Consider the following 144,179-nt stretch of genomic DNA (forward strand, 5'->3'; position numbering starts at 1 on the left):
CCAGCAGTCAGCTGCAGAAAATGGGAGGTCAGCAAGAATGGGGTGAAATCCTCAACCACGTTTCCTCATGTCACATACGTCTCAGCTGCCACACACCCCACAGTCCTACCTAGCTGTACCTTTTAGGTCAGAAATAGCCCCCTTACTTAGGCTGGACATACCACAATAGAAGGCATCACATTTCATGCAGTCCTGGAGCTACCTCACTTGGAGCTAGCATAAGCTACAACACAGTGCTGTGTTGTACCATCTATAAAATAGGAAGGTCTTGACAGAAATGTGTACCACAGGAGAAAGCAAAAAGAATCACTCATTGGTGGTGCTGTTTTTCCAGCTAAAACCCACAGGCAACATGACTGGGGGTAAAGCAAAGCCCTTTCTTTACAGGGTGGTCACATAATCTTAATGTAAGTTATTTTTAAAAACAGTGGTTAAACTACTGTAAACCACAGTGTGGTCACTTTCAGCTCAATTTAACATTGGCCAGCATGGATGACAGCTCATATTGATTCTTGTCTGTCTAATCTAAATTGATATAAGCCTGATTTCAAATGAACTGAGCTGTCTGAAAAGTGTTGTGCACTTGTTTAAGTTCATAAATGTAGAAGAAAATCTTTGAACAAATGGCAGCAGTTTTCTCACAAAGACAAAACTCACAGCTCAGTACTGACTTTGACAGTTTTCCCATTAACTTTCACTACAGACAGCTTAGGAAAGTTATTTGGGGATCAGAATGGTCAATATTTTGCCTAAGTAAATATATAACACAGACAACCTAGACAGAGATACTTATTTTGTGTGACAGCAATAAGACTGAGAAATAATTGGCCAGAGAGTTCAACTAGATTATTTTCTTCATTATAGGTAATCTAAATTCTAAGTTGTCTCTCTAGACAAAATGAACTCCAAAATGAAGCCTAATGCTACATGAAGGAAAAAAAAAAAAAAAATAAATAAAAAAAATAAAAGCATCTCCTATTCCCACTTTTGCACTGTCCTTAAACTCCTCAGAGCACACTCTTCTGTCTCCTTTCAGAAACAGGGTGCTGAGCAGAACAGGCTATTGATCTCACCCAATGTTGTCACACATCTGGGGCTGAGGGAAACACCACCATGCAGTGCTGAATGACACAAACAAAACTGGAGGAGAGAAGAAAGTAAGCAAAAAGGAAATAGAAACACAGATGACCCAGAGAGTGAGGTTGCAGAGAAAGTCTACTTAAGGGTATCAGCAGCAGCTGATGTTTTTGCCTTGAGAGAAAACACATAGGGGAATAACAAGGACCAGATAACTGTGGTGCATAGAAGTTCACATCCTGCTTGCAGTGCATCACAGCACTGCTTGTCTGTACGCATTCAGGCACGGCCTGCCAGAGACCTTTCTGGGCACAGGCAGTTGTGTGTCCACCTCTTCCATGTTTTGGGGCAGTATGAAGCGAGTGCCTCTGGCCCAGAAGCAACATAGCCAAGTCATCCTGGGTTCAGCACCATGCTATTCATCCAGCTGGGAGAGGGGCAGATACTACCCGTCTAGCTCTCCACTGCACCTTGCTGCGTGACTGTGCAGTCCTACACGGGCAACATCCTCTAGGGAACGAAACTTTTGCAATTGGAGACATTGACTCACAGCGAAACATTTCACCTGTTTCACTTCCTTCTGAAAAGCAGAGGGCCTGCTACATTCGTGTGCTGGGGCACATGGGAAAGCCAGCCAATTCAAAGTCATGTGCACGTTTTTCAGAGGGGAAAAAAAAATATATATATCACTTCTCTTTACAGTTGTTTTTAATGCTTTTCTTTCCAACTGCTCATCACATGTATTGGCTCAAGATCACATAATGCAAAAATTGTGAATCTTTCACGGTGCTCAGACTTCCATGCACAATTATCATGCACAGCCTGGTAAAGTCAAGCACAAGCAGGAAAGAAATCTCAGAAGAAAATAACATTTTTATACCTTCAAATTCCACTGGGGAGAGGAAAAAAAAAAAAAAGAAAAAAAAAAAAAAAAAACAGACAAACAAACAACACACCTAAAACATGCAAACAGCAAACTTGCCCATTCACCACAGCTGTGTTCCAGCAAGCCAGTGGTTCTCACAGCTTTGAGACCAGTATGTTAACCCAACAGAGAAAATGGCTGCAATTTTCAGATGCCAAATTTTAACCGTCCTTGTGGTTTGAAAGCCCAAAGCACAGTGCTCAGATAGAGCAGGCAACTCTGCTCCAGCCTGGCAGAGGCAATAAAACACATTAGAATTTCTGTAAGTGAGCTTCTTTCTCTCCTACTCTCCTTTTTTTTTTTTTTTGCTATATTTTTTCTCTGGTGGGTTGAGGTGTCCAGTTGGAGCTCCCAAAATAGACGAAATCCAGGCAGAAGAGCCTACCCAGCCCCATCAGCCGCCTGCTGAGTCTCACTCCATCAGCAAAGCTTTGCCTCTGGGCTGAGATGCAAAAGTTCTTGGGGTTTTGCACTCCTTCCCCCCACTCTTGGCCTCGTTCGTACTTTTGGAATAAACATTGAATAAAGAGCCTGTCCCTTTAACACAGAGGCAGTGAGAAGGGCAAAACTGTTCCCAAGAAGTCAGTAAAAGTGGTAATGCCTATTAATGATTGCAGCAGAGTGCTTTTCAGTTGCCCTATTAAAGGAGCTCTTTGTCCTAATAAATACCAATGAAAAAGCCTGCTCTCAGAGCACCTTCCCTGTACTTTATTTATAATGAGTCTTCTAATGAGTACATAGTGTTTATGCTTCCTTGAGAGACTCATCACTCCCTCTCTCAGTCTGTTATTTAACATACAGTACTCCATGAAGGTGTCCCATTTCATCCCCCATGCCTCCCCACCTCCTTCCACACACAAACTTCCCCATCCTGCTTTTTTTATCAAGGGCATATGCAACTCTGAAGGAAAAGGGAGCACCAGAAGAGAAGCAGACATCCCAAATGCCAGGGCAAAATGAGGAGCAGGTGCCCCAAATTGTCAATGTAAAAATGCAGGCCAACTGAAGACACACTTCAGCATTGAAGTAGTCCCAATGTGTACTTCTTCAACCTGTCTGTTATACCTGGTAAAGTACCTGGTAAACCACAGCACTTTGACTGACAGATGGATACCCCAGCCCATAGGAATTACCAAGACCAAAAGGCACTCACCACTGAGAGACCTAGGAAAACCCTGCTGGTAACAATATGAAAAGGCAAACCTGTTCCTCTTTCCCGTGGGGGGATTGTTAAAACAACAAACTCACTTGTCAAGTAGTATTTTGTCAATGTTTTTGTCAAACAGTTGCAATTTGGCATGGTATGTTCTGTATCTGGCTGTGTCCATGAGTGACACACTTGAATTAATAACTTTGCGAGACTTCACGCAGTTCTCTGTTACCATTCAGATGATGCCATGAGATCACGGGATCCTACATGACACATCCCTAATGTGATCTTGTGACAGAACAGAAGTAATTTATGTTACCAGAGTGTCTGAGGAAAACAAAAAAAAAGCCTATTATGGGGTTGCTCATTGCCTTAGGCCAAAAGATAGACTCTGAAGACTCTTTTATTCCGTGTTTTTCTTTTAAGCTTTGAAGCTAGTAGTAAAAGGGTTTCCCTTCCTTAAGCAAATCAATTCCCTGTCCTCTTTCCATGCCTCTGCAATGTCCATTTCCACAAGAGACTAAAATTAGACAGAAGATTACATAAGGAGACTCAGTATCGATGTTAAACATTAAGATGAGCCTTGTATTCACTGCCCATCACTAACAGAACCCCTTCAACATAAAATCACAACAGCAGAAGTCTTTGTGGTATCTGGTGCTTTGACATTTATGAAATCAAAATTGTGTTTGGGATTGAGGAAGTCATGGGAATGAAAAGGCTCTTTGATCCAGAAGCATAAAAGAAAGCTGTCCCTCAAAGAAAATTGTTTTTGACTGCTTCATGCAAGCAGACAGACTCAGGATTCACTTGGTCTTCTCTGGAGGGTGTTCCCCTCAATAGCTGGGACACAGTGGTAAGGAATGCGGGACTCCTAGTCCTCCCACACCTCATCTTGGGCTTTGACGTCTGCACTGACCAAAAGAAAGATATCTCATCGGTCAAACTGGGGTCTTCCAAGTGGCAAATGCTTGAACCTTTGCTCTTCTGGAAAAGAAGAAACTCTGGAAGGTCTCTGGGAGTCAGCTAAGGAAAGATTTGAGCAAAGGCTTGAGCCCTTACAAAAGTGCACAGCTGATTTCTGTGCCAGATAGAGCTCTCATACTGTATTCACATTCAGCTTCAAACATGACACAACTCAATAACCCAACCTGGAGATGACTGAAAACATTTGATCTTTGTCTGGACTATGTTTCCAAGCAAGAAGAAGAGAAAAATAAAATACTCTGAGGAACAGATGAGACCTTGCTAAAAATAAATAAATAAATAAATAAATAAAATATGCCTGTGTAGCATCTGCACTTCACAGTGTCAGTTCACCCACTCTAGCTCTCTACTTTTCTGTGGATGAGAAATAGGTTTCCAGTGAAACAGAACATCAGAGAGGTCACCTGGAGAGATGGGAAGATACCCAGATTTCTTCCTTTCTTATCACAGAATTGGCCAACGTAGCACTGAAAATAGCACCCTGAATTTTTGTGAAGAGCTAGTGAAAGACATCCTCCAGATTCAACAATGTGTGAGGGAGCAGCCTTCCTACAACACTCAAAACCCAGCCGTCCTGGATTTTTTAATGTTACACTGCAATTCCTCTCTCTGTTTGTCTCCTTTTTAGGAACTTGCAAGCACTGCTGATTCAGCAATCATGAGGCTCAGACTAGAAATAAGATACCTCTTCAGTCTTGATCCAGGACCTTTCTTTCTCACTTTTCAAAAGTTGTCATGGTCAGGGAGGTTTGGATTGAACAGGAGTTAACCTGTGCTCTAAACCAGCTGTAGGGCAGCACTTGAACATAATGCATCCACAGTAAATACGTGTATGTTTTAATCATAAAACATACAAACAAGTTCTGAGATTAAAAAAAAAAAATATGTATTTTTATACTTTTTTTTCTTCTCAAGAATGAAAAGGGCACATTCATGGCTAATGTTTTGTTTAGCCATTTCAAACAGCATTTGATAGTAGGTGTGTGCGTACACACACGTATGTTTATGTGTGTAATGATACATTCTGAATCACTGAAATCACATGGGCAAGTCTCCTACCTCCCAGCTTTTCCCCACAGCATGTTATCTCACATTTCTGTGAAACGTGCCAAGTTCTACAATACTTGTGTACTAGTTATTCTTTCATTACAAATACACTGCTTACAGCTAATGATTAGTTTGTATAATGAGCAAAGACCGTAACCAGCACCTAGATCCCAGAATAGCAAGAAAAATTACTTTGGCAGGGTGCTTCAATCTGATGACATTGACAGCCTGTGCCCAAGCAAGATCTGAATTATTAGTAAGGCTAAATTCCTAAAAGAATGGAGCTTGGATTATCTGTGATCATGTGTTCATGACAGCAGAAGGGGGCTGCTTGCTCACGGCAGCATTACCAAATGTCCAGCGAATGTTCTACACAGTAAATACAGTTCTGCTTGTAAAGACGGTGCTGGGAGAAGTTTATTCTCTCGTGTCAACTGTTCCAATTACCAAGATAAAAATCTGTCTTAATTTCTGTACTAGTTTACCCAGGATGAAAACATCCATTTCAGCATCCTTTTTCTGCATAAAATCATCCACAGTGATTCTTCAGGCCAGACTAGACTCTTACCCTACTTATAGGTTTTTCTGCCCCAATTCACATCGATTTCATCACCTACACAAACACTCAGCAGTCACTATCAAATTTTTTAAGGTATGGGTGTTTTTGGCAGTTCTTTTCATCTTGTCCAGTTTGTGTATGAAACAATACTTTCTGTAGCTCCTCTGGAAAGAGGCAAGGGTAGTGTGAAAGGGATCGAAGGGACAGGACAACACCAAATTGTTTTTCCTCCAGTAATATGAAGCACTAGAGGTAACTATCCCAGCTCTGTCTCTCTGTTCATTTCTTGCCGCTTGGGTAGTTGACTGATAAGGGAGAATTCTTTTTTTTCCCCTCCTACTCCTATCAGGCTGAAAGGGTTATATTTAAATAATGGATCTCTTAGTCCTGCCTGCTTTGCAAGCTGATGCTCAAGTGGCTGCTTCTTTATTGTAAAGTTGATAACACATTTTTTACATGTAGAGACTTCACAGCAGGCAGCTGAATGGCTGGCCAGATGGCTGGGTTGTTGTTTGGGAGTCCCTGAGCTAGCAATTCCTTAGTCATCAAGGTTCTCCAGTTATTGTCATCTCCCACTTACATGTGTCTCCATTGATTCATATCAGTATCACAAAGGGCCATTTGTTGAACTTAACCCTAAGAAACAATGATGGCAAAAGTGCATGGCAATTCATGATGGCCAGAAGCAGTCTCTACCATTGGAACCAAGGTTTGCTGTTGCTTTTGTTGTTGTAGGTTCAGCAGTTCACAGTAAATGGCATTCCGCATCACTGGGGTCCAAAAAAAAAAAAAAAAAAAAAAGATATCTCAGCAGCGAGGCATTAGTGCAGACTTCTAAAAGCAAGGCTGTCAGGCAACCACTTCTTAATCTCATTTGAATTCAAATGCAGCTTTACATGTGTTGGATGCATATGGTTTTTCACATTAAGATGTAAAGTTTATACAAATACGAGGTGTGAATGGTTCCCCTGAGTGCTGATGACAAATATTCCAGCATCAACACTTAGCTGCTAAGCTTACCTTAAAAACTTGCTGGGGCGATAAGCTGTTGGTAATTCCTCTGCCGGCATTAGACAGGAAACTGGAGCTTCTGTGCACTTCTCACAGAGACTAACTGCAGTACAGGGCATGTATGAACTTCCCTGCTGTTCAAGCTGGCTGGTAATTCATGATGAAAACCCACAACATGAGAAGTTAGAGCCCAGAATGAATGACAGGAAGTTGAAAACAAAAGGCTTGGAAGTCCTATGAGTAGACTTAATGCAAAGGAACCATACAAGTCAATTAATCCTTGTAATGGGAGTATATATACTTATGTTTTTTTAATTACCTCATATATTTTGTCAGCAAAATGAGTTCTGAAAATATTTCTATAGAAGAAATGGCAAAAGAAGCAAGAAACAGAATATATATATATAAACTTCTCTCTACTTGTAAGTGCCTCCTATATGTCTTGGTATTTCACTGATGAGCATAGCAGAGACAAGAGAATGGCCACTTTCCACAGATAACTTTAGCTGACATAGTCACCAACAGTGATCTCGGAGCAGACAGGGAGAATAAACAGCTGAACATAACATGTTCTTCCCTCTGCAACTTCTTAAACTCCTGGTCATCCAGAACACTTTGGAACATTTGGTTAATGTAAACCTAAGACATTTTTGTGAGTTAAAACCTGGATGATTTTAGCGAGAATCATAAAAACCTACATTTATTCACAGATTTCACTACAGGAAAACTTATGGAATTTCCCCAGAAAGAATAAGTCTGAGCAACTATTCAATATCAAAATGGCAGTAGAAGAGGTTTCAAAATACATCATCAAAATTAACAGTAAATCCCTACATTCATGTGTTGTTACCCAAAAGTTCTGAAGAAACTAAAAGTGAAAACTGGTCTACATCACAGAGGTACAAAAAGTGGCAGAAATGACACAACTATTTAAAATAATAATAATAATAATTCCAGAAAGGAGGTGGTCCCGTGAACTAGAGACAATTTGCATGATTTCCACACTAGGTGAATTACTTTGGAGGAGGGAAGTCACATCACAAAAAATTATAGAGGTTGAGAAAGGGTAAACAGGTGGAAAAGGATGACCTCACTAATACAGTTTAGTTGCATATCTAAAACATTTTTCATGAAGTCTTATAACAAAATATAAGATTATCGCATGGAGCGGTAAATTGGTTAAGGATAGGAAGCAAAGAAATATACAAATAATTTTCACAATGGATGGGTGTCTAGTGGAATCACACAGTGATGTGTACTGGGACTGTATTCGTAAAAGAAGATGAAAAACTGCATAAATAAAGAAGTATGATGATGATGCTAAATTATTCAAGGCAGCAAAAATGCAATTTGTCTGCAAAGAATTCAGAAATACCTCATGATATTGAGTGACTGGAAAATAACAGGGCAAAGTAAATTTGATTCTGACAGTTGTGAAATAACATACATTAAGAAAACAACATCTATATGTGTATGCATATACAGCAGCATGTTCTGATTGAGCTCTTGTCACTCAGGAGAGAGATTTTGTGCTGTGTGGACAAGGCTCTATAAACATCAGTTCTGTGCCTATCACTGCTGACGTGGCATATAAACTGTTCAGAAGTAATAGGAAAGAAATTGAGGACAAAAGAAAACACATCATCCTGGTGTCGTATAAATGTCTTGTGTTGCACCCAAGAAAAAAGGGGAATTACTAGTCTGAGATAGAGTGCAGAGCAGGCAACTGGGATTACTGGGAGTTAGATACACTTTCCATACAGGAAGAACAGGGCCACATCTACATTAGAAAGTAATTGGGTGCTGAAGGGTGGACTGACAGTCCATGATGGATGCTGAGAGCTCCGCACCTAAAGAGAAATCATTTCAGGCAAAATTTAGTCAAGCTGCCTGGACAGAATGTCCTTACTGCACGTGAGCTCAAAAGCTGTCTGTGGGACCAGCCATTGGGTTAGACCCTCCGGTTTCTGGTTTTCTGTTTACAGCAATCCTGGAGGAGAGCTTCAGCTTTAGATCTGAAAAGAGCCTACTTGATACAACAAGAAGCCACCAAGCAAGGAATAGTAAATGAGGGTAAGTGAAAGATTTGCTTCGTACCTCACTGTGAACAAGAATGTTCACATAGACACAAGGGGGTGGGTTTTGTTTTTGTTTTGTTTTTGTTTTGTTTTGTTTTGTTTTATTTTTTGGTTTGGTTTGGTTTTAGTTTTGTTTTTAATTGCATACTATTTTTTTAGTTCAAAGCAGGAGAAAGACAGTTGGAAAGGGCTATAATAGAGGTCTATAAAATTAAATATTAGTTGGGAAAGGTAAATAGGGAACAACTATTCCCTCTTTCTTCTAATATAAGAAGTAAAGACACCAAATGAAATTATCAGGCAACAGGCTTAAAGCAAAAGGAAGTACTTTTTCACACACTGCATAATGAAATTGTAGAACACATTACACAGGATGCTTGCAAGGCCAAAACCATAAATGAGTTCAAAAAGAAATTACACAAATTAATGGAAGAAAGGCCCTTGATGGGTTAAACCTGATGATGTAGATGCGATTTACAGGTCAGGAAGAGTCTCAGATTTTCTGGAGCTAAAACAACAGTGTACACTTCTTATTCTTTTTCTAAGTATCCACTACAAGCCAGTCAGACACACAATATTGCACTTCATGGGTGTTTTCTGGCCCAGCAGAGCTGGTCTTGCATTCTTCTCAGGGAACCATAGCCCAAAGTTTGTTATGAGCCTGGAAAAGCCACTCTGCAAAGCTCAGGCACAAAAATAATAATCAGATTTAACTCCTAACACGTTTGTAGTCTTTTGACAGCAAATAAGCTCTCATTTTTGATGTTTTCTGATTTTAAACTCTCTCAGACTATCACTGTATTCTCAGCGTGCATGTTCATAGTGACAAACCCAGGCTTCACCTTGGCGGGAATGCCCTTCAGACAGCTCAGTTCAGTTGAACTCTCTGAGTCTGAGCAGCAGTGTTTGAGAGGAGCAAAATGCAGAGAAAAACTAGTAGCAAGAACCTTAGGAAACTGTGGCTCTTCAGTAGCAAGTATTGTGTCCAAAAGAGCATCTTTAAAGCAGAATAAATAGTGGTGAGGTTCCCATATCTGTGCTGTATGTGTTTGGGTGGGGGTTAGTTTAAACTAGCTTTAGTTTGGTCCCACTTACATGAATACTGCTAGCAGCTGGATCGCAGTAAGTGCATGGCGGGAGCACATATTATAATCGAGTTTCACTCAAAAGGAATCCAGTTTGCATGTTCCAAGACCACTCCACAATGTGAACCAAAGCAAAGTAAGAGGGTGGGGGTAGTCAGAAGATTTATTACAGAAACATAAGCCTGATCCAAACTGAAATGCTAATGTGGTACACCCACTGACTGCTACAAGGAGGCTTTCTAAGAGGCTATTGTCAATGTGCCATAGGGTAAGAATTTAACCTACTGTGAACAATTAAAGTTTTCCAAATTGTTTCCTTTTTTCCTCTTTCTCCTCACTACAATTTACATTCTGATTGTTTCAACCCATTTATTTAGCACTTAATTCATTGCTTGTAAGTCAAGAAATATGGCTCATTGAGCTTATAGACAGCATCATTTATTTTCCCGGCTTTTAAGCAAGGGCTTGAACTGGTTTTGTCTTCTTTTCAAATAAAGTTTCCTAAATATCATGAGGATGTCATGTGTGGCAGGGGCATTCCCACCACAGGACAGGTGGCATGTGAGATCATGCGACAGAGCCGTGATTACAACTTGCAGCTCTCATCAACATTTCTACTAGATCATTAAGGCCCTGGGAGCAGAAAGCTTGTATACCTTTGCACTCAAACGATGTCCCTGTCATGCAAGTTACTGTGTCTACACATTACACGGGAATGTGTCTGCTTTCAGGATTTATGGAGGTGGGGTGAGATAGGGGACTGAGCAGCCAGAACTGAGATTCACCCCATTCACCTTAGGGGCTACTGTGTATGCACTGAACAGAGCTCAGACTAAGGTTCTGTGGGCAGCACTCACACTAGCAGTGCTCATTAGCAACACTAAGCCTCAACAGATGCTCTTAAACCATTCAGTATCTGCCTTAATTTTAGGAGAGGTAACTTAATGACATCAAGTGTTAGACTTGCACCAGCAGGGTTTTCCTATTTGCATGCACAGGCCAATACACAATCTCTCTGCCCCAACCCCTGCTTAGAAACCAACAAGCCATCACCAAGTAGCAAAGCAGTATAAATGCTAGACTAGCACAATGTCTACATTTTGTTTTAAATGCAACTTAAATCAACCACCTATGTATTTATTTTTCACTAAAAAGACATGAGAAAAGCAGATATGTGTGTAAAGAAAGCATAATCCCTTTTGACTCCATTATCTCTTAGTCTGTAATATTTCATATTTCCTAGAAAGGATAAAATGTGACCAACATCACTACATGACAGAAACAGTGGTGGGAATTGTTGTTCCATAATTCAGCAGAAGTGAGCCTAATTCAGAGGCAATCAACAGGATGATGGGCTGCAGGTTACTGAGGAGAACTCAGCCAATGGGCTGGGTACAGCCAATGGGATTTAATAAAATTATTCATAAATGGTGCATAGCCTTGCTATGACTCTTTGTCTTCTGACTGAAAACACGTTCACACACTGAATTCAACCAATGTACACTTCTTTATTGGTGATGTATGCCACAAGTCATATTTACCCCTCTGCAGTGTACCACAATATGCGAGTTAAAGGCAAGGAAGGGGAAATGACTAATGATCGTGTTCTACAAGCACACTAAGAATGCATCTTTCCTACCACTGAATGCTGAATTTTCTTTTAAGCTCTCAGTAAGTGAAGTAAATGACACTGCACTCACATTCCTATGAAGACAAAAATTATCTCTTTTAGTTTAAAATTCATCAGTTTTATTAAAACTTTCACAACATAAAATCATTTGCTATGTCAGTAATAATTCAAAGTTCTGTCTGAATGTAATTTAAACTTTCCCTTGCAGCTGTTCTTCCAAGTGTCTCATGTTCATAGTGTCACATCAACCTACAATCCAGATAAAGATAAAGTAGTGGAGCTCACATGCAGCTAGTCTTAGTTATTTCCAAGAGAAACAAACAAACAAAAACCACAACAATCAATAACACTCAAGGAAAAATTGTTATGCCATAATAAAAGGATGTCTCTCAAACTGCTTGTGGCCCAGGCAGTGCATTGTATTGGAACTATGCTCCTAGGACAATAGGTAACAACATAACTGCTTTATCCAACAGGATTTCAATGCAAGTAGCAGTATATTCTTATTATGCAGGTACAGAGAGGAAGAGCTTTCTCCCAAGATAATATATGCTGCTGTCATTTCACTTGCAACTGAGGGACAGCTATTTTTTGATGTGGAAGGCAGCAGTAGTTTAACAGCATACTGTATTTACACAACTACATTAATGTTCCCAGTCATATGTATAAGAATTGTGAAGGTGAAAATATGCCTAATGTTTTGATAATAAAGTAAGATCCCTAGGAGGTTGTGATACTAGATTTACAACCAGGAAGAAAGTTGCTCTGAGCATGCGTTAAGGCTTTCCTGCCTCCACAACTTGCTTTCTCCTTTTCCATTCCCTTTCTGCCCCCACCTTTCACATCAATTGAAGGTCAAGCACTGAATCCATGAAGATTATACTGCTCTGTTCCACCTTTTGGAAGTGCTTTGTCTTCTGCATGATGCTTAAGTATTTGATGGTACCATGCTAAATGGCTTTGGCTTCATTAACATTATCTTCCTCCTTTTGTTATGACCTGATCATAAATGTTCACAACAATGCACTACAAAAAAGGTTGTTTTAACTACACTCCAAGGGTATGATATCTGATCACCGATTCCATACCACACTTCTCTCCACAGAAAAAAAGCCCTGCAAATAGCCCCAATGTTAAACATAAACCTTTATATTAGAGCATTTTGTTCTGCAACTCATTGGAAGAAAAAGCCCAAAAAACCTTACACAAGCAAAACTCAGTAATATATAGGATCTGACCTGGAGACAACATCCATTTGTGAGATTCTCTGTATTCCATATTATAACAAATAGGAAGGGATAGTACATACCTTGTCTCCCATTTCTAAATTCAAGTGCCCACATGGAGACAAGTAAATAAAATGGTGTCTTGCTGAACACCTGCTGCTTCAATGACAGTTATTGATGCTACAGTGTGCTAGTCTCCTTTTGCAGCTAGGTATTTAAATGCTGTCAAAATGCAACATTTTTACTGTGGATCATACGGACCTTTTAAAATTTAGAAATTACAAAAAGGTTATTTAAGCTTTTTCTGTTTCCACATCTGACCAGTGAAGCACTCAACTCAAGCTTTTAAAACTCTGAAGCAAAGTAGCACCTTCGAAAACCAAACAAACAATAAAAAAGACCTCAACAGGATTCACATGGAAGAGTAGGAAGCTGATAGAGGCTGGTTTTCTGAAATCTGAGTTGTATTCACAAAGCTGGCTAGAAGGAAATAGTTCCCTGAATTCTTTAGGAGATCAGCTAATGACAAATCCAAAGAGGAATGAACCTAGTGAGCTTGCTTCCTTTCTCATTTCTTATTTTTCATAATTGACTTCTATTAGATTGGATTACAAAGTAGACTCAAATTACTGACTCACCCATCCCAAGAAGGCAAGTCTTTAAAGTAATGAGATTAACAACTGTTGATCAAAGAAAATCACCATAGATGCAGAGCTCTGCATTTGTTGGTGAAATATATTGTTAGGGAGTAAGTGCACTGGGTTGATCAACAGTAGTTTAGACTGGCCACCACAGACAGCTGCACATGGGAGGGTTGCTCCTGAAGCAAGAGAGGCCATCCCACAGGAGCAAACAGTCAATGAATGGTCAACTGTTTCTTCAGATCCCTTCTTCATCCCTTCCTTCAGAGATACTAGATAATACAGTAAAAACAGAAAAGGAGCTTCCTACAATGAGTAGATTTTGCTCTATTAAACTAAGGTTATCTTTGTGTCCTCTGTTATTTGCCCAGCAGGAGTTTTCATGGTAATACAAGGGATTAAAAGAAATGGTCATGCTGAGTCTATGATCTTCCCTTGAGTTTCTGTTAAACATGCCACAGTAAGTGTGCCCAAGCATCCTCAGGAAAAAATACTTTATGGGGTTTGCCAACAACACTTTGGTTATCTTCATAGGCCAGAAGCCATTGAAACCTCCCTACTACTACGGGGGCCAACATTTCATGGACGCATTAAAAAAAAAAAAAAAAAAAAAAAAAAAAAAAAAAAGATCAAGGTAGAATGGGTGCTCCTGGGTTTTATGGAAGGAGATAGGTAGCTGGGGAAAGATGGAAACATTTATCTCCAGATTTCAGACTGAAACTTAACAGAGTAAAAATCAAACAGTTAGTGGAGCTCAAGAGTAGTTGATGGTTCTTCTTACTGTTAGTTTCTCATTTTTGTCCTCTTGGTTTCCAGCTGGAAATAAAAATAAATAAAAATAAAAATAAATAAATAAATAAGAATACTTCCTGGAGTGACCTACATTGGGAATACTGGGAATACAGACATCTTGTGACATCCATACCAGTTTCTCAGATCCAAGTCATTCGGATAATCTGGATTTCTTTCAAATAAGCATTTAAAAAACAAAGGTTGCTCTCTGTTTGCATTGCTCAAAGGGATCTAACTTAGATTAGATTTAGAGTAATATTCACATAAGAAGTTTCTTCAGGAGATAGACTTGACAAACTGAGGTTGTTGGTGTTGGTACAGAGCAGAGGAAGACAATCACGGTAGTGTCACATGTCATTACCGAGAAGCAAGGATGATCTTGACCGTCTCTGGAAAATGTTATATCCCAGCCTCTAACTAAAACTTCCTGGCTGTATAAGGCTTCCAATTGCCTTATTAAGGTAATTCTCTTCATAGTGCAGTCACCCCACCTTATATAGTGCTGCAGTACAGCAGGCACCCATGGCACAGAGTGGGGCTTGAACCCAGAGGTGACAGTGCTGCTGTTATGATAGAGGCACTGAGAGCTCCATTTCCAGCCCACATCTCTTCTGTAAATCACAGGCACCAAGAATCTTTCACAAAGGAAATCTGTTTTTCTGTCATGTTTGGAGATATGTGCATAGCATAAATCCTCCCTTGACCAAGCTACTCTTTGCTATTAAAAAGAGTTTAAAAAGCTTCAGGCTGTACCATTTCATATGTTTTAGCACAGCATGATCATGAAGAAAGTGACTTGAAGCAGGTGTGATATCAGGATATGTCAGTTGACCTTAAAAGTAACCATGAATTTTAGCACAGTGATAACCACAGGCAATTATGTACATCTATCTATGTTCATGTCAAGAGAAAGACGGGAACGAGAGCCTCCAAATGTCAAGCTCATGAAAGTATTTGAAAAAAGCCCCTCAAGAGCAATAGCAGTCTCCCACTCCTGCTCTGTCCCCAACAAAAGAGTTGAACTCCAACTGGCACTGCAGACAGAGAGAAGGAAATACAATGACAGCACCAATAAAGAAGTTATGTGGCTTCAGTTGTAATGGTGCTAGGTTATCCTGCATATAAACCTGCTCTGACACATTAAAAATTCACATCTAATGGACTCTCTTGGCTGAGACCTCAAAGAAGATTTTGTGTAATACTTATGGTGAGATTTGCACCTATTCACATTTAGGCATAGACTTGACTTCGGCAAATATGAGCCCTCAGCAGAGATTAAAAGGTGTGCTTGACTATCAGGGTAACAAAGCTTGGTTTGCTAAATAAAAAACAATAGCTTCCATTAGTGTCCTTTGTGTGGTTCCTGCCCTCTCTTTAAACACAAATACACTGATCTGGCCATAACAAAAAAATGAAATAAATAAATTAATTAATTAATTAAAGGATGAAAAATAGCCACATATGTGCAGCTGAAAAAATGGGATGAAAGGAATAAAGTTTTTCCAAAGAGCTGTACACTGCGAGGAAGGGAAATAAACCCAGGAATTCTGGGGGTGAACAGGGAAGCACATGCAGAGACCTGCAGGAAGGGAAAGAGATGATTTGGAAGCATGAGTCATGTCTACTGCAGTATTAGACAGCTGTAGCACCTGCCCGGTTGTTGGGACTACCTCTGTGTCAGAGCAAGTCTAGGTCCAGTTAAGGGAATGATTAGTAAAAGGCAAGAAAATTCACCTGCAAAGGAAGCATTTCATTCCAGGGAATCAGGAATCAGTTTTGTAAATCACAAGCCCATGCTGGAGTCAATAAGTGAACTATCCATGTGTCTAGTCCTAATTCACGGCCAGGGCAGAGGGCAAGTGGTGGACTAACAATAAGAAGAATCCAATCCCACCCTCCATCCAAACAACCACCTTTTTAATGCTTCAGGAGGCAAACCAAACCACAGGTAGCTCTGGGGCTGAACCTGCCAGGGCCCTCAACACATCAACAGAGTCCTACAACCTCTTCCTCCAGCCCAGCTCCACTGGGCAGCCTGTGCTGAAAGCCAGCCTTGCTGTGGAGCTGGTGTGTCACCTCAGGCCAGGGAAGGGCCGTGAAAAGATGAGTGAAGGCATGAGGACTTCCACCCTTTGTTTGGGAGCTGCATTTAAGATTAGGCTATTGCTCTTCATCCTCACCTGAGCTACACTGCAGCCATGCCTTCCTGATCCTGGCCTACTGACTTGACTTCCTAGATTGACCTTGGACCTGCCTTGTCACTGTGGGCTTGCCTTGTCATCACTGGGCTGTGGCTGACCATGATTACCATCACTGGACCTGTCTCTGCTCGCATTGCAACCATGCCATCACCTTGCCACCAGCCCCTGCTCCCAGCCACCCTTCCCCAGCAGAGCATCCCTCTCAAGCTGTGTGCCCTGACTGTGCTTCCGAGTCCAAGGAGAGGAGTGTAGATAAGGAATATTACAGAGCTGGTGTGATCCCTATTAGAAACTTTCTAAATGGAGAAATGAGGGCAAAAGGAACTTGAATTTGATTTCCGTTATCATCTCTTCAGGGTGCCGAAGAGGGCAAAATGGAAATAAAAAAGATTCCAAATACATCTTTAATTTTATATGACTGCCTGTTTCCACCAGGCTTATTTAAGGAATGTAAAATTCCTTAAATTAAGGAAATTAAAAAATGTGATGAGGTTTCTGCTTGATGGCATTTGTATGGCTGTAATAAAGGAACTGTCTCAGTATATTTCGCTTGCTCTGTTAGCCAGTCTGTACACTAAATCGTCCCAATTCAGCCTCCAAACCAACCCTTATACTGCACCTTGTGTGCCTGCCTGCACCAGAGCCTCTGAGAACTCCTGCTGAAATATTATAGGGTCAAAGTACAAAAGAGCTCAGCTGAAAAACTGACGTGGAGCTCTATGTGGGAAGTGAAAGCCTCCTGAAGACTGTAATTTCCTTCAGCGATTTTGGTGCTATTGTATGCTCAACATTATTTCTGCCAGAAGTTTGTGTTCTGGCAAGTTCCTAACTAACAGTATGGGAATGAAAGAAAACATTTTTTCTAAGGAATCATTTCCTAAATTATGCATCGCTGAAGATCCTTATGACAAATTATTTTTCAGAGTATGTTAAATAATACAAAAAAGGGGATTCTGACACATCACCACAGGCCATTATGCTAAGAGTGGCTTAACCAGTAACCCTTTATCAGCCTTACTACTGTAATTCCCTCTATATACTCACCTAACCTGCCCACAGAGAAACAAAATGTACCATTTAAACTTAAGGCATCTAATAAGTCCTGATTTTTTGAAGAGAGATGGCATTTGTATGGAGAATGAATTCAACAATGCATTGAGATAGCATATTTTGGGCCAGCATAATTTCTATCATTAGGTAAGAGAAAGGAAAACAAACAAACAAAAACAATAAAAAAAATAAAAACCAACAACAAGCAAGCAAACAGAAAAACCACTCCTGACCTGTAATTTTGGTGAACATTAGAATAACAAATAGGGGGCACATGTTGTTTTATGCACTGAACAGAGGATACAAGAGAGAAACTGGAGCTGCTGGGGATGCAGATGAGGAAGAGGGAAGGACAAAGGGGTTGCTTTGGCTGTAAGGACACAGGGCATAAATCCATATAAAAAACAGGCTCCACTGATTCCTATACTCATAGAGCAACTTGTTTTTTGAAGGGGAAACCATTTCATTATTAGGTCCCATTGTGCTATTTTGAACAAGAAACTGACTTTTCATTACTAGCAACCAACATTAGCCCTCTTCATGTCTGTCAGACTCAATCTCGGATGTCTAGCAATTACTTGAAATTGAACTCAAAACAATACTGAGGTTTTATTGATAGCTTCTCATCAGTTGCTTGCTGTTTCTTGCCTTTCAACCGATAGCCTGGAGAGCGTCCAATTCTCCTACACCATGCCCAACAGGGTCAAATTTCAGCAAGGTTATTGATTGCAACTTGACATTTAGGGAACATATGACCACTGCGACATAAACAGCTTTTTACCAGCTCATAAATATTGCTAGACAGAGGCATCCCCTTTCTCATGCTGAAAAAAATGAAATATTATTTCCTCATTTTCTGCTCTGGCTCAACATTTAATATTGTAATTCACCGTTTCCTAGATTTCCAAACTACAGAGATAAACGCCACTGTGAGAGTTATTTCAGGTACACAGTCCTGGAACCTCCACTGGCTGGACTAAGCAAAATCAGTCAAAGCTTGTCTAGCAAGAATTTCAAAGAGAAGAAGAAATAGATATGTCAGTACATAATTGATTTTTTATTTAAATCTCTCAGTAACAGAAAAAAAAAATATATATATATATTGTTATTGTGGTCAGGCTCTGGCTTTTTACTTGCTGGGAGGCAGAGAGGGGGTCATTCAAGAGGAGGTCAGCATCTCAAAGACATGACTTATTTGTGGTGAAACTGGCCTCTGCAAGAGCAAAACAGTGCTATTACATCCCCCTGATTCCCATTTTTAGGGCTTCACATAAGATCAAAAGTTAAACTCTGAATCTCCCAATGACTTTGAAATGCTCTGTCTCCTTAAAGGAAATTAGGCATTAAAGGAAAAGAAAAAGAACACCCTAGAGTTTCACACACTTGCTTTCACTCTAAAATTCAGTGCTAGAAATCTGAGACAACATCCCACATAACCTGAAAGGCAATGTCCCAAAAGAGAGAGGGACTACCAAAGACCTCTTGGCCCCAGCTCTGAGCAGAAGTTAACATCATTGATTCTGTGTGAATTAAAATGACTTTATATCATTGTTCCTAGAGGTTTTATTAATTACTATAATATAAGGCCAATATGAAGTTTATCACCTCTTTCATGCATATCTCATCAAGTTCATTCTGGAGCAGAGATCACTGGACTGAAACAGCCCCTTGGCTTGATATTTTTACAGCGTGTATTTAAAGAATGTGATTCAGTTACAGTGCAAAAAATAATCAACACTTCATTTTTTTTTGCCATCTGCTTTACCATAATATTACTGAAACATAGCAACTTGCCAGGATATTTTATAGGAGTTGCTTTCTTTTAAGATAAACTAATAACAGATCTGATTAGAAAGACATCAGAGATATGCTCTTCCATCAGAGAAATTTTGTTAAAAACTCCACACAAAATCCAAAATAAAAATGTTGAAAAAAACATTTTGGCTTTCTCTCTCTCTCTCTCTCTTTTTTTTTTTTTTTTTTTTTTTTTTTCCCAGTTGCCATAGAACACATTATTCTAAGGCTACATAATTATATAAATATTTCATTTGGATATTATTTTATTTTGCTATGTGTGTTAGTACAGTATATTTTACTTTCCTTATTAATTGAAAAATTATGTATATCAAGCATGTATTCTGTTCTGACCTCTTAACATTGTAAATGTTAAATGTTTTAGCCATAGAAAACAAAAGATTCAGTGTCTTAATCAAATTGAAACAAAATGCTATGATGTTTCCTATTTGCTGTTTTCAAGTTGTGCATTCCCTTGGATGCCTCAAAATTTTGACCTGGGATTCAGATTCAGAGCACTGACCAACTTGAAATGTTTGCAGTTCCCTGAGGAAAAGAGGTTATCTACAGCACGTGCTTGTAGCTTTAACCTCTGCACAGAAAATTAGTATGCAAGGCATAAGTCACAGACGGATAAGAAAACTCTGGTGACAGGAAAGTTGTTTCACAGGAGCTTGAACCTTTAACTGGAATCTAACCCTAATAGTTAGTGTGTGATCCACACTGCTATTATAAATGAGACATGTCACCTTTTATCAACAACAAGACTTCAGAAGTGAGCAAAAGAATACATATTTACTCAACCATTAAAATAAATAAATAAACACCGTGAGAAAAACTCAATGTTACTGCTAGTTGTTTCCTCTTTATTTTAGCAGTGTAGCTACATGCTAATTAGATATATTGCTAAACATTTAACAGTGTAGAAAAACATGTGCATACTTCTACTTAAAAGAATAATACTCAGTAAAAGCAACAGTCTGAACCAGTCTAATTGAACCTGAGGTTTGGAGGGACCCTTCAGTGTTGTGACTTGAGTCATCCAATTTACCTGTCAGCCAGGTGAGAATTAGCAAGACCTGGATACAGAAAGTCGACTCTGAGATATATGGTTTTGTGTAAAGATATAAGCATGATTTTCAGATGCTTTTTTTTACTTCTTGACGTCAGCAGGGCAGCAGAAGGTCCCTGTGGGAAACTGGAAAGACAAAACTGCTCGAAAGCCAGTAAACCAATTTCATTTCCAGCTCTTCTTTTCAGTCAGGAGATGAAGAATGGAATTCCTCAGCCACGTTGCTGAGGGCTGGTGAATTGTTGACTGCAAAAGCAGAAAGAAAAGGAAAGCTGACCAATCCTCAAATCACCCTGACCCTCAAAGCCAGCCTGCTGCTTCATGGGCAATTTCACAACTGAGCCATGAATGATCCAAAAAGCCCTTAAAGATTCTCTCTGACTTGTTTTGCTTGTTCATGAGAATATGTTGCTCCTGGGAAGTGATGTGGCCAGCATGTTGTGAGTCATGAATTGCACTGATTGCAAGCACAGCTGGGAATCCTCTTCAGCCATTCCCAATTGCTTCCTTTCTCTAGCCTATTTTATCATTTGATTTTTTTACTGGCAGAAAAAAAAAAAAAAAAAAAAAAAAAAAAAGTTAAATTAAAAATAGGGCTTTGTTGCTTTTTCTGGCCCCAGCACTCCTTGGCAGCTGATTTCACTCTCTCTTTCCCTTTCTTTTCCTTTTTTTTCAAATCTTCATTTATTCAGAGAACATCACACCACCCTTCTCTGTCCAGAAGGTCTCTCCACTTCTCCTCACTGGCCTGGCTGCTCTCTGTGGTGACTTATTGGCGGCAGGGTGCCTGCTTATTGCACCCACTTTGCCTTTCTCCTCTGTCTCCTGTCCTGTTCTTGTATGTCCACCCATTCTGTATGGGGGCTCAGTACTATAAATATTTTCAGTTAAGCCCTCTTATTGGCTTTCCTGCAGAATTGGTAACTGAAACGCTGGCACTGTAACTCAGTAAAACCTTTATGTGTTCTTCTTTGCTCCTTTTTACACAAAAGCCCAGAAATTTTCCCTGCAGGCTTGTAATTGTGCTGCCATTATAGGATAGCTCTTTTAAGCCAATCATCCAAAATGCCCATCTTTCTGTGCATTATTGTGTGTCAGAAAAAGCGAGGCTCCCTCCCTCCTTGCTGTGCAGACATCCCAATACAGAAATTAGCCTGTGCGAATCCATCTCTTCAAATCCCAAAATAAGAAGTGAGTCTTGTGCCAAAGTCAGTGCAAGTTGTCCCACTGGTTTCATGTGGCTTTGAGTCAAATCATGAGGATGAAGCTCAGGTCTGTGCACTATCCACCTGAAACAAATTAATTGATAGGACCAGCGATGATGGGGAGGAAAGCAGCAGCTACCAGTAGCATCCAGGTGGATTGCTGCACCCTGCTCCCTGCCTGACACATCCCTGATGGCTCTCTGGCAAAAGGAGCCCTGTGCTAAACACTGCCTTTCAGCTCAACAGTTATTTTGCCTGCAGCCCAAGCAATATTTGACACATATTGTATCCCCTTTCTGCTGCATCAGCAGTGTTGTGTAAACACGTTAGCTCATCGAGGCTTGAAATTCACAATTGTTTCCCCACTTGCAAAACAAACCACGTCCGATAGGCCCAGGGGATGAGGCAGTTATTCAGATTTCAACTAAAGCTGGTCAAAGTAAGAGAAGTGGTTAATAAAGTTACCTTTCCAATCCATCAACTGCCTCCAATACTATGAAGTGCTGCTGATGTGGCAGGAATGAATGGCACTGCCTTTCAGCAGCCCTCTCCTCTTCCCTCAGAGGGGACTGAGCATGTTGAAAAGACTGGCGGGTTGTCTCTCCTGATGGTAACAGGGCTGGTTTCCTTTCTGATCAGTGCACAGTGGAGGAAATAAAGCAAAACAGCACAACTTGCAAGGCCTCCTTCACTGGGAGAGACTGACTGATGGATATAAGGCTTGGGTGCTGAAGGGCTAATTTCATCTGCAGCAGACAGAGGTGAAGTTGGGCAGAGAGGTGGAAGTAACCAGGAGAAGAAAGAGCAAAAGGTCTCTCAGCTCAGGGAACATGCACAGAAATAAATCCATCCCTTCACGCAGGTTTGTCATCCAGGAGAACCCACTCCAGCCAGACTTCCACCAGTTTCTGAACACTGAGGGATCAGAATCAGCAAGAGCAGGCAGGAGATGTATTTACCATCCTGCTGTCTTAGACACACTGCACCAGATACAGCATTCCAAAATGCCTCCTAGCCCTGCTGGCTATATGCGAGATGATACACGTGTTTTGCCCTCTTCTCATTTTCATATGTGAGGTCTCACAGACTTTTCCTGGTCTCACACATTTGAGACCAGCCATGGTGCTGGCAGCAGCATCCCCTCTGCTCCCCTACAGCACCGTAGTGGTTTACAGTGGTGGCCACTGTTAGTGAAGTGTACTTAGCCTACAAGTTATTGCAGCTTCCAGCCCTCCCTGCACACCTTTGAGCTGTTTTATAAAGCAGGAAAAAATGAAACCCTTCCTGAAGGGCCTTTTCAGATAAAGAGGTTGGGTCTTCATAGCAAATACACCCGGGATACATCACTCACTTTCCCAATACCATCCCTTCCTGTTAGTCTGGTGCTTCTGAAAGTGAACGGGGTATATTCATCCTGTGCCTGTTCAGGGTGTTTAAGCTTGGGTCTTTGCTTTGAGGGAGGAGAAATAGGGAAACTTCTAACTTCTGGACTTTGGTCCTTTGGTTTCATCGTTATTTTATGTCATCGTACATTCTCTTCTATATCTGTCTGCCTAATAGCAATAGACTTACTTTTTTGAAGCAATAAATGTTTTCATGCATGAGCCAAGAATACTGAACCTATCCCTCTATGCAGATCTGTCATCCAGCGAAGCCAGGCTCCCACCCATCACCAAATCAATATGAAATAATATCTTTATAAGATCCATCTGTTTCTTTCCTTTTATAACAGTTTAAGATCTGATACTATGAGGCAATGAGGTTTAAACAGCCTGTCTGTTAATTGGTAGGTAGCTCTTTCACTTAGCCCTGGCCCTGACCTTACTACCTCAACTGTCTCACATGCTACTGCCTAATAATTCCTCAGGGATGGAGACAGAGGCCACACCTGGTCATTCCTTACTATCAGAAAGCTTCACCACAGATGAATCTTGTGAACCAGCTGGAAGGGGGAATTACACTATTTTATGATAAGGTTGTGTATAGGTAAGCCGTGTTTTTCAGGACCTCTTGCTATGCCTTCATCCTTCCACAGTAAAATACATGGTACAGAGTTTACAGACTTTGTGCTCCAAATGTTGTAGAAAAGTATAAAATCAGTTAGGTCCTGGGGAACAGTTGTTTTAAATTCATGTGTTCTTGCTTTTATTAGATATTACTATTTATGTCAGAATCTGCAAAGTATATGATTTCAACAGAGGGTAGGTTTTGTATGTGCCACAAAGAAATTGATGGCAACTGACTGAAACTCACAGCAAAATATACAAGCAAATGGAAATTTTCCCAACACTGAACTTTTCTAACTTAATCTATGAACACAGGTAGGATGGCAATAAAACCAGCGATTCAGAATAGCAGAATTATATCTGAGCTGAATTTGACATATTATCATAAAATTATTAGCTCATCTGCTTTCTAGGGCAGTAGAGTCCATCTGAACTTGTCATCTTCTTCAGCCAAGGACATGAGCCAGTGGGAAAAAATGTGAGTACTCACATTGATTTTAATTAGCTTCAGGGTTTAACACCATGTTTTTTATGTTAACTGAAAGATACATGTTGTACTTAAATGCCCCTACAATAATGAATAATGGTTCTTCCAGTGAATTTGCTAAAAATACACCAATATGATTTTAAGGAAATAAATGCTATGTTGCTCTGGCACATACAGTGAGCTCCCTCTTCTCCTGGACAATGGTCTGAAGCCTGAGTGTCAGAAAGTGACTGAAATGGACCTGAAATGGCTGCTCCAGGACTCTTTCCATAGTCACCATAAAGATGCTGCATCATCACTAAGGTTTGGGTACCCTACATTTTATAGTCAGACCATTACCAAGTATTCTGGGATGCCTTTTCCTTCTAGCCCCTAATTTGGTGACTAAATACTCCTGGAAAGCCATGGACTAGACTTATCCCACTGTGCAAGGTAATTTGTACTTGGGGATCTCAAATATGCTTCAGAAACTTCAAGGGGCCAAGCTGCTGAGAAAGAGAAACACATTGCAGTGCAGTGGCAAATCCCAGATAAATGTACACAGTGTTCCTCAATTCCAGGCTTATTCTTTCAGCCTCAGGATCAACTTTTACTTTTAGAAGCACTAAAGTTTAAAACCTACTGAATCTTGGATGAACATTTGCAAAGAGAAGGGAGCATTTGTCCTTAAGTACCAAAGGCTTTTGAAAAGCTCTGTCACTTCTTTTGGTTGATGGAAAACAGCGTTTGTGGAAGAAACACTATTCTCTAATGAGCTCCTGCTTTAATCCAGAGCACACCAGAGGCTAAATAAACTGTGTGGGTTCAGCCAAATGTGTGCACGGTTCACGTAGGTCTTGCTCAAGCTAATGGATCATTGTTATGCCAGGATATAATGGATAAATTGGCAAGAGTCTGTCCCTTGCATGTTTGATGCAGTCTCTGGATGAACCTGTAAGGACACATTTGCTTGCATTCTATAGTATTCTTTCTTACAGTCAAACCTTGTTTTGTGTTCTCAAAATGACATAAAAAGTTCCTGAAATAATTCAAAGTAATTAAAAATAAAAGGGCATGAATCTGATGCCAGGGAGGGGAGCATTTTCTCTTTTAGCCTCTTTTTGTGGATCCCGTTGTGCCAAGACAGAGAACAGTGAGATGTTCAAATATTAATAAAGTGGTAGCACAGCCAAATTAAAATGCCCCAATTCTCATAAGTAATGTTTCCAGCAGAGCACAAAAGAATAATCAGGCCCCCAAACTAGTGAAGGAGAATTTATGACCCACCATCTGAGCTGCCAAGAACTCCCTCCACGCTGGCACTGAGGATGGCATGGGAATCACTCTGCCTTTAAACTTCACCCAACTCTGTGCTACCCTGCCTCCCCCCCTCTCCTTTAAAATATATATATATATATATATAGTTAATTCAAGAAACTGTATCTTTCTTGAAAGGGCTATTTAGGCAAACTATCCCAGGTGGAAGAACTTAGATGTTGATCTGCACATATTGTATGTACCTACTCTGTATGTTGCAGACATACCTAGGGCACTGTTCTAGGTCTGGACTGGTCTTGTCCTATGGTTCAGGGTAGACTTCTAGTCTCAGCTATTTGCCTGAGTAGCATAAAACACTTTGTGGCTTGAACCACTCTAGGGAGCAGGGTTTTTCTGTTGGCATTTCTGGACTAGCCATCTCTCATGTGGCTAGCCAAAATAACAATGAACCTGGCATGGTTGCCAGAGTGGTTTCGCCCTGTCCCATGCTCCTTGGATATCCTTACCACAACACCATCACGCTTTCATGTATCACCTGTTCTCATTTTTTGTATATTTAAGTTGTGAGCTTTGTTTTCCTTGTACAGCAACAATAACAATACAGACTCATGCACAGTGAGCAGTAAGGGAGGTTTTCCCAACAAATATGCAATTAGTTGTAGGAGCAAATGAAACTCCAAATACTATCAGTGTGTTTTTAATGAAGCTCTTCCCTATGCTACTCCTCTCCACCTTCCACTGGTCAGGACACAAAGATAAACTGGGCTAACAGTCACACTCACCTTATTCTGCAACTCTAATGAATTTAATACATGACATTTTGTTTTACATTCTCTTCCTCTGTCATGTATTCTGGTTCACCTCAACTTCCCATGATGGCATACTGAAGTTTTATTTGAGTGCCTTTTAGTACTGTATTTGCTAGTCAGATAAAACATTATTTTTCTAGACTGTTTTTCCAATCCAAAAACTGTCCCACATACATTTCAGCATTGATTTTGTTCCAATCTCTGGCTGGATATAGAAACATTTTCTAATACCAGGAGTCCTAAATGAAAATTTTGAGAGGCAGCACGTACTGTTTTAACCCTACTCTATCCCTTGATAGACTTCTGTAACATCAATCTGATCTCTGATATCATTCTAACCGAGGTAGTCTGCTTTCTCCCAGAATTTTTCCTAGTGCTCAAGATACGTATTCTCTCTCACTTATCACTTTGCATTATTTACACATTGGTAACTTTTGGTTCTTTATGCTTTGCAATCTTTTCATATAGAAAATGAAATAAGGAAAAAAAAAGAAAAAAAAAAAAGAGAGGAAAAGGACATGAATCATCTTCTAGAAATGTAGATTGGTTTCTAGGGTTTCTTCAGTTCACCCTTATCAGTCATGGGTAGTGATCAAAGAATTAAATGCCTTCCCATTGAGGAAGGTTTAAAACAATAAATAATTTGCTCATTCTGGGTCATTCTGATACAACATTCCCAGCCACTGATGTATCCCACATCCAAATGGTCACACTTCAGAGACTCCTGAGTGATCTTACACAAATGTACCTACTTTCTCCCTTGAGGATTTTCCAGACTTCTAAGAGTGGGAAAGCTCTACCTCTTGCATATTTGATCCTGGCCCTCTCCTGTTGTGAAACCAAATTTCTGCAAGTGGAGCATGAAGATCGATGTCTTTGAGCCTCTCTTTAAGTGTTTAAATGTATAGCTCTTAAAAACATGCACCCCTGCCAAGGAAATTGGTAGGAGTCTACTGAACATGGTCACACACAGACTCTCAGCTAACTAAATTGAATGTACTTTTCCTGTCCACAATAGGTATTTATCTTCTGCTCATTTCTCCATTCTATAAAACGCCAGACTCTACCACAAGTTTCACCGTTACCTACTCTGGTCTCATTATGCCATATGCCTATATATATAAATGTATACATAAGTCTATACATGTATATATATATTCAGTTTACAAAAGTCATGCACATCTTGTAACCTCCCTGTGTATATGTTCTCAACACATCTTGTTATGATAGGTACCAGGAGTAAACACGCACTGTGTACAAAAAGAAACAGTTTCAGCCCATACTTCTGTCCCTATTGCACTGAAGAGCAATACCCTATTGAAATGATATAAGAGGCTTGTTCTGGTTTGCATTTTCCAATTCAGGCGGACAGCTGTGGCAACTACATGATAGCACAATCAATGCTGACACAGCCATACATGGACAACATTTACAGAAATGTAAAAAGAAAGGTTCCTGGCCTAAGATTCCAGCCTAATTGAGCCAAACACAATAAATGTGATAATCATTCCTTCTCACAGTGAAGTGAACAATTCAATTTGGAAGGAAAGATGTGCCATTGCTATTCCCCAGTCCTGCTGTTATTTTATTTTATATGCACTGTTACTGCTCATCATAGAGATTTTCCGCATTCAGTTTGGGAGTACCTTTGCCAGAGAGTTCAAATTATGGTCTAAACTCGGGTTAATGGGGCTTCTGAGGGTTTGCCTACACGGGGAAGTTAGAGTGCTATAATGGAAGCTGTTAATTTCCATCACTAAGCCTTTCTGGACACCCTCGGCCAGGCACAAACCAGCACATGTTCACACGCTAGAGCCTGAGCTGGCCAGGCATGAGGGAGCTTTGGTCTGACAGCTGTAGAGCTGTGAGAGCAGAGCGTTTCTCCCAAACTCTGCTAAAATCTGGCTGTGTCATCCCTGACTTGGCTCTTCCAGGCAAGAGGCTGTCACCTTCAGGGGAGAGCTGGTGGGCCAGCCGTGGCACACAGACGACAGTCCCTGCCACCCCTCCAGCAGCTTTGTGGCCACTGACTCCAGCATGGGGAGCAAATTCACCCTGCTGCATACACAGTCCCAGGCAGACAAGCCCACCACACACCAGACTTGCTGCAGAGCTCTCTGGGGAGGTCCTCTGAAAGTCTGCCGTCCAACACCCTTTCCAGATGCTGCTGCTTTTGAATGATATTACAACTATTGCAAAATCACTGCTGCTGTTGCAAAAGCAAAAAGGAGTCAGTCCAGCACACACTTTTTAAGTGGGTGATGTCAGCTACAATAAATAAATAAATAAACAAACAAACAAACTCAAAACTCTGGGGGCTGTTCTGCTGCACTGTATTTCTTGACACTACGACGTGGAAGTGCTGCTATCTAATAAAGCTGTGCAGCAGCTTAGCTACTTCCTCTCACCTCTACTTAGCACTAAACAGTACCACTTCTGACTTTCTTGCAACATTGCACATCAGCCATTAGGTTAGAAGGGAAAGGTGATAAAAGGCTTCTTTTCCCCACAAGAGACATGATCTTATTTGTTAAAATTTTTGCAGTGCTTGCTTACTCTGCATCCTTGCCTTTACCTCTTGCTTTGAAGAAACAGCTTGATTTACACTGGACTGAAAAAGGAGCATATTAGGTGGTTGCTATCAAGAAAGATGCCGTGGCTTACCTGCTGTCCTCCAACCTCCCATGCACAGGGCAGACTTGCACATGCTGCTGCGGGGCCACACTCAACAGGCAACACACATTTGGGGTTGCTCTCTGGAGAGAAAAAAAAAAAAAAAAAAAAAAAAAAAGAGAGAAAAAGAAAAAGAGAAGGAAAAAAAAAAAAAAGAATGAGGCAGACACACAGAAAGTATTTAACCTATTACCTAAGCACAGAGGGGACCTGTTGCAAATGCATGGTTCTTTCTCAAGCACAAAGATGGACTCAGCTCTGGAGCCTCTCATGGTGGGAGAGAGCACTCATAGGGCTTTAGCATGGACCTAATATCCTGATGCAGCACAGACAAATCAGGCATAGCTGAGGACAGGCTAGCCCATGAACAGATTACCTGAACTTAATCTCTTCCAAGCACAGCACAAGCCTCAAATGGAATAGGTGCAATCAACACTGGTGGGAAGGTGTTTGAGTGCATGGCTCATTTCAATCTGTGCAGAAATACCCCCACACACTGTCTTTTTTTTGCCCCATTATGTTTATTAACTACAATTAGGCAGTAATTTATACATCAAAGAGAAGTTATTTCAGAGTTCACAATGCTACTCACATAGAAAACACAAAGCAACCATTTTTGTTATACTAAAGCTGAAAGAAAAGAAAAAAAAAAAAAGAAAAAAAGAAAAAGAAAAAGAAAACAACAAACTATGAGACAGTTATTAGTGATTAAGACAACTATCTCCCATTTTTTCAGGAAGACTGATATCTGCTGTGGAAGGAAATGACTGAATGAACTGCAGGTGTAGCAAGGTAGTTAAATCAACTGGGCCCAGCAAATTGCAGTTTCTCTAAAGGAAGGTTAATAGTTGGCCTGGAAACCAGACACTAGAGGATAACAAGTGTGGAACAAAGAGGAAAAAAAAAAAGACAGCATTACAGATCTTATTTTGTATCTCCACACCAAAATATGTATGCTGTCTCTGATTCAACTGGCACAGAAAGTTCTACAAAAACCACAGTAATGCTAACAGATATACATCCATGAAACCTTAGTCTTCTGTTTTATAAAGACAAAGGACATTACAAAGCTTCATTTTAAATAGAATCATAGAATCATTTAGGTTAGCAAAGACCTCCAAGATCCTGACGTTCAACCATGGCTAAGTTTATCAGTAAACCATGGCAGGACCTCACTTAGCCTCGGTGAATCTCATACGGTTGGCCTCAACTATACAGATCCCTACCCTCAGGAACCTTCCTACCCTCAAGCAGATCAATGCTCCCACCTAACTTGGTGTTGTCTGCAAACTTACGGAGGGTGCACTCGATCCCCTCACCCAGATCATCAATAAAGATATTCAAGAGAACTGGCCCTAGTACTGAGCCCTGGGGGACACCAATAGTGACTGGCCTCCAACTGGATTTGACTCCATTCACCACAACTCTTTGGGCCTGGTTACCTATCTGAGTGGGTCACCTTGCCACAGAAGGCAACCAGGCTAGTCAAACAGGACTCACCTTTCATAACCCCTTACTGACTGGACCTGATCACCTGGTTATCCAGTATGTGCTGCATGATGGCACTCAAGATACCTGAGCCACAGCCCTCCCCAGCACCAAGGTCAAATCAACAGGCCTGTAGTTGCCCAGGTCGTCCTCCATTGAAAAATGACCCATGATCAAAATAAACACACCAAAGTTCTGCCAGTGACACTGGGCTTGGAACTGGGTATTGGTCTTCTAGATCGTCCTGTTTCTCCCCTCATCATTCCCTGCAACTGGAGGCATAGAGGAAAACACTAACTGTGCTCCTGATCCCTTAACCAATTGTCCCAAGGCCCTGAAGTCTCTCATTTTTCCATGAATTTCTTGTTGGAACTTCATCACAGCCTATGTGAATCAATAATGAGTAATAATCTGAGGGCCACACCAGGTCAGAAGCTTTCTCTCACATCTCTAACCTGGGCCCCAGGGAGGTAGCAGACTTCCCTATGAAGTGGCACCATTCGGCATATTGGGCCTTCTGTTCCCTTCAGAAGGGCATCTAAAAACAGTTACAGTCTTTGAGTAAAAGTGGAGAACCCATGTTAAAAACTGCATTTAGGTTAAGGATATGAAGAGTGGTTACAATAAGAAAAAATTCTACCAAAAAGAAGATGGCATAAATCCTTGTGTTTTCTCACTAGGGGACTTTGAGTGCATACTTACACACACATACCATCATCCTCCTTCTGGGTCAGGGTGAAGCCTTTTCTGCCTCTTCCCAGAGTCCCCCTTGACTGTAGTGGAAGATGGGTCTCTCTGCCCCAAAAACCTACAGCAAACTTCCCCCATCGTTGTCACAGACCTTGTTAACAGAAAGACATAAGGAAATAAAGTTTGACTATATTCCTTCCCAAACCAGACTTAACAGAGCATGAATGCCTGCTGCACACGTGAACAGACTTCAGTCATGGAACTAAACCAGAGCATCCCAGGTTCCTGGGTCCCCCACACTGAAATGATTTGGAAATCAGGATATTCCTGTCTCTGCAAAGGTGGAAACAATCTTGGCTTTGCTAAACTGAGCTAATCTTTCTCATTCCCATTTATTTCATGCAAATTTTCAGAGAGGAGATTTGGGTTTTAGGCCTATATTGATAACATAGCTTTTATGTACTTTTTGTACCTTTGCCATTTAGACAAATTGAGAAGAAATACAGCATTTAACATCACAAACACTTTCTGCTTTACCTTTCCATTCTCATTGCTCAGGTGTCCAAAGGCTTTAGGGAATATGCATTTCATGTGTCACAAGGAAAGATAGGATGTGAACTCAGCTTCATCAGCTCCTTTGTGTTTTGAGCTGATACTATGCTCACAGAAAAAGTCTCTCCATACAGCTGAGCTTTCGTCAAATCCTGCACAGGTTTTTTGTTGATGTTCTCAGCCCAGACAAATCATACTGCAATCCATCACAATTCACTGAATGCTTAGCATACTTGCCAGGTTGCTTCGTAGTTTTGCCATGCTTAGAGATGCTGATGAAAACTTGTTTTCATTCTGTCTGCTACCACAGGAATTGTATTTGTTAAGCTACACCTCTTTCACAGTTTGTATGGAGAAGGCAAAGAGAAAATCCTTTCTTCAGTCACTGACATTTCAGCTGTTTTGACTGCAGCAATTGAATCCGACAGACTTTCATTCTAAAATGCAAGTGAAAGTTTTGTTTGGCAGAGAAGGACACAGCCATTTTGAGACATGTGAGACCCGCTCTTTTTTAGTCACAATTTCACAAGCTGTGGATGCTCCAGTTTTCAAACATGCTTATTACAGTTAGCTCAGATCCCAAGTGCTCTGGCGTATATAATTCCTGAGAAAGCAGTTCTTCTGGCAGATTAAGGGAACAGTTTGCTTTTGCCTCAGGCCATTAACATTTTAATAAAATGGTCGTCAACTGTGATAACAATTTATCTTTAGGGGACTTTATCTATTATTAACCTTATTAAGTAACAAGTTTATTTTTGCTGACATGTAGATTTTCCAATCCTCATCAAGACTGATTCCATTTTTTCCTTTAATTTCATGTTCCATTATGTTGTGCTCCTTTGCTAAAAGTGTGTTTTGCAAGTTTGTTTGGTTTGTTTTTGCGCTGAATTTCAATGCTTTCCATCTCCTCAGAGTTAGCAAAAATACACGATTTCATCAGAAGTCATTAGAAAAAGTCAGTTAGTCCTGTATATCAGTCATTTTAGCTCAGGTAAACTTGCAGCCATTCACATCCTGGTTTCTCAGGCACTGGGTTATCTGAAAATTGTTTCTGTCCCCTAAACTCAAAATCCAGAGAAGAACTAAAATCTGCTTAACAGAAACTATAATTATCCAGGGTTTCAGATGTCTGCCAAGATACCAGGGTTACCATTATTCAGTGTAATTAATGCTTTCACCAATTTAGAAGACTGTACAAACATCGTGGCCTTGTGCTACTAGACAATGAGCACTTTCTATGAGATGATGAATGCCTTTGCTTCTGATAGATTTATCAGTATCTTGCAGGTTCTGGATCCATGCTGGTCACGTATAGGAGAGGCTGAACCAGTTAAGAAAAACACAGCTTTCAGTCCCAACTCTCTCATAAACCAGCTGACTGAAAACCACGGTCTATGACTGGAAGTAAACACAACCTGATTTTTTTTTCTAATTTTTAATTAATTTATTTTTTAAGTTTTCAGAGAGTCTTAATAAAGGTTCACTACATCCATTCTTTCTGTATGCCTTAATAAATCCATATTATTTCTAAGCTTGTAACAAGATGCTCTATGAGTTTTGCAAGGAAGAAAAGTCCAAATGTATTCAAAGAATCATAAAACGGTTTGGGTTAGAAGGGACTTTAAAGACCATATGGTGCCAAACCCCCTGCCATGGGCAGGACACCTCCCACCAGACCAGGCTGCCCAAAGCCCCATCCAGCCTGGCTTTGAACACCTCCAGGGATGGGGCATCCACAGCTTCTCTGGGCAACCTGTGCCAGTGCCTCACCACCCTCTGAGTAAAAAATGTCCTCCTAACATCTAATCTAAATCTCCCTTTTTTAAAAAAAAACATTCCCCTTTGTCTTATCACTATCTGCCCATGTAAAAAGTTGCTCTCCATCCTTTTTATAAGCCCCCTTTAGGTACTGAAAGTCTGCAATGAGGTCACCCCGGAGCCTTCTCTTCTGCAGGCTGAACATCCACAGCTCTGTCAACTTTTCTTCACAGGAGAGGTGCTCCAGCCCCCCGATTAATTTCGTGGCCCTCCTCTGGACCCACTCTAACAGCCCCACATCCTTCTTGTGCTGGGGGCCCCAGATCTGGATGCAGCATTCCAAGTGAGGCCTCACAATAGCAAAGCAGAGCAAAGGGAAACAATCACCTTCCTCCACCTGCTGACCACTCAAGTGATGCAGCCCAGGCTGCAGATGTCTTTTTGAGCTGCAAGCACACACTGCTGGCTCATGCCAAGCTTTTTGTCCACCTGAACCCCCAAGTCCTTCTCTGCTGGGCTGCTCTCAGTGAGTTCTTCTCCCAGTCCATCTTCATGCCTGAGACTGCCTCAACCCAGGTGCAGCACCTTGCATTTGCCCTTGTTGAACCTCATTAGGTTCATGTGGGCCCAGTTCTCAGCCTTGTCCTTGATGCCATCCCTTCCTTCTGATGTATCAGCTGCACCACTCTACCTCTTCCAGGGTGGACCCCTAATGGACACCATTCGTCACCAGCCTACACCTGGATGTAGAACCATTGACAGCATCTCTCTGGCTGGGGCCATCCAGCCTATTCCTTATTCACCAAATAGTCCACCCTTCCAATCTGTATTTCTCCAATTTAGAGATCAGGGTGTCATGAGGGACTGTGTCAAAGGCCTTGCATAAGTTCTGGTTGTCTTGATCAGTCTTCTCTTGTCAACTGATGCAGTCACTCTGTCACAGAAGGCCACCAGATTGGTCAGGCACGATTTGCCCTTGCTGAAGCCATGTTGGCTGTTCAGGATGTTTTTCTGCATAGATGTCACATTATTTCTAGGTCCTTGACAGCTACTGCTTCTAATTGCAGCAAATGGGAAAAAAAAAAAAAAATGGATCTAGTCTGTGTCTCTACTGTAATCTTAGGCGTGACTTTGATGTAGTATGGAGATATTTGATCTAATTTTAAGTTAGTTTGTGCTGCTGGCAGGCTGGGTGCAAGTGTACCGGACTTCATCAGCAAGATTATCCCCTTCCTGGGCTGGGTTACAACTAGCTGGATGCACCACACTGGAGTCATGCCTGCTGCTTGGCAGATGCCTTGCTCTCCTGGGTGCAAGTTTACACCATCAGTAGTAAGTCTCCACACCACATCAAGGAGCCTGCAGCATAAACCATGAAGGCCCTCTGTCACAGGAGAGGGAAAAAAAAAAAAAAAAGTCATGAGTTTGCAAACAAAATCTGACACCATTTTAATTTTTTAAAAAGCTATATAATAATAATCCATGAATTAACAACAATGGAATGAACAAAAACAGCAAACAGGTTCCTCCCAAGGATATAAATAGAGATTGGTTTGGAAAGATTTATGGGGAATTCTGGCTTCATAATTCAGAGTAATCATGATTTGTTATTAAAAAGCTATAAACTGTGACAAATAGACAGGAAGCTCATTCAAACACATTCCTATCAAGTCATTCTGCATGAATCACTCAGTTTGCTGAAGATGGCCTCTTGAGTCAGTAGTTTCTACTGAAAGTCTGAAGACTGGGATGGCATTCCTAACTCTACCACAAAATATCTTTCTAGCATTGGTTGAAAATTACTCTGTAGACTTCTCTGTCTAACAGTGTAAGGAGAACAGTCTCTGGCAACACTCTTATAAGAATGTAAGTCCATTCATATCACCAAGACTTTTAATGCCATGTTGCAAAAGGTGATCTCTGAATGCAAAGCATTCATGGTAATCCTAGAAACCTAAATTAAAACCTTTTTTTTTTTCAATCTTTCCTTCAAGAAGATTCCTGGAATTGTTTAGATCTGTATATATGCTTTCTACCCCCTCACCCTAGCAGGGCAATCCATCAGTCAGATCTATGTCAGCCATGCATTAGGAGGAAATGCAGGTCTACATGCAAGCTCCCTGAACGACCCAAACTGTTTATTTCAGTTCTAGTACAAAATTACCAAAAATTAGGAGTCTTCAGGGTCCTCTGCATGAGGACAGTTTAGCAGACAGCTCTTCTCTTGGCAGCACTGTTTCCTACAAATGGCCTTGAATGGAAGCTGTGGAGGCTGTTGAGGCTCGAGTGCTTGGCCTGCCTCGAGAGAGCAATGAGCAGAAGCCCTTCCTGCCAATATGCTTCCAGCTACAAGTGCTAATTGTATTATTTGCTTTTTAAAATGCAATACAAGTGAAGCTGTCCTCACCACCATGAGCAGGCAGAATCACCCACATCTAATTCATCTCCTACTTTATAGCCCATTGAAAAGAAATGCAGGTTGCCCTAGAAGCATACAACAGGTGGCTGTGAGACAGCAACCATCCATTTCTACACAGCGTATGAATTTGATCTCATTTGGCTAATTATCCCATTAACCTGTACCTAAAGATCCAATTACTGTAGCTGTGGGTGACTGAGTAAAGGGCAGCAGCAGTAAGCTTAGAGTGTCAGGTCTGTGCTAACCTTCTCTGGAGCATTTGTACCTGCCTGAGCCAAGCCTTCCCTGAAGTGATCCAGCAGGATTTATGTTTTTATGATGACCACGAACAAACAGCATTCGCTCTCTCTCTCTCTCTTTCTTAAGTGAAAATTGAATTTGAGTTGAAGTATTCAAATACCAAATGCCTGAGTTCAAAACCAGTCACAACTGGCATGTGAGCATGACCTGAATGGCTGCATGGCAAGGTCTATTTGTCGGTGCAACTGGAAAGACTCCTAGAGGAACAGAGCTCAAACTGCATAAAATCTGTCACTGCTAGCACTGGGGGCATTTGAACTGGTCTTGTACAAGGGCATGTGTGTGTCTAGTGTCCTCCCTTCGGACATGCAAACCCAGACTTAATTCCTTCTTGTGTGAGGAAGGGTGGACATACAGCTTTTAGAAGAACATTGATGCCACTTGTATAGCAGAAATAGCTCCAATTACTCATATAGAGCAACTGGAAGTAACATACAATAAAACTACTACACCTTTATTCTCATGCAAAATACCAAAGGAAAGATGGAAGATGGCATAGCTGAAAAATGCATGTGTTAAAAAGCACAGTAATACAAAAGATTCATAGGCCATACTCAAATCTAACCAGTACAAAAAGTTAAGATGAGGATACAAAGAGACTGTCTGTGAAATTTAGAAAGATACCATGAAAAGCAGTGGCATTGATGAAAATAAGTAATTATTTTGAATCTCACTAGAAATTATATAAATGGAAAGGAGGAGATATAAAATTTAAAAAAAAGGAGAGGAGAGGAGAGGAGAGGAGAGGAGAGGAGAGGAGAGGAGAGGAGAGGAGAGGAGAGGAGAGGAGAGGAGAGGAGAGGAGAGGAGAGGAGAGGAGAGGAGAGGAGAGGAGAGGAGAGGAGAGGAGAGGAGAGGAGAGGAGAGGAGAGGAGAGGAGAGGAGAGGAGAGGAGAGGAGAGGAGAGGAGAGGAGAGGAGAGGAGAGGAGAGGAGAGGAGAGGAGAGGAGAGGAGAGATCATACTGATTAGAACCCTTAAGATCCTTTGGGAGAGAAACATGGAACATTACCTATGAAGACTGTCAACAAGAAAAGAAGTGATGGTAAAAATGTAGAGTTGGGACATGCTTGAAGAAAAGGTTTACGATCTTTCAGAAAGTATCTTCAGCAGCTAATTAAAGAACCTTTTGAGGCAAGGAATCCTGTTTCTCCTGACAGTGTAAAGGATATTTATGTAATCCATTGAATCAGACATGGAGATTTTCACTAACAAAAACTTCAACAGCTCTTCTGGGAAGTACTGCTTGGGCATTTGGAATTTGGTGGCTTTTTTTTTTTTTTTTTTTTTTAAACTGGCAGTCAGCCTACAAAGATCAAATCATTTACCCCGCCCTGTTCTCAAAAACAGAGAATGAAATCCAGACAAAAAGCAGCCTTCTCCATGAGAAATATTTTTCCTCCTTACTTTGGGAAATGTTTTATTTTCTGCCCAAATAGGGAACAGCAAATACCCAGAAAGCTACACACCAGCAAGCAGCTCTTCTAATTAGACTTCACTTCGGAATATCCTTTTGCATTAGTTTCTATAAAACTTAGCAGGCAGTGTTTTTCATTACTGATACTTTGCCCATCTGTCTTCACATACCGACTGTCTCGGGATATCTGTGCACCAAAAGAACCTGAAAGGCTGAAGCCAAGATGGAGCCTGCTTGGAGATCATTATATTGGTGACTGTGGACAACAGAGCAGAATAATTCCCTTCTATATGACAAGTGATCTGCTGGTTGCCCAGCAACTGTTTGATTGACTGCTTTTCTTTTTCTTTTGGTAATGTTTGGTGTAATTTGTGGGCAGTGTTTCTAATCTCATGCAGTCACAGGTTGTTGATTTTCAATCCTGAGTTTAATTTCTCATGCCTAGAAGCCACCATGTTTCATATTACAAAATAGGATTTTCAAACTAATCCGTACCCATTATAACTTTAACCTTGCTATTTTGTTACAGGTGGTTGGGATACAGGCAGAAATTTCACATCTGCAGCAGCGATATGGCAACTACATACCACCTCCATCCCTGCATGCCAGGGGTACCTGCACACCCAGGTATTCTGCCTTTCCACTCCCATACTTGCTTCTTTCCTCTTCTGTGCACATGCTCATGATGCTGGTAATGTCCTTGAATTTTTCAGAGCCTGCTGCACAAAGGACACCACCTTTGTCTATATATATCTGTGACTTTCCCCCTCCAGCTTGCCTAGAATAATGCAACTGAGCAGCAATGGCTGTCAGTCCTTGGAGCTAGTGGGCTCAGAGGCCATGGTTTCTTATGCAAGGACTCTTGTCTGGAAATCCTCCCCTTCATATGTCTATTGGAGAACATCTTCCACCAGCTTTAGAGGGTGACTTCAGAGGAGTTTATTTGGCTTAGCTTTTGGTGATTCTGCAGGGACTTCAGCAGTTTGTTTTTTTAATTGATCTGAATGCAAAGCTGAAAACAGGGTGACAATTTTAACTATACCCACTGTGGATACTGAGTTTTTTCACTTTATTGTTGGTATATGAAGTCTTAATATGTGACTAACTGCTATGTCAACAGGCACTCCAAATCTTTAAACAACAATGCAGCAAAATATCCAGGTTTCAAGAGTGCTTGTCTCTTTCTGTTTAGAAGCTGAAGAGGTTGTTACATTGCACAGTGTACCAGGGAATATCACATTCCAAAGTAGGACATCATTTGACCTAATGTGATAGAAGCTGAGTAAAATCATGCATAAGGCAGAACCAAAAGAATAAATGGAAAAAAAATAATAAAAATAATAAAAATAAAAATAAAAATAAAAATAAAAATAAAAATAAAAATAAAAATAAAAATAAAAATAAAAATAAAAATAAAAATTGTGAGCAGTTCAGAAGTCCCTAGCCCTGGAAATATTTAAATATATGTATAATAGGTAATATAATATGTATATATTTAATAGGCAATAGAGTAGCAAATTTCCCAAGTTACTGGGCTATTGCTTTTAAATGTAACTACTAGAGATTTCTGTGGAATTCCTCCCTTATCACCGATGAAATAAAACCAGGTATAATTTGTAACACACAGGTTATTTCTGGGTAGGACAAAAGCAAGGTCTTGTTACTAGAAATCTCATGCACTTAAAACTGGCACTACTTTGAGCTTTTTTGGTCTGTGTAAACCAGAGGTGGGAATGATCTTTGGTTTTATTTCCATTAAAATGTAATCCCTAATTTATAAGAGTTTTGTTGAACTGCAGTTTAGGCCTAGACATTATTATGTAGTTTTTCCCTGTGCCCAAATGCAAATGCATTAAATAGTTTGTTGGGTGTAGTGTTTTTTTGTTTTTTCCTCAAATTTGACATTGCTGGTATTAGGTACACAATAGCATTCCATGAAACAGGTCATACAGTGTTTATGAAAATGATTAAAAAGCCCAGAAATATCAAATACACAGAAATGAGTCCTGCTGATGCTGTAGCTACCGGAAATGTTGATGTCAGCTAAAGAAAAGCTGCCATCATAACTCAGCAAAGTCCTGTAGGCAATTACCAGGCCCTCTGCAGCCAGTTGCTCACATTGCTCACTTCTGTATGCAGTCCCCTTCTGTTCATTGCTGGGCTACGGGAAAGGGCTTTGGGAAGTAGCTGGTGGGAACAGAGCACCATACCTTCCCTTCCCAAGGTGCTCCCCAAACACCTTTGTAGATCTTCAAACCTTCTTCAGCTGTTAATGGCATGGTACAAGCCATGGACAAAGAAATTCATTCTCATTCATGTGGAGACACTTTGGGGACCCTCTGGCCCAAAGACAAACAATTGCTATTTCAAACATAATAAATCATTTCAAAAAAGATTAAAATTCTCCTCATTGGAATATGGTTTTTGCTTCAAATCATGAGGCATCTTGGGTAAATGTTTGTATTTCCATATCTGCCGTGTAAAACACCTTCCCCCAGTTCACTAATGGAATAATACTTACAGTGTTTGGGGAACTGACAACAGACATGCTGTTATGCTGGGGGTTGGTACTGGATCATGTAAGCAGACACCAACATGTGCAGCGTCAGGCAATTTTCTACTTAACAGTGTAAGCAACTGGTCTGCTGGACATCTTCGAGTTTTCATCTGCTTGGACTTGGGCCATTGGGTTCAGGTAGCCTTGTTAAAAAGGGATTTGCAGGTCTTTGCAGTGTTACAGCCCTGCCAAGCTGGAAGCTATAGACAAGGTCAGTGTCTAGGACTCTCTTGTATTAAATGAGCAAGTAAGCTTATATGCATTGCAGATTCCCTGCCCATGAGATCTCTTGTCTAAAGCAATCTGCTGAAAGGTGATAGGGTTGAAGTGTAGGCTAGACAACATGCATATGGCAGAGGGTTTGTAATATTCTAAATAGCATCCACTATGTTTTCTTGGGTCAACATACAAAGAGTGTTGGTAAATCAATAGTCTAATCCACGTGTGACAAGACAATTTATCAGGCTTCTTACAGAAGTGCTTCTCTGCTAAACAAAGCAGGTTTGCAGCTTTGCTGGCAGAAGCCATTTTGCATCATGTGGCATCACACAGCCATAGCAAGAGATGCCTACAGTCTCACCTGCCTGTGCTAGGAGAAGACGAGCTAGGCAACCCTAGTCCTGATGCTGGGGAAATGCTATTAAGCACACACTGCTGTCTTAACGTTACAGTATTATAACACAGGAGGGGTGGAAATAATGACCGGGTGTTCAATCCTAATTACAAGGAGGAATTTGTTTTGCTTTTACTTGAAGAACAGCAAGCTTCTGCTCCCTGAGCATTATAAAGACACAACTCTCTGGTCTAAAAGACTTTGGTTCTTTCAAAGGCATGGTTAGGATGCTGTTACATGAAAAGGGAGGTATATAACTGTGTTGCAGTGACTCCTATGACAAAGTGAAAGAACAGAGCACTTGCATTTCGCCGTTTGATAACATTGTGTGAACCAAGAGCAGCATTCACAAAACCTGGGTTCCTCTAGTTAAACCCTGAACAGCATATTCAGATATTAAATTCCCTCAGCTGCTGAAATCAAAGGGAAAAATAGGCATATGCACAAATTAGTGAAAGCATGTGATCATAAGTGTAAGGCCTGCATGTCCGAATGGTGCAGGCTGAAACTTTGCAGGCATACATCTCCACACATCAGAGGCACCCTTCTAAATTCGCTGATTCAAAAATGTGCTTAGAACCCCCATCAGGATACATATATCAAATCTAAAAAATTATTTGACCTCAGAATGAAGCAAATGAAATTAAAGACAAAGGAAAAGAACAGGGTGGGCAGAGCATGGGACTACATTTAACTCTTATAAAATATGCACAGTCAGCTAAAATACAGAGATTTTATTCTGATGCAAACTTATATAATTTTATATAACAAGAATTCTTGAAAACAGATTTGTATGTACAGAAATGGAGTTACACCTTCGGCACATATATAATAATTGTGTTATAGAATAGCTGCCAGAGTATAGAATACTGAACAGAAATGTCTCATAAGGCCATTACAACCCTACACTACTTTAAACCCACAAAAAAATGCTCACAGGATAGAAGCCTCTACTCATATTACTCACTTTCCTTGCCTCAGCAGGAGAGCTGCAAGGAGTGCTACGTACAAGACAGCATGAATGAACTCTAATATTTCTTCACCAAAGTAGGTACCAAAATATAGTGGATTTGTTTCACTCTGTGGATTATGAACATGGTTCAGTCTCTCATTCACTTACCCTCCTCAGTCCATAGCTAGGTAAGCACCCTGGACAACAACTGATGTTTTTATTCTCCTAGTTCTCTATTCACTTTGTCACACAGAAGTACTTATGGCAGTAAGGAGGGAGCTCCACCAAGGGGAATACCTTATTCAGGGTTCCTCCTGGTTCAGTTCTCTAGCTGGCACAAAGATGCACAGCTATTTCAACATCCTTTACTTGGATCAGCTGGCATCAGCATGCCTACACTGATGCCAGCTATCTAAGTATCTGTCTCTGCGATGTGGGACAGATATGACCCATCAGCTTACCCACAGACATGGCTTTTGTTCTCCTGTGACATGACAAGTAGAATTGTACATACAGGCTGAAGACACAAGCAAACCCTGAGAACATTTATGGAGCATGATTCTTCATGGCCTCCACACCACTGCAGTCACCTGTAAATGTGGGCAGCAGAGGTGTCCCTACTTGCCACTTTCATTGAGTATTTTTCCAACTTGTTTTATGCACAGCTGCACCAAAGACCAAAATTGAGTGCAAAGTTTTCCTGAGGCTATGCAAAGGTCGTAAATGTGGAAGGGTAGCCAGGACTTTTAAAGAATTTAATTCATTTTATTTACTTCATCTCTCTATTTTTGACACCCTTTGGATAAGGTTTTGAAAGAGGTTGCAAGGTGTACCACATGGCTGCTACTTCATAGCTAATAGAAACAGCACTGGTCACCTAAACAGGTCTTATTCTTGACTAAGAGGTGGGTAGAGAGGAAACCGCATGAAGGCAAAACATTTTGTCATGTAATTCATGAGAAAAAGCACTGTACCTACAGAATGGGAAAAACAAGAGAAATACTCCTTCAGTAATAACAGAGCAAAACACTTTTAAGAGTGTGTGATACTGTGGAGAATAGTAGAAGAGATAAAACAAAAGCTGGCCTGTGTCCCTCAAGTAACTATGGAGCATTAGGTCTTTTTTTAAGGAATAAAGTCACTTCCAAAAGTATTTTTCCCACATAAGGTTGCACTAATCACAAGCAGAAAACCAGCAGGTTTTCACCAAGTTTGTTAAGCAGGCAGACATTTTCCTTTCCCTGAGCCCAAGATGTGACGCATGGGTTTAGCCACCATGTCTTCCAGCTCTAGAAGCAGTTCCACTGATGTTTGGGTGTGCAAGAAACCACAGTCATGAGCAGTGAAAGTCTGTGACTTTGCTCTCCCTCATGTGTCCCTCTAGCTCCTACAGTTCCCTTTCCTGCCAGAAAATGCTTCAGCTTTTCACCAACTGCTTTTAAAGACAGGGTTCAGAGAGGAATGGGAAAGCGAGGGCAACCCTGAGTGAACAGCAATAGCATAATCTTGCAAATGAACCATCACACATCCACAGCTATCATGTTTTGTGTAGCTCTCTGATATTTCACAGCTAACAAGCTGGCAAATACCTAGAAACTTCTACTCCTATGTCAAATTTGGTTAGAAACTGCAAAGTTATTGGAGACAGAAATGCACAGACAGGTACACACAAGCAACATAGTCCTATGTACTTACAGAAAAATAAATCAAACCAGTATTAATGCAGTGCTGTTGAGAGGCACTACCTTGATTAAAGAAATTCAGCTGGCCAGCCCAAAGTCCAAGTTCCTAGAAGCATCAGTGTGACAGCTTGATTAATGCCAACATTTCCTTCAGAGGCAGTTCACTACCGCATGCAGGACTTGTCTTTCTAGCTCATTGAAAGAAAGCATGAGACAACTTTCCCTACCCCCCAAATTAACCTTGTCTCAGCCTTTTCAAGGTTTTTTGAGATGGGAGCAGCCTCCTGAACTGGGCTGACCTGAAATCCACAGCATGTACCTGTATGACCCATCAGTAATGATGCACCCCAGTAATGATGCACCTCAGTGTGCTGGTTACAGCTCAGGCTTCACATTCAAGGAGAAGGTGCTCAAAATGAGGCTGCAGGGTTAGACAGGATCCAGCACTGAAAGTTTTTTTTTTAGCCTAAATAATGCAGTCCACCTTACAATCTGTGTAACACTCAGGGTGTCCACACATACTTCTCACGTCTTTCAAACAAATGTTCCTCTAGAGATCCAGCTTTCCTTAGGCTGTGTAATGCATGCTACACAATGCATGCTACATGCAGGAGAATAGGTGGAGAAAATAAAATAAAAAAAAAATAAGACCATCCCCATGAGTATTAAAACTTCAAGGTTCCTTCGAGTTATGGGCTGCTACCCTGAAGACTGTCCAGGCAGCAGCTTGGTAACCCTTCTTCAGACTGACTTTCACACAATGCTGATTTTTTTCCAGATTTCCTTCTTCTCTTTTTTTTTTTTTTTTTTTTGGGGGGGGGGATGACAAAATTTTTTTTCTCTCTCTTTTTTTTTTTTTTTTTTTTTTTTCCTGTCATAGATAGCATTAAAGACTTTCTGTTGCTTGGGCTTGTGCCAAGTGAGAATTCCTCGGATTGCTAGTGTGGCCTAAAACACTCATGCTGGGGCAGTTCCAACTTAAACCAAGTCACCTCTTAGTGTTGCATTACCTCCCATGGGCCCGTGCCTCCCATGATACCCAACAACCTCCTGTTCAGGGAGAGGATTTGCTATGGGCACCATGTCCATGTCACTACAGATGTGCTATGAGGGATGTACTACAAACAGGGAATCCAGACATTGTGAAAAAACAGGAGCATAATGCTCCCAGTCTTCAGCTTCAGTGTACCATTTTGGGGAAACATGTTTTTCTGGTGAGCCAGAGTGTTTTGGATAATTTAATTTATCTCTCAGAATGTTTCATGATGATATAAAAAATGTTCCAAAATACATATTTCTGAGAGAATTCTTCTGGACTTTTGATTCCCAAAAGAGCCAATATCCTTTTTCTTTTTTCTTTTTTTTTTTTTTTTTTTTGGTCTAAAGATCTGAATTTTCAATAATCACAACTGTTAACATCAGATTAACCACAACTGTTAACATCAGATTTTTTTTGCATGTTATAAATTCCCTTCCTTATTTTCCCGCTGCTCTAATTACCTGTAGCACTTTCATGCTATCTTCCTGTACATTTGCCTTTTCATAATGATGTATAACATTTTTCCCACGTGAATTATCACTAGGGCATAATCCCAGATCCTCAGATCCCATAGTAAAGATTTGTTCTCTCTAAGATGACACAACAGGCAATTGATTGAGCACAGACAGACAGACACATTTTTTCCATGAATGCATTTAGCATCATTACCAAAACTGGCTCACTAGCAATTTCAGCTAATAAGAAAATGAAGTTAGCGCAAAGCTTCTGAAAATAAATTCTGCAGAAGACATTTCTCTGTTTTAACAGGGATTGAATGCAGTCCATTTCTCCTTCCCCATGTCCTGAACAACACATCAAAACAATGTTTAGCAAGTGAGCTACATTTCACAATGCACTCACATCATAATGGACATAAAATAAGTTGCTTGGCAGTGTAAATGCCCTGGAGAGAGCAAAGCTGGTGTGTTGGTTTTTTTTTTGGTCCAGTCTGGTTTCTCCCAGTACTTTAGGATTGCCCAAGGATTTTCCATTATCTCACTGATGTCTCTGTTAACCCCCTGCACTACTGAAGCAGTGCTGCCACAGGAAACCTCCCTCCAAGACCCCTTGAATTCGAGGTCACAGAAGTGGTGGGACGCACTGGTGTTAATTCCCAGCATATCCCATGTGGTTAAACAAAACTAGCATGAAATCACGGGTGGGAGAGAGGGAGAGAGATGTTTTAAAAGATGGGTACTCGAAGTTCTCTTTAGCCAGGTGATGGGAAGAGAGAGACAAGGGCATAATGCAGAGCAGGGTATAAATTCAGTGGTTTTCCCCAGTTTTTCAAGTTTGGTTAACGGTCACAATGATATTTTCTCAAGTGCCCCAGTAACTAAATGGCATGTGGAAAATGTTATTTAGCTCAAGAGTTTCTCGAGTGCCACAGTCTCCAAAAAGAGGCTCTTGCTAAGCTCACTGTGCTCCTTGTCAGTAGCAACCACGGGCCAGATCCCAGCTCTTCAGAGTGGCCCATGGGGCTTAATCACAGAAAATCTGGCCCTTAATACTCCTCCTTAGACTACCTGACTTCTCTTCCCAAGAATATTAGAAACATGGCACTTGAAGGTCCATTTTCATGAAATATTCAGTCTAGTAAACCTCCTTTGCACAATGTATGTGGCAAGCAGATGCAGTGGGTCACAAAGAATGCTGAAATTAGTGCTTGGTGATTCAGCAGAAGACGTGCATTTTTTTGTTGTTGCCTGCTACTAGACAATTTTGTACACTGCTGGTAATTACCGTATCTGTTTTTTATTTATTTATTTTCTTTTCTTATGCCTTACCCAGTAGCTTTGTTTGTTACAATAAAAACATTGAGAACAGCTTGGAAAACTTCCTTTGCTCTGACTTGAAAAGGCTGAATTCAATTCCCAAGGAACTCAGTGGGAGATGGATTAAGCTCAGTGGCAAAATCCTTTACTTCTTACCATGCTGCCCTTGCAGCAGGTGCTGAATTTCCTTTTACCAGTTGGTTAATTTACCTTTCTGTGGTAGCGATGTACAAAACCCCCCTGAACTTCTTGTATTTATATGTGTGTGTTTTTTTTTCTGGGTTCCTGTGACAAAAGAGACCTAGAGCGTCTGCTTCTTATCCATTCTCCAGTCAGTTCAGAAGTTCAGACCCCCATAATTTTCCCCTTCCCCAGATTTGTTCTGCACCAGGATTACTCTGTGCCTATCAAGGTGGTTTGCAATATTTCTTACTCCTTTTCCGTACTTTAACTCTGGAATATGCTTATGCTGTTGTTCTTCCCCCAGAGTATCTTGCTGATGAGAATTACAGTTCTGTGTGGAAGCAGAAATGAGGAAAGGCATGTCTTCTTCCAGCCCAAGTCATTCAACTTCAGTTTCCCATCTTTCTTTAGTGCCCCTCAAACACATATGTTTGGTATCTTTGAAGGTTTGAAGGATTTGACACCTTCAATTCTGAAAAGTCATCCAGTTGGGAAGGATGTAAAGGAACAGGGATCTCCAGAGGGAGAACACTGTAACTACAGAAATATCCCTGATGAAATCTAAGCAAATCACCAAATAAAAATCCTGGAGACAATGAGGATGCCATTAATAAATGCCAAGCTTCTCTGCTGAATTTTCAAATCAGCCAAAGCAATTTAAGAATCACATCCTCTCTGTCGATCCCTAACATTTTATGAAAGATAATTCTCACATGCCACTTTGTGGAGTTCAGCAAGACATCCTTATTAGATTTGCTTGTTGTGCTTATTTTTTTCAGAACATGATGGCTAATTTAAGTCTTGCTTGATATGTGCAGAAGGACCTACAATCAGGCACACAAACAATTCCTACACTGTGATAGTAAAATGTGAAGAAAAACAAAACAAAACAAACAAACAAAACAAAACAACAACAACAAAAAAGCACATGATATTACATACAAGTTGTAAAGGCACAGGTTTTTAATCATCCCCAGAAGTTGTTGCTGAGCTGGTTTTGATATGTTTACTCTTGATTTTTGCCTTTTAGAAAAGACAAAGAAAAACATAACTTTCAGACAAACTTACTATTAAGATGACAACATTACTTTAGGCAGAGCATTTGGTATCTGTGTTTTCAGCTTTTTTTGTTTTAGAGTACTTTTAATAAGTAGCATCTACAGACAGCTGTAGATCTAGTCCTATAAATCACACCAAAACAACTACAAGAAAAAAGGAAATTGCACATATTCCAAAGTTTTGCCATTTTCCCACCACTGGAGATAGGATTTTCAAAACAAGCCTTCCATAATCTTGTGAAATACTCCAGGGCTGAAACAGAAGCCGTGCCTCACAATAAAGTGAAAACATTGCATTCGAATTGGAAGGAAACGCAAAGGCACTTTCCTTTTGTGTTACTGTAAATTAATTTTAGAGATGGGCATAAACCATAAAATTCAGATTCAGCCATAAACCTGGGAACATAAAGCTTGAAATACATCTGGATCATTGTACCAGACCACCATGGTTGCTGGCAAACAGGTAATAGCTGATTAGTCAGAAAAGTCCACAGCACAACTATTCCATATGCCTCGCATCTCACAGGATGTCTCCCAGTACACAGCATTGCCATAAATCCTGTACTGATGCACCACAGACATTTCCAATGTCTTTGGTCTCTGTGATGGGCAATGCAAGCTTTTTAAAACAAAAGGTGTTCTGAAAGAGCGTAGCTTGGATACCAATTTTCACCCAGAAATGTGAACCTCATTTGTGGAATCTCCCCCAAACCTATCTCATTTAGTGAAAAACAGATTCTAGGTAAAGATCCAGCAAGAACAGACATTCAAGCAGAACAACTCACCTAAAACATGACCCAAAGCTGAATCTTTATGTTCTTATATTCCTGGCAGTTCCAGTTTAGTCTGAGACTAGAAACAGAAGCAGACAAATACATAAATATAAGGACTTTTTCTGAATGCATGTATAATGGATAAAACTGGTAAGATAAGGGTATGCTTTTCATTTGAAGAAGAAGCAGGTTATTACAGTGTGATTGAAAAGATTATCCCTCAGCTAATCTATTGTGTTGCCAATATCTGTTATTTGATACCAAAGAAATAAAAAAGACTCAGTACACCATGGCAAGTAACAGGGAGATAGGTCCTAGATGCTGATATTGCCTCCTAAATTGTAACAGTTCCTACATTGTTTAAAATATAAATCATACAAAGTGGTCAAAATACAGCTTTAATTCTCAGTCTAATGATTACATTGGTCAATTTCCAAGACCACAGTTAAAGGCCATGAGAATTTTAAAATATTTTCCCACCCATATACATATTGTCCCAAGTTGGTTGTTTTTTTTGTTTTGTTTCATTTTGTTTTAAAAAAAGAAAAAGGAAAAAAAAAAAAAAAAAGAGGGGGAAAAAAAAGGAAAAAAAAAGCAAGCAACCAAGAAAGAAAAAGAACAACGATCATACAGAAATCATAGTGGTGAAATAAACCATGGAGTTACTGATCTGCAAGTGAGCTTTGAAATTACTAGGAGAATTATTATTTTGATTTAGCAGCCTGCTGAAGTATCAGAACAGTTTTGGAATGTGGAAGGGGCCATGTATGGTGCCTTAGACTTTTCAGAAGTCTTTATGATGGGTTTGAGGACTTTCAGGTTTTCTTTTTTATTTTTTTCCTTTTCTTTTTTCCTTTCTGAGTGAAATATTGTTTGTTGAAAATTATTTCAAGAGTTTTGCCCTTGCTTTCCTTCGCAGAGCCACAACAGAGTACTGTTAGCATCTAGCTCTGCATATGCCTAGAAAACCATTCATTTTGAAACATTTTCAAAACCAGGACCTTGACTTGTAATAATTTACTAAAAGTTCTGATACGTGCATTTTTTCTTAACATGTACTTGAAATTTCAAAATACCCCCAAATCTCTGCAAGCCTCCTCTCAAGAGAGTAACTTTCCAGGGAATCACAGTGTTCTGATAAAGAAGCAGCATGACAAATACTTAGTGTGATGAAAAAGCTGAATAATATCAAAATAAAAGTACGAATATGAATTTAAGAGCTGTATCAGTCATAATTAACCAGTCAGGAGAAATGTCAGTGTATACAGATCAGCTACGTGAAAAGTACTGAATATTTTAGCAATTCTTTAGGAAGGTACTGAACTTTTCTTGCAATTAATTATTCATCCATAAAACTTTCCTTTCCTTATTTCCTCCTCAAATTATTGCAGAACTTTCCTCTCCTTGGTGAGATCAGGATTATAATCACATGCATGTATACAGCACACAGACAAAAACACATACCCATAAAAAAAGCTGCAACAGATACCACCCCCAACTTTCCCCAGTTGTACATTTGATGCTTGCTGGTGCCATTAAGCAAACACAAAACAACAGCAAGCGCATTCTGTTGAAATGTTTAGCTAAATGGAACCAAAACAGTCACAGTTCACAATTTCATAAATACATTAATTAGAAGTGTCTCCAAATAGCATGTGATTTTGAATTATTAACATAAAACACTGCATTATAAATGACTGCAAATTGCATTCCTTAGTGCTCTCCATGCTTAATTTATTATGCCGTAGGAAAATTTGCAAATTACTTCACTGTTTTATATTTAATGGATAGTTTTATATGTATATTGTTTCATTAAGATAAAATTAAACCACAGTGTACATATTATATGCCTTTCCAGTGACATAAATGTCACTAGAGACCCTCAGACTTTGTCAGGAGGGGAGCGTGCTTCTGTCACTTCCTAGATCTAATAAAGAAGTAAAGAGCAGGTTCAAGTTTCTGCCCTTTCCATGCCCATCCATAGCTGCTCCTTCCAGCCAGCCCATTTTGGAGGCTTGTGATGGGCATGCCAGGAAAGTTTCCTAATGTTTGAAAGTATGGACAGGGGCAGTAGCAGAACAGCCTCCCCTTCTGCTCCCATGCTGCTGTGGCTGGAATACAAAGGATGTTTTCCAGACATTTTTCTGCTGCTAGGACATTGCAGCCACCATGCCACCTTTGCTCTGGGGGGCAGAAGGAAGGAAGCAAGGCAGGCAAGCCTCCTGCCCCCAGCCCCATAAGCAAAGGCAGCTTGAAAGCCACTTCAGCATCCCAGGAAGGGAAAAAAAGGCTGGCAGGAGCTGGTGTACTACACTGCCAAGGTTCTTGCTGTTGTGTCTTCCTGCAGTGGGGAAAGGATGGAAATAAAGCATATTAGAAAATCCTGACAAAGACAGGTGGGGCAGATGTCTGGAGAAACAATGGGTGAAGGAGGGCAGAGGATGTTGTATGTGTGAGGAAAATCCATTAAAAATGTAACCATAAAAGACATTCTTCTTTGACAACTTCTTTGCACGTTGTCTGCTCTTAGCCATTTGTCTTCTCTATTTGTAAATTCCTCGGAAGAAGAATCGCCTCTAGCCATGTGCTTGTAGAACGCATGTTACAGTGGGGACTCAACTTCCCTGAAAACCCGGAATGCAAATAGAGCGTAAATAATAGATATTATTTATGATACATAAATAAATAACATTGGGCCATGAAGAGGCATTCTAGGCATGTTTAAATAGGCTGTCCAATCCCCTATTTTTAAGAATTAATAATATGCCTTTGGTGGATGAGACAGACTGAATGTTCCTTCCAACTGACTTTCAGAACTTTGTATACAATAGGAAAGGTACTGGTTACCTTCTGCACAAATTCCACATAGTTTTCAGATACGTTTCCTTTTAATAAAAATATAGCACAATAAAATATTGCAGGAAGGGTAGGAGGTGGAGAGACAGCATATCGGGAAAAGCTATAAATTTTGCTTTAAGTTAAAAGTGTATTAATGAAATTGAAGTTACAAGAAAATGCATGCTGGAGAGAGAGAGAGAGAGACAGCCCACTGAGCTATTCTTTTCAAGCAATAAAGATGAGACTCTGTCAGAAATTGAGGTGTCAAAACTGGAAGTGCTGGAACAAATTCACAAATTAAAGAGCAACAAGTCACCATGACCAGATGGCATACATCTGAGAGCTCTGAAGGAACTTAAGAATTAAGTGGTTGAGCTGCTAACAGAAAAATATGCAGCCTTTCATTAAGCTGCTACCATGCCAGAGGACAGGAGGTAACAAATACCTCGTCTCAAAAAATCTGGAAGGTGTGTTCCTGCGAGCTTGATTAGGGCTGTGGATTGCTTTTCTCTTCTAATCATCCTGGCTTCAGAGAGAAGTTCAGCACATCCAGCAAAAAGAGCTAGCCTCAGCCCATCAGGAGCCCCTGGCGAAGGTGAGCGTGATGATTTTGCTGACTCAGCATACACTGATGACCATTAACCTGCAGATGACTGGGGGGCCTTGCAAGGGCTGACTTCAGTGATAATTAAAAACCACCTGCCCTAATTACCCCCTGCCTTCTTAAATGCGGGTTACTTTCCACAAGTGCCTATGCCTTGCAATGTTTCCAGGGCAGGTTAACTCTTTCCTTGGCGTGCTTATGAATGGCATGACAGGACAAAGCTATTGTCTTAATAACTGAGGAATTTCCTCCTGGTCTTACACCCTACTTGAATTTCCTTATCATCCAGATAAGAGTATTTTTGTTGTAGCATACAGTGGAGAAGTCATCTCTACCTGTGAAGGTTTCTACCAGTCACTGGCACTATTAAAAGTATAAGCCTTGCTTCTAAATTGAACATGGGCTTTCACACTCAACCACTGGTTCTTGTGGCATTACTGTGGTTAATGAAAGCCTTCAGGAAACAAGTTATCACTTTGCAGATTACAAACAGATTTCAAACTATCAAAACAAGAGCTGTGGGAGAACAGTTTAGCCATCCCACCAACCATCCTGAGATGTTTTTAAAACAAACAAAATAAAAGGGGTCCTTCCTTCTTCCACAGCAGAATCATCCCATGCCTCATGAAAGCCTTAACTTGTGAGGACTAGAGACTCTCCTGCCATTTCAAAATATCCAGAAACATACTGGAGAACTGCTATCTGGGACACAACAGGAGAGGCTGGGAAATACCCACTTGAGAATAACCACCCACCTGAAGCTTCAGTCACATATTTGCAACATAAAAGATTAAGACTCAAGTCATTGAATCAAGTGACTAACACCTAAGCTCTCATTCGGGGTGAAAGAGACTCTCCTCCTAGTTTGGATGAGAAGTTTTATCCATGTTGAAAATAAAACATAAACACCTGCAGGAGGTTTGTGGTTTGAAAAATTATTTTCTCCCACCAATTAAATAATCTGTAAGAGAAAACTCCCTGGCATAATACTCTTGCTTTTGTAGGGTCTTCATAGCATCCTGAAGTGATTTTCTTGCAGCAGAGGATAGCTGCAAAGCAGATGCTGGGAACACCTGATATAGACTCATGGTCTGGGGCCAGCTCCTACTTTGCCAGTATTGTTCAGTCTAGCAGTCAGAGTGGAGATGCAATGCCTTCAGATACCTTGCAGAATGCAGGAGCATGCCGTGTATTTTTTTTTCTGTGAAGTGGGTGATCTAGAGAGTGAACTCTTTTCTTCTACAGATGCATCAGAGAAGTGATGGTTATGTCAATCACAGTAACAACTTTGGGGCTGTGAATGCTTTCCAACCCTGGATCACCTTTCTAGCTAGAGCTGACAGACTGGCACCAAGCAGGAGGGGGACTGCTGCTGCCTTCTGAAAACTGCTGATAAATCTGTTTTCTCCATTCCATGTCTATACACTTCACATTTTAAAGGAAAATATGAGTTTCCTCAGGAAAATTAAGAGAAAGAGAGCTAGAGAGTGTTTTAAACTTTTGCTTCCTTTCCTGATCTTAATGCACACATATGTAGGCAAGCATCAAGGGCATGAGCAGAAGTCAGGATCCAAGCAGGATTGCTACGCCAGTAACAGGCTGGGTGGGATGGAGCAGACCATCATCTTTCTGTTTGCTTACTCTGATGGATCTGATGGAAAAGGCAGCCTATTTTGGCTGAGGTCTCGACAGTCCTCATTTTAGCAAAGGGTCATTTCTACCTTATCCTGCTTCAGTTTCCACCATTAGAACCATAAGCTGCAGTAGATGTATCCAGGTTCTCTGGGTGGCCAAAGTCTTTTAGTCTTCTTCTGGAATGGGCAGTCTTAGGTTTGGGTCACGATGGAAAACCCCATCGTGAGTGACTTCCATATTTTCAAAATCTGCTGGAGGAACCACAAACAGATGTTCTTGCAGAAATGTGGAAAACAGGATATGTGTGGGAGTCCTCACTGGGAAGAATGGTGGCAGTCTTGCAGATTAAGTAATGGACACAGGATTCACACTCAGCAGAAATCAACAGCTTAAAAATATCTAATCTTCTCAACATATTCTCTATGCATTCTTTTCATGGCAGTCACTTCCTTATCCTAAATCAGGCAGTAAATATGGACAAATTAACAACTTACTCTAGTGACTTTTAACCTAGAAATACAAACAGCTTTTATGTTTTATCACAATGAATTCCACCCATAATTATGAAAGCGCAAGTTTTCCCATACTTGACTCAAATTAAGTCCTAAGTTGTTTAGAGACTGCCAACATTTTTGCAGTCTCTAGGCTACAGTAGTGCAGCCTGTTCTTCATGAAGCTATCAATGGAAAATAAATAGAAGAGAATGAGAAAATAGATGTCCTTCTTTTAAACATTCTGCAGTGATACCTGGCTGCTTTCAAATGGAGCTATGCTTCCAAAGACTGCTTGCTTCCTCCATGGTCTGGCATGACTTAGCAGAAGCACCTGCTTTCTTTATGTCCCATTGTAACCATTGCATTCTGCAGGGTTCATGCAGTTTGAGGCACTTTCCAAGCAACCAAGCTGAAGTAGCTTTAGGGATTTTCAGCTACAGGCCTGCTGAACCAAGACCATGTCCTCTGCAAGGCCTGGTAGAGTCAGAAAGCCCCCTGATATCACTTTCCCTAACACCTACAACCAGCATTTGGACACAGAGACCTGGACACAGGCTGTGGGCCCAAGGCTCTAAACCAGGCTTACTCCGCACTCACCTTCCTTCTGCATCCAGATGAAATATTTCAACTGGAAATTAGATGTGTACTGGGTCAGCCTGAAGCACTGGTCTAACCAACACACAGGACTTCCATAGCAGGTGGGCCAGCTTGCTTCTGGTTGCTGTTTTGCAACACTTAAGGGAAAGGTCATTAACTTTTTCTGGATGTGATTTTTTTCATTTTGTTGAAGTCTCAAGTCCTGGAGCTCTGCTCAAGACCTGGAATCTGATGTCTTTGTCCATTTTCTCCCTGACAAGTCTCAGAGATACTAAAAATCAAAAGAAGACTCTAAGGAGCAAATAAAGCCTCTTTAATGTACTGTTTCACTTCTGTGTTAACTCACAGAAGCTCTTTGCTCTCTCTGCCTGGTCCCAGTCAGATCTTGCATAAAAGGAAAAAAATGCACTTAAAAGTGCTGTTTTCTTCCCACTTTCCCCTGCGCTTCAAATCATTAGTCTTTCTGCATTTCTCCTTTATTCCCAGCCTGGCTTGTGCCGAATCAGATTATAATATATTAAACCTCCAAGAAACACAAATCTCTCCAAAGTGCTCTTTGGGGTCTTGGTACATGTGTTCTCCAGCTCTCTCCTGCAGTAATTACTGCCGTCTCAGGGTCAGCTCCTGTGTGCAGGTCCCGCTCAGACATGCTCAGCCTCACCTCCAGATCACTGCAAAATGAATTCAGGATGGCCTTGGCCTGTGCATCACTGCTGCTCCTGTGTGCAGGGGCCAGGGAATTGCTTTACCTGAAAGTAAAGTTCGCATCTACTTATGAGTTCACAAGGAAACTCTGCCAATAGCCTGGACCTTACCATGAAGAGGAGGAAGGTTGTACAGGGTAATTACCACCAGAAAGAACAGCTTCATCCTAAGGCAATGTAAAGCATTGAAGACAAGGCTACTACCAATGACATCAATATCAGCTCGAAAGCATACAGAAGTAATTCACAGTGAGGGGCTACTCTGAGTGTGGTTTAACTCTACTCAGAGGTTATTAGAGAGCAGAAATGCTGTTCTCCTGTAGTAGTGCTTCCAGCTCTCTTTGGGAGGGACATGAGGGGCTTCAGGAGGGACTCAAGAGTGCACAGTGCCCTGATCTGCAGTGGCCAGGGCTGCTAAATCTCCTGGGGGATCTGCAAGTGTCAAGGAGGTCAAGTAGAAGAGGCATGGTCCACAGCCTTAGGTGAGCCCTGCAGCTGGAAGCAGCAGGGGAACTCTTCTGACCACTGACCACCATACGTCTTGCAATACAAGAGTTGTTATGAACTTACAGGAGATAAGTTCTGCAGAAAAAAATACTGAAAAAAAAAAAAAAAAAAAAAAAAAGTAAATAAAGAGAGGGATGGGGAAGGGAAGAACAACCTGAACACTTGACATTCAAAGAAACAGCAATGTGCATGAAGCCACGCTAACAGCATTATTCTGGCTTCTGCAGTGGCAGAACACACCAAAATCCTTGGTATCAATATTGGCAGTGTGGTTGTTAGTCAGGCCCTCCTCTCAGAATGAGTAAGTGAGGAAAGAAAAACGTTGGTCTCTAAGCTCCCACCACTGTCCTTTTCTTTCTTTTGGAGAAGTTGGATCCATGTTTCTTCCAAGGACTCAGTGATAGCAGTGATAGTAGGAGGAGTATGCTTCTACTACAGCTTTGTTAAGAAACCTGAACTCCTTCCTGAAGTGCTAGTCTCCTTCTGGTCCTGGTCTCTGCTGAAATGAAGCCTGCTCATTGTTGTGGTGTTTTAATAACATAGAAAAATGAGTCTATGATGGAAAGAGGGAAGGTTAAAGTTCCTTCCTACTCTCGCCCCAAGCAGGAAATGAAGAGATACCTCCCAAACTGAAAGCCTGGTTATCTAGTATGCTGCAATGAATACCATGCCAATAAAGAAGCTTTTTTTTTTTTTTCTATTTAAAGAAGTAATATAATAAAATGTTGGTTCATTTCATTATAATAGCTAAGAAGGATTTGCTGGTTTCACAGCATAAATTTAGATTAATTTTTTAGATTTGACAACGTTATAAAAATTATATTGATTCTGAAATTATAATTTTAGATTGGTTCTGTCATTTTAGCCTATTAGCAGTCTTTAAATGAAGTGATCCTACGTTACAATCAATCTTATCTTCCATTATGCACTTCCTGGTGCTAAAATGCAAGATCGATTCTAATTAACTACATGGGTTCAGTCATTTGGGTGGTTTGTTAGGAAAAAAAAGTTACTACCCTAGTATCACTAAACAATTTGTTATACATTTATGTACAGAAATGATATCAAAAATGAATGTAATTCCTTTGGTAAAAACAATACAGTTGCAGATGTCTACAATATTAGGATGGCAACATCAATGCTATTGCTTTAACCAGTAAAGAACATGAAAAGTTCCCAGGGTCCACCTGAGCTTTGAAAAGGAAAGCGAGGTCAGCAAAAAAATACTGCCTCTGCAGCACGGGCTATAAATCTGTGTGTCCATCGAAAGTGACTGGGAGCCATTCTGAAAATACCATTTCCAATGTGCAGCTGTGGACTAAGAGAAGAGGTTTAACACTGCTTAAGAAGCCATCATGGTGAAAACAATAAGTGGGTGATGTGATCTAAATATGAATCAGCTTAAGCGTCTATTCATTCCTGCACTTTCCAGCTTTATCTTGCACTGATGTACTGCTGACAGACGCCTTGATACAAACCTTGCCCTGCATCAATGTCAAACTCTGTAGACCACTGGCCTTTGAATGAGCTACAGAAAGTGGCGTAGGTGCAAGCTGTGGGGGACCAACATGTTGTGCTCCTGAGTGAACCTGGAAGTCTGGTGAGCAGACTGTGAGAAAGGAAGCTGGAAATGTCTGCACCCTGGTTTTAAAACAGAGACAGCAAAGCCTGATATCAGATAAAACCTGGAGGGAAATGTATGTTGCTTGTGATTTTATTCCTTAGTATCCTTAAATCGTTCTTTTAAGTCAAACAAACACTCTTACCTCAAGTACCAATCTGTTACTTTTCTCTTTGACTATGCTTGTGCCCAGACTCTTTTCTAACTTATGTTGATTTTCCCTACAGCAGCTTTAAAGAAATAGAGCATAATACACTATACACTCTCACTGTTAATTCAGCTCATCTATCTATTACAGTCAGTGCAATGTAGAAACGATCTGCAGTTCAAGGGACACTGTGCTTGCTTTTCCAGTCACTGCTAATGCATTCTTCCATGTGGAGTAACATGTAGCAGAATGAGTCAAGAGTAAGAAATGCCAGCCTGGCATCCTGCTGCAGAGACTTTCTTGACCTCCCTCCCTTCATACACCCTCACACATGCTTTGTTCCTATCCTCTTAATGACATCGTCTCATTAAGAAGCCAAATTTTGGGAGAAAAAAAAAAAAAAAGGTAGCAGTAGTTTTAAAATCCTTCACTTATTCTTATTTCATTGTTGCTTTTCTGTAAGATTCAAACCTTGTACGTTCAATGGAAAAAAAAAAAGACCATAAAGTAACTGTGAGCTGTCCCTATTGAGCTACTGATCAACGAAGACAGCCTCTGCCCATAGCTGGCCACCCGAAGCTCCCTGAGGAAAAAGGAGGTTGCCAAGGGAGAGAGAAGTCCTGCAGAGATAGATAGGGAAAAATGGATGATAAAAAACTGATGAAGACTGCGCTTCCCTGTAGGCCCTCAAGTAGTTTTGCTAGTCGCCATGAGGCATGGCAATGATTCTTAGGAAGGGAAAAGTTGAGAACCACAGTTCTTGATGGGCTCCTTTTATTTCTCCCCTGAATGTATGTTGGTCCCGAAGATGTTCTGGCCCAAAAGCATGACTTCTGATTGCCTGCAATGCCGCTCCAGAAAACACCCTCTTTGCTGATAGGAACTTTTCTATGGGAATCTCCTTTTCAAACTGCTGGTTTGTCAGTGACTGAACAACTCTTTTGTGTGGGTAAGTCTTGATTTCACTGTTACTGCTATTGCACTCACATTGCATGGTCATTAATTATTTGCTGTCTTGCAAAAAAAGCCCTCGGGAACCTGATTCTCCACCACCTCACACCTCATGCAATCATTTACATCAGTGCAGAGTGAGTGCAAAACACTGTCACACCACTGAAAGCAGAGACCTCTGACTTAGGTCGCATTTCACTGCCCTCTTCCACCAGACCAACCAGTGGAGAATTAGACTGAAAAGCTTCAGAGGAGGGCTGAGGGTATGTTCACACTCCACTCATGTTTGTACAGGGACAGCTTTGGTTCACCTTCTTTCCTTTGACTCAAGGATGCTTTCTGACCACCCAGCTGGTAAGGAAATCTCATCGTGAGCTGCCACAAATGGGTGGAAGAGTTACCCTCCTTTTGCAGGGTGGCAGGAGGCTTCTGGGGAGCCACCAGGGTGTGCCAGGTTCTCCTCCATGCCAAATTTCCTCCCAACAGAGCAAGGCCCAGCCCAAGGGCACCCCTTGCTTTGCCAGCTGGATTTCTAGGCACAAGGATGGCATATTAAGGTGGGCATCACTAGCAAGGCTGTGGATGGGGAAAGGCCAGGTTGTAGGGCACCTGGAAGAGGAGATGGCTGAGGATGGCATGGAAGGAGACCACACTGTGTGGCCAATGTCACCTGGGAAACAAAGGGTGTGGGAGCAGGGTGAGGCAAGGGATAGTGCAAAAGAGAGGAGATGACATTTATGTGGAAAACTGCTTTTGTCTTTCCCATTTCACAGGCAGTGTGTCTATTAAACGTGGCTTTTGCTGCCAAAGGACTTGTCATATTACATTAGGTTTAGCAACTTCTGCTGTGGCAAAGTGTGCAGCGTCTCCCTTCACATAAAGAAAATATTTTCACAAGTCTGTTCAACCTGCTAACTGTGATTACAGACAGTTGGCCCCTGACATGACATTTATTGCTCCAGCTTCCAAGTAAGAGCCTCACAGCACTGCCCAGCCAGCTACCTGAAGAGCACATATGTGTGTGGAGACCTTAAACAAGTTTCTGCTAATGACTCCATTTTGTACCCTTTTAGTAGGTCTTTAGCAGCTTGATAGAAAAGATGTTACAGTGAAGTACTGAAAAAAAAAAATAAAGAGTAAGTACAAGCTAAGACTTAATGTTGCCAAATCTCTCATTTTCCTGCTTACCTTGAAATGTATATTTTAATATATCTGATTTCCTCTGCAAGTGTTTTTTGCACACATATTTCTACACTGCTCAGCAATATGAATCATAACTGCAAATGACCGGAGAAAAAAGAGATAAAAGTGCCACTGTACACCTCCACTCACGCCCAGAAGGAAAAGACCAGAGGGTGAGAAATCACATCAAAATTAGGAGTGTGCAATGGGGAAAAGAGTGACAATGATAGACACAAGAAAGAGGTTGATCTGCTTGAGTCCTTACATCAAGGAATCCAAAAGAAGTTTGCCCAGAGGAAATTTTGTCATGAAATTAAAATAAAATAAAATAAAATAAAATAAAATAAAATAAAATAAAATAAAATAAAATAAAATAAAATAAAATAAAATAATTTAGAAAAAAAAATAAAAAAAAATGAACAAAGCACAAACTTCCCTCTTTTCTGTAAGATGCACTGATCATGGTCGTGGCATTTTCTGGAAACATCTGCCAAAAGACCAACTTCTCCATTGCTGCATCCAGTAGATGCTGCAAGCTGCTGCAAGGCCTACGCACCCCTTTTCCTGACATTTGGGAAGAACGGAAGGATAATAAAGGCTTTGTCAGGACAAGACAATATCATCTGGCAAGCAGTTGGTTATTAATGGTGTTATGTGTGTGAGTGTGTGTGGAGGGGGGGAATTGCTTTAAATTGGATTTATTTTAAATATTTTGAATGAGTTGCAATCATTTTAAAATGTGTTAAATTGCCTGGCTCTTGGCCTTCAAGTTCCTTTCCTGCACAAGGCAGTTGTAGGGCCTGAATTCTTACATGACTTGGCCTATGCCGCTCTACTTTTTGGCAGGTCACTTTGCTCTATTCTTTTCCAAACAGAAATTAAGCTTTGGCCGAGGGAAAAGCAGAGCAGAATGCAGCCTGCTGCAACAGCTTGCAGTGAGTTGGAAAGAACTCCATGTTATAGATGAGAGCTGAGCAAATACCCTTTTATTATTTTTTTTGTTGTTAATTTCACTATCTTATTTTTAAACTTGTGTGTGCATCTGCCAGTAGCACTGTATCTTATTACAATATTACTATTAAGCAGGTGGATATGTATCATGAGCAGAGAGAGTTTAGCTCCATTTGGTTAAGGGTATGCTCTTCAGTGATTAAGTTTCTTTCATTGGTTTAGGAATTTAACTAATTCTGTGGTGTCAGTCTAACAGTCTCTCACAATTTTCTCTTCTGTCATGTCAGAAAACTATTTACGAAAAGGCCAAAGGTTTTACAAAAAGGCCTTGTAACATTTAACGGTGGGCTCTCATAATTTTGTTTGCTGGAGTTGTACCCACTGGATAATAAAATAACCCATCCCCAGGAAGGATGCATGAGAGCTTCTGCTTTCCTGATTTTTACCTTCTTATTTAAAAATAAATAAAATAAAATAAAATAAAATAAAATAAAATAAAATAAAATAAAATAAAATAAAATAAAATAAAATAAAATAAAATAAAATAAAATAAAATGAACAAATTCTTCTCTGCTTGTACTGAGATCAGCTGAAGTTAAGCAACTGATGCTGATGGTTAAGCAGCAGGAGGTGGGTGTCAGTATCCAGTGATGGGCAGCTAGCACTCCTGAATGAAACCATTTTCCTTCCCTCATCTCTACCCACAGTTCAACATAAAGAAATATTCTCAGACTATCTTTCTCTGATGCCAAGATCCTTTCCTGGAGATTTCTAGTGTGCTGCAATAAGAACCATTTCCCAAGACCCTCCTTAAGTCTCCAGGGATTTTTCATGGTCCAGTCCTGGTTAAATTAAAAAGCATATTCAAGGGGGATGACTAATCCCCTGTCTGAATGTGACATGCCTTTTAGAAAGTTTGTGATCTGGTACACTAACTCTCTGATTTGTTTAGCCATGTGAAAACCTTTTAAGCTGGCTCTAGAAATTTACCCCCGAAGCCTCTTCTGGGGCTTGTATTTTTTATTTTTCTCCCATTTCCTCAAATCTTTCCCTTGTTTCTGAAAAGTGCCATAGTCCGTTCCTGAGCCCTCAAATCCAATTACCAAACAATGTACAAATATATGGCTGAGCGTGGTCTATGGGAACAGCTGCAAAATTGCTAATATTAGGTCTAATTTAGCTACAATAAATTAGCAAGTGTGTGGAAGCAAAATGATGACAGCATAATTATAACAAAAGTCGATGTGTTGAAGTATATGGATGACATACATACTAATTTTAGCGAAAAAACGCACCAAATGAAATGCATGCAATGAACAGACGGGACTAATAGCTCAGACACATATACTTAATGTGACCAGTCAGTGTAAAAACAAAAAGATAGATGAAGCTGTTCAGAATCTAGTGCTAACAAGCAGTGTAGTCTGAAACCATTAACTGTCAGGGGTAATAACACTCAAAGTACTGAAGTGCAGTAAAACAGCAGCACTTTTCTCGGGATGATGTGCTGATGTACAAGCACACACCTGTGAAGAGGGTACTAAATCTATCCTTGCGTTTATTACTATGGAGGGAGGAAAAACAACACTAATAATGTAAAGTATAAACGAAAATAGCAGACAGCAGAGAGTGACATTTGCATGGTCCCAGTCAGCTTGTTAGCTGAAGTGGGTTTTAATTAGCTATTTTCCAGCAAGCAAACGAGCAAATTAGTGGCAGCCATAAACAAGCAGAGACAATCAGGCCCAAAGAAAAAAAAAAAAAAGATCGGACCTTTTTCTGTGTGTTTTCCTTTTGGAAACACAATGCCTTCATGCTTCAGCTAAATATTTCTATTAACCAGAAGAATGCAGCAAAGTGAAGACCTTGGCAATGGAGCAAGTTCCCAAAGTGGCTCCAAACATGATGTTAACAGCACTGCAAGAGCAGCAGGGACAAAAAACCCTGCTCTGACCAAACCTGCATCCTGCCGCAAGGGCTAACCAGAGCCCCAGTGCACCCAGCATCTGCTACATGCCGTCCTATGGACAAAGTCTGCCTGCCCATCCTCTGGAGCTGGACTTAATGATCCTTATGGGCCCCTTCCAACTTGGGATATTCTATCATTCTAGGATTCTAGGATTCTATGCTCTGGCGATCGCATCGATTCAGCACCCTCCCTCACCCTCACTCAGCATGCAGGATGGCAGGAGCTTTGATTACCAAAGTACTAATGGCTGCAGAATGAAACCTGCCCTGCCATTACAGTAACACAAATGTGGAATGAGGATCCATCAGTCTTGTCAAGCAAGGCCCAAGGCTAAACCTTGGGCTTAATCCACGTTGGGCTTAAAAAACTGTAGCACTTCTGCTACTGAACTGATTATATTAGTAATCAGCTGTAATGAAAAACATGGCAAGTTCATCCCTTAAATCAGTCACGTTTCCCTTCCCTCTGATTTAAGAAACGTTGATGTTGCAAGGATAAGAAACCTGATACAGAGGATAGATTATTGACACTGTTAGGTTTTATATCTGATGGATTTATATAAGTTCAGCATAAGCCACAGGTGTGCAAAGCCAGGGAGAAAAAAAAAAAAAACAACACCAAAACCTAGTTGGTAGGCAGGAGGGTTCAGTGGTTAGAGCACTAATGTAGATCTTGAGGAAGAGAAAGTTGAGTTCGTGTTTCTCTCCATCAGAGACTTCTCCCATCACCATGGGCAACACACCCAGCCTGTCTGGGAATAATAGCAATCCTGCCTCTGAAGTTTGCCGTGAAACATTCATTAAATACTGTGTAGGGCTCAGATATTGTGGAGAAGGGGCTAATTAGTTGGAAGGAAGGGAAAATGCCTAATAAAAATTAATCTTATTTATGCATCACTATTGGCACACGTGGCACTAGAGAAAGACATTGCAGTCGACTTTCAGTTGGTATAAATTATCAGAGAGCTGCAGGAGAGACTCTCTTGCGTCCCTGTCCTTGTCTTGTGCCAAGGGTATTACAGTCTAATTAATACAGATAACATAAGTGCAGACGCCTACCTGTTGGGTGCACTTGGAATGCTAACACAAGCAAAAGGCTTGGGGAAGGCTCTTGAAGAAGGCTTACTTTTTATTTTGTTCATTTGTTTAGCATTGTTTTGACGGTCACAGGAAACCCTGGCAATGAGAAGAGCCCAAGAGGCAATCACTAATGGGGCAGAAAATGCAATGAGCCAAAAAATGAATTAACTTGAGCAGGCCAGGCATAGGCACAAGGGGCTGATGCTGTTAGCAAGTTTATAACCCCCACCCCTCTACTGAATTTGGGAAAGGAGAAGGAGGTGTGATTGAACTCGGGAACCCTTCCTGAGGTGCACAGGGAGCCCCCTGCCTCACAAAGCAGCAGCACATTCAGCTGCAGGCAGGTAGCCTGGATCAGCTCTTGCCTGAAGCTAGTGCCTACCCTTCGAGTTTCCTACCATTGCTACTACTGCCATGGAAGAGGGAACAGCCCGGAGACAACCAGCGTGGAGCAGACCCCAGCCATGCCCAGGAAGCGGCACAAGCAGCCAGCGGTCGCCCGTCAGGCAAGAGTTCCCAGCCAGGAAGGCTGCGCCAGCGACAGCAGGAGTGGGCTTTGTGCACCAAAATGAGTCTTCTCTGGCTGATCCTCTCATCCCCTCGCCTCTTCCGAGTTTCTTTTGGGCCTCTGTTTATTTATTTTTTTTCCTTTGACAGCTTTCAGTTTTTCTTATTAGCAAACGTACATGCTTTGAATTAGGATTCATATTTTTGTTCTGAGTCATGGGTTGATATTGTTTTCAGCTTATACAAAGCCATAAGTACTTTCACCACATTCGAACTGTTTACACATTTTTTTACAATGAAGTTGTTTCCCTGTCTCTGACAGCTGTACGCGAACACCAGAGGGAAAAAATAGGCAATTGCTCTTGCAGGCACACATGTATGGTAACTATCTAGCATTCACACGAGGCAGCAAGAGGTAACTATCACCCAGATTGTCACGTTAGCCATCACGTTAGCCATTAGAATCGAAGATAATGATTCCTAGTTTAGAGAGCTGCTTGACTGAATCGCAGAAAAACACAACTGCCCCCAAGTGTGTGCTAGGATGATTTTCAATGCATGCTGCAGTACAACACTCAATCCTGTACGGCCCATAGGCTTTGTCCTGAGGGAGACAACTCCAGAAAAAAAAATAAAATAATAATAAAAGTTGTTTAGTGGAATTCAGGAAGGGAAACTTTGAGGATAAAAAAAAAATAAATCTAATTCCATGTAATTTTAATTCTCTTCTTGCGTGGACAGTTTGATGCCAAATAAAAGCACAGGAAAGCCACAAAGCACACACACACTCCAGCACTGCTTCTTTCTCCCTGGGTCATGCCCGATGTTATTTCACCATGGCCAGGGGACTTTGAGGGAGGTGGAAGCAGAAGGGAAAGAAGAAAGGTGATCTTTTAAAAAAAACAGAACTGTTCAAAATTCAGAGCAAAGGAGTCAATTCATAGCTTTATCAGCATACAGCAAATGGAAAAGTGAGATATTCCTCTTCAAAGAATAAAGTCCCCAAATGGATAAAGGTTAAGATAAAGGGGCAGAGTTTCTGCCTGGCCCCATCCAGCTCACAGCAGCTCTGACATCAGCTGCATTTTTGTTTTATTTTTTTTTTCTGAGAAGTATCACTGAGCATAAGAAAGTCATGACCAACTGCCTGAGCATCCCAATGGAAAAGAGGAAGAGGTCTAATCCAAACCCTGACACTTTATATCCACAACTGTAAATCTTTGGCTCAGCTCCTGACAGCCTCAAAAGTTAAATGGACAGCAGTGTCCATTTCTTATGCCAACACTGCTCTTTGCTTTTAGTGAAGCTGCACAGTTGTAATTGAGAGTCTGGTAAGGATCCCTTTTTTCTGAATGATGTTACCATCTTCCTTGCTGGAACTCTTTTAGCCTTGTAATAGCTCTTTTTAAGGGATGGTCTGATCTACTTTCCAAAATCTTCTGCAGAAAACAAATTGCATTCATAGCACAGGAGTGAAGTTGAAATCTGAGCAATATCTCACTCACCTCAGGACACATACTGACGATTCCTCCATGCAGGAGAATGGGGGACAGCTTTCAGCGAAGACCTCAACTGATCAGAGACAAGACGCCTGCAGAAGCCTAGGGAGATGGGGCCAAGAAGATTTAAAGAGCTGGGCATCCAGCCCCACACAAGTCCAATTTGTCTGAAGGCAGGGGCTGGATAACCCCTGCCTGAGCACTGAAGCAATATTATACCTAAAACCTGTCCTCTCCGGCTTTTGTGCCTAAACCATCCCATACAGAGAATAAATGTAAAGCAGTGCTCTGCTCACAGTTAACACCCCCTAAAATATATATATATATAAATAAAAATAAATAAAATAAATGGCATTGTTGGTCTCTAAGGTCTTGTCTAAATACAGCAATGAGAACCTTGAGTTTTCATGACAGCAACAGAGTCACTGCACCACACTAGCATCGATGCCCACAGCAAAACTGTTCTTTCCCTCTCTTTCCCTGTCTCTCATAATCCTTTATGTGCCGTCCTCCTTCATACCTTAAGGTTAGAGCATTGTCATTTGCCATGAATGTGTATTAGACAACAGGCTCTTGGGAATTAATGAGAGGGCCTAGCAAAGGCAGAGGAAGGTAATGTAGCAGTCGTGGCAGAACTGGAAGCTACATAGTGCCTTCTCTATGACTGGTTCTTGGAGACATAGATCTACTTTTCATCCTCGCTGATTTCAGAAAGAGCTTCAAGAAGGTAACTCCTGTGACATGACTTTCTTTCTCCAGATTGCTATAAGAGAACATTGGTGGACAGCAACAAATTAAACCATATTCACACTAAAATCCACAGAGGGAAAGACACACCATAACTGTGATGGCTCTTTGCTAGAACACCGTTGTCCAAAAGGCCAAGCCATCATCTCTCTGGTGTCTGCCACATCAGCAAAGAAATAGCTATACCATTTTGGAATATGCAGTCCCTTTGTTAAGGGCTGTTCTGTACTCTATCTGTAATATTTTAAACACAGTCAATATTTTGTGGTTAATTTCCCCTATAACTAGATGTATTTCTGTTGGAACTGAACTTGTGGCCAGGCTGATTGGCTGGAAATGAAAGCAGCTGGCGTTCTACTTTGCTTATAGTTGGGAAGACTTAACCCAGTCACACATTTCCATAGGACATAGACCAGGCTGAACAAGTATCTCTTCTTTCCCTTCCTGGTAGCTCCCCTTCCGAGAAAAAGGGGAAAAGAGCCAAACTTCTGAACACAAATGTTTGCCACTGGGTAATGGAGAGAAACCAAGCATCTCTTCCTTTATCTTCTTCTTTCTGCCTGTTTTCCCTCTTGAACAGAAAAAGAGTCATTTCAGGCATCTTTCAGGAAAGTGGGGAACATGCCACAGGTTGCTATTTTGCAAATGAATGATGGAGCCCAGATATGAACTTCAGATCAGATTGTACTTAGAATAGAACTACTCTCTCCATATGTGATTATTGGTAGCAGTGGGAATATGAGAAATTCATAGGCTGAGACACAATGAGCTCCCTCAAAGACTCAGCATTCTTCTGTAATTTAAATAGATTAAGGGTGTAAAGCCCCCAGGATATAATCTCGCAAGTATATTTTCCTGGCACTTCATACTTAGCCAAGAAGTGCTTCCCAGAGGTGTCTTTTTTCCTCCCAGTATATCCATCCTTCTACATCTAGTTCCTGCAGCAAGCAAGAAGCACTGCAACAACCAGGCAAAAACAGGAAACGTCTTATTTTGAAGCTGAATGATCCTCTTCAAATCTCAAACATTGGATCTGTGCTGGAGAGAATTCTTACACTTCCTTTAATTATTTAGTCCAGTCAGTTCACTTTTAATGTTTATTTCTATTTCCTTTAAACATTTATCACAGAAAAGTACATTCACAGATTTCTTGGCATCCAGGTATAGCAGTGGTTGTCTTATAAAAGACAGACTTAGCCAAAAGGAAGATAGCTTCTTTTCTAAAGAAACTAATAAAACTAGAAGAATTAATGAAATATAAAGGGGACTTAGACAGTTTTTTGCACTGCGAATACAGATCAGATTCCAAAACACTGAATAGTAATGTATACAAACATCATTTTTTACAGATTACAATTAACAGAAACAACTTCTATTGACTTCATCTGGCTTTGGACTACCTAAATGGATTTCTAGACATATATATCCAAAGCGAATGAGATTTTGACATAAGCAGAGTCCAGCCACAAGAACCAGAAATCTGAAATCTGGAAAAAAAAAAAAATAAGACATCCTTATAAAGAATTCAATGACTTTTCATGGTGTAAATATTTGTAGTCATTCAGGATTTTGAACCATTTAAAAATGAATTTTCTTGCAAGTTTTTCAGATGATTTATGTATTCCTTAGGTCTCATCTGCTTTTCTGCCATGACCTTATTTTTATTCAAATGCAGCATACAGAAAAGAAGCATTACCTTTTCCTTTGATTTGATTGTGCCATTATATACATGTAATAGACTAAAACTCTTGAAAATATGAAATGCAGAAGAAAATCCAGACTACAAAAAGGTATATATAAAGGCATGATAAATAAAAAAAAAAAAAAAATCAATTGCTAAAATTGCTTTCTTGGTGTTAGCTTCTAAGCAGCAATGGGCAAATAGAAAAAATATATATTTTTTTAATTTCTTATCTGAAGATAATAATGCCTACATGTGTTGGATTTGCAAAGCTGTGTTGGCATCTTGTGAATTCAGGTTTGCATATTGCTATTGCTGTGTATATCAGACAAAAATTTCAAAATAAATCAAGGCATAATATTTTAGAAATTTATTGCTAAATTATAAATTTTTGCTAAATTCATGCAGTCTTCTGCAGTAGTAAACATTTCTGTTATGGTATGGTGAAGGTGATTAACAAAGGACCCAAAACTAAAACAGACAAGCTGTAAGAATGGTGCTCATACTCTCAGCATATTTTTCTCTAAACTCTTTCCAGATTAGAAAATAAACCGTTTGTCAGGACTTACTGATTTCAAGCTGGAATCAGAAATGATATGAACAGAATTAGTGAGAAACATTGACAATTATCTCTGAGGATAAGGGAATTTTCAAGCTATGTCTAAAAGGCAAGGGATGGTTCCTTGCCTAAAAGGAGAGTGTGAAAACACAGCCACTTGTCTTGAAGGACAGTGTGAAAATTCAGACAAACATCCATGCTGCTCCAAGTTGGTGCAAAACAGATGGATGACATATTCAAGATTTTCTAGTGAAGGGGACAGGACAGAGGAGCTGGAAAAAGAAGCATCATTCTAGAGTGGTGCTACCTGGATTTCCAAGCAGTCTAAAGGACAGAGGTTGATTCACCTCCCAAGGCAGCGCACCTGGACAAACTCAATTTCCTGGATGTTCACAGTCAATAACTCTATAACTAGCATGGTAGCAGCATAGTTGTGAGATGGAAATGACAGGTTTTCAGAGTAAAACCTTTCATTGATATTGTATGAACTGGAGCTCAGAGATCCTGTAAAGCAAAGGTCCTTAGCTGCTGAAAGAAAAGCTGATGAGAGTGGGAGCACTGTTTGAACTGAAACCTCAGGACACCTGGCCTCTTCCAGGAATCCTGAGACCCACAAAGAATTTTGATGCCATTTTATTTCCTTTTATATTGTTTTGATCTCTCTTCTTTTCTCTTTTTTTTTTTTTTCCTTTCACTGAACCTGGTTTTGAGACACTCTTCCTATCTTAGCCTGCATCTGGAATAATTCTCCACAATTTGCACTCAGAAGTAGGGAAACAAATTTCTTGCCTCTGGTAAGAGACAAATGCTATGCAAAAGCTGTGTGACCCAGAGCACTCAGCCAAAGGCAACACCCAAAGGGGTAACCACAAGAGGGAAAACATCAGGATCACTAAGGGAGATGGGAACACAGGGGCAAAGGTTACACCAACCTATTTCCCTGTTTAAACAGCTGAAGGAACAACAATTAACATACTTAAGCCAGAAGGGACCTGGATGCTCGTGTGGTCTGACTTTTCACAGGCTAAAGAGAAGCATCCACCAGTTCCTGCCCCAAAAGCCTGCTCTGGAGCAAGAGAAACTTCTAGCACAAGGATGTCCAATCCTCCATATCCCAACCCAGAAGAGTCATTTTCCCAGAGAGCTGGAAACCAGAAAGAAAAAGATTTTTTCGCCTTCTCCAAGCCTCTCCTCTTTGTCCACTTTGCCATTTTTCGTGGGAGCTTATGTAGGAGTCAAAAGGCTTCTCCCAGCTCAAGTCTCCATGGCATTAATGCAACACATTAGCTGGACATAAAAAAAAAAAAAAAAAAAAAAGCACTCAATTTCCATTTCCAAATTCTGTGTCCTCAGCAAGTTATTCTTTCCTCTGCAACCTCCTACTACCCACTCCCTCTTCCCAAGTCCCGACACCCAAAGCCAAACCTCCTTCCTTTCAACCAACTCCCAGTCTTTTCCAAACCCTCTTCCCACCTCAGGTTCCTGCAAAGGAGCACCTGGGGCTTTACAAACAACTCCCACTGCTCACAGCTCACACCTCACCCAATACCCTTCAGGCAAACTGCCCTGTCAGAGCCACTTTGCTTTTCAATCCTGACTTCCCTACCTGGACATGCACACACAGGAAGGACAGGAACATACCACGTAAGATCTCAAATGACTGATACAAATATCTTAACACAAACACTCTTTTGAGACACAATTATTCCCAGGTGACTTCATTTTAAATCAAATATTTTCATCCTTAGAAACTTCGAGAGCATTAATTATATAATACTGCAAAGTGCCATCCCCATAGTATGGAGGGTTTGGGACCTGGCAGATCACTCCCACCAAAGACAGCAAGAAGACACCTAGGTTACTTGTGTGGTGCTTCTTCCCTTACTTATTCTTCACTTTTTTCTGTAAGAAAAGAGATAGCCTGGGAGTTAACAGGAACTGAGGTTGATCCAGCAGGCTAGTACAACTATGTCTTTGCCATAGTTGTCATGTTACATTTTCAATTGGTAGGAAGGAAAAAGAAACTCTTGTTCTAGTGTGCTATCAGCTTCAGCAGTAGTAAGCTGAGCTTTTCATTTCAAGAAAAAAATGATCCATGAATCTATCTCATTTGCCTTCAGATTGGATGGGAGCCTCTCTCTTCCCCCAGAAAGTGGTAAATGGTCATTCTGCATTTTACACCACCTTTATTACTGATTATCTTCTTGCTGGGGGGAAAAAAGGGATACATCCTCCTCTGAAAAATAAACAAATAAATAAATAAATAAATAAAGTGTTGAAAGGAGCTTATCCAGGAATAAAACCTTAATTCCTAGAGTTTCCTTTATCATGACTTTTCTCACATAATGCTTCTTCAGCCGGGTACCTGCCGAGAGTCCCTTCACAGCTGGAACTTGAACCTGTGACCGCTGGGTACAAACGCATGAGCACTACCTGTTGCATTAATGTAGGATTCCTACCAGCTGCCACTTAGCATAGTCCTGACATGCTCTTCCCGGCCTCCTGGCTTGAGGTTAAAGGCTGCTGCAGCCCTGAACAGCAGGAGCCTGTCTTTGCATTGCATGCTTTATTGATCTCAGGATGCACTTAGGAAACACTTTTTTTTTTTCTTTTTTTTTCTTTTTTTTTTAGCATTTACTTTGCAATTGGTTTCACAACCCAACCCAAACGTGGGGGCTTGCTCCCAGGTCCCTAAAGGAGACAGCATCCTAAAGGACACAGTGCTGAGGGCAGGGGTACAAACAGCCCCTTTGTGTGCCAGGGATGGTGGGAAGCCCAGGGGTTTCTGTAGCACCAGTGTAGATACTGGGAGGATGAGAGACCAGGAGCAGCCCAACCACTTGGTGGTCACCTCAGAGTCAGCTGAGAAAACTTGTCAGACTGGGAAGTTACAATAACAATTTTTTTTCTCCATTATCAGTCACCTCAGGCTTGCCCTGGTAGATAGCTTCCTCTCTTCTACCTTTGTAGCTGGACTGCAACCACCACAGATGCATTTTGCCCCATTTGTTTTTCCAAACATCCTAAAAAGAGCTATGATAAATAGTTTGCAAGATACAGAGTTAGTTTGTTCCCCAAACAGTACTTCAGTTTAGATAAATGAAGAAATATTCTGGTAATTATGCCAGCAAAGAGTGGTTGCTTTCAGAGATGGATATTATAAAAAGATCCTGTGAAGCAGCAGGTGGAGGAAGAAGCTGTGCTTGGTTTGTTCTCCCCTCCCCAGCTCTGGAGAGGGTTGCAGCCACCCCATATTCCCTCAGGAAAGGCAGCACAGGCTGGGGATCAGCATCTCCCCTTGCCCTTGGCAGAGCCAGAGGTGGTCCAGAGCCTCCCACACCGCCACCAGGAGCAGGATCTCCTGTCTCTTTGAAGGAGCCCCTCTGCAGGTGCCACTTTGCATGTCTGGGCTCCTTCTGTCTTTCTGCTTGAACGTTTCCCTCCCTAATTTTACCAAGACAAACAACATCATCTAGAAGCTTCTGAGAACTGAGAACTCACCAGGCTTTCCCTGCGGCTCTTCAACAATGAGATCTTTTCTGTCTGTGCTACCAGGAAACACGGACACCTCCAGCTCCGGGTCCTGATTTACCCCGTTTTGTGCCCACAAAGAAGCTGCCAAATGCCACCATGTGTATTTACACACACACCTCACATGGGTGCATATAGGAATGGAGAGGAGAGGCTCCAGCAAGCTCCACTTCTAAACAGAGGACTCACAGCCTTTTATCTTGGAAAAGCCACAGCATTTGTTAAAAATGCTCCGAAATGCTGGGTTGGCAGATCTGAATGGTGGGATGGCTGAAGTATTTCTGTCAGTTTCCACTGTCTTTGCTGAGACCATCTGTACCAAAGGAGTGAAAAAGGAGGACACACAAGCTGCAGCCTAGCACAGTGTGCAATCATGATCATCTCCCAGAGACAGCGTCACCTTTGGACGAGACGTTTCCTCAAGAAGGCTGTCACTTGCGGCTTGCTGCAGGTGTCAGGTGCCCCAGCCACTGCTATTATTGTTATTAGACATGTGCACCTGGTGTTCATAATCAGCTCAAACAAGCTGCAGATTTTTAACGGTGGGCCGACTGCGTTTCCGCTCGTGAAAATTTGCCTGTTTGCATCTTCAGGCACTGTCTTCTCCAAGGGGAAATGTGCAATATAGTTCTGCTTCCTTCCTCCAGGACTTTCAGTACCTGTTATTTTTTTCAGACGAACAACAGCCCAGCTCCTCGCCACGGCAAGCCAGTCTTTTTCATCCATCATCTCTTCAGGATCAGACCACTAATTCACGTACAGGATAAGACAACTGCCAAATTATTATACTACAAAGAGAAGATCTTCAGACACCTGTCATCCTGATGAAAGCAGCACCATCAACTGACCTTTGCCGGTTCAAGGTCGATAATGAGACAAGTCAGGCAGGAAGAGCAGCGTGGGCTGACTCCATTAACGCTGGCTGTGTGCACACTCAGTAGCGCTGCGTCTCCTGTCAATTAGTGTGGGTAAACTAGGGACTGCTGATTGCCAGAGACATGGCATAGCGAGCTGCTGTTACCTTTACTTCTACACCCTGCTGCATTTTAATTAGCTCCGGTCCCCTGACTATTTCTTCAGAGCTTCATTACTGCCGTCTTCAAGAAACTCAAGGCAAGCCTTTTACATCGCACATCGCTAATGAGAAGAAATGCGAGCATCCGCACAATGGAGCTTGGTAATGCTGGACAGTCTGCATGCCCGCCTGAGAGCGTGTGAAGATTTAAGGGCTCCTTACTGTAACACAGCATAAACATCCCTCAGAGATGGCAAAAATTAGAACGAGTCGGAGCCCACAAGGGAAGGTGTTCCCAAAATGACACAAAACACAGGATGGAAAAACAGCGCGTGGTCCATGATGTGCACAGGTGAACGTGCATGCCTGCTGAAGGTGTCATTTCAGTAATGAGTACTGCAGACCACCCACATAGGCTACAGCTCGATAGCATGAGGTGCCCCCCACGGGACACTGCTCTGCCCCAAGCAGCCCACGTAGAAGCCGCACCTAGGGCAGCCATGTGCGTTAGCAGATGAAGGAGTCTGAGCATCACTCAAGTCTTTCCCCAGGTTTCAAGTGGCACACCACAGCTTTCCAACTGAAAGCTAGTTTGTGTGGGTTTTGCTGTCTTTTTAGCTTTTTTTTTTTTCAGTCATGTTGATAGTATCAGCATAGTCACACTCATTTGCCTTGAGTTTCAATCATATTTGAAGCAAATTGCGATAGACAATTGCTGTCTTTAGAGCAGAGCACTGACCAGACCAGCTCCCGAATAGCTCCAGGTTAAAATATCGCAGTCTGTACAGCTTTCCCCTCACAACGCGCAGATGTGCTTGGCGCAGGTCAGCTCGGCTGAGAGTACCAGTGAGGGATTCACATCGATGTTCTGAGTCCAATTCTCGGTCCTGTTCTGTTCTTCCAGCTTCACCAGCTGACAACTCCCTCAACATATGGGAGGGCCTGTTGCTAATGCTTGGCTCAGGCATCTACAGATCCCAGTTATAGCTCAATATTAATATTGCCTGAGTCCCACTCCCACCCTCTGTGACCACCAGTACTCATTCACTCCTCACAGCAATAGCTGTTTTAATTAACTTCTCTCATACGTCACTTGTGCCCTTACAGACATGCAGCTAATGAGCCAGCAAACCTACGTTAGGATTGTTTTCCTCATTTAACACTGGCATCTCGTAGATGTAACAAAAAGTTGTCATGAGAGTGCACTTGCTGGAGATGTGATGATGGAGTTGTGGGCTGTTCTGAAGACATTCTGTTTTTTTACATGTCTTCAGCATTGTTTGGACCAGAGGCATTGTGGGAAAAGAAATTAAGAGTGTATGAGTGTTTTGGATAGACCAGACTTTTTGCTGACAGTCCTTTTATCCACAAATGAAAGACAGGTCTCCCTCAGCTCAATGGCTACCTTTACTCCTTTAGAAGAAAAGGTTCCTCAGAACAATTTTTCTCAGGGAAAAGATCCTTTTGAGTTAGAGATCCACCTTTCTGTGGTGGCTATCACGTCCTGTGCTTAGACCTAGAGAAGGCTGAGTTTTGAAGGGGCTTCAAAAACCTTTCAGAAATGCTGCTTCTGAGCATGCACCAGCATCATCTACCATCCTTTAGGCGACTGCCCTTACAACGAGCCCGTCCTCCTGAAGGGGATGTTCCTGTGACTGTGAACCAGAGGGAGGAAATCAAACCCAGAGGAGCTGGCTGGCTGCAGGGGAAAACTCACATCATCCTGTTATCCCGTAAGGAAGTGGTATGGGACCATGCCTCTCTGGGGAGCCCGTGGCCTTTGCAAACTGACCGCATGACCTCCAGGGCTGCGCAACTTCATCCTGCTGCTTGTCACAGAGTTGTTCCTGTAACAGCATGCTCTGGCCCCAAAATATATTTCCATTAACCAGAAAAACAATCTCTTGTCCCCATGCCTTCTGTCCTCTTTATACTTCCTTTTAACGACTAAGAAAATAACGTTTTGCACCCAAGCATAAAATATGGTTTGTACAGAAACATACGATCAAAACGGGGGTTGTTCTTCTAAAGTGGCTCTATCTGATGAGGCTTTTCTTTTCCCTAAAACAAGAGCCTGCTGTCATCAGCCACACAGCCGTGTGTGCTGCCCCAAAGCAAACTAGAAAAAAATGAGTCCTTTCTTAAGGGAAATAGGCATTATCCAGAAAAGAAGGGACACCCAGCACTCCTTCTCCTTCTATTCCTCACCCACAAGCGGTCAAATTGCTTCAGTGTTCACGCTGTGCCATCTAACAAATGCTTGTTGGCCACCTGTGTGGTTATCTTTAAAACAGTAACTTTAAAAAACACCCACCAGCATCCAAACATATGGATATGTGCCTGAGGGCTGAATACATTCTGTACGTACAGCTATTCCCATGCCTGATGCAGTCTGATACTCTATCTATGCTGTTTCAGGAGCACCTCCCTATGTACTCCTCCAGGCTTTTACACAGTGGTTTGGGATCAGCTGTGGGTACCACCTTGTAGCCACACACTAAATTCACTTTATTGTTTCATTGCTGGTGCTTAATTGTGCTGTTCTGACTGAAAAAAATACAGTTAACACAAATGATGTGCATTTCAAAGGAAATGCAGAAAAATCTTATAGATGACAGCAAAAATTGGATGCGTTGCAGTTACCACATGAGAGCACCACTTCACAAATCTCTCAGGAGAGCACGTGAAGCCACTTTTACCAACTCAGGCTGTTCTATTAGAAATCTCTTATATTTATTTTTTGTAATGCTCTAGCTATGTATGCCATGAGGAGTTTGCAAACATAAGCTGTAAGGCTCAAAACCAGAAGGAAACTACCTTGGGATCCCAAAATGCTGTTACGTTTTTTGTTTGTTTGTTTTGTACAGACTCACAGTTTGGGGGAGTGCATCCAGTTGTCCACTGCAGAGGACGATGCATTACTTTTTAAATGACCATGTTAGCATAAGGCCTCTTGGACTTGAAAACAATGAAGTAGGTCTAGAATTCAGACCTTCATTCACCCTCTCCTCTCTACAGGTGACAGGATTGCTGCCCAGAAAAGTACTTTTTTTCCATGCTCATTGACATTTTTTCCATGAAGACAAACTGAAAATTATGTCACCAATAACACTAAGCCTATTTCTTTCTCCACAGAATTGACGTATATCTTCAAAGGGGAGAAATTCTCAAAAATATTTTTGCAACATACTTTATAGAAAGTCAAAAAGACAGTATTTCTGACATGTATGTCATTAAAAATGAAAAGAGTTGGTATGGAAATATTGCTGAAGTGTCTCGAGGGAGGTGCTAATTTGCTGACTCGCTTTCCCCCGAGGGGTAGGCAAGATTTACCATGGCCTGGCAAGGCAGAAGACCTAGATTTTGCAGCACCTCAGGTCTTCAAGGGAGGATGTTTCCTAGAGGAAGATCTAGGACAAGACAATTCAAGCTGTAGGAAGCACACAGACTCCTCAGGCACCTGCACTGAAGTGCAGTGGTAGCCTTTCAGAGTTGAAATAATTTCCCTTTTGCCTCAACTGCTTCATCTGATCCCAGGCATTATTCAAAATTCTGTTTTTCCCTCTGTTTTTCCAATTGTTTTAAACAAAAGTGTGGAAAAAAATCACTCACATTTGCACATTTTTTTAAATTTTTTTAATTTTATTTTTTTTTACTTTTCCCACACTTCCTTAGACCAGAGTTACTGGCAAGCCAGGTAGCTGGCAAAGGACTTCCCTGCTTCTCTTTCCTGAAGCAAACTGCAATGATGCACATCATGTATCACAGGATAGCCCAATAACCTTACTATGAAAGGCCAAGAAGTATTCAAAGCAAATTTCCCAATATCTGTCCAGATTGTACTGTATTGTGTACAGACATACAGCAACATCCCCTTCCCTGAAGCACCAGCCAGTAGGACCCCCAGGACCTGGGCTGCCCCTCTCCAGCTACTTTTCCCAAGGAGAGGCATCCTGCAGCATTTTAAGCTCCATATGTAGGTAACAATGTTGGATGTCTGTCACACATCATGACTCACTTTGGGGCTCTGGCACATCCCGAAGTCTGCTCAGAAATGCCTGCCTGTCACTCTGTCTCTCCTCTGTTTGGCTGACAGCTTGGTAAGGGTCTGGGCTGATAAATGGAAGATAGCACAGAGACGGCAGCATCCAACCATAGGTACCTACTGTGCCTATAAAGACAGACATGCATAGAGGGCTTTCTTCTCCATCATAATTAAAGTCTATTTTTGTTCTCAAAGTAAGTAGCAACTGAGGTAAAAAAAAAAAAAAAAAAAAAAAAAAAAAAAAAAAAGCCATGGTATGCAGGTGTCTAGAAAAGCAAAATAACAAGATTTTTTAAAGCATGTTGGTACCTACTGCCCTTTAGAAATAAGCTGACAAGAAAAGCAGAAGAAAAACAAAGTAATGCTGATCAAAATAAAGGAAGAGAAGGATTTAGGGATTTATGTTTGCCCAGTAGTCAGCTACATAAATTGCCTGTGAATGAGGGTTTAAAATGTTCTAAAATGTTTTTGAGGCATATCTAGGCTTGCTTATTTGTCAGGGAATAATATTTATGCCTTTCTATCTGTCCTGTACTAAATCACCCAAAACAGACTGTAATGCTGCTAGTAAAGCCATATGAATCCAAAAAAAGAGTAGGAGCAGAAGAAAACATCGCCAGTAAGAAAGGAAAATAAAAGGCATGGATGGGTTCTGAATCTGAGAGTAGTTCCTGCAAAACGACAAATCACAAAATGCACGTCAAAAAAGCAGGAGGAAAAAAACATCTAGTGTGGTAACTGCTGTGTGTCCATAAGAGATTTATACCAGGAGTCTCTCAAGTACCAGCGTTATCTGTCTGCTAGGAGCACGGGAATGTTTACGAAACACAAACTGTTAGCAACATCTCTCCATACATAGACCCAAAGATGAGAGAGACCAAATGGAAACCCATATGGCTTTTTGTTTCTCCCAACGTTTACCAAATACCCCTGAGGACAGAGCCAGGAAATAAGCAAATGCAGCACTTTTGAAAAATAATTAATAAAATAAAATAAAATAAAATAAAATAAAATAAAATAAAATAAAATAAAATAAAATAAAATAAAATAAAATAAAATAAAATCATAAGAAGAAGACAGAAGCTGATAAAAGCTGGCCTAAACTCAAGAGATTCAGGACCAGGTTGTGACCATCACCTTGCAGCTTGGTACTGTGCTATGGAGGCTTACCCCTGGGCTCCCAGCTCTGTGTGTGGCTTTTCCTCAGCAGTTCTTTCCCCCTGCACCCCAAACCAGGAACAGCTCAGAGGATGAGCCATGACTGAGCAGACTTTCACAGGCCAGGCTGTAAGTAAACCAGTACTTTGCTGACCATCAGATTTGCTCCATCTGCCCCCAGCAGTGGTGAAGGTAAAAAGCAGCCCAAAAAATACAAATGTGTTAAAAATATAATATGTGTTAAAAATACAAAGCATAATTCAGGGTACTAATTTCCCTACCTCAGCCACTGAAATGAAAATAGGTGTACACTGCAAGGTGTACACTGCAAATATCACTTCCTTGCTGTCAGGTTAAAAACAGCTTCAAAATTTTTGTTCAAGACATGTTCTAGCAATGAGAATTTTGCTAGATGAAAGACTAGGTACAGATCATCGTGTTCTGCTTTTTCTAAACTCACATAAATTACCATGGAGGATTTCCATTGGCTTCAACTTCTGCCTGTGCTGGTGTGCTACAAAGAAGGACTCTATGGCTTTAAAGTTGCTGTGGGAACTAACATGTTAAATTTACCCTAAGAGCAATGTGTGTAAAAGGAATCTCCTTGGTGCCTCTCTTCCCTTGAGACAAGGTAGCTACATCCACAGATTGTAGTCTCCCCAAAAATAAAATAATGAAAAAAAATGCTGAAAGCTATCAAAAATGGTTAAATCAGCAGGAAATGAGAAGAAAAAAAAAAAAAGAGAGAGAGAGAGAGAGAGAGACCTCTACACCTAGCAGCACTCACTAGGTAAAGTGAGAACGGAATGTCTCCATTCTTTTACTCCCCATTAAAATGTGCTTGTGCCCCCCTACTGACCAACTTATTTGATTTATATCTTTTGCTGGATAGGCTTCTGTTATAATCTCTGGGAAATCAAGAATAAAAGTCCACTTGGTCTCCTGGGCCTTGGCAGAATTATTTTAAATTCAGCAGAGCAGGGAAGAAGGAGAAAGGTTTTCATTTTCTGTTTCAGTCTTGGATATTCCTTTAGTATACGGCAACCCTGCATGGTTTCAAACATGCTCATTAGGTGCAGAGCTAAAGGTAGCTATAATTAAATGCAATTTTCCATCTACTGCCAAGGTGCATAGGTTTCCAGGGAGCCAGCTCCTTGTCACCTTTTCTGCGTACTTGTGGCTAAATATGAATATTAATGAACTCTCAGTTCTCCTCACCCTCCCTTTCCCAATTTATTCACAACTATTCTGTCTTTCTGCAATGAAAGAAGAAAAAAAAAAAAAAAAAAAAAAAAAGGCAAAATATAATTAGCTTCTCTATGAGCCCTCAGTCTGCTCTGGCATATCAGTGGCTGAGCTTCCCACTTTGCCAGTGGACAACATACTGACAAAGAAAAGGATCTTTAATAAGATGGGGTTTTGATTATCTTCAGCAGCCCTGACAAGCTTCAGAGAGCCCTGGAATGAAAACAAGATTTCTTGTTCATGTTTCTAGCCATGCCATTCAGAGAAGATGTCCCCATGTCCAAAAATAAACATTTTACCCAACTTGAGTCACAACATTTCTTAATTGAAAATCAGCAAACTCTCAGGGGGAGTGAAGACAGAGAATTTGGTCTAAAACTACCGGTGCTAATAAGAATAACGATGTCTCCCCTCTACCAGCCATCGCTCCTCTAGAGCTTGCAAATTAGCTTTAAAAATGGATGTGAATCTGTAATAATCAAGCCCTGTCCTTAGTACAGCCTGCCAACACTGCACACATCAGCTCTCACTCGCCTCTCACCATCCCAGGCAAGGCAAAGCCACCATGCTAGGCCGCAATGATCCCAAAACATTCACAGTTGCACTCACTGGCCTGGCCAGGGGCTGCCACCACACCCAGAACATCAGGCCTCCCCTTCCTCGGTCTGCTCACCTCTCCTGGGCCATGTCACTGCAGAAATAGGTCAAGTCCTGCTGACTCCTTGGTGCCCAACCTGCTGAGCACCAGGGCTTGGCACAGCAAGAGCTCCCATTTCCTATCTCCACCCCCCCCAAAAAAAGACTTGCCACAACAACAGCTGTGTTGACCCTCAAAACATGACAATTTATCACTCATGCCCAGCTGAGTTACACAGGCTGGTTGATACCACGCACAGGTACACTGCCAGCATGCTCCAAGCTTGGGCAAATATCACCGCACCTTCTACTCTAAAAACACACTCCTTTTTTCACACATACCCCTTCCCTCCAAAAGACACAAGCTTGCATGGAGCCTGTCCGGGTTTGAATCAAAGTGCATTCCCCAAAATACAAGACAAGAAGCTGATTCTAGCCTTCTCCAAATTATTTTATTTCACAAATTATTTCAGTTCGACTGTGTTCACACCTCTGTGGTGTTTACTGACTTAAAACATGCTGGCAAATGTGTTTACTGAAGAAACATTCCCTACACCGGCAAATTTCAGGCAAATATTTGTGGTAAGCAATTTTCAAAACTGCAAACCCAAATATTTATCCCAGAAGAAGGATGCTACAAATCCAGTCAAAGAACAGAAACATACCATGTAACCTCTGTCTCCAGTCAGCTGGAAGGGCGTCCAGCAGATCTGTGGACAAAGAATCCTTCAGAGAGATGCTGGGAGTGCTTGATAAAACCCTGACGTGTTTACGGGCAAATCAAGACCCAAAGGGGAAGAAGGACAAAGTTTATGAAGCATGCAACTCATTGCAATCATTTGATCAGCGTACCCATCACGTTTGCTGGGCAGGGGAGCACACTCTTGGCTTGACACAACTCCAGCAAGGTCTGGGTAAAATGCAGTGTATTCCTCTCTGTTTGTTTGGCAAATGAATAGCAGCAGTACTCACTCCGGACAGCATTTTACAGGCTATACCCTTAGAAGCAGAGGCAGCTGGTGGTGGCCACCAGGCCTCAATTAGATATGAAAATATCACTTTGGTGGAAAGTCGTACATATCTGCAAAAACAGCCTTACGCCTGCATAAACCAAAGGAGAAAAAGGTAGCTTAGGAGGCAAATCTTATACTAAACCCAAGCCAAGCATCTATAATATATGTTTTGTTTGGTATTTACACAGAATCTATCTGAAAACGAAGGTGCCTTTAGTTGCCAAGGGTAGCAGATGTGTTTTCTGGAAACTACTGCCAAAAAAGCAAGTTAAGAAAGGGGGAGAAGTGGAGAGGGAAGTTCAGCTTCTTCAGCACGGAGAGTTTGGTGTCTGAATATGCTATGTCAACCCACTCACAATAAAATTTAAAACATTTAACCCAAACTGCTGAGACTGCAGCTGACTGTTTCCAATCTCACTGATAGCACAGCAATCAAACTTCAGCCACAGGGCTCAGCCTTCCTGACAGGTACATTTGCCCACCATCTGCAAGTGGCATGTGGGACATGCCAGAAGACTGACTGCAGGCCAAGCCTGAGAATCTGCAAGGGCAGAGTCGGCTCAATGACCATGTTACAAAGAAACTGGGCAGCTTGGGAGACCCAACGAGCCGGTCGTGGCCCAACTGGCCCTCCCCCATGCTGTTTCTCCGACGCCCACCATGGGTGTGAGGGCTTGACCAAGCTGTGGCACACCACCCTCCAAGCAATGCACAGCTCCTTCGAATTCAGCACCTTGATGAAGCCACAAGAGGAAGACTGTGTGGCCCCTGGCCTGGTACAAGAGCTGTGCTGTTCTCTTAAAAGCAAAGGATTTTATCTTTATCTCAGCTTTTCCATCTTTCATGACCTAAAATTTCATTCTCTAAGCACTTCCTTGAAGATGTTTTAGGCAGAACTACACATAAAGAAGCCTAAATGGCTGACAAAAGATCAATAGCATTTTTCCCAATGAGACCTATGGATACTGTATTTTTAATGTGTACTTTTAACCTCTTTCTGACTCCTCATCTCAGTGACTACCACACAACATATGGTTCTAGCAGTCAAAAGAATTAAGCAAATATCTAAGAAGATAATGAAGCAGTAAAATCTACGCTAGAGATTAAATTCTCTAGAAACCTGTAAATAAGGGGAAAAGATTTAAAATGGTGCTTCACTGCAAATAGGAAAAGAAACAGAAGACAGTTTTGTTTTAAAGTTGCTGCGTATCTGAAGAGACTGAAATTGTAGAAGAATTTGTCATTTATGTAAGGCACAGGTGTCAATCTTTAAAAACTGAGAGGGCTCACTGATCCTTGGCAAAGGAACAGGAGATGATGGGTACCAGCAGCAAAACACTCTGTCAGAGTCTGCTGGGGAAACGAGCTTTTAGGGTGCAGTGAGAGTTTGCCAAACTCCCCATGGGGAGGAGGCAGAGCCTGGCCTGAAACAACCTTGAATGATAGACAGCGATCTGAGCCCTGCAGTTAGCCATGGTGCTGCGTCCCCTACAGGGAAACCACCTGGACCAATGCATAGCAGAAAACATCACCAAGTCTCCTTGGACAACATGTGGCTGCATGCTGCCCATGTGCTGTGGCCCCCTGGGAGGCACAAGCACACACACATCTTTCTGAAGATTTTCCAGTTACACATTTGCACAGTTGTTGTGTTGCACAGAAATTCATGTGACACAGCACTGACCTAACTTTGTCAAGATGGAGAAGGGAAAACCTCAGCATCTGACTGATCTAAGAGCAACACAAACTTCCCTAGTGGAATGTCATAGAAACAAGATTTAAGCCCCTGATAAAGTCTCCCAACATTGTAAAGCCTTCCATATATTAATAAGCTTAATTATTTGTGAGTCTCTCTGGAGCCTAATCATTAATGCACTGTAATTAATGCAAATGCCAGTCACTATGGCTGCATCAATATTACCTGCTGAGATATATATCAGAGTCTGGAGGACATGGGGAATTGTGGTATAGACCATGGCTTTCACTGGGCCTGGGTTTCCCTTGCAGAGGTCAGTACACACTTGGGCATCACCCTAAAAAATACATGCTCCCAGGCTCAGGAACCAAGACAGGCTGCTGCATCCGATAGTGTACTGTGAGTAAGGACAGAAAACCTCATCAACCGCCTTACAAGCCAGTGCAGAATGGTGGACTCTCAAAGCACTTTCTGTCGGAGGCTGGTTACAGGAATAAAATGGAGACCATTCATATTCTTTACTGCTTCACAAGGGACGAAGAGTATTTTAAAAGGAGCAGCCTATAATGGCAGTAGCAGTAGACAGTACTTTCTGGGATTAAATTGCAAAGCAATATCTGCAGAAAACTGCAGTGGTTCAGCCTCTGTGAACTGCAGAACCCTTTCCTTTGCATGGCTCTATACTTTCCCCTCAGCCCCACCAAAGCTAATTGAAATGGACAGCACAAGCTATTCAAGAAGCTCTTATTTTCAGAGAAAGAAAAATGTCAGCAAAGACATTGATATCAGCACAATCATTTCTTCGGGTCTTTCACCCTCTTTCTCCCACCCCTGGTTATTAAATAGATCTCTCTAGCTAGGAAGTTCTTCATATAAATTCCTTACCTATACACTGCTGCTGACTGGTTGATGATGCTGTCAGCTCCCCAATGCCACGGTGTTCTTTCAGAAAAAATGTAAGTATTTTTTTCAGATGACATACTATTTAACAAAAGACAACAAACAACAAACCTCCAACTTCAGATACTGCAGAAAACCATCATCCTGTGACCAAGAACTGCAGAATGCCTGAGGTAAGAAAATACTATTTATTCTTGTAATGGATTTTATGAACAAATCAAATGAGGTGAGATGTTTCTGAAAATTTGATCATTCATCACCAAAGCCTTTTCTCATCTTGTACTCATCAGTTCTACTACCTGCCGCTGCTGGAAATATGCCCTGTACATAGAAAAAGACATAATGTGCACGCACACATACACACACACACACATTTACTCATAGGCACAGGCACACACTCCAAGCAAATGCCTGGCCTTCTTTGGAGAACAGCAGATTTATAAAAATGCAAGGAACATTTAATCAGTCATTTTTATTTGCTTTTCTTTTAATAAAAAAACCTACTCCAAATACGGAATGTGAACTATTACCTACTTTCTAAATGTTGGACTTAACTACTCTCCTCTCTTCTTTTTCCTCCATCTCGGAAATAGGCTTAATATAGCTGTACAGGATATGCACAGTATTTTTAAGGTTAGATTTTGATTTTGTCTTTCAAAATGGTAATGACTTTACAGTTACAGAGATATAAAAAAATCTCAGACGTTTGAGGAAACTAATACTTCAGTTATCAGTTAACTTATAACTTAACCTTCAGGCATTTTCTGAGGTTTTGGGAAAGATGTTGTGGCCGCAAAAAGGCGGTTTTATTCCTGGCAAACTTTGTATGTGTATATGCGTGTTTTGTATGTGAGTTTTAATGTCATGAAATACCAGAAAGAAGTTTTGGGGTTTGTGGGAATAAATTTTCTGTGTTTATGTTCATTTAAGGGAGGGTGGCCAAAAACGTCTATTCACAGAAGCTTGGCAGCAATCCCTCACAGAGACAAATAAGTACATTACAAGATAGCACTGTTCCCTTTCCACTGTGTAGCAATGTAGGATTTCACACCCTGTTCACATTGCAGAAGATTGAATGAAATTTATCAGTGCTTGAAGGGATCATTAAAAAAAGAGCAAAACCCAATCCTTGCCCTGCAGACATCTGCAGTTAGTAACTGTCTGAATCAGGAGGTGCTGTGATGGGTTCAATGGATGGAAGATATATCTGGCGAGGCCATACCTACCCTAGATTTCATTGCAGGCTGGTGTGTCTCTGCTGCTCATTGGCAGCGTGGTCTGTCCTGAAGTCAATCCATAGCTTGCCCTTGGAAGATTTCCATCAATTTTTGAATCTGGAGGCAGATGGTTTTTCTGGTTGTGGTTCCTGCAAGAGGAAAAAAAAAAAAAAAAAAAGAAAGAGTCCCAAGCTATTCTCATTTTCTTTTCACCCACCTTGGTGGCTCATAAGCAAGCAAGAAGTTAATAGAAATGGTCTTTGGCAACCTATCATCCATCATTTTCAGGCTGAATAGCACCTCACTCTGAGGAAGCAATACTGTGATTATAAATAAATTCAAAACAATGTATTTAAAATATCTTGAGGCTCTCACTCCAAAACTATCACCCAAAAATAAAACCACAGAGGTTATTTTTCTCTTCTCTCACCATATCACCTTCTCTTTTTCCTGCTGCTCTAGAAGATGTTTTTCCCACAAATTTTATTCTTCCTGTTCTCTTGCCAGCTGTTTTCCATCCCTGGCACATGTGAACTTCTTCTTGACATAATCTTACAAGTTTACTTTTCTCTCCACCTCACAGCAGTCTTAAAAGACACTCCATCAGATAGCAGTTTCCCTTCCTGGACCATTTTCAGCTATCCTGCCCCTCCAGAGCTCTCCAGAATTTGTGGCACTTAGAGGATGCATTGAGAAGCAGTTCATCTTTCTGACCTCCAAGAGAAGCCCTACAACCTCAGAGGTAATGAGAAAGCTACAAAATCTGAGAGTGAAGGCAACCTGGAGGGACATCAGAATAGGTATCTTCAACATTATTCTTCATATGTAATAAAACTGGCTTTGCTGGAAACCTCATGAAGTCTTTGCCATCTTTGTGACCTAATTTTTCATCTAATCGAGACACACAAAGATCTAAACTAAGGAAGTGTTTGGGTCTGACTCCAAAATTGGTCAGGTATTTGCAGTGATATGGCACTGTGAAATAACACAAGTGTGAAAGTCGTTTCAATGAATGAGGTAGATTTTAAAAATAATAATAAAAAATAGAACAAAACTCAGGGGTGACCATTATAATTTCCTTTAAAATCTCAAAGACTTTAACACTAATGGCTGGCTTGTTTCTAATGCACTGGGAAATAAATACATATATATATGTCTTATCACATTAGAGCAGTTTTAAGAAAATGGACCATAACATTTTTCTGGCAAATGATTTGGCTGTGAAAATATTTCTGTTGCTGTTCTCATACTGTAACAGTACCAGGCCAGCTGATCTGTTCAGAGATAATTGAAGTAGAATTTTTTTTCTTTTGTTTAAATGTAGTTCTGAAGTGGTTTCACAAGCACACTTGAATATTACCACAGTAAATGAAAGGCTATTTCTAAAATGCACATATTCCTTCCTTCCACGTGTTGGTACAAGAGCAGGAGATGGGTTTGCAAAGGCCATTCACCTTAAATTCATCCTTCCTTAGCCATGCTGAGATCGAGACTTGATCTCACAACTTTACATTATATTCAGAGCTTATAGCAAATGGGTTTAAATTTTATTTGTTTTCAGCTTCATCTCAGTTAAATAGTCTGGAATTGATCCTGTAGGTTAAAAATTTTGAATTTCAGTGTAAACCAAGTTTCCAAAGCTTTCAGCAGTATTTCAGGTCAGATAAAACAGTGACTGTTGTATCAGCATTACTACATCATCAGGTCTAGTAGGTTATTCAGCCAGTTATTCACACCAGTTACATTAGGCATACGGTTCAGCCAGAAATCAGGCAAGTTTTAATTGCTTATTACCAAATAAATAAATAAATAAATAAATAAAAGTTGCCCCTTCCTACATCCAGTAGAGGGAGAGGAAAGTGCTTCCAGAGCAGGTAATTTGAACTAACAAAGTTACGTGCAACAGTTCTCTGCTGTTTGCTGAAAACCTTGTAGCTCAGGCCCTGGATGTACACTATCTGAGGAGAATTTGTCGAAGCAGCTGGGAATAATGCACCCAGACCACCCTGCATTACTCAGAAGATGAGATTCTCTTTTGGGTACTAGAGGAAAGTTTCTCAGGACTGCCATTTTTTAGCTGAGACCGTGTTGACTGTTGTGTGGATTTTGGAGAGTCACCTCCCTCATGGCAAGTCTCCCCCCAGCAGCAGTTACTGCTGTAAAGGAATCTGCTGGCAACAGAGGTTGTATCTGTAGCAGTAAAATTCGGGATGGCCAGGACCACTCCAGGGCAGCGAGGCCAGCTGGCAGAGAACAGCCTGTGTCCATGCAACTCTCCTACCTTTCAAAATGCATCCAGGTTGGATGTTTCCACAAAAGCTTCATTTGTGGTTACTTAAAACATTTGTTCCTATTGGCACTACAGCACTACCAAGGGACAGATGGGCCGGTGGCAGGTAGCTTGGCTGACAGGCACTCAGGGATGCTCAGAGGCAGATCCCTCCTTTTAGATCTCCCAAGGCTACCTAGTGGGAGTGTGGGGAGGAGCAGCAGCAGCATTTCACTGTGCTACAGCTAGGTCTAAAGGCAACATGTGCCCAAACCCAAAGTTGATGAGCCCATCATGCAGATAAAGCTGACAGTATTAGGCACAGCATAAATATCCATACAATTTGCCTGTTTACGGGAGCTAGGGAAAAAGCAGCTCTAGGAATAAGGCTCCTCAGGACAGTGCAGGAGTACCACACATGCAAGAATGCTCTGGAAAATCCCATCAAACTGGAAGGCATCCCTTTGATTACAGGATTTGCTTATTTATTTATTTTAGGTCATCACAAAACCACACCAACCAAGGGACAGGACTTCCAAGTAACAAGCAGCCAAGACAGTACAGCTAACACTTCACAACAAAAGGTTGGTGGTCAGGGTTTAGGAAACTTGAAATCCATCTAGTTTCTTCTAAAACCTAAATCCATTAATTCCACTAAATCCATCTACTTTCTTCTACATAAGACAGCAACATGTTATATCCTGGTGCTTCTAAGAAGTTATTTTTCTTTGTTAAATGTTTCCACCAATGACCCTTGCTATTTATTCCATGAAGAACAGATTATTTAACAGCACAAGTTTATTCCTTTGTGCTGCTCCCATCATGAAAGCTCCTGAACACTAAGTTCCTGCACTTCTAAGATAGAAGTTGAGGAGCTGTGCTTGCTGATCGTTGGTAGGAAAACTCACAGGCATAAGTACAGACACAGAATCACACAACCTGTTGTTTACCATCCAACCATCCCCTGCTTTCTGCAGGTACAGCATTGCTCCTGCAGGCCTCATTGACACAGAGATCACAGGATGCAGAGAAGGAAAACACCTCAAGATGTCCCATGATGTCCCATGGTAGGAAAAACTGTATCTCAATAGTCTTCCCATTGGGCGCTTGTTTCCTTTGCTTTGGAAGGCAGTTCTTTGAAGGAGAAAGAAGCTCCAGATATTCTTGTCCAGTTCCTCTCTTTTTTTTTTTTTTTTTGGTTTTGTTTTGTTTGTTTGTTTTTTTCTTGCTTTCTAATTTTTTTTTCTGCAGTTTATGACCATCACTTCTTGTTTTGCCCACCACAGATACAGAGATCATTCCCTCCTCTTTCCACTTGAAAACTGTTATCCTGTCCCATTTCCTCCACCAGTCTATACATCCTCAGAATAAATAACCCAAATCTTTGCCTTTTTTCCCCTTAGACTGTGTCTTCAGTTCACATTTTCTAGATATCTTAATTTTGCTGTACTCCATCCTCTCCAAGTGATCTATGTCTTTCTTGAAGCGCAGTGCCTGCTACTGAACATGGAATAGCTTTATAAGCAGAAGGATTATTTTGTGTCTTTGTTGTTTACACACCTAGGATAGGCTTTCTCTTTTTCACAACAGGCTTACATTGCTCACACATGCTTAGCTAGTGACCCAACATAGTTCCTCAATCCTTTCTGAAAGAAACTATCCTATTTCTCATAGAAACCATCCTGTTTCTCATCCTATATTTAATGAATGTTTTTTTGCCCACTCACTTTTATGAGGCTCTGTGGAATTCCATCCTTTTTTTTTTTTAAGGAATTTTCTCCAATTTGTAAAAAATCACTTTTAATTCTCTTTCCCCCATTGTGCTTGCAGTCTTTCTCAGACTTGCTTTATCTTCAGCTTTACTAAGCCTCCCATGATCTGGGTCATTAAAGAGCGCATTGGATGAAACTGCATGGGGAACAGGCATTCATGCACTATTCACAGGGGGAGATTTCCAAAGAGCTGGAACCTTATCACAATTTAATGATATATATTTTGAAATTCCAGTCCCCCTTTTGACATCCACTACCGCTCTTCTAGGCTGTGAGCTTCAAATTCACTCCTACACAAAGGCTCTAATAAGATCCTAGAAAGCATTTTCTAATTGATAATGCTGAACTTCAGCCAGGCATGTGAGTCTGAGATCTTAAATTATCCTAATTCATATCTGTGTGGCTCCACACTTTGTGTGTTTACTACTAGACAATTTACATCCCTTATAGCTAACAAAAAGGTTTGGAAAGCCGGTGGCCTTCTTTCTGGTGCTCTGCATCTTCTTGCTGAATTTAAGCATTGCACTCATTGTGCATTAACTGTATATTATTTGTATCATAGAATCATACCTCACTTATTTGAATGGGACAGGCTTGCTTTTTCTCTGCTAAACTTCTTGAAACCTGAATCCCTTTGTTCGATGCAGCAGAGCTGTATACCAGGGGTCTGCAACACACAGGCAGCATGCTCCAGTGGGCTGAGAGCCAGGATCTCCCTAATTTCAACCCTAACTTTGCAATATAGAAAGTTGCACAGGTCTAGGCAGGTACTTTAGCTCCCTCCCTTGTCTTACTGCCGGCCAGCACTAAACCAACACAACAGACAATGCTGTTTCCCTTATTTTCCATCAAAGTCCAAAATTAATACCCACAGTGAGTTTCGCCCAGCTAAAAGCTCTTAACTACAATTATTCTTTCACATTTTCAGTGCATATTTACCAACAGCATCTTGGAAAGAGGCTACCAGAACTGCTGCTGGTGTAACCACGAGGCTCCATGGATAGCCAGGAGAACAGTTTGTGAAGGCATTACATTATTGAACTATCTGGTTCTGTAAATCCAACTTGATGAGATCTGCTATAAAACCAGTTTCTGCACCCTTGAGCTTTACTGCAAAACACCTGCATTTAGCCTTCCTTTTTCTACTGAGGGCACAAATATTTTAGAAGCTGAATCTCTTAATGGAATTGATGTATCAGGGAAGAGCAGGTGGATATCTTAAAAAAAAAAAAAAAAAAAAAAAAAGCAAACATATGGAAGGGAAGCAGAGGAAGGAAAGAATAGTTTCAGTAAAGAGAGTCTTTCTGTGCAATACAATACTGAAGAAATACCATGAGAAATCAACCGCAGGAAAATTAGGAGCTACAAAACTGGAGATAAAACAGAATTAGAAGTAAAAGAAGCAGAGCAGGAATACAATCTACAAGGTCAATTGATAAAATATGTAGCAAGCACTGAACCAACACCAATCAATACCGCTCAGTATGAACAGAATCACAGCCTAATAACCACATCACATCCACTTTATGGTACTATCTATCACAGCAGCAGCGGGAGGCCGTGGCAATTCCACTTTCTGCACACTCGGATGGACTGGCCTCACTCGGAGCTCCTGGTGCCGTTTCATGCCACCACAAAGGCAGCAGGGCTGCTCCACAGGCAGCAACACTACCTTTTGGCTGAGTCCACCAGAGACTTGGGACAGCAAACCTGGGATATGGGATAGGCAGGATGGTGAGAAGCTGAGCATGCAAACAGGAGGATTTGGGCCCAAAATGTTTCATTACAGTTTGCAAGGAGTGCAACACACAGATGAACATACAGGGCCTGGGGGAAAAGCAAAGAGAGGGAAGGTGCACGGAGTGCAGGGGAACATACACCACTGCATAGCTCAAGACTCATTAGAGAGGGTTTGAAAATTGGCTGGAGGACATGTGGATCTGAGACTTCATCCCACATTTTGATCTAATGTTTATAAAGACTGACTCATATTGTAATCCACTGTATCTTTCAAAAAATGCTGAAGGATCTCCTTCAAGATTTTCATAAAGAAAGACAATCATCAGCAGTTGAAAATACTGCTCAAATACTGGAATATGTACAATATAGGCTGTGGTTACTACTTATGCCTAAAAAGGATTGCTGAAGGGAAAAAAAAAAAATAATATTAATAAAAAAAAAAATCACTCTTTCTCCAGTTACCCTTATTCCAGAAAAGAATGGGATACTAAATATTGCTTTATTTATGCAAAGCCACAGAATTTCATCTATTCAGTCTAAACCCTGCTGTGAGACTGGAGGCTCTTTAGGCTACTGTCACTGCATGCCAGCACCAGGAGCGACCAGTCTGGCACGGAGAGTCTCCTCTGCCCACCATGGTGCTCACAGTGGGCAGGGCACAGGGACACGTTTCAAGGTTTCTCCTTGATTTTATCCACACCTTATTCCTGCCTTTCAGCTGGTCCAAAAAAAATAAATAAATAAATAAATCTTTTTATAAAGTTTGAGTTTCAGGTTCTTTTTGTGTTTTCTTTGTTTGTTTAGATTTTTGAATATATATTCATCGTTGTCTGACAGAATTCACAAATTCACAGTTTTGAAAATCGTGCGGGTTAACTTGTTAAAAAGAAAAACAAATGAATTTGACAAAGACTTATTGAGATGAAGAAGCCTCATATTTCAAAATGTTTAATCTCACCAAAAAGGTCTTATACCTGCTTGAAGCAAAGCCCACCAGTAAAGCAGGCTTACAGCACTCGTGAACTAGCAGAGTTCATCTTCATTTCATAACTAAATTTTCAAGAAAGATGCTGTACCATATTTTTTCACTTTCAGTAAAAATGGTACTATATAACTTATGGGACACGTTTTGAAAATACCATGTGTTGCTTGTACTGCTATCTCAGAAATGTAAAGAAATAAACCTTCCTGCATATATTTACAAAGCTGTTTGCAAGATTTTAGAGTCTAATTAATTGGAAGCTCTCCCCAAATGAGAAAATAAAGAAATCACGGGGAGATTGAGAAGCAGCACAAGAGTGGAATTATCTCAGGAAATTAATCAAAATGTGCATAACCAATTATTTGACAGATATTATTTCTCCTAATTATAGCCAGATACTACAGCTGACAGAGAGGTAAGGTGGCTTTTTACATAATAGCAAGGCACAGGACATCTGTCACCAAGATCTATTCTACAGTTAGTTCTCTTAATACCTCAATTAAGACAGTCTCAGATCAAACTCAGAGATAAATAACTCTGTACATTTCCTGTTCTGTGGCTGTGTAAGCAAATGAAGCCCACAAGCTGCTAGGTCTGGAAAATACTGTCCTGTGTGTTCACCCCCTTGTCCAGATGCAGGGAGAAGTCCAGCTGAGACTGTTATCCTGACCCATGCCCAGCTTATGCTTGCAATATGCTTTTGTGCTCACATTATCCCATGCTTTCTGAAAACACAAAACAACATTGTTGCGTTTCTAATGTCCACTATTTCACCACCCCATGTGCTGTTCTGACAACTAAGAAGTGACTTCAGAATGCTTCATTGCTGGGGGTGGCTTTGTTTTGTTTCAGAGTCATCAAACTCAGCGCAGTCCGTCAAGGTTAATTCATTACCACCACCTCTGGCAACACTTTTATGCCACTCCAAATACTGCCAAGGCATAGTTCAAACACGCACATATTTATGTTTATGCATGACCACACACATTTATATGCATGTGTATACAAATACATGCATACAAGCACAGAGACACAATTCAAATGCAGTTCCATCATGTTTTTCCTTTAAAATAATTTTAGCCAGTGGCATTGCAAAATCAGCCTGGCCTATAACCAGGAGCCTGCACCTGCACAGCTCCCAGTTGCAGAACCCCTCCTGTAATTGTTAAGCAATTTGCCTGTTAAGCACCACTGGCAAGAGTCTGGTAGCTCTTACGCTCAAAAAAGCATTTGTTTGGCTCATATGTTACTAAGACACTGTGTTATTCTTCAGGCCGTCTAGAAAGCTGCCTGTTGCCATACTGGCAAAAGGTCGTGCTCTCTACATGAAACACTGCTTTAGCTCCAAGGAGCGCAACCCAAAAGAACCAAATCCTTCCTAAAACAATGTTCCTATCCTACGTGTTCCCGCTATATTTGGAGACGTAGGAAAGAGCAGAGCTCATTGTTCCCTGCTCCCACTCCTAATCCTCTATAGAGTAGCCAATTCTGGTAAGGAGATAAGGAGTAGTTCAGGCTTTTTTTCTTAAAGGGAACAATTAGTTTCTCTTCACTCTCTTACCAGACTGTTTTAGCTAACCTTTGGCTAACACTATTATATACATTCTGGGCAGTGCAGCTGACATGGGCAATAGCAGTGAAAACACACTGCTGCCCATGCTGCAGTGACAGCAACCAGACTAAAGGTGACCCAGAGACTTTGGGGCCACACTCAGCTTCCTACAGCTCTCGTAAAAGATCAAAAATAAGCAAGTACACAGATCTCTCGTGATTTTTTTTTTTTTCAATTTCTGGTGATAAGTGTAGTCGCTTATTGTAAAATCACCAATTCCACCCATCTGGAAACACATGTGCTAAGCTGAACCAGCTGCCCTCTGTAGCCAGTGGGAGGCAATAGGTTGAGAGAATCACCCCCTTGAGATGCCTGTCTCAGACACATACCTTGGACAAGACAAACCAAATTTTGGAGATGCCCACCTTTAAAAGTTAACTGTGCAAGGATCCTGGAAAAGTTTGGCTTACATGCATTTATAATGGTAATAAAATATGAATGACTGGTGCTGAAAGAGCTGGAGCTGAGTGAGAGGGATCCTGCCTTTAGTATCTTGTGGCCAGCACAAAGAACACACAGAAAGGCACTTTGTAGAGTGCTGATTGCTATAGAAACCATAGCACCATTTCTGTGTCTTTTACCTTTAATCTAATTTGCCCTGTAAGTTTGGGATAAGCAAAATTATGGGCCACAGTCCTTTACTTGGAGAATTTCTAACACAGGACAAATTTTGAGGCCGTTTCTTGCCTTTCTTTACAATTTTTACGTGCACACACTGGATGAAAAGCTTTTTAGCCATGCCATTAATCTGCAGGTGCTTTAGTGATGAGATGATGTGCAGATTTAACAAACTACTGAAGATCAGTACTTGAAAAATGGGGACTATTGTTATTTCATGCCTTGCAGATTATGAACTGATATCTGTAGCCTCCATCCTTTGCTTGCATTTCCTAACTTGGAAATCTCTGCACATTTAGAGGAGCATTCAGTTAAAAAGGAAATGGATTTCTCTGTCTAATTAGTCTAAGTGCTCTCTCCTAGCCTTTGTCCTTGTCTTTCTGGGATCTCATTTATGGTGCTATTTAAAAGGAGCCACATCTGTTACAATGAGCTGTCTGTCAACTAAACATCCCATATCAGGCACAATTTTCTCTCACCTTTTACTTATACTTTTCAATAACAAGATGATAGATGCAGATTTTAGTCAGCAGTTCTTTCAAACTGCTGAAAGGAAAGTTTGCCCTCCTCCCCATCCTCTTCCAGCCTGCAATATACTCTTGATTTAGAGGCACCATGAACACAGAACAGAAAACCAGGATGAGTTTGGCCTCCAAGTTTGCTTTTCTTTAGCCCGTTAAAAAAATCAACTCAGTCTTTGCATGTTTTAATTGAAAAGAGTGTTAATCGCTCAGTAGCAATAGACATATGCCTCACTGTAAATTTTACATTCACCCCTAGCTGTTGCAGCTGGTGTTGATTTAGTGTTACCCCGATAACCCTGCTGGGTGGCTTTTTACTTGATTTACATTCCCTGTGACGGGTGGAGGTAACATTTCCAAGAGCGTGAAAACAAAGCGACCTTACAGCTAGAATCTCGCTCCGACCGGCAGCGAAGCAGTGTTTTCACCACCTAACCTTTAAAAGCAAAGCTCCACAGTTCACCCTGAGCAACACTGCTGCCACGAGCTTTGTTTTCATCTACCAGCCCCAAACATTCAGGGCCAGCTTGGAACATTACGGGATGTGTTGGAAAGAGGCGTTAACCTTGTTCCTGTAGCCTCATCTCAGGGTAGCTCAGGGAGCACCAAAGCTGCTTGGGCAGGGGCTGCCACCAGGACCTCTTTTACAGCTCCCAACTGGACATTCACAGCACCTCGCTGTGGTGCTTTTATGAGATGTCTTTTTCTCCTGCCTCTGTGGGGCATTTAGCCCATGAATCCTTAAGGTATTGGATCTGCTGTGCCCTGCTTTTAGCAGATCTTCAGAGGCTCGGTCACAAGTAATGATTAATAGTAAATTATTAATGCTATTAACACTATTGCTAACTTTGTCTCAAATGGTCTTGCCCTGCTTGCAATGGGCTTGCTTGATACTTTTTGCAAATCTAGTATCATTCAGTGGAAAGAACTATATATATATATATATATATATATTTTTTTTTTTTTTAATTACATTTTCTATTAGTGTGATGAGTTACTTTCCACTTTTTTTTCTTTTTTTTCTTTTTTTTTTTTTTTTTTTACAAATTCTGTTAGGTATGAAGTTGAAGTCTTGGTCCACCATCTTTGCCTCATTTTAAATACAGACAATAGCCTTTGCTGCACAATCAGCTTATATAAAACCAGACTTAATGTTCCCTATGATTCTGTAGGAAGAAAGAGCAGGAGCAAGGCTCAGTCCTTACAAAGAACAAAGTGTGCACCTGGATGAGAAAAATAGCTGTTATCAGAGGGGAGACCAACATGCAGCATTGCTGACTGCCTCTTTATGTTGTTTTCCACCATTTCTGTTTCAGATGACAAAACTCCACCAACAAAAATCGATATTTAACAGCTAATGATTCAAAAATTTGTTCTTAAATGTAAACTAAGTCCTGACACATCATCTTAGTGTACCCCTTAAAGCTCTAGTTGATGCTGCTGGTGGGGATGCTGCATGCAGCCCTTATCTGATCTCACTGAGCCATAGGGCAGGCTCTTTGACACATTTTGTCTTAAAGCATAGATACCTTCTCCTTGATCGTTGCTTTTTGTTTTTTTTTTTTTTTTTTTTGGTATTGCCAAGTTTATCGTGAAGCACAGCATACAGCCAGAGGGAACAAAATCTCTGTTTTTAAACAGTGTTCCTTAATGAGGCTGCCCCAAATTAAAACAGCCTCCATTATAACTTCAAAAACCTTCCCACTTCTCGGAGATACACTGCGTATATCTCAGAAGCAAAGTTCATGCCAAAGGGCATTTTTTTAGCTTAGCTGCCAAGTGCTGCATTAACTCACTGGCTGAAATGCTGATTCATCAGACCGTACTCATCAGAAATGCCTGTGTGCTCTCAAATAGAGATTGCTTTTTTTTTCTGGGAGTTTAGATGCCTCTTCTGTGACAAGTTTCAAGCTTTATGGCCTCCGTAGATACCTTATTTGATTCTGGATTGCCACCACAGATTCAGAACTATCAGTTACCCTTTCAAAACCTCTCATGGTATTGGGGCTGTGGGAGGAGGCGTGATCAAACATGATTGAATTTAATTAATTGCTCTTTTTGTTACAAAAGCTTGACTCTCTTTGGAAACTGGACCACAGTTATTGTTATCTGTCCATCTTGTGGAGGATGATTCTGTTTTCAAGGGACCCCAGCTCAACAGGCACTTGTTCTTTCACTGAAACTGATGTGACGCAGAGTGCTTTCAGCTCCCTGGTATTTCCAATTTCACTGAAATAACGGGATTTTAGCAGGAAGATGGAAGTTAAGAGAGGGAAAAAAATAACACAAGAGCAGAAATAATGAGGGAAAGGCACTATGATGGAGAAACTGGGGGAAACAAAATTGATTTGGCACTTCAGGACAAATTAATTGCTGGGCAGAGGCAGATGATGTAACAGAGCATCTGATGAAGGGCAAAATCACCTTGTTCAGTAAATTTAAGAGAGTAGACAATACTGATTCTTTCTCTCATGTTCACATGTACTAAATGTAGTTTAGAGAGGGAAACGACTGATTTAGTTATTTATTTATTAATCTCAAAAAATGCTATAAAATCTATGATCTGTCTCATGAATCTTAAAGGCTGAATCTCTTTGGATTACCACTATCATCAGTGAATCCAAAACAAACAGTTTCTATGAAATTGACTGGGAAGCAGACAACACATTCGGCAAAGAATACGACAAATTTTATAACATTAAACACCCCCGATATGGAAGTGAAGAGATTCCAGCAAAATTTCACTTTGGGATTTAAAGATACTTGGTTTTGGTCTGAATCTGTTCTAATCCAGCTCCCCTTGCTATTTACAATGTTATTAAATGATAGAGCATTTTAAAACACTGTAATTCCCCTTGCACTGGTATTTTATGGGCTGAAGTCCCATGGTCTCTTATGCAGCTGTCAAAACCTCCAACTTTCCCAGGACAACTGTTACAGTTTATTTAAGTGCTGTCACTGCCAAAATCCTGGGCATTCTGAAAATCTGAGGGTAGCACAAAATAAACTAAAGCTGAGCATCAGGAAAAAAAAAAAAAGAAAAAAAAAAAAAAAAAAGAAAAAAAAAGGAATATTTTGCTCACTGACTGAGTCAATCTGAAAATGTGTTAGATAAAGAAGACCTTCTTTGAAAAGAAACCACCATCAGAATTTCATTTTTTACTGCAAAACTCAGACCTGACATGCTGCAAAAAAAAACAGGCACTTCACCCCAGAACTGGGGGCTGCGTTTGCACCGCTGCAAAAAATACAGCTTTTACCATAGGACAGGCATGTTCTTTCACAGTTTGGTAAATATGACAGTCACCCAGACATGTGCCAGGGATGCCAAACCATTATTCTGCCGCTTAGCCCTCACTGTCAAATACCTCTACGTGGCTGTTTGCGAGGACAGGAGAGTTATCAGCTTCTGGACCTGAAGGACCCAACCAGGACAAGCACAGAGAAGGAGGATCCAATAAAGATAAGAGCAGGACAGAGATCACAACAAACTACTGCAGGTGCCTCTTGCCTTTTCTCCTTATGTGTTTGCAGGTGCCACGGCTGAGAAGAGGCTGGTCCATCCTGGAGGCAGCAGGGGCACTGCAGAGTTTAGGGCTGGAAGGCAGTGAAGGAATCAGCCAGGCGCTGGCGCATCATTAGGCTTTTCCTCCGCACTTCTTTGTAAGAGGCTGGCTGGCCTGCTGGGCAGCGTGGCCTTTCTGATACAAAACATAGCACCCAAAGAAAACACACTGATCAGTCTTAAGGTAAAGGCAGGGTTACAGATTTAGTTTTCAAAGTTTCCTTTCAATTTATTTAAAGAAAAAAAAAAATTAAATTGGCACTACCGAATTTAATGACAAGGCTACCCTGCTGAGTTTGGAGCCCAGAAAGCTATTGTCTCCCTGGTCTATGTATCCTAGATTGTGCTAATGTTTCCTATAATGCGGCTAATAACCAACCATCAGCAATAAATGCCTTGTCATCTCATTGTCGCACACAGCAATAGCTGGAGCAGTGATACTGACAAATGAACCTGCATAATCACTTTAGATTTCTTTGTTACATTTCACAGTGTGAAGACTGCTTCTGCTCAGCACGTCACAAAAAAACAAACAAGAGCTATAGCTGTCTCTTCCATCAATCTTGGCTTATTTTTGTCAGCCCTGTGCCTGTACAGCCACAACCCCACCGCCACTTGGCAGCGGATGGAGAAGCTGATGGTTTGGTGAAGAGGAGATGGATGGTGGTCAGAGGGCAACGGATGGATCTCCAGGCTTTCCCTTCCCTTCTGTAAACAGTTTTTGCCTTGCGAGTGTGACTGGGCAGGGGTAAAGTGAACTTTTTTTGTACTTTCTAAGGCTGCTTCACGTGGAAAAAGAGAAAAGTGGGGAGGGGGGGTCCTCATTAAAATCCGGTTGAGTCTGACATTTTCCCTTTTACCTTTTCAATCTTTTTATAGTTTCAAATCATTAACTATCAGCATGAAGCTCAAAGGTAGCGCTAGCCATCTATGAAACAGTGACACATTTGACAATAATGCTTTTGAAGAGCTTGTCACATCCTCTTCCCAAATCAGTCTCATTAATGCTCAGACTGTCTCTCTTTTCTCCCTGCTTCTTTTCTCCTGATTTCTCTCTAATTAGCTTGTTTTTTTATGCTTCCTCGTTCCACGGTTTGAGCTTAAAAAAAAAAAAAAAAAAAAAAAAAAAAGAAAAAAAAAAAAAAAAAGGGAAGGAAGAAAAAAAAAGGAAATCAAAAAAAAAGAAAGGAGGTGGATGTCATTTCCATGAACCCCAAGGCCAAGTTAATCAGCAGAATTAATGACTCTATTACCCATTAGACTTGGGGCTATAGCGCTTATATGGCAGCACCCAGTGCTCTCCAATCCCATGCTTCCACGCTTTGCTCTGACAAATGTAAACTTTTGCTCCCTCCTGCAAGCCAGCTCCTCAGTGGCTATGACAACCCATGAGGGCAGCCTAAATATGCCCTCCGTGACAAGGAAAGTGGCAAAAGTCACCTTTTGAAACAAAGAAGGTGGGAAAAACAAGGTAGTATTGACTTTTGTTCTTAGTCTTGCCCATCTTCTGGCAGCACCCCAGCCATGGCAGTCCTGCTGCTGCTGTTCCTCATTCAGGTGTTTGTGGGTATGGCCTGTAGAGGTGGTGGGCACCTCTTGGTGCTTCACATCCAGCATGAGGCCCTGCAAAACAAGATAACCAAGGGATTTCCTTCTCCCAAGGTGCTTTACTTTCCTGTCTTTGGAACCTACCTGCCTGTGCAATTTGCAGAACATCACTTGTCCTTTTGCAGAACAGAAATGAGAGCAGGAAGGCAGGCTCTAATGCCAGGAGGCACCAAAAGCAGTTGAGCTTGCGAGGGGGCTCATCCTGATGTCCCTGCCCCTGGAGGACACAGAGCTGCCCAGAAGGATGGCAGGGAAGAGCTAGCACAGGCTGGGAGCACCCAGGGACAGGCAGAGGTTCTCCCTCTTTGTGCCAGCGCAGCCCTGAGGAGTGGGGAGCTGGGCAGGCAGCAAGAGGTGTTAGCTCATCTGCACCTCTCCTTGCTCTGAAGACACCCTAGCCTTTCTTGGCTGCAGATATAACCAAGTACATGCAAATTGACACCTCAGAAAAAGCACCAGTTAGGTGAAAGTTGTGTCCTTTGGGCAAAAGGGTCAGGTAGAGCCCATCTGAACACACTGGAGTGGCGTGGAAGAAAGTCTTTTCCTTCCAGGTTTTTGGACCATCACTGGAGGAGGACAAATCCCAGCATAACCCCTAGGCATTACTTGCGCACCTGCTCTAGTTTGCAGTCATGCAGCCTTAAAGTCAGTGGCATCACTGCCTTGACCTCTCTAGGAGCAACCTGACCACCAGCAAGTGCCTTGTTGGAGGAGGGCAGCAAGACATCACACGTGGGACTTGCGCCTCCCAGAACGCAGAGGATCTGCACAGAAAACACTTGTTTGTTTTTAAAAACATTTACATCCTTCTAGCCCAAACAAAAGGAAAGAGAAAATTGAGCTTTCCCTCCACATCATGTCCCTTACGTGGTAAAGCAGCCCCTGTGCCGAGAACAGTGCAGGATACAAAGCCCAAGCTATAGGAGATACAAGCTTCTTACACAGCTACAAGCAGGGACATTTTTAACTAGCAGAAATTGAAATAGAAGGTAAAAGAGCAGTGCTGCATTGCCAGTGTAGCCAAGGGTATCCAGGAAAGACTGAAACCATTTCTTGCATGCATTCCTATCAACTCCATACACACCTCTCAGCTCTCACACACAGGCCTTACTACAGCATAGATGTGAACCAAGGTCAGCCAAGCCCGAGCTCTGCCTCTTTCCTGCTTTGCAGCACTTAAATAAAGGAGACAAAAACAGCAGGAAGCAACAAAATGTCTGGGCAAGGCTCCCTGCTCCTCCAGAGAGCAAAAAGGCTTGGGAGCACATTTCCAATCTCTGCCACATGCCATGGCTTAGCTCAGCCTGGTACTGGAGTTATAACTTCATTACCCTTGTTACAGTTGCAAAAATACACAGAATGCATCTCAACATTACGAAGCCCCCACCTGAATGTCTCAACGAGCTCTCCCTCAACCTGTCACTGCGGAATAACAAGCAAGGGCACAAGCAAGCAAGTGCATATTCGAGGTCCCTTGACATCCCACTGCCTGTAGCTTTTCACTTTCTGGTAGTGGTATTTCACATGGCTCCTTTTTTCTTCTTTCAAATGCCACCCTGCCTGAGCCTTAAATCATGGAGGTGCTTACTGAAGGGCCCAATGCTCCGAAGTAAATGGGAGACAGATCTAAAACAGATCTGCAGACCCATTAGAGGCACCGAGGTCCTGGTGTCATCCCCCAAGGCTCGGTCCCATCTCCTTTTTTGCCAGCATGAAGATTTCCGGCTACCATTGTAGGCTGCTGCACACAAGCCAAATGAAGAATATTTTTTTACATGACCTCGGTAATCCAGCAAAAATGTTGGCCTCAAATTTCCCTGAAAAACAGGTAGAAAAGTTACTTTAGCAGTCACTAGGGAAAAATAATAATCAATGAAAAAATTAGGATAAAGCCTACAAGTAAAAACTGAGCAGCAGCCTAGCCAGTGATTAGCATTAGTGCTTCTCCCACATGGAGACATTATTTTGCTACCATATTTTTCACACAATGTTGTTTCAAATTCACTGGACCAATGTGATGGAGCAATTGCTCCCCTCGCTCAAAACTAAACTGACCTGAGAGAACATCCTTGATTTTATTGCTTTGCTTTGAGTGCCTGTTCAGAATTCAGTGCTTCTTTAGATGTAGCTTTAATATGCACTTCTCCAAAGTGCTTTCAACAGTAGATATAGCAGACTGGGGATAAATTTGGCCCAGTGCGCTTAACCACATGAAATAGCCATAAGGCACAGGGGACATCCTCCAGTTCCAACTCATCTGCCCCCCAAAATCCATAATAATAATATTTTTATTTTAGCAGTCATACCTGAAGGCCTCTAGGTACTTTAAAAAAACGTATAGGGTAGTAAAAGCAATTTAGTCCCCGATGCTTGCATATTGTAATTCATGGTAGATTATTATTCCTTTGCACACATATTGCTTTAGTCATCTACGTTTTTATACCTTTCCTTTAACTGTACAACTGCATTCTTAACTATATTTACAGACTGCTGTATTTTCCCTCATTATTTATTCATCATCTCCTATTTTTATGTAAGTTATTGCTTTCAATATATTTTATAAATCAATAACAAAACTTAAACTCCAGCTTTTGTTTGTTCAGATAAAAGAAGAGACAATACAGAGCTATTCATTCTTTGTTGGGCCACTTTACACGTAGGAGGACAGCCAGGATTTGGCCTCAATCCCAGCAGGAGAGGAACCATTAACACTCACACTACCTCTTGTCTCCACTGCATATAACTGTGATCAGGCACAGGTACCAGCCAACTCTATGCTTGTTGTTGGGAGGATGCATTTTGCTAGCAGTTGTGTTTCAGGATCGATATTCCTTCAACCATCAAGTTAGCTGAAGCTGTGCCATATCCCAGAGAATCTTCTGTCTGGAAGTAGGGGGTGGCATTGGCCAGCCCTCCCCAGAACCACTGCCCCTCCAACAGCACTGGTTCACACACATCCACTCAGAGTGGGAATGCCATGGCAATAATTATCCACCTTACAACTGACAGCACTGGATGTTTAAAAACTTTTGAGCCCGATGTTTTTCCATGTCTTGTTCCCTTGAAGGGCTTTCCTGAAGAAGAACACTGAGTATGGTTAATCTGAATTAGCTGCTAAAATGGATTAGTTAAAACGTATTAAAGCTCTATGTACGTATTCTCCTTCAGAACTACATCAGCCTTTATAAGTCTTATCTCACCTCACTTTAATTCTGAACGAGAACATCTACACAGGGATTTAATGCAATTTAATAAATCCACTCTAAATTCAGACCGTTTAGCTAGTTTGGTTGTGTTTCCTTCTGTGTCACTGTGTAGACAAGCTCTTAACAAAACGTGTCTGAGAAACGGCTGGCAGAGAGTAGGAACCCATGCAGTGTTGTACCTCTTTTCCTGAGGAATGCTGCCTGTTTCTTATTTTCTCACAAGTATATGCCACTCATAAAGCCTGGCAAAACATCCATGCTCCCTTGTAATTTTGACATAGAAATAATCTTGAACAAAACTTGCTTCTGAAAAAAAACAGGATCCTTTCCATCATAACTGCTCAAAGGTGCCCTTTAGGAAGTCCATCTGGTTCTAGCAGGGCTGACACAAGTGCCTCCTCCATGCAATTCAGATGTTTGAAAAGAAAGAGGCAGCTCTGTCATAAATTCCCTGCTAAAGCATTGAGCCACAATGAGACACAAACACTGTTTTTTACAAAACCTTTTATTCACTAAGCTGTTTTACCAACAGGACCTGCTACAGGGTTGTTGCTATCTACCAGCTACTCCAGCTAAGCAAAGCGAGGTCTCCCTGGAGTTACAGGAGACCAGTTAGGCCCACTTGGTTGTCTGTATCTGACAATGCTGAAATGCAGATCATTTAAGATGCTTAAGAGGAACTACCATGTCTCCCTAACTTTCTTGCCTCAGAAAGGAGAAGGAATGAGCTGCTAATACAAAACCTTACTGCCTGTCTTACAGCTTCCTCTCTTTCCCCATTTATTCATACCAAAATATTTAAGTATTTTTCCTCTCTGTTAGGTAGGTTTCCATTCAGAAGTTACATATTTCACTCTGTTCATCTCCTAAGGGCAGACAGAATATCACATGAACAGGAGTTGTCATTTCTCCACCATTCCTTTGGCATTTGTATCATAATTCAGAATGGCCTGGGCAAGCCTGTAACTTGCAGGATTTTGCAAGTTTTCCTGCACATTTTCTTTTCTGAAGACGTTTAAAATAAAAATCCTCAACAACAGTAGACACAACTTGTACAAGAAAAATATTTGTTGTTGCTGAATTTCAGATGGAGTAAGACAGGCCAGTGAGAGTCATGATGATGCTTCATTGTTTGAGGCATTGTCCTGTGTCAGTGCCTTCTGACAGCAAGCTCTTAGATTGCACAGGGAGAGGAAATATATTAGTTCTTACATTGCACACATCCAGTCACTGGCATCTGAAAAAGACTGGCTTGTCACAGTCAGCTCCACAAGTGTCACCAGACTCTCTGTCAGAGGTAAAAGCAGAAGGGCTTATTCTGGGTTTGATGCCATTCCCAAACTACCAGCTCATTGCAGCTCATTGCCTTTCCTTCATCTGTCTCCCCAAACGAAGTCAGGCACCAGATCCTTAATGTCCTAACAGAGCTCCTGTGTCCCTCTGCCCACGCCTATCCTTGTCTCTTTGGCTCCACCATCATGCTATCATCAAGTAACTCAGAGGGCATCTGCAGTGGATTATCTTTCCTCCACCTTATGTACAGACAGGCTAAAAAATTTCCATTGCTGTAGCATCTCTTCTGATGAGGAGCACCACCCCCTTTTCCTTCTAAGCATATTGTAATGTCTCCCACTTTATATGCATCACAACTTTGCCTATCTGCTGTAGCTTTATGTCTCGTTACCCACCAACCACACCTCCTCGTGGTCACCAGCTTTGCTGCTTGTTCTTCACCTTCTTGTGCTGATGTTTTCCCATGCTCACTAGTACAGACCCTCACACAAAGCCCCTCTCTACACCTGTGTTCCAGCTTTACCTACTGGCCCTTCACATGTCTGCTCTCTATGGCAGGGAAGCCCACATAAAACCAGCCCCTCAACAATGGCTAGGGCAGCTGTTTTTCAGTTTTACAGAATTTTCATTACAATTGCTTAGAATTACATTGCTACTCTTTGATATTCTCCCCTTCTCTTAGACTACATGACTTCACATGGGCTTTTATAACACCAACCAAGCACCACTGCTCCTCAGCCCCAATTTTTCCTCCTGACATGAAGACATTAAATGATAACGTCTGCTTAGCCTGGAAGTACCCTGGACATTAAGATAGGTGTTGCCTTTTCTCTCACACAGGCACAAACATTAGGTGGTCATGTAGAGCATAACTGAAAGGAACTACTGAAGATATAGTTAGTGAATTGCCCTTTTGCTTATAGCTTGTTGCAGTAAGAATATCTGTCATTCTCTTAGTGGTTTGCTGCTTGGAGGGTGATTTTAATTAAAACGTAAAATGTCAAACATTAGTAAGAAGGAGGATAACCCTGTGGGGAGCGAGGATGAATCAAATTTATTAGTCACTGAGCAGCAGGCTGGTAGCCCTTCACTTGGAGAAATTTTAAAAGGCAGTTAATGCGAAATATAGAAGCAGGCTAATCCCCCCCCCGTTCTAATGAACCGTCTGAAAAACAATATCACAGGTTTCCACCAACTGCAGAAATTAAAGGTAAATCTGCTACAGAGATTAAAACAGCCCTGTCAATATCATTCTGCAGGATACAGCAGAGAGGAAGTCTCATTTACAGACTGTAAAGAAAAATCTCTCTCTTAGGGGTATTTCTCCCTGTTATCACGAAACGGCTGTGCTTTGCAAAGTACATAGTGTGTAACAGGACAGGGAGAGCAACTTGAATTTAGTAGCAAGCAAGAAAAACAGCCCTTGAGACTATTTCTTAGGCAACCATTTCCAAGAGGAGAATTTGTCCATCCAGATTTCTCAGGAGTAAGGAAGACTATAGCAGAGAAAGTCGAGATTACCTACAAGTTCCACCTGTCCTCCTTAGCAGAACAATATGCTCTGAATCCACTGGATTGTTCTGTCGGTCTTCCTCCTCATCCACAGACAGACAGCACCCTCATTGTTTTGTAACGTTCCCTTTTAAAAAAAACTGATTCTCGTACTATTTACAGCATTCAAGCTAACAAACATTCACTTTTTCTTCTCTTTAATTCTCAAATTTCAAGCTTAATAGAAAAAAGGCAAGAGTAGAAAAACATCCCATCTCTCCCATATATATAACCATATATATCCTGGATGATATCCTTGTCTCTAAATTGGGAAGGCATGGATTTGATGGATGGACCACTCTGTGAGTAAGGAATTCACTAGGTGGTCGCACTCAAAGAGTTGTGATCAACAGCTCAAAGTCCAGATAGAGATCAGTAACGAGTGGTGTTCCTCAGGGGTCAGTATTAGGACCGTCACTGTTTAACATCTTTGTCAGTGACATGGACAGTGAAATTGAGTGCACCCTCAGCAAGTTTGCTGATGACACCAAGCTGTGTGATGCAGTCAACACGCTGGAGGGAAGGGATGCCATCCAGAGAGACCTGGACAGGCTGGAGAGGTGGGCCTGTGAGAACCTCATGAAGTTCAAAAAGGCCAAGTGCAAGGTCCTGCACCTTTGCCAGGACAATCCCAAGCACAAATACAGGTTGGATTGAGAGCAGCCCTGAGGAGAAGGACCTAGGGGTGGTGGTTGAAGAGAAGCCCAACATGAACTGGAAACTTGTGCTTGCTGCAGCTCAGAAAGCTAGCCGTATCCTGGGCTGCATCAAGAGAAGTATGGCCAATAGGTCAAAGGAGGCAATTGTACCCCCCTACTCTTCTCTTATGACACCCCACCTGGAGCACTGTGTTCAGCTCTGGGACCCCCAGCACGAGGAGGACATGGATGTATTAGAACAAGTCCAGAGGAGGGCCCTGAAGATGATCAAGGGACTGGAGCACCTCTCCTAGGAAGACAGGCTAAGGGATTTGGGGTTGTTCAGCCTGGAGAAGAGAAGGCTCTGGGTAGACCGCAGAGTAGCTTTCCACTGCCTAAAGAGGTCCTATGGGAAAGCTGGGGAGGGACTCTTTGTCAGGGAGGGTAGGGATAGGACAAGGGGTAATGGCTTTAAACCAAAAGAGTAGATTTAGATTAGACATGAGGAAGAAATTCTTTACTCAGAAGGTGGTGAGGCACCGGAAGAGATTGACCCTGAGAAGTTTTGGATGCTACATGATTGTGGATAGCTGTGGATTGGAACTACATGATCTTTAAGGTCCTATCCGACACAAACCACTGTATGATTTTATGATTTGATATCTATTATCTTGTGACATATTCCCCATACAAATTACCAAGAAGCTTCTGAGGGTTTTGAAAGCCCTTTCCCTTATGCATGCAGCTAAATACGCATATTGACACAGAGCTAACAATGCCTTGCAAAAGAAGGGCTCTGTGTAGGGCTCTCCAGCTGCATTTTCATCTCTGCTATGAATGGATGGTGGAATTTGCTCTGAGCCCTTCTATGCACAGCAGAAGCAGCAGATTTTTCTTGAGAATCGTGTCTCTGTGCTTCTTTCCAGCACCTGCACACGGTTTAGCTATACGGCTGGATGCAAGCACTCCTTCCTGGTCACTCATGGCCCACACACTTTGTCACACATGGCTGATGGGGCAAGGCCGTGCTCTTGTGTGGAGCTGGTCTGTGTCTGCATCGCCTCTGTGGCTAGAGGGCTAGGTTGCCTACAGCAGAGAGGGTGGCTGCTGTCCTTGATAGGATGTCAGCTCCTACAAGAGAAATCAATCTCAACAAGTAAATGAAATAGGGGATAATTTTCACACTATCACTTTGTAAAGAAGTGATTTATTTTTATTTTTTTTTTAACTTAAGACTGGGTGTAAGTTCTGTTAAAGATTTTGAACAGCTTACAGGTAAAAGTTTCTGTGCCTCAGTTAAACTGTTCCATGCAACTTGAAATCTAATTCTATATGGCAGAAAAGACAGGCAGCATTTGGGGGGTAGGGGGGAAGAATAGAGCAACAATGTAGAGCTTACAAATTACAACCAAGTGGAGCTGTCAGTAAAATCTTGCTCACCATATTGTCACAGAATTTTCCTTCTGTGTCACGTTGGTCATTACTGTAACACTACATGAGAAATCACTCCATCTGTTAAAAAAGAAAAGAAAAGCAGCTGCTATCCTCCTGCAAAGACGGAATTAACAAACACACAGTAACTGCATTCCTTTCAACTTTTGAAGTCACAATTTTAGTCCCACTTTATTTGTGCCACACAAGCCACCAAGCAGTTCTACTGCCGTAGTAATAAAGCCCTCAAAGGCCTCATTAGCCAACACGAAAGACACTGCCTATAGAAGCAGCAATGCCTGTGATAGCTTCAATTTCTGCCCTGATGGTTTGCGGGGATACAGGGTTTCTTCAGTGGTGGGGAAGGCGATGTTAACATTTCAGGGAGCAGGGGCAATAAGCCAGTCATTGCAGTGGAATAGGAGAGGTCTTCATAGCAATGCAAGATTGTCTTGCTGGCCCAGTTTGGCAGCTGAACAAGGTGAGTCCAGCAATAGAAAATAAAAGCATTTGAACATGTGAAGTGGAGAAGACTGGAGCTAGAGCAGCAGGCTGGCAGGAGAGGCACATGGGCTTATTAAGAAGCCTGGGTTGAGGTTTTATGACTTGCCATCAACACTGAACAACACAGGAAGCCCCTGGGAAAAGGTGTCTTCAAGAACACAGCGAGGCTGTAAGAAGGAGAGAGCTGGGTGGGATTGCACCTATTCGCTGTACTTTTCTGTGCCTCAGTTAAGCTCTCTCTGCAACTCAGGGGATGCTGAGCCAAGCTTGGGAAAAGCCCAAATCAAAACCTAATGGAGACCAAATCCTAAAACAATCCTGTTTTTTTCTTACAAATGGCAAGATCATGAAACACTGCTTACCAAAAAGAACAACTAGCAAGACAGATACGGTAACAAGTGCTATTGTGTATTTAAATAGCTGCGGAAGAACGTAGGCTGGTTTGAGTGTGATCAGGCAGGACTGTACTAAAGGCAGCATGTTGCAGTCAGATGGAGCTCAGCCCTGGAGGTTCGCATCCTGCTGACTGCCACCTTCACACGTGTGGGTCCCTGCAGCAGCAGGAGCCATGACCCACAGCCCAGACCTATCCTGTGGCCATTGCCAGAAGCCATGGAGCCCCTGGAGGACTTTCAGAGGTGCATCACCATGCTCTTGTCACACTTTCTACTCTTTTCTCCAGATACCTGCTTCTGAGCAGAAATGGGGATGAGAGCCTCATTAGAGGGACAGTGAGTATAGCTGCTATCAGGCAGTTCTTTTTTCAGCAGATCAGACTTTTTTTTCCTGGAAGTTTGCTTAAATGAGCTTGTAGCAGCAACTATAGTAGAAGAGAAAATGCATGAGGCAAATGCATTTCCAGCTGTTTGAACAGAAACCCCTGAACTCAAAAAAAAAAAAAAGATTCAGTTTGGGAGCATTCCTGATCCATTTGCTGTCCTGTAGGACTCTTCATTTTACTAAAGCGGGAGGAGGCAGTGCAGCTCTTCTGTGGCAGAAGGAAAATGCCATTAGGCAGCATCATTCCAGTGATCTGTAAGATGGTACTATAATTTCCTGGAAAGAATGAATGACTTTCATTATAAGTGCCTGAGTTGTATCTGTTCATCTGGTCTGTTAATTCATCCAAAGGCTTCACTACCATAAGTGGCTAAATGGCTACTATATCTGTTAGGTTACCTCAAAATAAGCACTAAAAATACTTTATTAATTAAATATTACTTACATTACAACAACTCAAATAAAGGCTCAAGTGAGATGAAATCCCCATTTTCTAGTAAAATGAAATAATTAAAATCCAGGTCCAAAGAGATTTCACGGAGTAGGCAAGCAATGGTTCAAAAGAAAAATGGGGCACGGAGTTCTGAAGTGATGCTGCAGGAGAATAGTAAATCAAGGAATAGAATTACATCTTTCAAATCCCACTGATGCTTTTATAAAGAAGGTCCCTATGTTAGTATTACGGTAAGATCTGCAAATAAGTTGTCTGGTAAAAGTGATCCAATAAATAAATAAAGTAAATAATATTATTAATAATAATAATAATAATCAGTACCAACTAAAGTTACCACCGAGCTTTAGAGCTAGAGCTTGCTTTGAGCTGATTTGGAGCACAGCCTGGCCTGAAATTTCCCCCACCTTGGAGCACCTCATTGTATTCATTTTCCCTGCACCCTTTTGCAGAAACAAGTAAATGCAGCTGGGTTGAGGTGGAAGATTAAGCTTCCTGCCCCTGTCCTGAAGGGAATAAGCAAAAGCTTTAAACAGGGTCTTCCTTGTTTAATCTATCCCATTTATCTGAAGGGCCATGGAGTCGGGTCTCCAGCCTAATTCTGCCACCTATGTACGTGTGACAGAGCCACTGGCTTAGCATACATTATGGGTTTTAAGCCCAACAAAACACGCTGCAAGGGCTGGATGGCTTTCCAGTCCTATTGTTTTGACCAGGGACAGGCCACAGGCTTTTTATCCGCACAAGCATTTTCTATACCACAAAGTTTGCTGTTAGCATGTATGTGGCTTTAGTTCAAGCCGTTCCTTGTTTTGACAAGAAAGGAAACTGTCATTCTGAGGCAGCCCTACATGAAGGCATTCAGTGCATCTGACAGTGCAGTATTTCAGTGTAAAGGGTCAGCAAAACCGCCGTACCACACATGAACTTTTACATAGCCCTGTTTATTGTGCAAACGAAAAACCGTCTTACCCAGCATGCCTGACCAAGGGTTTGGCACCACTGCAAGAGCTCGTCTATGTAGTAAACTGGATTTTATTGCAGACTGAAAGACTCTCAAAGTCCTTGAATACAAAGAGCTCCATTTAGGAAGAAATTGCAGTGTGTAAATATAATCCACAATCAAGGCTCTCAGAGTCACAAAATAGCATGACTATATCTCTGATTACTAATTTAATCAGGCACCACAAGCACTTAAGTGAAGAACCCCAACCAGACAAAGGGAGCTCCTTACAGCTGTTTTTAGCAGGCTGTATTTTGCAATAGATGTGTGAGCACAGATCCCAGCCTGTAAGTGATCCCATGTCTGTGGGGCAACGTTTACTAAAACAAAGTGAGATTACACCAACATGAATCATAAGGATCTGCACAGACCTAATTCCACACTGGCACACCATGTACTCAGTGTTACAAGAGAACAGCAGCCTTTGCACCTTTCAGACAGAGCTAGAGTTAGCCTGGGTGACTGATTAAAGAGTACTTTTGTTAGAAAGATTTGCTATTATTTCTAATGCAGAAAATAAATAAATAGAGGTAGAAAAAAAAAAAAAAAAAAAAAAAACCTTTCATCTGTAGCCCATACTTCTCCACTTATCACTAACCAAATGAACAGCCTAAATAAGGTATATTCTGCAAAAGGTAAAAGGTCTGGGGAGAGCAAGATCCTTGAGCTGAGACAACCCTGCAAGCTCCAGAGGTGAGAGTCAGTGTGGCAGAATGCACCATGCAGCAGCTGGGGAGTGGAGTCCTCCTGGCCTCCTCCTCCACTCTCCTGAGCTATGTCTGGTGGGAAAAGGGGGTCTAAGGTTGTTTTCTTATTTTTAAGCAGCCAAGAAGGTCAAAGGCTTCTCAGGCTGCATGTTAGGAGCGTTAAATGTATCTGCAGATCTGGCTGCCAGAGACTGAAACTGTGTGATTCCACAGACAACCTTTCCTTTTATCCCCCTTCCCTATCTCCCCTCTTCCCTTTGTTCGGTCCACTGTCACCAAAACCCTTCACAGTGATTCAGTTCCCACTGAAACCCCTTATTCATGGGTTTCTTGGCATGAGAAGGAGCTGTGCCATGGACTGCCAACCCCATCGGGATATCTCACATGTGGCAGGACAACCAAGATAAAGCAACATTTACATCTCTATTGATACGTCCATGACTAGCCTATTGCTGCTTATACGAGTTATTTCTGTCAGCTTAATTTTCTGACAATATCTCAAAGTGATATAAAAATATCCATATGACACATACCTTCTTCATCTCAGCCACCCTCCTCCCTGCTGAGCCCTAAGCAAGCAACGGGTGAAAAAAATTTCACAAAGCCACATAACGTGGAATGTCTGCCTAGTGGATGTATTAATAGCTCAACCCATTTTCTGATGTAATTGCATTAATTGCTCCTGTCCCAACTGGCTTTCCAGGAGAAAAAGGAAGGTTCATTTAAATATTAAACACTGAAAAGTGTTGGGGCTTTAGTTACGGCTTTGCAGGCAGATGTGAAGCAGAGTGCTAAATATCAGAGCTCTGCCTAGTTGAAGGCTGTTGTGTTAGCAGGAATCCTCACCTATTCGTACAAAACTAGCGTGTACCAGATGGCTCCATGGGAGTCAGGAGGCTTGAAATGGAGCAATCATTCAGTCTGCAGATGGAATATACAGTACGTTCCCAGTTAAGTAAGGGGCTCATTTATTCAGATAGATTCTGCATATATGGAACGTGTCTCGAAGGACACGCCAGTTTCCGTCTCCAGATTGTTAGCAAATTTCTAAGCTAGTGTCCATCCTCCACCATGCTTCTGCTACCAGTTCCAGCAAAAAAAGCCACCTTACTAAAAAGGCGGAATTTTGCTCAAGCTGTGCTGAAGCAATACATTGAAGACATTTGCAATTTTTTTGTTATGAAATCTTTCCAATCTTTTCACTCATCAGGCAAACATTTGGAGAGAAACTTCTAATTCAGTGCTCTGATCAGAGCAGAACTACATATTTATATACTAGTTATGACTATTTATCATTGGAAAAAGAAAAAAAAAATCCATGATTTAATGCTAATTAAGACCTGCAGCAGCAACACCCACTGTTGCCATGCAGAGTCCCAGAAGACAGTCAGCCATGCCTGCCTTTGACGTCTGCAGTAAATGAAGCGCATAGGCAAGATGCGTGCTTCAGTGGAAAGAGGCAAGAAGAATTTTGCCTCTTGAACAGACATCCAGAGAAGTCCAAACTAGAAGTTTCTGACATGAGGCTGGAAAGTTTACATAAAACAGGGAATAAATCACATGATTGGGAGGAGGACAATTCACGTGTATTTTCTACTTCCCTGATTGAATTATTGTTAAACTCTGACCCAAGTGACTAAATGAAGGGAAAGAGAGTGAGGTGGGCAATGGCTAGTAACAGATATTCCTTGTTCATGCACAGCTAGAGCAAGGAGCTGATATTCAGGAAGTTCATCTGTATACTCACTACTTGTGTTGGGGTGTACAACGGCCTCTGTGTGACATCCTTTTTTGACCACATCACAAAACAACTACAAGCATGAGCACCTTTGTAAGTTTTTTGTTGTTGTTGTTTGTTTGTTTTTGTTTAGTTGATTGGTTTTTTGTTGTTTTGTTGTTGTTGTTTTTTGTCCACTCAACCCAATGAAAATTTTGCAGATTAGGGTTCCACAAAGTCAAATCCTTGGTAAAGACCAGGTACCACAGCCATGACCAGCCTAATTTAAAACTCCAGTGTTATTAATTGTATGAGAAAGTAAGCTAGATTCTGCCCTAGACAGGATTAGGGGCTTAAACTGTTCAAAGACAAGGCAAAGCAACATTGCTTACAAGGATAAAGAGCAAATGAGCAGTCTAGCCTGATTTTCAGTGACCTAAGGAAACTTATCTAGGCAAATAATAGAAACAAACCACATACACAAAGAAGATATTTTCAAACGTATATGTGAAAGATATCCATTGCTTCATATTAGATTTTGTAGAGCTGATTCATCAGGGGAAGAAATATGAAGAGAGATCTGAGTTTTTGGTGTGTTTTAACCAAAGTCCATGAAAGTGCAACAAAACCTCACATTCCATGCAGAGAGAAAAAAAACTTCTCTCACTATTTGGCTTCGAAGAATCATAGAATGGTTTGAATTGGAAGGGGACTTGAAGATCACACAATTCCAACCCACCTGCCATGGGCAAGACACCTTCGACCAGACCAGGTTGCCCAAAGCCCCATCCAGCCTGGCCTTGAGCACCTCCAGGGATGGGGCATCCACAGCCGCTCTGGGCAACCTGTGCCAGTGCCTCACCACCCTCTGAGTAAAGAATTTCTTTCTAATATCTAATCTAAATCTACCCTCTTTTAGTTTAAAGCCACTACCCCTTGTCCTATCCCTACCCTCCCTGACAAAGAGTCCCTCCCCAGCTTTCCTGTAGGCCCCCTTCAGGCAGTGGAAAGCTACTGTGAGAACTCCCCGGTCTTCTCCAGGCTGAACAACCCCAGCTCCCTCAGTCTGTCTTCACAGGAGAGGTGCTCCAGCCCTCTGATTATCCTCCTGGCCTCCTCTGGACTTGTTCTAATACATCCATGTCCTTCTGGTGCTAGTGCCCCAGAGCTGAACACAGGGCTTCAGGTGGGGTCTCATGAGAGAAGAGCAAAAGGGGAGAATCACCTCCCTCAACCTGCTGGACACACTTCCTTAGACGCAGACCAGGATACTGTCGGCTTTCTGGGGCTGCAAGCACGTGTTGCTAGCTCATGTTGAGCTTCTCATCAACCAACACCTGCAGGTCCTTCTCCTGAGGGCTGAATTTCAATAGCAAAGTAGCTAAAAAAAAAACATGCAGATGGTCTTGATATCTACGTCACATGAAAATCCCAACCCAAAAAAACAACTTCCCACCTTAGTCTACTCTGGACACCAAGCTACTCACTCCAACACACGCAGCCCACTCAGAGGCTTCCTAGAGGGACTAGCACCTCCCTGCATGAGCATTTCCAGCAGTTGTTAGCATCCTTCACAGAGGGGACGGGATGGCTTCTAGAGTGGAAGACCACCAGATGCTTCGTTCACCGTCTGCACAGCCTGTGCTGCTGCTGCATACGGGAGGGACTGTTCGCTTAACCCTTTATTATTGACCACTGGGCATAATCTGGGCTCATGATGCCTGACACAGGAGACGTAGCACACGATAATGGTATAGTTTAGAAATGCGAGCATCACAGGAAAAGTACTGATTTATCAAGTCGGAGGAGCAGGAAGAAGGAATTGTTAAGGGACTGTCTTCCATCACTTCCAAAGATGGGAGGAACTCAATTATACCCAGCAGCCTCACCTAATGTAATTGTATTCGCTGGCTGTTTGCCTTTGAAGTACCTCTCCTGCCGTACATCTTGGCAGTGTATTCTGCCACATCAAAAAGGGAAAGTTTTACTACCTGTGCTTTTGGAGGGCTCATTAAAAACACACCAAGTAAAGAGATGGAGCAGAAAATTGTTATCAAATCCTCCAGGGCTTTCTGTTTTGTTTTGTTTTTCTTCTCAGATCACTCAGAAACCCATGCACTTTGTGGACTCCATTTCAGAGACGCTGATCGCACGGACTGCTGTTAATTCATCACAGCTTTGCTGGGCTACTTGTCTTCATTTGCCATGAACACAAACAAATTCTACAGACACACCATATCAAATCTGTTCTCCTGAAAAGACACATTCACTGGTGAAACAAAGAGAAACGTAATGGCAATTAATAAACTAACATTTACTGCACTAATTAGCATCTCCTAGAGGGCTTGATTATGTGTTTACACCAGTTAGATACAGCTCAGTATGAGAAAATACCCACATTTCATACATCAAAAGACATTTCTTTCATATTTCCTCTTCCATGCTTATAGTAGTGAAGTGTGAAGACAAGAGCATGAAGGAAGGTAGAATAATTCATTACCTTGTCTCCCACTGATTTGTACATTCAACATTTTTTTTGAATAAACACGAAGTCATAAATTAGCTTGTAGCAAAATAGAATTAATTGAATGTCTTAGTAGGATCATCAAACCAAGGTTTAAAGTCAATTTATCTGCCTGGGATTTTGCTAATGTAGCTTCAGCTCATTAGGGTGAGAGCAGATACTGTGGATGGGACACACAAGCTCATGAAAACACAGAGCAGCCTAGGATCTCCTTATTTAGGAAATATAATACATATATTTCAGATATATTATGCACAAACACAGACACACACGTACACACAGACATGTATTTACATTCCGAGAGAAAAAGTATGAGCCATAAAACACGTCCTTTCAAGAAAGGGATTTTATATTCAGAGGATAGGATAGTCCAAGGACTGCAAATGCTCTCTGAAGGTATGCAGTCATAGAGAGAACACAGACTGTCCCGAGCTTCCTTGGACCTTTAAAGCACAATGTTATTTCCTTAGCTCATGAACAATGCAGAAGCCACATTAGAAAGCAATGGATGCCAAGAGACAGCTTGGTTACATCAGCGCCTTTACCTAAAAGGTAATATTCTGAGGCTGGAAACAGATGCGGGACAATTAGGACACAGAAGTCAGTACTGTGGTTTTGGGAGACGTTTAGGTAACAAATCCTGTATTAATCTCTGCGGATACTTCATTACAGCCAGAATGTTTTCTGTCAGGAGGGCTTTTGACAATGAACTCTCCAGCTAAGCAAGGCAGATGGAGTGCAGCAGGAGCAGCCTGACGCAGAGCACACAACCCACTCCTCCAGCCCTTTCCTGGAGGCAGCCGGCTGGTAGGATTTCCTGAGCTGGTGTCACAAGGAGACAGGACATAACGAGTGCCTCAAATGCAGGTCAGAGCGTAAAGCCTGAGTGCTCTGTTCTCCCAGATGTGTCCTCCAGCAATGGCAACAGCTTTTTTCTGGACTAATTGGGGGGGGGGGGGGGATGGAAAATTATAGGGCTCAAGGGCAGCTCACATCTGCACTGGCTAAAGGAAACCTCCGAGGTGTCAAAAGACAAAGTGCAATGACTATGTGTCATCTGTTGGGAAAAGGATCACACACACTGCTACTTAACCAACTTAAATCCTGGGGAGGAAGAACCAGTGCAGCACATTAGCACAGCATCATAAGAAGTCAGTGATGGTTTCACAGGTTGATGCCAAAAGGCAAACACAACACCTGGCACACAAAGTCGGCACACTGAGACAGACAAGAAATAGATGGTATTTCGAATCTACTGCATGAAACCAACCTGTGGTACACAACTTGCCAGCTGTGAGCATCTCACATTTGTCACTGCAAACACACCCCATGCTCTTATTCCTATTTACTGCTGCAAGAATAACGAGAAATGGCATGATGAGGCCTCTATAAAAGGGTGATATGCTGTTCAAGTCATGTCTTTAAGACACCCCAAACAGAGCAACTTGACAAACTATTTACATGACTGAAGATACAGATAGTAGAATGATACAGACAGCCATCTCCAGAAGCATCCATATTCAGACCCTCCTGAACAGGGCACTCAGATATTTTTGCTAATGCCAGATAAGCACCCTTGAATGTTTTGCTGAGAAAATGTACATTAGAACTTCAGGATGAGGCAGACAATTATCAGTAATCACATCTTTAGTCATAGCTTGCAGTTAAGGCCCTTCTTCATTTACCAGCTACTCTGGTAAACATGACACAGCCTGTGCCATGCTGAAGTCCTATGAGCACTTTGACACTTCACATAGACACATAAACATACTTATCTGTTTGCTAGATACAGTGCAGCAGCATCTTAAAAGGACTATAACCCAGCTGGGAATGGGGAAGGCAAATCAGCTGGCAGCACCACTGCCTTCCTCTAATGGTCCCAGCTTTCAGTTGTCTTGTCCCTCGCCAGCCGTCTGTCCTTCTTCTGTGAGCTGGGTTGGCTGCAGACCATCTGATATGGAGATGTCTGGCACCCTGTGCTCTAAATAGACTCTCTGATGTAGACCCTTATCCTTGCCAAACACCCCAGCACTAGGCTAGATAAGGGAGAGCCAGGGCTGAATTGTGTATATGACTATATTACCCAGGACTAATACAAATATTTGGCCATACATTCAACCAGTGTGAAGCCTACCAGCACTAGCTGCAATGGAACAATGCCATTCCACATCGGTCCTCCTAAACAGGAGCAAGCTGTTCACAGTGGATTTAGATGCAGGTAGAACTTTAAAAAAATAATAATAATAAATAAATAAATTTGTTTTTAAAAAGATAAAAAGGGTTTTTTTTAATAATAATAACAAAAAAAAAAAAAAAAGACGAATGATCTCTTTTCCTAGTATCTTAATCAGCCCTTTTCTAGACAAAATTCTACTTCTATTTTATGGAAGGCAACTTAGGACTAAAAAGTGTTGAGCCAACAATAAAGCAGAATCAGGATTGCTTTGAAATCCAGCTCCTAAACTATATTATTCTGTCTCCAAACTCTCCCACGTTATACTGCCTTCTCCTCACATGCATCCATGTGCCTTCACATCAACATTTATGCTTGTAATTTTCCATTCTGTGCACACAAGTTGCTGCCTTCCTCTCCCAGATAGCAGGCGTTTGCCTTTCTGCTGTGTCCACCTCTTCTACAGAGGAGAAGGTTCTCCTGACCCATGAGGTAGGGTAGTGCCTAATCTGTGTACCTCTCCACCAACTAATTTTTGTTGCTACTTAGAATAATGAGAAGAATTCTGGAAATGTGTCTGCCTGAAGAAAATAAACCCATTTGTTTTCTTGCAGTAGAAACGATCCTGCTCTAGTTAATAAAGAGATTGTTTATGTTTGGTGAATTTACATTTGTTGGCAACTGAATGTCACTCCAGCTCCACTGCTTCCCTGTCCCTCCCCTTCATGTGATCTGAAAGCAACTTTGGTTTGTTTCTCTCACTCACAGCAAAGCAGAGCTGCAATAACAGCAAATGGTCCTTGGAAATCACAGTCACATTAGGCTTCTGTTCAAATAGCTTTTAGGGCTGTGATAATAGGAGGCATTCCTAATAACTGGTGACTCAGTAAGACCCTGCACAGAAGGCCTCCAAATGACAGTACACAATTTAGAATTTAATCTAGAAACAGTGGTGGTGATGAGATTCCAGCTGGGGACCTTCTGGTCTGAAGGCCGGTGCTGCACCAAACAGTCTAAACCAACTACTTTACCCATCCGGAAAGGAGATGGATCCCTTCTATTCCCCCGAAGTTCACAACAACTTTTGTGGCAATGCTTGACCCATGAAGCAGAGAGCGCCTTCGTTGCCGCCGTGACTCTTGAGACTCACCACCCTGAACCACAACACAACACATTAAACTGCTGATACGTGGAGAGCATCCACTCGTGCAGCGCTAATATAAAAGTTGGTTCCTGAACAATGAGTTTCAGCACACTTCAGTTCACAGGCCACACATATTGTGCTTTTGGACTGTCCTTGGCCTGCTATAAAGTTAGACTGGATACTCGCCTAGAGAGAGTGAAGAGTTCACTCCTCGCTCTCCCCCTCCCAGCAGAACCCTTGTGTGAAATCATACAACATTAGAATGACTTGTGTTTAGTAACATTTCTTACATGAACAAAAGGTTTCTTCCTGAGAGAAGGAAGCCATGACCCCACAACATCAAAACAAGTGTATTTTATTTCTTAAAACAAAGCCTCGAAACCATCAGTCTGTGCAAAGAGAGGGAACTTCTGCACAAACTTGTCTTCTTAAGAAGAGTCATGGTCCTTGGATGGCCACTGGAAAACAGTAAATGGCCAAAGACCAGCACAGTGATTGCAAAAGGAGAGGATGGATGAAGACCTCCCAAGTACAGGCATACACCCTCATTCAACATTCCTCTGAGGTGCCCTGGCAATATCCACTAAGAACAGCAAGAAGCCTCTCACAGAAGCAACAGGGAAAGCCTGTTGCCCCATCCCTGGAGGTGTTCAAGGCAAGGTTGGACAAGGCTTCAGGCAACCTGATCTGGTGGGAGGTGTCCCTGCTCATGGTGAAACTGGGTGGTCTTTAAGGTCCCTTTCAACCCAAGCCATTCTGTGGTTCTATGAAAGGACAACTCCAGCTCAGGAAAGCAGGTGGAGAGAAGGACAGCTTGTGCTCAGATGATTAAGCCCCTTTTAGTACAAGAAATTTCTACAGACGCTAAACCTTAAAAATTCCAGGACAACATTTAGTGGTGGGTCACAAGAAAACATATCAGAGTTTTGGAATTTATTTATTTATTTTACTATCAGTGGACTTCCAATGGGGTGCAATATTTGCTAACAGACTAATTTGAGTTATCCACAGATAGTTCAAAAATACAAAGAGTTCATTGCCCAGATATCTCTATTTAAAATAGATTTGCTTTTGTTCATCAGTGTAAAGCACATGGCTGAGAAAAGGCAAAGTGCCAAAATGAAACTGCTCCTAATTTTCAGAGGAGGCCACTGGCTAATTACACAGACTGCAGGTGTGAAGAGAGAAGCTCAAAGTAATCAATAGTAGTAATTAATCTGCTAGACTGGAGCTAAAGAGCTAACAGCTGGACATCAGAAATGGACACATGCAACAAGATCGGCAATAATTACCTCTTTAAATATTGAATTTCCATAGCAACAATTAAGCATATAAATAAAGGCTTGAAATCAAGGCTCCAAGGCATGATGCTGAATTGCAAACACAACATTCTCCAAATCAACCCTTTTAATAAAACAGTAGCAATATGCTTGGGCTGGGTCGACTGGTCTCTGGTGCTAGCAGAAGCTCAGCTTCTGCTGCCTCCAGATTTTTTGGCTGTTCCACCTTGGTTGCTTCCAAACCTACAGGTTCTGCTGTAACTTCTCTTTGTTCAACCAGCATCTAAAGAGACCAGGTGCAATGTATGCCCACCTCACCACCTCTCTTCTAAGGCTCTCTACTTTACAACTTTGGCTTCACCACCCTCTGGAGATGGTCTCCCTTCAAAATGCCCTGGAGAAGCATCATTTGGATCAGGCTATCAGTGCCATCACGATTAGGCAGTATCAGAGTATGGTGGGTGCCCTCACCTTACCTCTGCAGGGTTGTCAGATTGAACAAGCACCAAGCTTTGGGAGAAGCTACTCCAAGCACCCTGCCACCATGGGAAGCACTGCCACTGGCTCTTGTGGAAGCACCCAGATACTTCTCCCCATGCTGCACAGCATGTGTCCACAGCATTGCGGTCCCCCGGCACCTTGTCAGTAGCACCTGCAGAAATGGATACCTGATTTCCCTCTTGGCTTAACGGCTCAGGTTCATTGTAAGAGGACGCTCTGCCACAGAGGCTTGAGGTGCCAGAAAGCCTTCATTAAGCTCAGATTAATCTTCTCAGTAAACAATACTACTTTCTGATATATGTTGGCTAAAACCCACCTATGTTTACCTCAGTGCAGATATCAAAGCCATTTTTTCTCCCTGCTGTGAAAGACAGACAAACCTGCTTGTTGTTTTTTTTCTTCTACATCTCCAGGACCAGAGCTGGCATTGTGCACCCAGACCTCTGCAGGCCACACCTAACCAGGATATAACCACAAACCATGCTACTGCACAGCTTAATGACTTTTAGCAATCAAAGTAGCAATGGTCAGTCTGACTTCAGCTCCACCCTACTTGTAAGTTTAGTACAACGATGAGGTGCCTTCTTCTTCCCAAGAGTTAAATAAGGTCTTTCCAACACATGTGGCAGGCCATATCAACTCACACCTCAGTAATAACACAGAAAAGATCCACTCAGCAGCTACCAGTAGAGCCTATACATCTCCTTTAGCACAAGGAAAACTAAATCAGACCTACAGAAATCCTAAGAAAAAAGTCCTAAACTACATGCTTGATTTTGATCCTTCCATTTCTCAAATTAAATATGGAGCTGGACGGAGGCTTGGGGAATGGTTTTTAGAATTATCTTACATTTTCTGCATTTTAAACATTTCTTTCTCCATCCATTAAACATCATCTCAGAGTTTTCTGCTATCTGGGATTTTTTTTTCTGAAAATCAATAGAAGTAAGGAGCCCATTTCTATAACCTAATAATGGCCCTGGATAGATAACTCAGCTGAGAAGCAGAAACTCCTTGAACTTCCCATTGATTTCAATGAAACTTTGCAAAGGTCCACATTAACTGCTGTTAAGGCAGGATGGGGAGCTATAATTTTTGTCTCAGAAGATGACAGCATTCCATAATCACCCTCATATATTGATTCCCCCAGCCACGCCAGCAATATTTTGGGATCTTCATGATCTGTAAATATTTCTGTACACTGTATTTCAAAGTCTTTGGTGGTATTGATTTGTGTTGTACCTGTCATGCTATGATATTTTACCAGTGTTTTTGCAGCTTTGGTGCTACATTTTCTGTCTTTCCAACAAGCATACATGGGTCCAACTCTCTGAAGAACCATTGCCATATACTACCAATGCATCTAATCTTGTCTTATTTTTAAAATTAAATAAAGCAATGAGCTTGACTGAATGACACATTTGACTTTGTATCAGACATATACCAGCAGCTTAACCCTATCACTAGCCCAAGACTATTATGAAGCTCACCTCCTTCTCTCCCACACTGGCGTCTGTGGGAGAAGCAGTCCAGACCTCCACAGGTGACACACAAGCCACTGCCACCAAGTAGTTTTTGGGAGAGATAGAAGCTTGTAAAAAGCTTCTTCCCAAGCTGCTCTTTGAGCAATGTCTATGATCCTATTCATCCTGGTGCCTCGGGGGTTGGGTGCCAAGGCTTGATATCCAGACACCACAGAGATGCCATGCATTGAAGGAGAGGAACCATGCCAAGAGTACAATAGATGGCCAGAAAATGCAAACACTTGGACCTCACATCTTCCAAAAAATATATATATATATGTATATATATAGTGTGAAATGTTGATATTGTGGTTCAGGGTTCAAAGCCAAGGAGCTCACAAAAGTTCAAACCATTGAGCCAAAGAGTAGAGTTTGTTCTTTGCTCCACTGAATCTCTCCTGCAAGACTTCAGCTAAATCACTCACACCTGCCCTGCTGCATCCATTCATCATTATGCCAGAAAGACACGTGAAGAAATAACATTGTCTTGTCTTCTTTGACTGAATCTCAAAGTTGGTTTATAATCCCTTCACAGGAGAGGATCTCTTTTTTACTGTGGTTTATCTAGACAAGTAAGTCAAGACTAGATTTTTCTCCCAGACTAGGCTAAGCATGCATAGTGGAGGCCAGGATTTTGGATAAGGTCCCTCTGTATCACCATTAGAGTCACTAGAACAGCACTCATTAACTCAGGCAGTCATATTGTGAGCTATTAGAGGACTCAGAAAACAACAGTCCATCCTCAGAGCCTTTTTCCCCAGCAGCTCTTGTTCCACTTCAGCAGTCCCCTTCACATAAAGAAATAAAACTGGAGAAAACCTGAGAAACACCTTCCCTCCCTCTGTCATCCAGGATACATCAAGAAACCCTAACAGACGTAGATAAGTTTTACACTAACAGTGACACATATTTAATGATGGTGTTCAATTGTTAAGTATTTTGACAGAGCAGTAATTACTAGAATACATTGTGGAAAATTAGATTTTAATATTAGTACTGCTAGAAGACAAGCTACGGATGGGAAAGAGAACTTTCAGTTTCTTTCCTATATAACTATCTTTCGGGGAAGAAACCACAATAAACTGTCAGGTCAGCATCAGTTCATCAGAAAAAATGCCGAGGCTGCCTTTCTCAGGATATTTTGAGTGCATTCACACTGGAAATGCACAAGAATAAGAAGTCTCATGATATTTCTGCCAATTCATGTCTGGATTGCATTATCATTTGAGAAATAGACCGAGCTCCTCCCAGGACGGGTAGTCATTTCCATGAAGAGTCATGAAACGGAGCCAAAGCTTGGAGCAGATCAACTGGGAAGCAAGCGCAGAGCATCCCCAGGCCCCTGGCTCATGCTGCAGCAAGCAGGGCTGTGCCTGCAGGTCGTGCTGCTGCCCAGGGAGCTGGGAGCCCTCTGCTTTTGCTAACAGCCAGGTGTCTGGTTTCAACACAAGTAGAAAATTAGAATCCCGGCTTTAAAAACACTTCTGTTTTTAAAAATTTTTGGCCTCTCCCAGTTCATTTCTCCCTACTCACTAAGGCTCACAGTGGTCTTGGCCAACACTGCAGCCTCTAGAGAGGGAGACAGCAGATATCCCATAAAGAAATTATCAGGGAAAAAAGAGGCGCTGTTCTAGATTGCACCTGGAAAGAGCTCCTTTACCTCACCCTTGACCAGAGCAGGAGCCTAAAGACATTAGCTTTACTGGGCAAAAGTTAACCTCTGCAAATACTTCTTCTGCGGTATAAAAGTTTACAAAGTTACCAGCCTGTACAAGCTTTCATGCCACTACGTGGAATCAAATTTACTTGTTTCAGATAAGTATACACAACCTGCAGGATACATGCATGCATGTGTGTATATGTACACCCACATGTGCACAATAAACAACCTTTTAATCACAGTTTAATTATAAAATAACCTTCCAGACAAACATGTGCTTTGGAAAAAAAAAAATGCCAAGCTTAAACAGCCCTCTCTTCTCTGTCTTCTCCTAGCCAGATTATGGCTTGTCACTAATTAGTTGACTCATTAATTCGTTCCATGCTTTTCCCACATCTTTTAACTTTCTCCTCCCACAGCACAAGAGATTGCCACGCACAGAAGCAAGATTTCCATGTAGAGTTATGCAATGTCATCAAGTGCTCAGTCTTTTGTGGATCCTGACATGTGGACCCTCTAGTACGGCTCACGTGCTCCCTGGACTGGCAGCCATCAAGTAAATCCTGAATCAGATCGACTGGCTGTACGTAGTGTACTGAGACATAAAGTGGTTGAGGAGTCATGACGTTGGGTGCCAATGAGCAAGGCTCATGCCTCATGGCAGGAGCCAGAGAAGTTGGCTGCATAAACATCTCACATCTGTTTGCCTAGCAAGTGCCACCCGTATGGAATAGCATCGGCTAGACGGAAAGATCTGCCAGGTGCTTTTGAAGGCACTTCAACCCATGGAAGGCACTAAAATGATGCTACAGATCGCTACGTGTTCTTTAGGCTTATTGCTTTGACAATTTGCCCTGGCTGTGCTTCAGCCTGAAGCAGACCCCAATACTTCCTGCCCTCACGTGGTAGTCTCAGCCCCCTGCAGACTCCACTGCTTGTGACCACATGGAACACGTGTCTCATCCTTTGTGTGTAAATCTCGTACTGTCAATCATCTCCAGAATAAATGCCTGCAACAGGACATCCATGGGATCTCTGTATCAGGGCCAGGATAAGTGCTGAAGTTCATATTCCTGTGTGCCATCATAAACCACTCGCATAAAGACTTTGCGGCAGGATTTTCATTTTATCAGACTAGTAACATTACACAGGCATCCTCGGATCTACATGCATTCAAAAAAGCACTGTCACATCAGAGAGCTGCTGTTGAGTGAGTGTTAAGGTGAAAACGTGCATCAGTGTGACACATCACAGCCCCTAGATATGGAGAAAGACATTTCAATAAGGTCACATGTCTAGCACCAGCAGACAGGCAGCTCCTTGCAACCCTTGGAAGTGACCCAGTGCCTAATGCAGATGGCCATTTCAGGGAGACTGACATAACATGATTGTGTCTTGTATTAGAGCACAGCTCGCCAGCTAAATGCACCCACCCAACTCATGAAGGCTGAGAATTTAACTGATTTCTATTTCCACATATCTTCAGCTGAAGTCATTGCACAGGAGCGTAGGTGTTTTCACTGAAAAAACACCCAAACCTTTTTCAGAGCTAACACTTGAGTGAAAAGATGCATGGGTAACTTGCAAAGCACTTAGACTACCATATGAGGAGATTAAAGATATAAAAAGAGACACATAGGTGTCATCCTATGACTGTGCAGGTGTCTGACCTGTATAACCCAACTCCTTGTTGCTGGCTCCTTTGCCTTCCTTCCAAATGTTATTAAGTCTTCTCAGTCTTGAACTGAGAAACATTTTGAGAGGGGAACATTTCCTACTTTGGTCTTACAGAGCATCTAGCACCATGGGGCCCAAGCCCCTACTTGACCAAAATGCAAGTAATGTTTTGAACACTGTTTTGGATACGTTTTATTGATATTGTTCTCTTTTTAGGCTGAAGCAGAGGACACACTAAACCAAGATGCCATCTGTGAAGATGTGGAGCTTCTGATTCTCTGGACTCATAGACTTATCCCACTGTTCTGCTTTGCCCAGCCCCATTTGCACTTAGCAGGATGCAGTGCCATGGCCGAATCCCTCTGTTCACATAGACCTACTTGTGACCACTTGCTCTTCCCTCAGGTAAACATCTTCAGTACTTAGTAAAACAACACGCGTGCAATGCTTACCATACCACTCACACAGGAAATCAAAACTGTTTATTTTTGTAACAGGGAAATTGTAGACTAATTTATACAGATGTACTTATTCAGTCACTCATTAACTGTAAGTATCAAGAACCTAATTTACTGCAACAGCAGCCCACAGATTGTGGCAAATTGCGCTACACAAAGACGCAGGACCCAGGTCTGTTAGAACTGACTTGAAAAGCTGAAGTTTATTTTTAGTATCTGTTTTATATCCAGTTTTCTCCAACAGGATAGATTCTGCCCATACTCTCATCCAGTTCTTACCCACCTGCCTCCAAGCCTAAGTGTTACTATTACTTTTTATTATGATAAGCATTCCTCAGGATGAAGTGGGAAGGCATGTAGGGTCTCAGTGATTTAAAAAGCACTTCAATAAAATTATGCCATTAGCTGATCCCTACTCCTTTATCAAACCAAAAAACATCAGTGGGACATAAGGAAGGGAAATATTCTAGCTTGATTTAAAACAGCTTTTAAAATATAGATGTACTTTGAATGGCAAATGAATGCAAGCCAAACTTTTCTTCAGCTCCAATTTTAAAAAAGTTTCTATTTAAGGCACTTAGAATAGAAGAACATCAACAGTAAGGATCAACACATACACACCAGAAAAGGAGATTGTTCTCCATGCTTGCAATAGTTCAACAGCCAGACAACACACCCCAGAGGAAAGAAAAAAAAATACAAAGTTTTTTGCCTCTTTCCACCTGATTCAAAACAAGAAATAGAGCTAAGGTCTCTAACCATCAGAAGGAAGTTATAACCATCACATAGGCTGCAGGGTATTCTGAGAAAAAGTTTTTTTTCTGAAGTTTCTCCTGTTGGAGCTGTTCTACTTTTTAATGAATATGTATAAATTCATTAAAGGAGAAAAAGAGAGACTAATTAGCATACTTATCTGGGAAGGCTGGATACCTGGTCCCAGTACCTGCTCTGGTGAACATCTCATTACGTATACAAAGGGGAACCAGGGGCAAAAGACAAGCTATAAACCAGAGAATCCTATAGCTAGGTGGGCAGAGGAAAAGGTTTCATATGCACGGCCACATTGCGACTGAGTGCCCTGAGAAATGGACTCAAACACAAAAGATGATACGATCCGCAATGATCAGTCTAACCTGGAAATCACACACACCCCAGCCTGAAGTACTTAAGGGAGAGAAGAGAATAGGAAGGGCAAAGAGTCTCGTGCTGTCTTCAAGATGAATGTTCAGAACTGAAAATCCCTGAAACTAGCAATGCCCCCTGAAGTCCTAGGCCACAAGCCATCCTCTTCACTACTCCAGACCACCACCTATTAGCTTGGTCAGATGCTTCAAGAGTTTTGAAATGCAAACGAGCAGGTTTGGAATACAGAGCTTTTCCTCTCATCATCCCTTTCCCAGACTGACACATGTAAACTTTAGTGTAAACATTCATTTATTGCTTGCATTTGCATTTATAAACTACACAGAAAAGATTCATACATACCCATGAACACAACTTTCATATCAGTCAGACCAAAATTAGTGAAACCAGTTGAGTAACAAGGTGGATGTTTTACATGTTTTTATTCTAACATTATCCTATAATAAGCTATACTATTCTGAAAGTGTTTTAATGTATTTTGTATGTGTTGTGAAATGCTTTTGTGGTCTCTTGCCACTGCACCCTGGTGAAAACCGCCCCCTGGTTAGAAGTGTTTGAATAAATTACTAAATCCAGCACAAAGGAAGAAAGCAAGTGCAGAAATTAGGGAGGAGGAGAAATCAGTGCCAGGAGAGAATATATTCTTAGACACAAACTCCCTTGCATAATACTTTGTTCAATAGATCGTGTTTTTGTTTAGCACTGAGGGAAGAGACTTCTTGCAGATTAGAACATTTTGAGCATTTGATGGAAGGCAGGGAAAGTTTATTTATAAGCAGAACAGTGAAGGAACAATAGGCACTAACATCTGTAGTCACTTGTGAGTTATGTTTCCAAGTGTCAGCCTAAGAATATGAATTATTTCTGTGAAGACCATCTAGTTCATCACCCAGTCCAGGTCAATGGAAGTAAGAGACCCTGCACTAACATTATTTGTCTTCAAGACTAACCCCATACAAGACAATGAGTCGTGTCATCCACCCCACCCCCCTTTTTTTTCCTGGAGAACAGACATATTGTATTTCTGAAGAGCTTTTAAATCACAGAGAGGAGAAAAAAAATCATTTCCTCTAACCCTTCTTTTTCTCTGTATTGAAGGTATAAAACAGGGCTCCACCTGCTACCACTCACAGACCAATAACTTAAATTTTTGGCACTTATTTACAGACTCAATAGATCCATCCACACCTGCTTTTCCCTTAATTAGTTGGCTATCCAAAGGCTGCAGACTGGCTGCTGCCAGCTTCCTGTACTAATAGGAAGATCATTTAGGGCTGATGTAAAAGCACAAAATAAATAAATATATAAATCTCATACAGAAACACTAACGAGGAAAACCTAACAATAGGGAAGAAAAATAAAAGCTAAGAGGTGATGTCAAGGTTAACACACTTTGGGGGAGGGTTGGTTGTTTGTGCCGGACTTTTTAATGTCACATTTGTGAAATATTTAAACACGTAGAGATCTGTAGGGTGCCAAGGAAGCCATGCAGGGCCTCGATCCAGTAACATCACATCTTGATCCATCATTCAGGGAGCTCTGGATCACCACTGAGATGAAATCTTTGACCTCCTCCCACTACCCATCTTATACAGAGAGCTATTGTGGTTGTAGGAGTCAAACTATTATTAGATTAGCTATTAGCCAGAGGGAGGAACATGCTTAGGAGAGATTTACTTTCTGTAGTGCTATCAGCTGAGTTGCTGGAATAGTAGGCGTTTGAAGACTAAAATGACAGGAACATTGCACGAACCTAAACAGGCAGGGAATGTTTTTCAAAGAAAACACTTAAGTCTTATTTTTCCAGACTAGTAACACTGAAGCAGCGTTGCAAAAGCAAAACAAAACAATACACATATTTATTGCTTTAGCCAGCATATAAGCTCGCAAAAGAAGTTGTTAGTATCTTATCCCCAGATATGTACCATGTCCAGGCAACACCCTGTTACAGCTGCACCCAACCTGTTTCTAATGTTAGGTTTAGCTTCATACAAAGGGCTGCAAGTTGCAGAGAAGACGGGTTTTCTTCAGCTCTCTGCTGTTTTCAGATCTTACATTAACACATAGGGCACAGCACCCAGCAGAAGGGCATCGTCATCCATCTCATGCCCTCCAGACAGAGCTGTAATTGCATAGTCTGGTCCTACCACTGCTCAGACCGTTCAGTTCTGTTTTTAGGAGAGTAACTCTAATAAAGCACTCAAGTTTTATTGTTTCCGAGGCTGAAAGAAGAAAATTGCCTTGTGGTATATGTTAGGACAGGAGGAAAGGGAAACTGTATAATTAAATACCTAAGGATGAAATAGAACAAGTAGGGTAGTGGGAGTTAATTACTCATCTGAGAGTTTGCTTTGACCCACTCTTCTGCAGTCACACCTATTTCACTGCTAAGTTTCAATAGCACGTTTTGTTCTGCTCCAAGACTCAGACCTGTGATATCATATTAGATGAATTCCCCACAATGTTCTTCTCTGTTTGGGAAGTGCTGTAATTATAGCGACTGATCTGAAGACCAATAGTTTGAAAACGTTGCCTAAGGCATACCGAAGTCCCATGACTTATTAACAAGTCATTTTTCTCCCAGGGTGTGTGTGGTGGTTTGGTGTGGGTTTTTTTTTAGCTGCTTCTTGAAATAGCATTTACGCTTCGCTGCAACATTTCCCTGATGTTGTGGGGATGCCGAAAACCAAGGATATGAGGTGGCATTTGAATGTATTTGTTGTGAGGAGCTTCTCCTACTCTCTGCCCTCACCTGCCTGGGGGCTGCCCAGGATAGCTGAGCATCATGGACTCCCCAATGCACCCAGGACAGTCCAGACCCCTTTCACCTGCCTGAATAAATAAATAAATGCTATTTTGGTACATATTACACTCATCTGTGAGTGCCACTAGCTCACTCCAAGCTCAAACTCCAGCAGGACTTGTCATACTTGCTCAGACCCAGAGCCCCAGCTCTTTGTCACGCACTGGGGCAGCAAAGAGGCTGCCACAAACCAAATCATTACAAATGCTGCAAGAGAAATTGATGGAGATAGACCACAGGACCATAGGTTTGATTTCCCTTCCTCTTCTGCTGGCTCACAAATAATTTGAAAACATGACAGTAACTTCCATTCTGATAATAATAACAATAATAATAAACAAAAATGAATATGGCCACTTGATCACAAAACATACTGTTTGCTCTTTAGTGAAATATATAGCTTAAGTAAAAAAAAATAAATAAAAATGTTAACTTCAACTGCATAAGTCATCACCATTTTTAACAACAAAAAAATGTCCATTGCTCTTTCTATCGAACAAACTTAGGAAATTCACTCACAAATACTTTTGCTATCAGAAAGCCTACACTACTCAGTAATACGTTCCAGTCTGGATAAGCAGTTCTTTGTAAATAAGAAAATCCAGCTGGACAACTGCCCCCTGACCTCGGTTTCCCTATAACACACTTTGCAGATGCAAGGGAAGCAAAAGGCTTATGCCTATTGCAGGACTGCATCCGAAACTTTCCTTCTGCGCACAGTAACTGTGCTGCTGGTGTGCTGTACCAAATGGAAGCTGCGCACACCTGCCCCACACTCAGCTACATAGCCTACAGCAGTACCTCAACCCAGCACTAAACCCATTAAGTGAATATTATCTCATGCCTGGCTGTCATTAAATTCCCGTTGCTAAATTTTTCTCTGCTTGCCGCATGTCAGTGCTGAAGTGAAGTTCCCAAGTTCTCCCTGGGACACAGGTAGCATTATTCTTTATGCTTACAGATAAACACCCAAGTGTGTACGTTCAGCACCTCCTCTGTCTCACCCACAAATTTTTCCATATTGTACTCCAGGCTCTGCCAGGCTCCAGCTAATCCTCCCACCATTCGGTACTGCTCCAGCTAATACAGTGACTGCAGCTGGAGTGGTGGCGGATAATTCCCAGTGAGCATTGCCAGCTCCAGGGGGGCAGAGTTAATGTTTTATTGGCATGCACTTGATTCTGTATTTCCTGGATTTGAATTTTCCACTTGGAAAGGTCTCTGCTACAACTGGGTCATCTCAACTCTGCATTAATAGGGATTTTTCCCCCCCCACACTCATAGCTCTCAGAGATTCTTTGTGGTAAGGTAACCGCAATTATCTTCAAAGACATCCTGATTTTTTAGCATCTCATGTTGCATATCATGTCTAGAATCAAACTGAGATTTGTAAATCAAATTACAAATCCCAGATACCGACAGCAGCCTAGGCTCGTACAGAAAGCTGTAGATGCAATACACCAATGAAGACATCTACTACTCAGAAACAAGCACACCTCTGCAGCATCGGTATGAGAAGTCCCTTTAGTAGGGGTGGGAGAGGCAGCTTGCTGTGCTGGGACAGCAGGACAGAGCCAGGAGCTTGCTGTAGTTTTTAGGCAAATGTTTGATTTCTAGGAGGAACACTCAGGTCACGTACAGAAGAAGCAATGACAGCGCAGCAGGTTTGAAAGCCCTAGTGGACTTTCAGCCACCCCTACGCACATGGGATGAGCAGTGTCCTCACAGACAGCCCCGCTGATGCAATGAAGTGGGAGGAATCAGTGACTTCTCCCCCATCAGCTAAACAGAATAAACCACTACTGGGCCCAGTTGACCACCCTCTATGATCCTATGTTAAGCCAACGCACCCATGGGGAAGCTTCTTCAACTATATGCCAAACCAGAGCATTAGGAGTTTATTCTGGTGGTTTGGCACAATTTTGGGGTTCTCCCCTGCTCTCCGCAGCCTTGTAAAAATGTAAACTTGCCCAGAGACTGTAGAGAGGGAGAGCCAAGCCTTGCAGCTTTTCCCTTCCATCTTTGCTCAGCTGTAAATCATTACAAAGCAGGCAAGCCAAGAGAGCTCATGGCCTCATGGTGGCTGCAGAGAGGGGTGGACAACGCCAGAGCCCCCAGCTGACCCTGTAAGAGGAACCTGTCCCCCCATAAAGGGAACAGCTCTGTTGGAGGTCTTGCAGCACACCATGGCCATCATCAGTAAGACCCCTTCTCCCCCAGCATCTGTGACTGCTCTTTTCATTACTTTTCTGCAAGCTCCCTAGCTCTCCAGCCATGTACCAAAGCTTTCCTGCACTCATCCTCCCTCCCAGTCCTTCAAGGTAAGGTTACCCTGATGCACCAGCAGCCTGAGTCACTTGATCTCAAGGAGCAACATCCTCACCAGTGCTATTACACACTAAGCATGCTCGCCCACACTCAGTCACTCGTAGGTGACTGCTTTTGGGCTGGCTCAGAAGTAGTCCCAGGTCCAAGTCACCTCTAGAATATATTACAGCTTGGACTCAGTTTTCATTTTATCATCACTTAAGAACATGACAGCCTCCACTAGACTGGAGACTAAATGATGTGGGCAGAGTAGTTTATGCTGACCTTGAGCAGAGGTTTCTCATTCAGTAGTATGGGAAATGTCAAAGCTGGCCAAGCAGCCATTTCTCTAGGATGACCCAGTTGTTTCAACCCTGACAGCCACTGGGTAATATACTTCTTTTTTCCTCTCACTCTCTCCCACCCTCCACCCAAGCATCAGTGGGGAAATAAAAATAATAATCCTTTATCTATTGAGTGAAACAACCAATAGATTTGACTCACCCTTTTGAATAAACAAGCTTGAGCAAAGGCTATTTCTAAGGAAAATTCTCCCACGTCCTCTGTGTCCCACCCTATCTTACTGCAGTATGAGCTGGATTTTAATTCCTCAACTAAAGTGTTTGGCTTCTGCATTCCACACAAAAGTTTTTAACTATAGACCTCTTTTTATCTACTCCTACAGCTGCTTCTTACAATTACATTAGCTATCTATTTATTTTCCTGCTTGGGGAAAAAGGAAGAAAAAAAAATAGTCAAACCAAGCAACTCACTATTACGTCTCTTAAAGTATATATGCACTTTTCTATAAAGCTCTGCAAATTCTACAAAGCTTCATCCCCTTCTTCTCTTAATAAGGCTCATTTTAGAGGGCACCAATATTCCCAAGGAAATGGTGCCTTCTACTCTTGCTGCCCCAGAAAATGCATTTCAAACATAAACAAGCTAGCAGCAACCATATCTTTGTTTGGCAAACGTGGTAGTCTCATCACTTCATCCTGTTCATAGCAGCACACAAAGGAGTACTCTGTAGCCAGGGGTAATAGCTGATCCCATAATCTGGCACTAACACTTAGAAAGATTAATTACCCTATTAAGATCTTAGACACTACTAAGAAAATCTTTGTATAAACCTTTTAACTCACAACAAATGTAGCATATTTGGTGCCATCAGTTTGTTGCACAATAAAGGTTCTCACCCTCCCACACTTGTTCAGTTTTGTCTCTGTCTCCCATGCTATATAAACACACACACGTGCTCACACACACAGCTTTTTTTTCCCTTTTTTCTCTCTCTTTTTTTTTTTTTTTTTATTATTATTCCTTTGTATTGGGAAAGCAGCAAAAAGTACAAGTGTGTTTGGAGCAGATAAAGTAAAAACTCCTTCTGTCCCCAAATTGGCTGCCTCAGAGATTAAGCAGCAAAAGCAGACACTCGCTGATTCAAAGGCTGCTGCTGTGTCAGAAACCAGAGGCACCTAAGCAGACTCGGGTTGTAATCCCTACGCAAATTATATAGCCAAAAATACAAGGAGGGTTAGATTATTAAAGGCTGGTTATCAAAGACACCTTCTGAAGTGCATCGGTGCTGATTAGCGCCATCAGATGCCAATGCAAAACCTCAGCCTAGCCCCCCACATCCACATTATCTTCCTCTCTCACCCTGTCCTTCTCCACCACGTTGTCACCAGCAAGAAAAGTTGCAACCGTGTGGACAGACGTAGATAAAGAGCATGTGAGTCACCCAGTGACGTTTAAGAGCACAATTATTGCCCCGGCTCCCAACAAGGCGGCTGTGTGCGAGTGAAGTCTTGCACAAGACAGAAAGGGGCATCGAAGGCAAGCAGGAGCACACAGGACATAATGTTCAAAAAAAAAAAAGCATTTTAAAGTCTTAGATGCTTCTGTCCCACAAAGGAAAAAGTAGGAGCACCTTCTACCTTAGGTCCTAAATGCAACAGGCATCAGCAGTAGCTTTAGGTTGCCAAACTATCCATGTGACAAAGATTTCATCTGCTTTGATGCATCCCCTCTGAATACTCGTTGCCTGAGCTTACTGGCTTGATTTCATATCATATCTGACCTTGGGACTGCAGCAGGAATCCAAAAAATTTTAAAAAATAAAAAAAAAAAAAAAATGGAAAAGCTGCTCATCCCAGTTTTCTTGATAACTGCTGGGCCCAAGTTTTCCTCACTTCCATTCTTTTATTGAGGGTTATTTCATGTCAGCAGCAGGTGCAGGTGGGCAAGTGGCCATCCTTACTGGCACACAGAAAACGCCTGACACAGCCACAGCACTTCACCAGGAGTTGCCTGGACAGCTTTTGTTGTTCCCATCAGCCACACGAGTAGCTGCTGCTCAGCAAATCAGCCCCTGATGCCCTAGCAGGCTCACCACATTTCCAGTGCTTTCCCCACAAACCCCCTCAGTAGGATACCACTGAGCCTATCTGTGCAACCCCATTGCTCGTACAGGCAGTCGATGACATTATTTGCAGAAGCCTGCTCTGAGGATGACCCATTTCTTCCTCCCTGACATCTGGTAGACTCTGTGCTACTTAGTGGCTAGGACGGAAAGCAGCAGCCCTCGTATCTCCTGCTGCCGCATCCAGGTCCCTTTCAGTGCCTTCTGGCCCACACGGCTCCTGCCGCAGTGATTATGGAGACAGCAGTTGTGCTGTAATTAGGATCCTCCTGGGCCAGCCAATCTGAATTAGCAGCAGAGGCCAGCTGCTCTGCTGCCAGCAAGATCTTTTTGGCACACCCTCCTCTTGGGCACTCATCCCCTCCTGGAGCCCATTCTCTCTGCCCGACCACCAGTGATGAAAGCTGGGACAAGCTTCCCATGAAGAAAATTGCCTCCCCACCACTGCTGATCCCACCACAGGCAGACAAGGCTGTCCCTATGTAAGTCAGAGCCCAAAGTGCAACCCAGTGCCTCCATGTCCCATCCCACAGAGGCCCCCAGCTGCTCCAGCCCTTCCACACAGATACCTCAGCCAGGAGGAACCAGGTTTTGCAAATGGGTTGCACGTATTTCTTTTAGTATCAAGAGGGGGGAGAATCTTCAGTATTGCTCTACTCCATCCTTTTCCCTTCCTGATGATGACCCAGACAGTTTCAAGGGCGACTAGCTCAGAGCCACCCATAAAGAAACTCTCATTGTGGTTTCCACTTTTCTAGTTTTTCCAGAACTAGTGTTCTGCACTATTCTTGCTTTATTTCATTAAAGAACAAATTGTGAGGCTTTTTGTTTCCCACTGCTAGCAACAATATATAATAGTTTATATTTTAGAAAAAAAAAAAATATATATATATATATGTTCCTTTTTACTTTTGATTTGTTACTGTCTTTGTATTTCCTCTGTTCAGACTTAAGCAATAAACAAGCCATGGTCACATTCATTCGTGGTCAGTTTTATGTTCCCCCTCCCCCTTTTTCTTTTTAATTATTAGAAATCATTTCTGACAGCAACACCCCCTCCCACAGTGCTATACGACCATGAACAATGCCCAGAACAGAGATCTACCCTTGGTTTTCTTATAGAGACAGTAGCTCCTTCTGATGTGTCGGTTCTCCGCCTTCCACACTTGTTAGAGGGGATGAGTCCCTTCAGCACACTAAGCAAAAACACTGTAGTTACTCAGTGCCATTCTGGTGAGGAAAGCTGAGTTTTCCTAGCTTCATAATGCCAAGTCCAGGGCAGATTGGTGAATAGCTATGAGGTTTGATGAAACAGGTTCTGAAAGTGTGAAAATTGTTCTCAGGTACTGCCAGTAGAAGCTGGTTTAATTTACAATCATATTCCTATTCCTAGGTTGAAGTTTTCATCCTCTTGCTCTTAAATTAATATCAAAATTACCATGCAGAAACAAACAAACAAACAAACAAAAAAAAAAAAAAAAAAAAAAAAAAGGAAAAAAAATGCACCATAATTTAAGGTTTCCATCTGCATTTGCTTTTATTAAAGTATATTTTTCCTTTTTATTATTATTTTTTTCTTCTTTTGTATGTGTTAAAAAAAAAAAAAAAAAAAAAAGTTTGAGCAGGGTTGGTTTGATGAATTTAGCCACTCTAAACTGGCCACATCAGATACTGGGAAGCTAGAGGAGACAACAGCTGCGAGGTACACTGAGGAGGATACGCGTGCATTATCTCCCCATATATTCCCCCCAGAGAAGGGTGCGGGCATCCCACAGTACAGCATTTAGCACGTGCCTTCACCACGCAGTTTGCATTCAGTTCTCTCTGACCTTTGCCCGGTGGTTTAGCTGCCGCAGGGATGGGACACGAGTCCTCGGCCACCAGGCTGCAATTCCCCTGCCCACAAAAGTCACCCAAGAGAGCCTGGCCAGAGCTCCCGGTGGCCCTGGGGGCAGCAGCAGCCTCCCTCCTCCAGCAGGTACCCGGAGCAATGCAGGGCTTTCAGGTCTCAGCATCCTACAGGGATGCACACAACCCGTGGGTTAAAGGCAAGCAACCCACCCAGCACATCCTTCCCAATTCCTGATTAAAAGTCATACGAGGAGAGCCTTCGCTGTGCATCCTGCCCGCTGCGGATGGACGGACAGACGGACAGAAGTGCGGGCGCTGTAATTCCGTGTAGTTTCCCTCCCTCTAGCGATGGAAACAGAGATTGCGGGGCACTCCTCGAGGGCTCGGAGCAGAGCACAGGGGGGCTGCGAGGAAACCCCCTGCAGCTCCAAGCCAAGGCAGCTGCCCTTCGGCAGAAAGGTACGTGTTGGGAGAGCACCACGGCCCCAAATAGGGGGCTCGGCAGCCCCACGGCCCCATTTCCACCCGCAGAAGGAATCCCCTCTGCCAAAAGTCAGGGGCAGGACCTCTGGCTTTGACCCACAAGGCACAGAGGAGAACCAAACGGGATGCTGTGCGTGAGCCACTCCGGCTTTCTCGTTGTTTTGTCCAGGTTTAGCCTTTGCGGGGCTCACAGAGGAGCGTGTGTCTTTGCCACAGCACTTGGCAGGGCTTTTCAAATATTTACAAAGTGTATTCGGTACCCCCTGCTAATAATAGCCCAATGGGTCCCCAGATAGAGCACCAGAGACTGAGGCGCTCTTGTTGCGGCTGTCGTGTCGCAGCCTGGCTGCACAATGCTGAAAGGCTCCTCAGTTCGTGTAAAAGGCCAGGAGACAGGGAAACAGATCGCAGAGGTTCCCAAGGCTGTTATTTTAGGAAACGCAGCCCCAGTGGCGGAACTGCAAACTTTCTCCAACCAAAAGTTGTGTGAGGTCTCTGATCCTTACTCAGTTTTGTTCAGCTTGCTTGCTAGAAACTAAGAACAAAAAGCCTTAGAAGCAAACAAGCTAGCTGGAAAGATATCTCGGGCTTACCCCTCTGAAGGGTAAAATATTTCAGTTTTGACCATGCCATATTTCTGATACCAGATGCCAAAACTGAAAGCCATAGTTTCAAAACACCCTGCCCTAGGAGCTGATCTGTACAACTAAAGCCCATCTATACAACAGGCAAAAGCAGAGCCTAATCTGTTGCCTAACCTGTCAATCCTAAACCACCTAGAGCTACCCAAACTTGAAGAAAGAAAGCACATTTGCTTGTCATGGGCTGACAAGGGAACCAAGCAGATCTTGTCTGACCATTTGTAAAGGGAACCCCATTTCCCAAAGTGTCCACAAGTCCAAAGCCCACACTTCATTTGGGTTGAGATCCTGGCATGGATGTTGGCCTCATGCAGCTGTACGGTGATGGTCAACCATGCCAGCACCATGCTGACACCCGTGGGGCTTTTGGAGCTTACTGCCACATGGAGGCACCAACACAGAACCAATGTAATCCAAACTGCTGCTCTGGCTGGGTGGCCAGGCCCATTTTCACTCTTTGTACCCATCCATTAAAGTTAGAGAGGGATCAGGCCCACCTCAGCTGCAGGCCCTTCTTGGCGTAAGAGCAGTTACAGACCGCAAATGAGATCCAGGTCTCAGGCTGCGAGTTCCCTCTCTTAAAGCGTCACTCAAGTCCCACTCAATCTCAGTTTGACTCCACCATGCAATTAACTGCTGTCCTAAGTGGAAACACTCTTCTGAACCGGGCTCAGAAATGCTGTTTTCCTGAAGTACATCACAGGAGCAGCAAACCAAAGAGAGCGGCTGCCTTCAGGCACGGCACCACCAAAAACAGTCCCTCTGGTGCAGGGCAGTGGTGAGCAGGTCGGTCTCAGCACAGCAGGATAAAGTTTCTTGTCTGATATATGTGCTTTTGGGGAGCAGAGGGGGGGAAGGAAGGAGAAGCAGCAGGACTCACTGCCTGTATTTTGGTGCCAGAAGTATTAGTAGCAGCACTCAGCAGTGGTGAGGTTGCTGTGTGGGGCACATCTGGGGCTCCAGAAAATCTGGAGTGGGGCCAGCCATGAAGGAGTCATGTCTCTCCCCCGTTTCCAAGAGCACCACAGCAGGCATGCCAAGGACACAAATGTACTTCACATGAAAGTCTTGCACAGGAAGTCAGCACAGCCCAAGCAAGGGAAATTTGATGCACATGGACACACACGTGGCACTCTCTCATGGCTGTTATCCCAAGCCACAAACTGGTACCCCTTTAGCAACCCCTGAAAACAAGAGGTTGCTTCATTAGAGTGCCCCACAGAGCTCAGGCTTCAGGAACTGCCCAGAACCCCTTTGCAATATGTTTGTCATCCCCTGTCCTGCTCTGGGCTGAGGCCAGGCTCCTGTTGGGACAGAGATATGTCAGCTAGAAAGCCTCTGAAGCAAAGTCCTTCATAGCAGTAGGTTTGTGCAGGTAGGTTTTCTTCCAAACAAGCTTAAAAATCCCCACTAACATCCAAAAACACGTTAACACTGACACCAAAAAAAAAGTGAGGGTGAGCCTGCCAGTTAAGGGGAAAGAAGCGTGACTGCAGCAGGATTTCTAGGAATAACTTCACTGCTCCTCTCCCTCAATACCTCATCTGAAGAGCCGCAAACACAGAGGATGAAGCTAGGCACACGCAGATGTCTCAAGGATCCATTCAGGGCAGAGGCTGTGCAGGGAGGCTCAAGGCTCAGGCACAGTACATGAAGGCAGCTCTGACTGTCAGCACTATGCTGCTTGTGTCAACCAAGCTGGATCTCACTGTGTTTGATTCTGCCACCCATAACATTGATACTTTGGGCAGGTGGCCACCCATCCTGAGGGGCAGGTCCCTTTGATAAGCCTTCTTCATACAGTCAACTTTAACCTAGAGCAGTGGTTCCCAAAACTGCTGCTGGGAGCAGCCAGCCACCAGGAGCACATACGAACCCCCTGAGACATTCGAGTTTTTGGTAACAACCCAACAGCCCATGGAATAGGTGATGCATCTGGATGCAAATTGCATCCACCACTGCACTATGTGAACAGAGCCTCCAAGGATGACCAGAGGGCATCACCACAAAGCAGATCTGCCTGTCACATCGTAGTCTGAAAGCCCTCCAGGCCACAGCTTCTTAGCAGCCCGCGACAGCACGGGGCCACATGCTTTTCCCCAAAGAAAGAGGAAACATCGGAAGAGCACAGTAACAGCCACATGCTCCGTTTCTGCTCTCCTAGAAGCACATGAGTAAATGCTAAATGCGTGGGGAAGATACAAGCTGCAAAATATTCTCAGATGTGTATGTGGGTTTCTGTCTATTTACTTCACAACAGTTAAAGCATTGCCCAACAATGTTATCACAGAAGCGTTTGACGAACCAAGGACTCGCTTCTGGTTACCAGATAGAGTAATTTTCTACGCAGATACTGCAATTTGTCCTTCAGAAAACTTCACAGCCTTGTCATGAATCTCTATGATTTACAGTACCTGCTGCTAGCTGGAGCTCACAGATGGAGCACCAGTACTCCAGACTGATAATACGCAGCCAGTAACGCTGAGCGAGGATGTGTCACCTCTATAAAGGTTGAAAATAGGACAAAAATACCAGAGAACAGAATAAACTTCAGGGAGAGGCTATTTTAGTCTTCTCATCTGAATATTCAAGCTTAATTTGGTATATTGCACTGGGCCAATTAGACACCCACAAAATGACACAAGACCAGCTTGCCATCGATGAGCATTTTGGGTTTGTAATTTTTCTCAATACACTTAGTCACTTGTTATTTTGTGGTCAGCTTATGGATGACTTTCAAGGGAACAGGGAAGGAAGGGACATATTATCTTAAAAAGAAGATAATTGAAACCCCATCAAGAGACCCTTCTTCCCCACTGACATACCCCAAATTGTTTAACTAGGTTACTTGACATTGCGATGTTTGAAAACGGTGAGCTACCTCCTAAAATTAAACAACTACCTTTGTATGCTGCATAAATGGAGGGGGGAGAGGAGGAAGGAGCCCACACACACTTTTCTGGCTTTTAGAAAAAATATTTTATTTATTTTTTGCATTATATCAACATCAGATCATCTAGGAAAAGAAAAAAAAAAAAAGAATTTAATTGTGGGATTAACTAGCTACATTTCTAGTTCAGTGAGGGCATAAGGTACTCTGAAAGAAGCAGGCAAGCGGGTGTCACCACAAGCCTCTGCCACAGCTGTGCTGTGAGCCACTGCTTCGCTGCTTGTGGCAGAGCCTGGAAGAGAGCACATTCCTGTCTGTCAGCAGCAGATCACTTAAAAAGTGATAAGAAACATTTCTAAAGCAATGATGAGAAGTGTCAAAACATTTTAAGCGTTAAAAGAAACAAAAGATTTAATTTTGAGTTTTCCTCCTCTGCCCAGCTAGAACTATTGTCATCAGTAGTGCCTGAAACTTTGCATAAAAGAGGAAAAAAATGGAAAAAAATCTCTACTACATTAAAAAAAATAATAATAATCAATAAATCATGGACCTATGACAGGTTTATTGAGGAAACCCAGCCCATCCCAGCAGCCAAAGGAACTTCCATCAGGCTTGCAGGCACACACCGGGAGAGATGGGCACTATGGACGTCATGAGGCAATGGAAAGTCTTCAGTAGCTTCTCAGGGCTGTGATAGACTTGAGAGAAAGATCCACAAGATGATACGGGCATATAGCCACTTCACACATCACAGCCCACAGAAGAAGCTAGAACAGCCTCCAGACCTACTGCAGTGTGGCCCTAACCATAAATTTGCTTTGACATGAACAACCTGAGCCCTGGAGAAGACATCCTCACCTGAGGTGGTTGACACTACACAGGGAAGACCACACCTGCCCAGCACAGCTCTGAGCCTGCCAGGCCACACTCTGCAGGAGGGGAGCTGTGGAGCTAGGCCTCTCTCTGCCATAACACACATGTAAGCACACAAACAGCAGCTCTAGGTTCAGAGCCATGATTTAAAAGCATAACAAAAGTCCAGTCCAGTTAGGCCTGTGACAGGCTCAGTGCTGATGCCGGAGCACATGGCCAAGCACTAGCCGAGGAGCAAGCTGTGCTCTTGCCACATTTGGCTCCTGGGGCATTCCATTCCCAAAAAGTTTTTCCCCTGGAAAAACAGCAAACATCAGTCACCTTTGGGAGGAGAGGGGTCAGGGCATGGAAGGTGTCTCAGCTGGAGAAGGATCTTGGAAAAACTCTGCAACCTGCAGAGAGCTAAAAAGAGAGTGATTTTCCTAGCAGGAGAGCTTTTTTATTTTTTTGGTGACCTATTAACAAAATTAAAAAAACAAAAGTAAGTTGTGTCATCATCTTCTATTATCCTTATGTCTCTCACTCTTTATTTCTCCCCACACAGATAACTCCTATCTAATGAATTAAAAAGAAAGAAAGGAAGAGGAAAAGGCAGCCTTGTAGCTAGTACGATATGTTTCCAAGACAGGCAGAAGCTTTTTTCAGGAGACCAACAGATCAGTCAAGCATGGGACCAGTCTTTTTGCAACTCCCATTGGGAGCCTTCGTGCCCTGAAAAGCCTCCTTTGTGCTCTCTGCGGGCAGCAGCCGGTGCAGAGCTCCAGCTTTGGATGAACCCAAAAGGATCAGTGGCTGGAGGGGAAAAGGGGACAAGAAGGGTGACCCTCCTAAATAACTTCCACAAAGTGACTCATCCTTTCACTGTCAGCGTTAACATCTCTGCTCCTGCCAGCTGGGCAGCTGCTCTGGCCCTCTGAGCAGTCAGGGAATGTTTTGTTCCAGGGATGGGAAAAAGGGGGGAAACAACCCTTCTGCGTGCATGTGAGCGTGCATGTGTAATTGCCGTATGATTTCAGCTATTTTGACCTAATAAGAGTTGCTGCATTAGTCACCAGCTTTGGTACGAACAGATGGATTTGGAAGAATTTTAAAAACTGAAGAAGGAAGAAAGAAGAGAGATGAGAGATGTTGCAGACCCCAGGACAAAAGGGCATCCCTGCTGCCAGAGGTGGGGTGTTCCCATACAGCAGGGCTGGAGCCCACCACACATGGCATCCCAGGGCACACAGCAGACCTACAGCACACCCTGGGTTTTCTCCAAGTGGTGGCTTTCTGCCTCTATGCACTATGATGCCAGGAAACTCATCCTTCTTCTAAACTACCAGACTTGAGTACTGCACTTGAACAAGAAAATTTTCTCATGCAAAGAAAGAGCAGAGGTGATTTGTATAACACTTTCTTTAAAAGCCCTCCACACCTCTGACACATTACAGGATCACAGCTTTCAGGTCTTCATCTTAAAGCTGTAGTTCAAGTCAGTAAGGCTTGCTTGGGGCCCAGGTTGCCCATTTTTGTTCAGGGAGCAAGCTCGGTGCCTGACTGATCAGAAAAGTCATGGCAAGCTATCAAAGCAGCTTTGATTTCCTACCCTCCAGATTAGCCAAACATAAGACTGGAATCCGCAGGGTTGAGCCTACCAATGGAGAAAGGAGATTCATCACATCGGGAGCACCATTCCCTCAGCCAATATTTACTTTTCCAAACTGGAGCAGGCAGGCTTTTCCATCACACATGGAAACACAGGCAGTTCTCTACTAAAAATATTTCTTGGCCTCCCCACTTCTCTCCTCCCTACAGGACGTCCCCCTTTCCCTCCAAAAGCTGCCTTTTTGCATAGGTCTCAGCTGACTCCACTGCCAACAGGGAGAAGACATCTCTCCTGTGCACACACCTAGCTCCAGCAATAATCCACCCCCACCCAAAAGTCCCATCCAAGTCCTCAGAAAAACTCCCACTGGTTTCTACTCTGAGAAACAATTCCCACATTCCTTCCCTAAAGTCACTTTTTTCCCCTACCGTGTCCTTCTACATCGATATTCGCTCTTTTCTTCAGCATCTTTCGTGCAGGCAGTGCAAGCAACATGTCCTTCCACATACCTGCAAAGCAGCATTTACCAAAGCATAACTACAGCCTTCATGCACAGGGCAGAAGATGGAGACAAAAAATATAGAAGAGGACTCTGCTAAGACATGAGAGGCATGGGGACCACAATATCTTGTTTGTAGGAATCCTGTTTCCAAAAACACAGGAGCTGGGAGTGCTGACATCAGCCCTGAACATCTACTCCAAACCTCATTCAGTGCATAGCAGAAGGGAGTAGAAAAGGCATCTTGCACTAAAATACAGGTCTGAACATCAGTGTCAGTAACCCACTACACTGGAAACTTGTAAGGACCTGCCCAAGCACGTACATTTTCATTTTGAAATAAGAAGAACAAATTTGGGAGCATAAAGGTTTTAAATTGTTGATTGGAAGATTTGTATGTAGGCAGAGTATTGTTTTCTTCTCCTGGCTCCCTGGGTAGCAAAACAGAAAAATTATATGTAATTAAAATGGAAACAGTATCAATTAGCTGTGATTCTCTGAGCTGTGGAAAGAGTAAACCAATGAGGAAAGACTGTTCTTATCCTCTGGCAGCCTCTTCACATCAAGATTATTCTGAAGATATCTTAAATCCACTTAAGCGTGAACTATGCAAACAAAATTTAAAAGAAATCAGTGCAGGTGGAGGGTTATTTACTAGCCAGTATAATACTTGATCACACGTATCCTGAGGAATTAACTTGATTGCTAGTACTTGAGCTCATTTCATTAATGTTACATCCTTGTCCTTCTTGAATTATGCCCCTGAAGTTTAAAGCCTAATCTAGATAGGGCCCGGCTTATCTCCTGCCTCTATAGAAAGTGTCCTTTGTGTCATTGTTTTTACGTACTCCTAAAAATAGGACACATGCAAGGACAGCAAAAGTTAACAAGTTACTGTACCCAATCACACACAAAATCAGGAGATTAAAAACAATGAGGTAGATAGAGTCCGCAAGGGCACTGCCTGCAAGTCTCCTTAAACAGAAAATATTCTATTTCATGATAACAGTGATGATTCTGAC

General features: G+C 41.9%; 2 long non-coding RNA genes across 4 annotated transcripts in view; both read right to left on the bottom strand.

Annotated features, from left to right (window-relative positions):
• Positions 1-6,024: 6,024 nt before the first annotated feature.
• Positions 6,025-84,867, bottom strand: LOC311431964. Of its 2 annotated transcripts, XR_014689730.1 has the most exons (6): positions 84,756-84,867; positions 65,310-65,405; positions 48,030-48,096; positions 28,754-28,845; positions 6,766-6,903; positions 6,025-6,515 (listed from the first exon to the last, which is right to left on the bottom strand). It is a non-coding gene; the product is annotated as an uncharacterized lncRNA (long non-coding RNA). The 2 variants fall into 2 exon arrangements; XR_014689731.1 differs by lacking the exons at positions 48,030-48,096; positions 65,310-65,405; positions 84,756-84,867 and adding an exon at positions 29,139-29,214.
• A 58,108-nt stretch (positions 84,868-142,975) lies between these two features.
• The window catches only part of LOC311432003, a 7,316-nt gene continuing 6,112 nt past the window's right edge, over positions 142,976-144,179 (bottom strand). Inside the window, exon 4 of one of the 2 annotated variants that reach the window (XR_014689768.1) lies at positions 142,976-143,167. This is a non-coding gene — a long non-coding RNA (uncharacterized lncRNA). Of the gene's footprint in view, positions 143,589-144,179 lie in introns of both variants that reach the window. The other variant, XR_014689769.1, reaches the window with a different exon arrangement.

Source organism: Aythya ferina, assembly GCF_964211825.1.
Source record: "Aythya ferina genome assembly, chromosome: 2".
Classification (NCBI taxonomy): Eukaryota; Metazoa; Chordata; class Aves; order Anseriformes; family Anatidae; genus Aythya; species Aythya ferina.